General features: G+C 36.1%; 1 pseudogene; it reads left to right on the top strand.

Moving 5' to 3' along the window:
* The first annotated feature begins 10898 nt into the window (after nt 1-10898).
* Nucleotides 10899-96215, top strand: LOC125146520 (40S ribosomal protein SA-like; annotated as a pseudogene).
* Nucleotides 96216-144179: the final 47964 nt, after the last annotated feature.

Genomic DNA, 144179 nt, shown 5'->3' on the forward strand with positions numbered 1-144179 from the left:
AAGAAATAACACTATCTTGTCACAGTAATTATCTACAATGCCTTGGTTGCCATCTGGGCTACAGTATTTGAATAAACATCTGAATTAAATTGCTGAAAATATACAGTAATTATATCACTTGATAGATTGCTCTTTTAAAAAACAATGAATCAGTTCTGTGTCTGGGCTAGAGTTTATGCCAGTGCATTTGTGATAAACGCCTTAGAGAATAACTTGTATCCTCCACATTTTAGAAATGATGGTTGTATCATGGGAAAGCAACCTTTAAGAACTGACCTAATGTTAAAATCAAAGGACTATTTAGTATAACCTTTGTACATTTCTGGAAAGCATGCTACAGTCACTGGTCTAATTAGTCACCGACTAATAATGATTAGTCGGAATCTACATGATGTTGACATGATGAATCAAGGGAATCTACCCCCAAAACCAAGAGTACAGTGTATACACTATATGTTAGCCAACTTGACAATAAATTATATTAAAAATGATAAAATAAAATAAAGTAAAATTACTTGTTCATTGTCCTTGAATAGGGAATTAATCCAGCATTTAAATACAAAGATTTGCTTTAGATTGTAGCATAGAAAGTTTGTTCAATGAGTCTAAAGATTCACTTATGTAAGATGAAAAAGTTCTAGAGATTTGCTGTACCATCTAGTGTCCAAGTTCACAATACTATGTTGTGCATTTGTTAAGAGAGTAGATCTCATTTTAAATATTTATATTACAAAGTTTAAGGAAAAAGGACACAAAGAAACTTTTGGAAGTGATACATATGTCTGTTACCATGCTGTGGTGATAGTTTCATGGGGGCATACATATGTCCAAACTCATCGCATTGTATACATTAAATATGGGCAGTGTTTTGTATATCAAATACCTCAATAAAGCTACTTTAAAAAAATAAAGTTCATCTTTAATATTGATCTGGCAGAGCTGGAGGGTGTGATAGGTAGATGCAGATGAAGCTTTTATGGGATGTAGAAGTTTATCTAAAAAAATTCAGAAAACTGAGAAGAATAAAGCATGATTTCTAATTTATCACCCCTTTACTTGGGTTCACGACTTAGGTAGGGCTTCATTTCCTGCTCTCCACTTCTATGGTACATACTTCATTGATGTTAGAATCTGAGTTTTGAAGGCAAAAGTCAGTTTGTGTTCATCTTATTTTAAAAGATTTTATTTTTAAGTAAAATCTACACCCAATGTGGGGCTTGAACTCACAATCCCAAGATCAAGTGTCACATGCTCCTCATACTAAACCAGTCAGGTGTCCCCATGTTCATATTTTTATTCACGCTTTTAACAGTTCTCAGAATATGGCTAGCACAATTCCTAGAATATAGTTTTTGTTACAAGGAAAATCGATAAGAATGAACAACAATGCTGCCGATTCGTTGTAATGATTTTTTTTTCTTGTTACTGGACACATTTTTTAAATAATTGGATGAATTCAGATCTGCCATTAGGTTATAGTACAGTGAAATACAGAATCCAAGAACAAAATAAAATTAGACAAAGAAGTCAGTCTCTCACTTTCTCACACTAAAAACCAGCTATGTTACTTAGGCATGCATACAAACACTAGGCAGTAAGATCAATTTCTCATGCTTGACCACACACACTGTAATATGAATAATACATTGAATAACTCCTTATTTCCTGCATAGTTTCAAAAATTATCAGCACAAAAATGTTGAAAATCTGCATGCCATCAAAATTTATCTTGAAAGAAAAGCATTTCATCAGCTGTCAAACCATGGCACCTCCTCTCTGTGTGAAAATTCAGGACAAAGACAGCAATAATGAGTTTCTAGAGCTGTGCCACTACCTGGTATTAAAACTATGTCCTTCCTAATTTGATGAGAAAGGATGATGCCTGACTGAGAAAAGCAGTTCCTTTTTCGTGACAGAAAAGTCTGGGAGGAGGCATAATCTGACATAAAAGACACAGGCAATAGAAATGTGTTAGGTAATCATTTTACTGGAAAGAACTATAAAATTGGAAGTTCTATCATTAATTAATTATAAGACCCTGGGAAAATCACTTAATCTCCCTTAAATTAATTATCCTTGTGCATAAAACAAGGATATTGGAAATTTAAGATCTTTAATGTCCTTTATAAGTTCTTATATTCGAGGGTTTACTCACCAATTTCTAAAATAAAACCCCAAAACTGACAAGAACAGGGATTTTGTGTGTGTGTTGGATTGAAGCTATAAGATTTATGTCGTTCTAATTCAAAGACTGAGAGCCTTGTCCTTGGTCTGAGGCTGAAATTATGGAAGTCGAAGTATTCTTTGTTCTTTTCCGTGAATGCTGCAGGATGATTATTATGTGAGGCTTTTTTTGTGGTGTTACCTTGAGTCTTCAGAAAAAAAGTAAACCAAATAGTAAAGTTCACTTTGAGTGTGAAAGCAAATGTTCAGTGTCTTAAAATTGACTATCAATTTGATACACTATTTTTTTTTTCCAAATACTTTTTATCTAATGAAAACTCAAGCATTCTGGTGTTTTAGAGAGTAGAACAAACCCAAAATTGGGGGCTGGATTTACAGTACAATTCCAGCTTTCTAATTCAAAACTAATTGAAGTTATGCTACCTTGATGACTCTTAATGAACCAGCTACCTGTAATTTACTTCTTTGTTTAGTCTTCTCCACCATTGACTCTGAGCTAGAGAAGATGGACGTTAGCAAAAGGAATGAAAGCAGAGAGTTGATACCCTTTTGCACAGAAGGGAGATCCAGGGACCATGGAAAACAATGGACAAGGAAATTCACATAACTCAGGATAATGAGAGTCTAATTATAAAGGCCCTCTGAGGGGCCCCTGGGTGGCGCAGTCGGTTAAGCGTCCGACTTCAGCCAGGTCACGATCTCGGGGTTGGTGAGTTTGAGCCCCGCGTCGGGCTCTGGGCTGATGGCTCAGAGCCTGGAGCCTGTTTCCGATTCTGTGTCTCCCTCTCTCTCTGCCCCTCCCCCGTTCATGCTCTGTCTCTCTCTGTCCCAAAAAATAAAAATAAATATTGAAAAAAAAAAAATTTGAAGAAAAAAAAAAAAAAGGCCCGCTGTCCACAAAAAAAAAAAAAAAAAAAAAAAAAAAAAAAGAGCCTCAAAATCTTTGCCTGGCATTATTGCTATGAGCCAGTGAATGTTGTACGTTTTCCATTTTTCTCTTTGTTTCAATGGGAGGAATTCTTGCTATGATCTCTTGGTGGAGCTATCATCTCAGATCCACCACCACAAATGGAGTGTACATGTGTATTCAGAAGATAAATAAGGTAACTTTTTATTTAACAGTCTGCCAGATAATATGGAGCTTCGATATGGGAAGATTGCACATCATACACAGATCTTGGACTTTTGAGTTCAAAGCAGTTATTTGTGCTGCTCCCTTGGGGAAGGGTGAATGTGATGTTTTTATATACTGAAAAAGGATAATGTGAAGGTTTGGTGATCCAAAAGGTATAATGTGGAAGAGGTGATGTTTTCACCAAAACCTATTTTCTCTTTTCCCTGGAAACATAGCAAAGCTACATTTCCCAGCCTCTTTTATGGTTAGATGTGGTTATGTGGTTGACTATAGCTACCATAAGTTAGGCAAAGGTGATGTTTGCTACTTCTAGGCCATTGAAATATCCCTTATTTGCTCCAAAATCTCATTATGCAGATAACTAGAAGATATGCATTTTAGTAGACTTCTCATCAAAGACTGCTGTCTCTTTTATTTAAAAAAAGAAAAAAATAAGACACAATTATCCACTGCCAACAAGAAATCCACTTTAAATATAAAGACATCATTATGTTGAAAGCAAAAGTATGTAAAGATATACCATGCTAGTATTAAGGGAAAAAACTGGGGTGACTATATTTATATCAGGCAAAGTCTATTTCAGTGCAACAAATATTACCAGGGATACAAAAGATCATTTTATAATGATAATACTTTTAATTCATTAAGAAAATTTAATAGCCCCAAATGGTTATGTACCTAATAATGGATCTTCAGAACACTTGAAGTAAAAACTGATAAAATAACACACAGAAGTACACAAAACCATAATTTCAGTCAGAACTTTTCACAGCAGTGTTTCAGTAATGGTGGAATGTATATAGAAAATCAGAAAGAATATAGAAAACTTGACATCTGTGAACTACCTTTACATAATACTGGATGAATAGACCCATATATGAAGACCACTCCATTTATGAATAGCAGAATACACATTTCCTTCAAGTATATACAGAAAACTTATGAAAATAGACCTGTTCTTCACCATAAAGCAAGTACTGACACACTTAAATGATTCAAGTCAGGCCAAGTGTATTTTCTCTAGAAAATGGAATTAATTTAGAAATTTAGAATAAGAGAAAGGTACCTGGGAAAATTCCAAGATATTTGTAAATTAAATAGAAACATCTAAATAACTCCTGAGCATCTGGCTGGCTCAGTCGGAAGAGCATGTGACTCTTGATCTCCAGGACAGGAGTTAAGACCCGTGTTGGATGTAGAGATTACTAAATAAAAAATAAATACATCAAACCTTTAATTTTTTTTAATGTTTATTCATTTTTGAGAGACAGAGAAAGACAGAGTGTGAGCAGGGGAAGGGCAGAGAGAGAGGGAGACATAGAATTCAAAGCAGCCTCCAGACTCTGAGCTGTCAGCACAGAGCCCCACGTGGGGCTCAAACTCATGAACTAAGAGATCATGACCTGAGCTTAAGTTGGACGCTTAACCTATTGAGCTACCCAGGCACCCTTATACATAAAAATTTTAAAATAGGGGGTCCTGGCTGGCTCAGTCAGAAGAGCACGTGACTCTTGATCTCTTGGTCATGAGTTCCAGCCCCACATTGGGTGGAGATTACCTGAGTAAACGAACTTAAAACAACAACAACAACAACAACAAAAACACAAAACACTATTAAATACATTTTTAAAAGGTCAAAAGGCAAAATAGAAAACAGATCTTATGTGAACTGAATGTGAGTGACAGGCCAAGATATCAAATATGTGAGATGCAGCTAAAGAAGTAGTTAAGGGAAACTAGAGTAGTTAATATATATGAAAAAAAAAACAAAACAATGTTTTCAAATCTGTGAACCCAACTTCCATTTTAAGAACTAGGTAAAAAAGAGAAAATGACACCAAAAATTTGCTGGAAAAAAAAGGAGATAAAGATTAGAGCAGAAACTAGTGAAATAGAGAAAGAGAAAAAAAAATAAAGCCAAAAACTGATTCTTTAGATCAATAAAATTACTAAATCTCTAAGTCAGTGTTTCTCAAACTTTCACTAATTTTTAGTCCTGAAGGGGATTTTTTTAGTTATTTCTTTCTCCAATAATTGCCTAATTTCCTCTTTTGAAATTTTAATACTACAGATATGGTGCATATCTACTGTATTGTGTGTATCTGTATGGTGCATATCTATAGTGTATTCTATACTGTATGTGTGTGTATATATATATATATATATATATATATATATATATATATATATATCTGTGATTTTCAGATAAAAAGAGTAAGATTTTTTTTAACTTTTTTCTTATCTTGGCAAGAACTGCTTTTTCAAGACCTTGGTAGCAATAGTGCATCTCATTGAAAACGAATTACCTAAGCATTGGTATGTATAAATAGGGAGAGTATCTAAATTACCAATACCAGGAATAAAAGAAGGGGTATCATTACAGATTTTATTTTTAAAAAAAATTTTTTAATGCTTATTTATGTTTGAGAGAAAGAGAGAGAGAGGGAGAGGGAGAGAGAGAGAGAGAGAGACTGAGCGTGAGCAGGGGAGGGGCAGAGAGAGAGGGAGATACAGAATCCAAAGAAGGTTCCAATCTCCAAGCTGTCAGCACAGAGCCTGACAGGGGGGCTTAAACTCACAGACCATGAGATCATGACCTGAGCCAAAGTTGAACTCCCAACCGACTGAGCCACCCGGGTATCCCAAAATTTTAGCTATATGCTGGATTGTCAAGGAATATTATGAATAGCTTCATACTAATAGATTGATCAACATAAACAAAATGGAGTGATAATTTGAAAGATGAAAATACTCTTCAAAAAAAAAAGATAATCTGAATAACTCTATATCTATTAAAGACTTTTATTTCTTGTTAAAAACCTTCCAGCAAATTGGATGGCCTGGGTGGCTCAGTTGGTTAAGCATCAGACTCTTGGTTTCAGCTCAGGTCATGATCTTATAGTTGTGAGCTGGAGCCCTGAATCAGGCTCTGAGCTAGTAGCAAAGCATGCTTCAGATCCTCTGTCTCTCTCTCTCTCTGCCCCTTCCCCACTCTCACTCTCTCCCACCTTTCAAAAATAAATAAATATTTTTTTAAAGTCCATTAAGAAAACATTCCAACAAATACAATTGCAGAGGTAGATAAAATCTCTGAAAATTCTGTCAAACATTTAATGATGACATAATACCAACATTATATAAAGTCTTCCAAAAAAATAGAAGTAAACATATTTCAACTAATCTGTGAAGCAGGAATTACTCTAATATCAAAAGGAAACTTCAGACCAATGTCCCTTATTAATATGGATGAAAAAATTCTGAACAAAAATTTAGCCAATGAAATCCAATAATATGTAAAAAGGATAATAGATCATGATCAAGTGGGGTTTATCCTAGGATGCAAGAACAAAAGGCAGTTCAAAGGAGAAAGCCTAAAAAATGACGGGGCAACAACTAGACACTTACATGGAAAAAACAACAAAAACAAACACAACACAACATTGATTCATGTATAACTCAGCCCACATACAGAAATTAACACAAAATGGATCACAGACTTAAATGTAAAAATAAAACATGAGAAAAGATCTTTCTGTCTTTGTGTTAGGCAAATGTTTCTTTAATGCAACACCAAAAAGCACAGTCCAAAAAAGAAAAAAAGAAATGATAAATTTGACTTCATCAAAATTAAGAAACTTTGTTTTTTGAAAGACTATGTTAAGAGAATGAAAACACAGGTCCAGGCTTGGAGAAAATATTTGCAAATTATACATCTGATAAAGGACTTTTATCCAAAATATATAGATAACTCTTAAATCTCAATTATAATGGTAAAATAGCCAAAACAAATCAATCCAGTAAAAAATGAGTGAAATATTTGGAAAGACACTTAAAGAAGTTACAGGAATGATAATTAAGCACATTAGAAAAATGCTTAATATCATTAGTCGTTAGGGTAATGCAAACTAAAACCACGATGTAATATATCTAAATACTTGTAAGTATGGATAAAATTTAAAGGATTTACCATATCTAGTTTTGGCGAGGATGTGGAACATCTAGAGTTCTCATGCACTAATGGATAATACGTAAAGTGATACTACCACTTTGGAAAACAGTTGGTTGGTTTTTAAAAGTTAAATATTCACCATATCATATAAATTAACTATTATCCTACCAAGGTACTCCTAAGTATTTACCCCCCAAATGAAAGAAAATGTCCACGCATGTACTGATACATGAATGTTCATAGCGTCTTCATTGTAATGGCCAAAAATTGGAAACATTCTAAATGTGCATTAACAGTAAATGGATAAAAACAAATTGTGGGAGATCCCTACAATTCTACTATGCAATAGACAGGAATGACTATAAACTCAATAACATAGATGAATCTAAAAATAATTATGCTGAGTGAAATATGCCAGTTAAAAGAAGCTACATTTTGTATAATTTCATTTGTAGAAAATTCTTGAAAATGCAAGCTGCTGTTGTATGAAAATGGGGCAGGGGCAGGAGAGGGGGATTGCAAAGGAGCATATGGAAAATTTCACAATCATCTGTACATTCATAACTCGATTTCTGATGTTCACATAGGCATATACAAATATCAAACTTACCTAATTATATTTATTAAGTGCATAGAGTTTATTTCATGTTAATTTTTTTAAAAGCTGTATATGAATACTTTGCACAGCTTTACTGAAACTTATTGATGTACCTCTGTACATTTGAGTACTCAGCAATAAAAAATGAATAAACTACAAGCAATAATAATGCATTTCCTATCAAAAGCATTATGCTAGGTAAAAAAGTTAGAAGTCACCTACTGCATGATTTCATATATACAGCATTCTGGAGAAGGCAGACATGTTTGGAAAGAGAAAACAGACTAGTGGCTTTCAGGAATGGAGGGAGAAGAGATGGATTGTTTACAAAGCAGCAGGAGGGAACTCCTGGATGTGATGGAAATAATTCTGTATCAACTTTTCTGAGGTAGTGTTTATATGACTGTATACATTTGACAAAATTCATAGAACTATCTTCCTAGAAGAGTCAAATTTTGTCTATGTAAATTATACCTCAATAAACCTGCCTTAAAGATGTATTCTTTTCTTTTAAATTTTTTAAATCTTTATTTTTTTCTGACAGAGAGAGACACAGTGTGAGCAGGGGAGGAGCAGAGGGAGATGGAGACACAGAATCCTAAGCAGGCTTCAGGCCCTGAGCTGTCAGCACAGAGCCTGACGCAGGGCTCGAACTCATGAACCGTGAGATCATGAATGACCTGAGCTGAAGTCAGATGCTCAACCAACTGAGCCACCCAGGTGACCCTTAAAGACATATTCTAAACCTGCATTAACAATTGACTTTCTTATCCCTTTAATTGATTACATTCACAAAATCAACAATCTTTCTGTGTTCAGTGCTAACTGCATGGTGTACAGATTTAGTACATGAGAACTTTAAAAACACAGTCATGCCTTTTCTTTCATCTTCATGCCTTTCTCTTACATAAAACCATTCTATCTTGCTGCGCCTTGCATGGACACTCTGGAGCATTGCTGTGTTTAAATTGATGCATGATAACTTTTCCTAATATATTGAAGAGTTAAAAGAAGAAAATGTAATCGAATATGGAAGATTTTCATCAAATGATATATTCGTGTGTTTAATGGATTAAGCATGCATATTCTCTAAAGCAGTGCTCTCCAATCATTTTCAACCCCTAACTCTCAATTCATGAAAATGTCTCCGATTTGTGTTATGAAAACAATGATACTGTCTTTTGTTTCTCAGATATAAAACAGAATTATAACATTACACGTGACTTTTCTTTTTTTTTTAATTTTTTTTTCAACATTTATTTATTTTTGGGACAGAGAGAGACAGAGCATGAACGGGGGAGGGGCAGAGAGAGAGGGAGACACAGAATCGGAAACAGGCTCCAGGCTCTGAGCCATCAGCCCAGAGCCCGACGCGGGGCTCGAACTCACGGACCGCGAGATCGTGACCTGGCTGAAGTCGGATGCTTAACCGACTGCGCCACCCAGGCGCCCCTACATGTGACTTTTCAAATATATATATTCCTCTACCCTATATTCTCCCAGAATTCTCTTTTCCACTCCTTGTCCTCTTTCAGAACCTCTGTTCTAACACCAGGAAATAGCCACACTGTGCCCATGGCCCCTTTTCCACATCTCAGGGCCACAACTTAGCCTGGGCTCATTTCGGACCCTCCACACCTTCTCTACCTATGACGAATCTTTTGGACATTTTGCCAATATAAATAATGGATAGATTTTATAATTTCATTCCATCTTCTGACTGGAATCCTTTGAAATAGTTATTTTGGCCATCAGAGGCAAAGTAAAAAATAAAAACAAAACTCAAAAAGCTCAAGCATTCAGCCCTCACTATTGGGGTTTTTGCTATTCTTTCCCAAAGGAAATTAGAGACATGCTTGCTGAGGCCTGTTTATTCTAATCAGATCCTAGTGAACCTTGGTACCATATGTTTTCAAGAGGCTTCATAGAAAAAAAAAAGATAGCAAAAGAAACTCAATCGCCTTATTTGCCTTTGCAGAAAATAGCTTTCACAGACCTTAATTTTGCAAGTCCTGTCTTGCGCAAATGAGTGTTAACAACCATGGTAGGCTGAATAATGGTTCCCCAAATATATCCAGGTCTCCCAGAACCTGTAACTATGCTACTTTATATAGAAAAATTGACTTTGAATATGCAATTGATTGTTTAAAAATCTATAAACCATATAGCTTATTGAGAACAATCTGGCATTATAACAATCTGTCTTCCTGTTACTAAATTAGTCTTTAATACGTCAAGCTACCTGTCTGATGTTTCTCGAACCTGCTAGATATGTCTTATACTTAGGGTCTGAATTATCTATTGCTGCACAACAAATTACCCCAAAACTCTGTGACTTAAAATAACACATTTACATAACCTCAGATTTTGTGAGTCAGGAATTTATGAGTGGCTTAAACAGGTGGCTCTAGTCAGGGTTTCCCATGATCTTACAGTCAAGATATTGGCCAGAGATGTAGTCATCTGAAAGACTGACTAGGCCTTGAAGATCCACTTCACAATGGTGCATTCACATGGCTACAGGCAGAAGGCCTAAGTTCTTCACCAGGGGCCTTCTTCCTATGGCTGTTTGGTGTGTCCTCACAATATGACAATTGGCTTCACTGAGTGACTGACCCAAGAGGAGACCAAGACAGAGCTTCCATGTGTTTTATTACCTAGTTTCAGATACCACATAATATCACTTTTGTTTTATTGGATGCATTGAAAGCAAACTACAAAGTCTGGGCCACATTAAAAAGGAAGGGAATTTAGATCCAATGTTTGAAGGAAGTGCCAAAGAATTTGTGGACTTACTTAAATTATGATAGGCCTTTGCTTTAGCGCTCCTTACTTGTTGAAATGTTCTCCTCTTTGATTCTGCTTGGCTACACTCATCAGCTCTCAAGTCTTTGTGCAAATCTACATTGTCAAAGAAACCTCCCATGACTCTTGTAGCAGACACCATTATACCAATCCCCTAATGTTCATTTTTCCATTTCCTTTTACCATTTTCCTAGCTTTCCATCTAACACTTGCAACCACGACACTCTATGAAAGATTGTTCTCGTGCCACTGGAGCTGCTTGTTCTCGTGCCACTGGAGCTGCTTTGCCATTTCCAGAGACCCAGAAGTGCCTGGGAGCTTACATTCCATCTCAGTCCCACCAGGGTAGCCCTCAGCATGATGTGGAAGTATAATAGCCCAGCCTTCTCATCTCTTGTTGAGACAGAAACTGATTTAGAGTCCAGAGATCCTGTGCAGTATCAGGCTAGGGCCAGTAATTCACTTGAAATTGAATCTTTGCTTTCTTTTTCATCATTATCCTGTTTGCCCCAACATTTTCTTTTGATAACACTTGTAATAAGTCATTTGTACCCTTACTTTGACCTCTGGGCCAGTTTCCTGAGAACCTGATGTAACTACCCAATTTAAACCTGCATAATTTCTACCACCTACAATACATGTCTCTTAGCTTTTCTCTCTTTTTCTAAATGTTTATTTATTTATTTTTGAGAGAAACAGAATGTGAGTGAGGTAGGAGCAGAGAGAAAGAGAGACAGAGAATCCAAAGCAGGCTCTGTGCTGCCAGTGCAGAGCCTGATGTGGGGCTCAAACTCATGAACCATGAGACCTGAGCCAAATCAGACACTTAACCAACTGAGGCACCCAGGTGCTCCTCTTATTTCTTTATTATTCAGTAGCACCTATCACCTTCTACTATACAATGTACTTACCCATTTTCCATTTACTGCCTGTCTTCCACAACTAATAAGTAAATTCAACTAGCACAGAATCATTGTCTGCTTTTTTTTCCCTACGGCTCTAAGTAAGTTTTGTTCCTTCCATTACTTTGGGAATATTAGAAATTTCCCTGTAAGGGTGATGCTTAGTGACTAGGTGAAAAGTGAGCAAAGTATCAATTACCATAGAAATTTCACAAACCCCATTACAGTCCAAAAAACAGCTATCTTCATACATGATGACTGAGCTTTGAAAATTTGTACAATTTTAACACAGTAGAATCTTTAGGATAAATTAAATGTGGACAAGCATCTGTCTTAGGCAATCAGTGGCACAAAAGTAGAAATCTAGTAGCCAAAGATCTTTTCCAGCATCATATTGATGATTAAAATTGCAGACCTACAGTCCCTGTTATTTTTCACTGCAGAGTGAAATATGATCATGAATAAGCAAGAATAGAAACTGAAAGTCTCCTAACTACCCCCACTATAATCATCTTACTTCAGAGTACAGAAATTCCAATCTAAGAGTTTGGAGCAAGATGTGCGTGCGTGTGTGTGTGTGTGTGTGTGTGTGTGTGTGTGTGTGTGTCAGAGAGAGAGAGAGAGAGAGAGAGAGAGAGAGAGAGAGAGAGTAAGAGAATGTGAATGTTATATACTGCATCCTTTTTCTCTTTTTTCCAGAAATGTTCTTTTGTCATTTCTAAATTTGTTTATGTATTTCTTATTGTTGACATAAGATATCAAAATGCCTATGTACCTCATTCAGAGGCTTCTTTGGTATATACTAGACTCTATCAGAGATCCAGAATGTAATGAATATCAATTTCACCCTGTTTATTGCAGATCTGGCTCATGGAATCTCTTATACCAATTCCCTACCTGTGTGTAGCAAAATATATTTTGTATCTTTGATTTTCTCTTCCCTTTCCTTTTTCCTGTGGCTATTAAATATGATGGAGTGTAGTGTGAAAGAATGTGAATGTGAAGAAATAAAATTTATAGCTTGCTATTCTTGATTTTTACTCTTCCAACTAAATCATAAACATTGATTTTATCTATTATTTGACAGCATATAGATAAATGTTTCATTCACTGTACTAATGTCAAGGAGCCCTACATTTAAAATGTCTAAGCTATCAACCTCAGTTGAGTTGCAACCTTCTAATATTTTATAATGGATGATTTCATCATTCATTAATTTATTAAATAGTAATTAAGTGAATGCCTACTCTATGTCAGATATTGTTGTAGGAATTGAAGATATGGCAGGGAACTAAATAGACAGTAATCTTTATCTTTGTCTAGTTTTTTGGGTTTCAGAGACTGTGCATGTAATCTTACCAACAATACCATTCACATAGACTACACGATGCATATTACATAATATGACACACCCTGAACAATGTGAACACAAAACATAGTTTAATTATTCAGTATATCTTGGTGACTATTTTTGTGTACTACTCACATCTCTGTTCTAGATACTTGGGATACCTTGAAGAGGAAAATAAACAAAAGTTCTGAATTTCATTTTATATTTTATTTTTTACATTTTATTGAGATCTTACATTTTCTTGAGAGGAGGTAGATACTTGAAAATTTTACAAAAGCAACAAAAAATTAAAAATTCAAAAATAAAATTATAGTCAGGGCTAAAAGGTGATAAGTCATATAAAAATAAGCAAACAAATAACATGGCAAGGGGGACCTGAGGGAGTAGGCATTGCTGAGTAATTTGCAGCAATAAATAGGGTAGTCAGATAGATATTGTTTGAAGAAGGTAAAGGATTTTTGCCAAATATCTTATGGTAGAGTACTTTAAGGAGTGGGAACAGCTAAGCTGCTAAGAGCAAAACTGTTAAGATATTAAGAAGGATAGTGGGGTCCTGTGGGCCATTGCAAGAGCTTTGGTTTGTAATCTGACTAAAACTAGCAAACCCTGAGGTTTCTGAGCAATGAGTAAAATAGTTGACATGTCATAAACTCATCACTCTGGCTGCTCTATTTTGACAATAGAAGCAATGAAATCAAAGAGAGGTCATCAGATAATCCAGATGAGAGATGATGGAGGCTTGAGCTGGTGGTAACATTTGACATGCTGATAAGTGGTGGATTTATGAATGCATTTTAAGTAATGAGCCAATAGAATTTTTGATCTACTGGACCTGAGTTTTAATAAAATAAGGAAGTTAAGTTGACTTCGAGACTTTTGACCTGAGCAATTGAGAAAATGTAAGTATATTGTTGCCATCAACTGAATGTGTGAATCAGGTTTGGAAGTTCAGCTTGGGACATGTTGAGCTGAAATGTCTAGATCCCCAGTGGAGTATTAGAGCAGGTGTGTATATAAGTCTGGAATTAGAATTCTGAGGCGGAGGTATATATTTTGAAGGAGGCTGGAAGGTGATAACTATAATGGAGAAAAGTTTCATTATTATGGGGGATATCCTCAGAGTGAATAGCATTTGCATTAACACCTGAAACACAAGGGGAAGCATCATTCAGCTGTCAATGGGGAAAACATTCCAGACCATAGTAACAGAATGCACAAAATCCCTGGCTGATGGAATTGGGAGAATATTGGGCCTACTGTGTTGAAGAGCAGTAAGGAAGGCAGTGTGACTAGAGCAGAGTGAGCAAAAGAGAGAGGAGGAGGAGAAGGAGAGGTCAGAGAAGCCTGGAGTCAGATCATGCAGAGCCTTCCAAGTCCTTTAATATCAAGAAATGAGGTTTTTAAAATTTTTTTTAATATTTATTCATTTTTTGAGAGACAGAGAGAGACACAGAGCGTGAGTGGGGCAGAGAGTGAGGGTGAAACATAGTTGGAAGCAGGCTCCAGGCTCTGAGCTATCAGCACAGAGCCCGAAGCGGGGCTTGAACCCATGAACTGTGAGATCATGACCTGAGAAGAAGTTGGTCGCTTAACCGACTGAGACACCAGGCACCCTAATAAATGGGGGGGGGGGGGGTGTTAACAAAGATTTTGGTCAGAGAAGTGACACAATTTGAAAAGTTTGTAGGAAACATTCTAGCTGGTGAAGTGAGAATATTTTGCAGGAACTGCAAAGATGAAAACAAGACAAAAATTCTACAAATTACCTTAAAAATCCAGACCAGAGATAATGGTGGTGTGGACAAGTGTAGCAGTGAAGATGTAGCCTTTATGTGTGTTTCCCAGATGCAGATTTTGAGGCAAGTATTTCAGGGCAGGTGGACAGGAAAGAAAGCAGGGGACTGGAATAGTCAAGAAAGAAAGAAAGTCAACAGAGAATACATCATCTAACAAGTTACTTTGCCTGCAGGCATCTAGTGCCCAATTCCTCTGGAAACCTCTGAGAGAAAGGATAGAGCATACTTGAGAGTTATTCCAGTCAAGGGGTCAGGAAGCTGGGGGAGATTTCCATCAAATTTCTGCTAATCAGGGGCTGAGGACTACTTAAAGGGACATTTCTGATTTGCCCTCTTGTGGTCAAGAATGTTCTATTGCAAGTCAAAGCCCTCAGGTGGAGATTCGTGGTTTTCAAAATAAGCAGGCTTTATCATGTAGAGGGAAGTGCTGGGAGAATATTAACGTAGTGGGGACAGCAACTGCTTCAGTGGTGAGAAGGGTTTGAATTGTGGATGCATTATGAAACTAAAGCCTGAACACAGAAATGTGAAACACACACGCACACACATGCACACACACACACACAACTATATTTCTATTAAAAGTGTTTATTATGAATATGAGAACTTCAAGTTTCTCATTTCATTTTTTAAACAAATATTTACTGACATCTACACAGTGCCACGCATTTCTGAGGAACTGAGATATACCAGGAGGAAGAAAGCATTAAGTATTGATCTGGAGGCACTCAAGTTTGAGTAGAAAGTTTAATTTTTTCTTTATTAATTACAGTATGCACTAAAAGATGAAGAATGGCAGGGCACCTGGGTGGCTCAGTCGGTTAAGCCTCCGACTTCAGCTCAGGTCATGATCTCACAGTTCATGGTGCAAGCTCCAGATCAGGCTCTCTGCTGTCAGCACAGAGCCCACTTCAGATCCTGCCTCCCTCTCTTACTTTCTCTGCCCCTCCCCCTCTCGCTAGCTCGTGCTCTCTCTCTCTCTCTCTCTCTCTCTCTCTCTCTGTCTCAAAAATACATTTTTTTTAAAGATGAAGAATGGCGTAACAAATAGTAACAAAATCACATAGTACTTATCTTAGGAAAATAATGATAAGGGCCTAGATTAATGAAGTGATCCTAGAAATGGAGGCTAGAAACCTCATTTATTTCATTCCACCTTGAATTGCCAGGTCCAAACCCAGAGCCGGGCATGGAGAAAGTGTGCAATATATACAGTCATATCGCTGTCTCACAACATGGTAGCTTCCTTCTTCAGAGGCAGTAAAAGAGTCTCTCCCTTACAAGCAAAGGCCCATTTTTTATTTAAAGGTTTTCATCTTATTATACCAGGTTCACCAAGGGTAATCTCCATTTTCCTTCTTTCTTTCTTTTTTAAAGTTTCTTTTGAGAGAGAGAGAGAGAGAGAGCATGAGCAGGGAAAGGGCAGAGAGAGGAGGAGAGAGAGGATCTCAAGGAGTTCCATCACAGTAGATTTTAGCCTGATCTTTTCAGCTTCATACTCTCTGCAATCTGCCATAAACTGGCATCTGAAGGTCAGTCATCCATATTTAAATATACAATTGTATTTAACATTATAAAATATTACCATATTAAATCCTCACTCTTTCCTCTATTTTGGTTGCAAATGAAAGGATCTCAATTCAAATTAGCTACAGCAAAATGGGCCTTTTCTTTTTTTAATGCTTCACAAACCAAAAAATTCAGGATAATTTCTGCCTTTAAATTAGGCTCTGGCTTTAGTCCTTCTTCTTTTAACCATTACAGCAATGTTTCTGAGCTATATTCTTAGGGGACTAACATGAATCATATCCATTCTTAAATCACTATCATTGTCAGGAGAAAAACACTGTATACAACCTATCAGGCCTTGGTTACATTCTAATTACTAGACTCATCTCTAGTAAAACAATACTGACTGGATATAGAAGGGAATTAGGTCTTTCAAAGAAATTGTATTATTTTATGAAAAAAGAGGTGGGGGAGTCAGACATTGGGGAAAATGTCTATAAAGAATATTGTCTTAAAATTAGCATGGGTCAGCATATCCATTTTTTTTTATTGATATATAAGTCCTCTTACTACATTGTCTCTATCCAATTCATTAGCTTCTCCATGACACTTCTTTAGGATAAGGATAGCTTTATGTTCCAACATCACTTTATTATCTAGTCTCTAAATTCACTCTCCATATCCAACTCTCTGGTCTGGTGTTGTTCAATCTGGAAAACTCCCCTGCCTTCCCTCTAAGGAAACATCCTCTTAAAGAGTGGGGGAAATCTCTTATTCAACAAAACCAGTTTCTTTGTGAAATTGTTCATGTCTCTTGAGCAGAATTAGCTGCCACTTATTCTCTGTTCTCAGTAACACCTTATACAAACTTTATTTTGAACTTAATTTGTATCCAGTAAATTTGTATTTAGAGTTCTGCCTCTTTTGCTATAGATTGAACTTTAAGTAAAAAAACCTACCTCATTCAGCCTTCTATAACTAGTGCCTTGTATGATGCCTATGTATTTTAGATCTCACAGAGTGTTTGCCAAATTCATAATATTAAGAAACAGGCAGGGATACAATATTCAAACTTCATCTTAACAGCCAAAGTATGGGACACTCAGGTGTGTTGTAAAAATAGATTAGACTAAATATCTTTTTTTTGGGGGGGTGGAGGAATAAAACTACTATTAGCAGTCTCTGGTCAAAAATTGTTTTTATTTATGACTTTGTATGTTTTTGTCTATTATTCCATATGACTAAATATATGTTCTTGTTTTTTAAGAAAATGTTGCCAATGGTGATGATGAAGACTTATCTTTAGTTTCACAATAAGTAGAAACACAATTTTTAGGGGCTCCTGGGTGTCTCAGTTGGTTAAGTGTACAACTTTGGCTCAGATCATGATCTCACCATTTCTGAGTTCAAGTCTCGCACTGGGCTGTGTGCTGACAGCTCAGAGCCTGGAGCCTATTTCAGATTCTTTGTCTCCCTCTTTGTCTCTGCCCATCCCCCGTTTGTTCTCTGTCTCTTTCTCTCCCTCTCAAAAATAAATAAACATTGGGGCGCCTGGGTGGCGCAGTCGGTTAAGCGTCCGACTTCAGCCAGGTCACGATCTCGCGGTCTGTGAGTTCGAGCCCCGCGTCGGGCTCTGGGCTGATGGCTCAGAGCCTGGAGCCTGTTTCCGATTCTGTGTCTCCCTCTCTCTCTGCCCCTCCCCCCTTCATGCTCTGTCTCTCTCTGTCCCCAAAAAAATAAATAAACGTTGAAAAAAAATTAAAAAAAATAATAAACATGTAAAAAATAAAAAAAAAGAAATACAATTTTTAAAGGTCTTTAAGTACAGTGTGAAGATTGTGTTTTTATTTGGCTATGTAGACAATTATAAACTGCATCCTCAATGACCTTTATAGTCATTCAATAAATAAGCAAAGACTAACATGTATCGCAAGTTTCACAACGAGTCCACCCTGGTCATCATGGAGAATATAGTCTGTTCCAATTTTTTCTGCTTGAAGGTGGTTGGGTAGAGTGTGGATGGAATAACAGAACTTGGGGATAGTTCTGTGAGTGGTGGGCAGTGAGAAAAGGAACTTCCAGGTTGCTGTAAGTCTATGGAAAGTTGTTATTTATCATTTTATGACACATTACAGAATGCCAGTGTGAGAGGAACTAATAGAGATCATGTTTCTTTATTCTGAATAAATCTCACAGCACAGACAGTACACAAAAACCTAATGCCACACAGCATATGTGTGGTAAAACCGACAATGAAATCTCTGATTCCCAGGATAGTCTATGTTTTTGTTTTTGTTTTTATATTTTTTATTCAGGATACTTCTTAGAAGGCATTTTAGTGGCACACGATATTATTCACTTGAAATTAAGATTAATAAAATAGAAATAGGGGGATGTCATTTGAGGCATTACATGGAGAAAAATTTTCCTTCTATTAGTCACTAGCTAGCTGATCCCAACATCCTCCTCTTAGGGGTTTCTCAGTCATCTGGAAATATGTTACAGATGGATTTTCTATAGGTGACATGCTCCCTCTACTCTTTCCTCAGAAGGATGCACACACACATATGCATGCACGTGAAAGGGAAACCAAGTGCAAGCTAACTCTGGTTATCAATAAGGAGGGGGGGGTATGACGGCAGGACAAAGGGAATGTATGAGCTTGTTGACTTGGCTAGGTCCCCCGATGTTAGCTCTTCCATCTGTATGTAGGAATCCTTGACTAGATGACTACTGAGGCCCCCTCCTCCAGGAATGTAAGTCCTGTGAGCATGGAGTCTCTAGACAGTGCACACAAAAGCACGCTGCAGCCCCTCTCTGCCCAGTCTGCTGGTACTCCTTGGTCTTACCAAGTCTCCCTTGGAGAGACCATCAGTTTCTCTAATCACTGATGCTGGTGTGATCTCTATTTCAAGCACGCTTTCACTTACTACTGAGATAAACACTCTTTCCCCCCCCCCCCCACTTCACTCTTTCTTCTGTTTTTCTTAGTAGTTTCGAGGAAACAAAAATTAAGTTCATATTTTACCACTGCTAGCTCTCACATCAGTAAACCGCATTTGCTACCTTTGATGATGACTTTTTTTCAAAACTTAATGAATGTGCCTAATCTTCTTGGGCCCTCTTTCCATTACATCTGTTTTTCTTTTATACTTCCTGAATTCCTAAGTCACTTAATTTCTCTAGATGCTGCCTTCAGCTGGCCTCATTCCTCCCTGCTCAATTTATGCTTTCTTTATTTCTTCCATGTTCCTTCTCAACACAAAATGTTGTATTGATCCCAGCCCAAGAGACAGTTCAAAGTCTACAATGTATAAAGAAAGTGGTCATAAGTGACTACCTGAGGCATAATTAAAATAAAAAAAAAAGTACTTGCCTAATGAGTAAAAGCCCTTAAAAGGAAAATACAGCAAAGTCAGAGAGAGCACCATGTATAAGTTGTTGTTAGCAGCCTAAATGTAGAAGTAATTCATCATAAGATTGAAAAAAAATATTCCTAGATATGCTGTTCATAATTTCCATCCACAATAGAAGGGATGGTCATAGCTTTGGAACAAGTGACTTCTTAATTCAAGTGTTAGCTTTGCCACTTTACTCTCTAGGACCCAAGCAAGTTATTTATATTGCTAAGCCCTAATGTTCTTCACTGTTACCTGTGGCTGAGATTATCTATCTCACAGTTTTGGTTTTTTTTTAGACATAATGAAATTTGGTTTTGTGACCTCTTAGTTTTACTGGGTGGTAATAAAAGGGAAAAAAAGATAAACAATAATTCTGGCAAACTGTAGTCATGCTGTCCCTTCTTTTGAAAGCTAATTCTCAAAAGAATTCATTGGTTCACTCTAAATAGAAATGGATCTCTAGGTTTTCCAATATTTATGAGGTGGCAAATCATTTCGTTACACTTATTCTTTTAGAAGAGTTTAACTATTTGGTGATAAATAGATGAATTTCTGATGGCCAGGCACTTTCTGATCATTATGATAGATGACTTATTTCATTCATTTAATAGTCTAAATATCTCTTTGGCCCACAGTCATAAACACTGTAGAGCAGACGTAAGCATTAAAAAGTACCTCTCCTCATAGAACTTCATGCTCAAGCCCTTATCTCATTTATGGAGCAAAACATTGGCCAGTATAAGTCAAGATGCAGATTCTAATCATTATAGGTTTATAGTAAATCTGAGCAAGTAAAATATCAGGGGTCCTCATTTTAATAGAACTTTTCCAAAGCCCGGGAGAATGCCCAAAAATGTATTCACATTATCATAATTTTTTTGAAGCTTTACCGAGGTATGATTGATATATAATGAATCACACGTATTCAAGTGTGCAGATATATAAATAGCCACGAAACAATCTCCATCTTTAAGACAAACAACATATCTATCACCAGCAAAAATTTTCTCATGATTACTATAGATTTATTATAATCTTAAGTCCTCCATCCTTATTCTTCTTTGCAAAGATGGTTCAGCTTTTCTGGTTCCTTTATATTTTTATATCAATGTTAGAGTCAGTTTGCCAATTTATAAACTAGTGGTTCCATTTAATTCATAGATTGATTTTGGAGGTATTATTATTTTAATGATATTTATTTTTGCAATCAATGTGGATGAAATTTATCATGCACAACCATTTACTTTAGATCATTTATAACTTCCATCAAAATCTTTAATTTTCAGGTATAGGTCTTGTACATATTTTGTCAGATTTACCTCTAGAAATCATATTTTTATACTATTATAAACTCTATTTTTAAAATGTCAATTTCTGGCTCTTTCTTTGTTACTATGTAAAAATATAATTTGGGGATATTGATTTTTCTATCCTACCACTGTGATAAACTCACTTATTAGTTATACTAACACTTTTGTCAATTATATAGAATATTTTAAATAGTTGATAATTTTGTCTATGAATAAAAAAAAGTTTTTATTCCTTCTTTTTCAACCTGGATGCCCATATTTCTTTTTCTTAATATACAACCTAGACCCTCCTGTGTGATGTTAAAGATGGCAAGAGCAGTCATCTTTACCTTATTCTTGATATTAGGAGGAAAGCATTCAATCACTCATCATTAAATATATTGTAAGCTAATGGTTTTTGAAAGATATATTTACAAGGTTGAAAAGTTTTCTTTCATTTCTAGCTTATTAAGGATTTTTTAAAGTTTATTTATTTATTTATTTTGAGAGAGAGAGAGCCCGAGTGGGAAAGGGGCAGAGAGAGAGAGAGGGAGAGAGAGAGAATCCCAAGCAGGCTCCATGCTGTCAGTGCAGAGCCTGATGTGGGGCTAGAACTTATGAACCATGAGATCATGACCTGAGCTGAAGTCAGATGCTCGACTTACTGAGCCACCCAGGTGTTTCATCTTACTAAAGATTTTGATTAGGAAATGTTGGCTCAGCTCAAGTGATTTTTCTGCATATGTGAGACGACCGGATGATTTTTCTTTTTTGCCTGATAACATGGCAAATTATATCGATTAATTTTCAAATGTTAAACTAAACTTGCATTTCTGGGATAAAATCTACCTGGAATTGATGAATTATCCATTTTACGTATTGTTATACATGATTTTCTAAAAGTGTGTTAAAATTTGCATTGATATTTGGTATTGGTCTCTATTTTAATTTATTATATCTACGCTTATTTTGGTATCAGAATAATGCCAATCTTTTTAGAATGAGTTGGTAAATATTTCTGCCCCTTTAATTTTCTAGAAGAATTTGTATAAACTTGGTACAATTTATTCCTATGTGTTTAGTAGAATTTACCAGGAATCCACAGGAATGGAAGATTCTTGGCAGGAATATTTGTGACTAAAATTCAATTTTGTAGCAGATATTGAGTTGTTCAGGTTTTTTTTTATTTTTTCCTGAGTGAGTATGATAGTAAGTTTATGTGTCAACCTGACTGGACCATAGGATGCCCAGGTATCTAATCAAACATTATTCTGGGTGTTTCTGTAAGGATATTGGGGATGATATTTACAATTAAATCGGTAGATTGAGTAAAGAAGATAGCTCTTACTAATGTAGATGAGCCTTGTCCAATAAGTTGAAGGCCTGAATATAGTAAAATGGCTGGCCTTCATCTTAGTAAACAAGAATTATTCTGCTTGCTAAATGGTTCAAACTGGGGCATTGGCCTTTTCCTGCCTTCAGACTCGAGTTGAAACATTGGCTCCAATGGTCTTGAGCCTGCTAGACATTGGATGGGTGAGCTTGGTGACTATCCCTATAATGTTAACATCTGCCAGCCTCCATCATCATGTGAAACAATTCCTCACAATACTTCTCTCTCCATATAAATGCTGGTTCTATTTCTCTGGAGAACTCTAATACAGTGATCTTTGGTAGTTTGCTTTTTAAGGAATGTGTCCATTTCAGATAATCTGTCAGATTAATTTGCATAAAGTTGTTAAAAATATTTCTTTAGTATCTTTTTATATCTATATAATCTGTGATGATATTACTCCTCCCATTTCTGATGGGTATTTTATGTCTTCTCTCCATTGTAATAAGTTCCATTCTAGAACTCTCAGATCTATAACTTGGAAATATAATGCTCTCTGACATATAGATGTGATAGCTTTGGAGAGACAGAATGTTTTTAGATGCAGAAAACCTTTGTATAACTTTTTTTTCCTCACTGGAAGTTCCTGAGGTGACTCCTACTGCTAATTTTCTAGAAACTGTATATTCTACAAAACTGTAATTTAAATTTAAAACTTTCAATGAAATCTTTCAGATTATTTTTTGAGTCCTTGATCTTACCTCTAGAGTCTGATAGGACTTTATACTGACATCAAAACACAACACACTGGGGTGTCTGGGGGGCTCAGTAGGTTAAGCGTCCAAATCTTGATTTTGGCTCAGGTCATGATCTCATGCATTGTGAGTCTCATGCTTTCAGTGTAGAGGCCACTTGAGATTCTCTATCTCCCTCTCTCTGGCCCTTTTCCACTCAGTCTCTCTCTCTTCCCCTCTCTCTCAAAATAAATAAAAAAACATTGAAAAAAAAGTGATTTGAATCATAAATATTTACATGCTTTTATGCTCCTCATTGGACAGGGGTTTCTTTTAGAACAAGAGTTGTTGCCTCTTCAACCCTGTATTCAGATCCATGAGACCATAGAATGATGCACTCAATACAAATTTTTCAGTTGACTTACTAAAGACATGACTACATTTGTCCATCTTGGGACCATTAGTAATACTCAGGCCATTTCTCAAAAAGGAGTGGCTGGAAACAGATTAAAAATGGTTAAAGAGTGAGGGGGTGTGAGGGAGTGAAAACAGAAAGTTATACTCACACATTTTACACTGTGCAGAGCTATAATTTTGAAGTGAAAAGTTTCCATGACCACTGCTGTGATAATTGGTATTAGCACTATATATTCTTGGCATTTTAAATGAAAATTACTGCCTTCGTTCATACTCCCACTGGTGTACTAAAAAGCTCAGCTACCACATGACTTAGAGCTGTTAGTCCCAAGAAATACACTTAGATCATTTGGTTTGAACATGTTCTTTTGATTTTCCTATTTTTCATCTCAAATTTTCCATCACTCTTGCCTTTTCAAGTACTCTTTTAGAATCTAAGAGAGACCCCTAACATTTTACAGTGTCCACTTTTTGTACCACTTAAGGGAAGCAACTTCTATAAAGTTACTTTGTTGCCTATAGCTACCAGTGAGATTTCCTGCAAGATAGGAAGAATTGTGTTACCCGCCTCCCAGCACCAGACTTATATAATTTATACATATTTATCAAATTGGCACGATGCATTTAGGATAGTTCGACTTAAAATATAAACTGTATATTATGTGGGAATATGCATGTATTTATAGGAGGGTCCCTAGGGAATTCTTTATAAAGGGTGTATATCTATATCATTTTTTAATAGTATATATAGATATTAAGTGTTTAGTAGACTTTAATATACATGCATTTTATTTTTTTAAATTTTTTTAACATTTATTTATTTTTGAGACAAAGAGACAAAGCATGAGTGTAGGAGGGGGGAGAGAGAGAGAGAATCTGAAGAAGGCTATAGGCTCTGAGCTGTCAGCACAGAGCCCGACATGGGGCTTGAACTCATGAGCTGTGAGACCATGACCTGAGCTGAAGTCGGACACCCAACCGACTGAGCCACCCAGGTGCCCCAATATACATGCATTTGAAATGTATATTATATATACATTTATACACACACATATATTATTATCAGATATATAAATTAGAGAGAATAGGGAATTGGGTCAGGAATGTACTTTCTGAAGAACGAAAAAAGATCTTTAAGGAAAGTGTAGCCACCTAAAGAGAGAGGATTTGATTTCCAGAGAAATTAACCATGAAGTAAAAGGAATAGACTGTTGGACTGTTGATTAGATATGATATGTTCTAGTATTAGGAAATAAAAATAAAGTCCAGAGTGAGCAATGTCCAGGAAATACTTGGAAGAGACAGGTCACCAGCATCAGGATGTCTGAAATGAAAGAAATTTGGATGATTTCAAATATTTTAAATATGTTATATTAAAGAACTGGTCAAGTAATTCACTACTTCAAATTTTCCTCTAATGTAAATTCTGACACAGAAAGGGGATCTAGGAGGTCGGCGGCAAGATGGCGGCTTAGGAGGACGCTGGGCTCACCGCACGTCCTGCTGATCACTTAGATTCCATCTACATCTGCCTAAATAACCCAGAAAACCGCCAGAGGATTAGCAGAACGGAGTCGCCAGAGCCAAACGCAGACGAGAGGCCCACGGAAGAGGGTAGGAAGGGCGGCGAGGCGGTGCGCGCTCCACGGACTGGCGGGAGGGAGCCGGGGCGGAGGGGCGGCTCGCCGGCCAAGCACAGCCACCGAGTCTGGCTTGCAAAAGTGGAGGGGCCTGACGGACTGTGTTCCCACAACAAGCGCGACTTAGCGTCTGGGAGGTCATAAGTTAACAGCTCTGCTCGGAAAGCGGGAAGGCTGGAGGACAAAGGGAGGGAGAGCTGCTGAGCCCCCTGACAACAGAGCTCAGTTTGGTGGGGAACAAAGGCACTCGCCAGCGCCATCTCCCCCGCCCATCCCCCAGCCGAAATCCCAAAGAGAACCTGTTCCTGCCGGGGAACTTGCTCGCTCCGCGCAAACACCCAACTCTGCGCTTCGGCGGAGCCAAACCTCCGGCAGCGGATCTGACTCCCTCCCGCTGCCACAGGGCCCCTCCTGAAGTGGATCACCTAAGGAGAAGCAAGCTAAGCCTGCCCCTCCTGCCCCCGAGCACCTTGCCTACCCACCCCAGCTAATACGCCAGATCCCCAGCATCACAAGCCTGGCACGGTGCAAGTAGCCCAGACGAGCCACACCACCCCACAGTGAATCCTGCCCCTAGGAGAGGGGAAGAGAAGGCACACACCAGTCTGACCGTGGCCCCAGTGGTGGGCTGGGGACAGACATCAGGTCTGACTGCGGCCCCGCCCACCAACTCCAGTTATACACTACAGCACAGGGGAAGTGCCCTGCAGGTCCGCACCACTCCAGGGACTATCCAAAATGACCAAGCGGAAGAACTCCCCTCAGAAGAATCTCCAGGAAATAACAACAGCTAATGAGCTGATCAAAAAGGATTTAAATAATATAACAGAAAGTGAATTTAGAATAATAGTCATAAAATTAATCGCTGGGCTTGAAAACAGTATACAGGACAGCAGAGAATCTCTTGCTACAGAGATCAAGGGACTAAGGAACAGTCACGAGGAGCTGAAAAACGCTTTAAACGAAATGCATAACAAAATGGAAACCACCACAGCTCGGCTTGAAGAGGCAGAGGAGAGAATAGGTGAACTAGAAGATAAAGTTATGGAAAAAGAGGAAGCTGAGAAAAAGAGAGATAAAAAAATCCAGGAGTATGAGGGGAAAATTAGAGAATTAAGTGATACACTAAAAAGAAATAATATACGCATAATTGGTATCCCAGAGGAGGAAGAGAGAGGGAAAGGTGCTGAAGGGGTACTTGAAGAAATAATAGCTGAGAACTTCCCTGAACTGGGGAAGGAAAAAGGCATTGAAATCCAAGAGGCACAGAGAACTCCCTTCAGACGTAACTTGAATCGATCTTCTGCACGACATATCATAGTGAAACTGGCAAAATACAAGGATAAAGAGAAAATTCTGAAAGCAGCAAGGGGTAAACGTGCCCTCACATATAAAGGGAGACCTATAAGACTCGTGACTGATCTCTCTTTTGAAACTTGGCAGGCCAGAAAGAATTGGCACGAGATTTTCAGGGTGCTAGACAGAAAAAATATGCAGCCGAGAATCCTTTATCCAGCAAGTCTGTCATTTAGAATAGAAGGAGAGATAAAGGTCTTCCCAAACAAGCAAAAACTGAAGGAATTTGTCACCACTAAACCAGCCCTACAAGAGATCCTAAGGGGGACCCTGTGAGACAAAGCCCCAGAGATATCACTATAAGCATAAAACATACAGACATCACAATGACTCTAAACCCGTATCTTTCTATAATAACACTGAATGTAAATGGATTAAATGCGCCAACCAAAAGACATAGGGTATCAGAATGGATAAAAAAACAAGACCCATCTATTTGCTGTCTACAAGAGACTCATTTTAGACCTGAGGACACCTTTAGATTGAGAGTGAGGGGATGGAGAACTATTTATCATGCGACTGGAAGCCAAAAGAAAGCTGGAGTAGCCATACTTATATCAGACAAACTAGACTTTAAATTAAAGGCTGTAACAAGAGATGAAGAAGGACATTATATAATAGTTACAGGGTCTATCCATCAGGAAGAGCTAACAATTATAAATGTCTATGCACCGAATACCGGAGCCCCCAAATATATAAAACAATTACTCATAAACATAAGCAACCTTATTGATAAGAATGTGGTAATTGCAGGGGACTTTAATACACCACTTACAGAAATGGATAGATCATCTAGACACACGGTCAATAAAGAAACAAGGGCCCTGAATGAGACATTGGATCAGATGGACTTGACAGATATATTTAGAACTCTGCATCCCAAAGCAACAGAATATACTTTCTTCTCGAGTGCACATGGAACATTCTCCAAGATAGATCATATACTGGGTCACAAAACAGCCCTTCATAAGTTTACAAGAATTGAAATTATACCATGCTTACTTTCAGACCACAATGCTATGAAGCTTGAAATCAACCACAGAAAAAAGTCTGGAAAACCTCCAAAAGCATGGAGGTTAAAGAACACCCTACTAACGAATGAGTGGGTCAACCAGGCAATTAGAGAAGAAATTAAAAAATATATGGAAACAAATGAAAATGAAAATACAACAATCCAAACGCTTTGGGACGCAGCAAAGGCAGTCCTGAGAGGAAAATACATTGCAATCCAGGCCTATCTCAAGAAACAAGAAAAATCCCAAATACAAAATCTAACAGCACACCTAAAGGAACTAGAAGCAGAACAGCAAAGGCAGCCTAAGCCCAGCAGAAGAAGAGAAATAATAAAGATCAGGGCAGAAATAAACAATATAGAAACTAAAAAAACTGTAGAGCAGATCAACGAAACCAAGAGTTGGTTTTTTGAAAAAATAAACAAAATTGACAAACCTCTAGCCAGGCTTCTCAAAAGGAAAAGGAAGATGACCCAAACTGATAAAATCATGAATGAAAATGGAATTATTACAACCAATCCCTCAGAGATACAAACAATTATCAGGGAATACTATGAAAAATTATATGCCAACAAACTGGACAACCTGGAAGAAATGGACAAATTCCTGAACAACCACACTCTTCCAAAACTCAATCAGGAGGAAATAGAAAGCTTGAACAGACCCATAACCAGCGAAGAAATTGAATCGGTTATCAAAAATCTCCCAACAAATAAGAGTCCAGGACCAGATGGCTTCCCAGGGGAGTTCTACCAGACGTTTAAAGCAGAGATAATACCTATCCTTCTCAAGCTATTCCAAGAAATAGAAAGGGAAGGAAAACTGCCAGACTCATTCTATGAAGCCAGTATTACTTTGATTCCTAAACCAGACAGAGACCCAGTAAAAAAAGAGAACTACAGGCCAATATCCCTGATGAATATGGATGCAAAAATTCTCAATAAGGTACTAGCAAATCGAATTCAACGGCATATAAAAAGAATTATTCACCATGATCAAGTGGGATTCATTCCTGGGATGCAGGGCTGGTTCAACATTCGCAAATCAATCAACGTGATACATCACATTAACAAAAAAAAAGAGAAGAACCATATGATCCTGTCAATCGATGCAGAAAAGGCCTTCGACAAAATCCAGCACCCTTTCTTAATAAAAACCCTTGAGAAAGTCGGGATAGAAGGAACATACTTAAAGATCATAAAAGCCATTTATGAAAAGCCCACAGCTAACATCATCCTCAACGGGGAAAAACTGAGAGCTTTTTCCCTGAGATCAGGAACACGACAAGGATGCCCACTCTCACCGCTGCTGTTTAACATAGTGCTGGAAGTTCTAGCATCAGCAATCAGACAACAAAAGGAAATCAAAGGCATCAAAATTGGCAAAGATGAAGTCAAGCTTTTGCTTTTTGCAGATGACATGATATTATACATGGAAAATCCGATAGACTCCACCAAAAGTCTGCTAGAACTGATACAGGAATTCAGCAAAGTTGCAGGATACAAAATCAATGTACAGAAATCAGTTGCATTCTTATACACTAACAATGAAGCAACAGAAAGACAAATAAAGAAACTGATCCCATTCACAATTGCACCAAGAAGCATAAAATACCTAGGAATAAATCTAACCAAAGATGTAAAGGATCTGTATGCTGAAAACTATAGAAAGCTTATGAAGGAAATTGAAGAAGATTTAAAGAAATGGAAAGACATTCCCTGCTCATGGATTGGAAAAATAAATATTGTCAAAATGTCAATACTACCCAAAGCTATCTACACATTCAATGCAATCCCAATCAAAATTGCACCAGCATTCTTCTCGAAACTAGAACAAGCAATCCTAAAATTCATATGGAACCACAAAAGGCCCCGAATAGCCAAAGGAATTTTGAAGAAGAAGACCAAAGCAGGAGGCATCACAATCCCAGACTTTAGCCTCTACTACAAAGCTGTCATCATCAAGACAGCATGGTATTGGCACCAAAACAGACACATAGACCAATGGAATAGAATAGAAACCCCAGAACTAGACCCACAAACGTATGGCCAACTCATCTTTGACAAAGCAGGAAAGAACATCCAATGGAAAAAAGACAGCCTCTTTAACAAATGGTGCTGGGAGAACTGGACAGCAACATGCAGAAGGTTGAAACTAGACCACTTTCTCACACCATTCACAAAAATAAACTCAAAATGGATAAAGGACCTAAATGGGAGACAGGAAACCATCAAAACCTTAGAGGAGAAAGCAGGAAAAGACCTCTCTGACCTCAGCCGTAGCAATCTCTTACTGGACACATCCCCAAAGGCAAGGGAATTAAAAGCAAAAGTGAATTACTGGGACCTTATGAAGATAAAAAGCTTCTGCACAGCCAAGGAAACAACCAACAAAACTAAAAGGCAACCAACGGAATGGGAAAAGATATTCGCAAATGACATATCGGACAAAGGGCTAGTATCCAAAATCTATAAAGAGCTCACCAAACTCCACACCCAAAAAACAAATAACCCAGTGAAGAAATGGGCAGAAAACATGAATAGACACTTCTCTAAAGAAGACATCCGGATGGCCAATAGGCACATGAAAAGATGTTCAGCGTCGCTCCTTATCAGGGAAATACAAATCAAAACCACACTCAGGTATCACCTCACGCCAGTCAGAGTGGCCAAAATGAACAAATCCGGAGACTATAGATGCTGGAGAGGATGTGGAGAAACGGGAACCCTCTTGCACTGTTGGTGGGAATGCAAATTGGTGCAGCCGCTCTGGAAAGCAGTGTGGAGGTTCCTCAGAAAATTAAAAATAGACCTACCCTATGACCCAGCAATAGCACTGCTAGGAATTTATCCAAGGGATACAGGAGCACTGATGCATAGGGCCACTTGTACCCCAATGTTCATAGCAGCACTCTCAACAATAGCCAAATTATGGAAAGAGCCTAAATGTCCATCAACTGATGAATGGATAAAGAAATTGTGGTTTATATACACAATGGAATATTACGTGGCAATGAGAAAAAATGAAATATGGCCTTTTGTAGCAACGTGGATGGAACTGGAGAGTGTGATGCTAAGTGAAATAAGCCATACAGAGAAAGACAGATACCATATGGTTTCACTCTTATGTGGATCCTGAGAAACTTCACAGGAACCCATGGGGGAGGGGAAGGAAAAAAAAAAAAAGAGGTTAGAATGGGAGAGAGCCAAAGCATAAGAGACTTAAAAACTGAGAACAAACTGAGGGTTGATGGGGTTGGGAGGGAGGAGAGGGTGGGTGATGGGTATTGAGGAGGGCACCTTTTGGGATGAGCACTGGGTGTTGTATGGAAACCAATTTGTCAATAAATTTCATAAAAAAAAAAAAAAAAAAAAAGTTACATGATTAAAAAAAAAAAAAAAAAAAAAAGAAAGGGGATCTAGGGGCGTAATGTAAATCACTGGTAAGATCATATTTGAACCAATTCTTGTGACCCCATTGACAATATTTATTAATGGAGAAACTGTGAATCCAGACAGGGGAGATGATAATCAAGTCTACAATATATGAACAAGTGATTAAGAAAGAACAAACAAAAGAGAATTGGTATTTATCGCCCAGGTAACACTAAGTTCCTCAAAATAGAAAATCATTAAAAATTTCTTATATTATAATAAGCCTCATCAAAGAAGAAGATCTATATTATAGGCTTTAGTTTTTATCTGGCTGCTTCTTATATAGAAAATTTTCAGTCTGTGCCCCACAGTAAGCAGCAGAATAAATGTATCCAGATGTGCTTTGAATAACGTAAGCTATGGAATATTAGATTTTGTTATAAAATTAAAGTTATTATAATTCTATACTAACTTTACAATTATAAGAAAACATTACAAGCATATTTTTCTATTAAAATATTTAAGTGATGAATGATTCTCCCCAATACTTAAAAATACATTTAGAAATAAATTGTTTTAGTATTTCTTTTTTCAATACCTCTTATTTAATGAGTGCTTAATATATGTCAAATATTTTACATATCTATCTAATCCCAACACACCTTGTAAAATGTTTTATGATACCTATTTTAAACCTATGAAAACTGCGGATCACATAATGTAAACAACTAGCTTAAGGTTATATATAACAATTACAGTTATCACACTAGTGTTTAAGTATTTGATAATTATTTATTTAATGTGTATCTCTTCTGTTAAACTTTGGACACTGAAAGTAGAGACTGTCATGTTTGCTCTTTAGAAACTTCTCCTGGCACAACAAGAAAAATAAATAAATAAATGGTTTGTTGGGTTGAATTTTCAGAGGTTTGAGATTGCACAAAAGCAATTTCATAAGTAGGTTGCTGCTGCATTTGGGGGGCATATATTTCTGAGCCTAAATATCCACATTAGTAACCTCTCTTTGTTAAATATTTTTGGAATTTCCCTTTCTTTGGGAAGTGGATTTAATCTTATTTATATGAATTTTCTGGGTTGTGTTACATATGCACTATTTGTGGATAGGTTTGGTTTTAGGATCATGCAAAAACATCATTCAGAGTTAACTATAGAGTCTCTGGTGGGTGATTAAAATAGCAAATGCATTAAAAATAAAGTATACAATAAAGTAAGGAAAAAAAATTTTTACTAGGTATGCATAACATTGTGCTCCTAGCTGGACTCCTGGTTGGCTCAGTTGGGGGAGCACAAGACTCTTGATCCCAGAGTTATGAGTTTGAGCTCCATGGTGGCTATAAAGAGGACTTAAAAAACTCTTTTGGGGTGCCTGGGTGTCTCGGTCTGACTTTGGCTCAGGTCATGAACTCATGGTCCATGAGTTCAAGCCCCACATTGGGCTCTGTGCTGACAGCAGAGCCTGGAGCCTGCTTTGGATTCTGTGTGTCCCTCTCTCTTCCCCCCCCCCACTCATTCTCTCTCTCTCTCTCTCTCTCTCTCTCTCTCTCTTAAAAATAAATAAAATATTTTAAAAAATCCTAAAAGTGCCTTCAAATGTCCTAAAAAAGAAGTGCATGCTTGACCTTCAGAGTGGATTACTTGAATGTAGTCAACATTCATTAGGTGTGGTTTTTTTTTTTATGGAATCTTGATTTAAAAATCAAACCAAATCTCACCATAATTTGAATATGTGTGATCTCCACAGACCTAGAATTTGTAGTTACAAATGTTAAAAATTTTCAATTCTTTCATCAATTGAAACATTTTAATTTTATTTCATTTTATTTTTTTATATGAGTATAGTTGACACACAAAGTTACATTAATTTGAGGTGTACAAAGTAATTTACAACTTTATACATTATACTATGTTCATTATATGTGTAGCTAACCATCTGTCCCCATACAACATTATCACAATATCACTTACTATATTTATGTGCTTTTATCCCTGTGACTTTGAATGGAACATTTTTTAAAAGGAAGGAAATAAACACATTAATGCCAAAATTAATAAAAGAGAGCATTTGTGTGTGTGAATGAGTAATCTAATAGAAAATTTTTATATAAAAGTACAGAATGCAATACACTATTCTGAGAACTTTATATTTATTAAATTATTTGCATATTATCCTTTGAAATATTTATTATTATTGTTGTTGTTATTATTCCCATTTAGCAAGGGAGGAAACAGTGACACAGAGAGGTTATGCAACTTGCCCAAAGTCAAATGCCTGTTAATAGTCTCTTAATTTTTCAGTAGTCTCTGTACCTGGGTAGTGGAAACACAAACATTTCTCTCAGTAGACATTTGGCCTGTATCTACTACACCATGAAGAAATATATGCTAATCTGTGTGTGTGTGTGTGTGTGTGTGTGTGTGTGTGTGTGTGTTTGAGTATCTCTCTATCTATCTATCATCTATCCATCTACAGGTTGAGGGTGAATTTTGCTGACTTTGCAATTTGTTTTGAGGCCCTATTAAAATCAATGTAAGAGAGGAATAGTCAAGTTCCTTCAAGAAGTATTCTATTCTGAAAATTTGGAAGCCAGCATACACTGTAAATAGAACATGCATCACTATCTGAAAAGTGGCTCGCAGGGAACAGTGGGGAAATAGTTCACTCCCAAGCAATTCAGCACCATTTTTGTGTGTTCAAAAGAAAGAATAGAAAGGAATATACTGCAGACAGTTGTAGCATTATTGGTGATTTGCCTGTCTCTCCCAGGCCTAAGAAAGTAAGTGAAATTCAATGAGCTGTAGATAATCTGGGTATCATTGCAATGAGTTTCAGCCCATATTGTATTAGCTTTGTGTTTTGGATAGGTTTAGAGAAAGAAAGATTTGTGGCTGAGTTAGGTCAGAGGAGATATCTGTTAGGTGGTGAACTGCTTTTTATGTGCTGCTTTAGTTTATCTTAAGGTTGGTGTATTTAAAATGGTAGATATTAAAACTTTAGGTGTTGGGGCACCTGGGTGGCTCAGTCTGTTAAGCTTCAGACTTTTGCTTTTGGCTCAGGTCATGATCTCATGGTTTGTGAGGTCGAGCCCCTCATCGGGTTCTGTGCTGACATTACAGAGCCTGGTTGGGATTCTCTCTCTCCCTCGCTCTGCCCCTCATCAGCTCATGTGCTCTGTCACTCTCTCTCAAAAAAAAAAATAAATAAATAAATAAATAAACTTAATAAATAAATGAATAAATAAATAATAAATAAAATTTCAGGTGCCTACCATTAACTAACTGAATCTTTAAGAGTTCTGATAAAGCCAGAAATTCAAAAACTCATGTCCAGCACTCGCATATTTGTAAAATGAGGCAGGTGCAATTCTAAACGGATCCTAAGTATTTGTGAGAGTCCTCTTTTATCATTCTATTATTTTACAGAACATGCATATTGAACTCTTGGATTTCTTTAAATAATAATAATTATTATTTTAAAGCAGAAAAGCTTGGGATAAGTTTGCAGGAACAAAAGAAGGTAATAGAAAGTGAGAAAATATATTTTAGCTGCTTCTCTTCAACATTTATTAAGGATAATGTCAATTAATTGGATTTTAAATAAGTTTTGAAAAAATTTTTACAAATAAAAGATAAATTGAAATAATTTAGGAGTGTTGAGTGACAAGTGATCAGGCACAAAAGAAAGCCTCTGAAATGTTTGTTATGATAGTTTCCTGACCTATTGAGCTTTCTAGAGAGCAGCTTCATTGAATCATGTAGGTTCTTGTACCCTCATGTAATGGATAGCCACAAAAGTCCTGGTATCTTTTTAAAAGCTAATGATTCTGAATTCTTTTCATATGTCTCTGTATATCAAATGGTATTTTCTAGTTGCTAAGGTTCATTGGGTTTTCTCTGATTTTCTCTCCTTAACAACCTCATTTGAGTGAAAACCAGCTATCAACAAGTACTGAATAACCTTTAGTTTTGGAGTCACTCAAAAAGCAGGGGGCAAAGGTGAAGGGATTGTGCTGCTTACTGTATGTGTGTGTGTGTGTGTTGTTTTTTTTAGTAGATTCATGTCCAGTGAAGATCCCATAGCAGGGCTTGAACTCACACACCTAAGATCAAGACCTGAGCTGAGATCAACAGTGTGTCGCTGACTGAGACACCCCCGTGTGTATGTGTGTGTGTGTGTGTGTGTGTGTGTGTGTTTTAAACAAGTCAAAAGACCCTTCTGATTTTGTTTTCTCATCAACAAAATGGGGCTTGTGCTGTGCCTGCTTCCCACAATTGTTCCATATTTTGATTAAGCATTAAGTATTTGGGAAGTTTGCCTTAAGGTACTAAGGTTACATGCTGAATAAGACAAAATCCCCTGCCCTCATGAGCATATACTCGACTTCAGTCAGTTCTAATAGACTGACAGGACACTGGGTAATAACTCAGACTATGGGCCCTAAGAAATTTTAAAGCCAAACCAAAAATTGGCTCAATGGCTCATTGGAATAGTGTCGTTATTTATCTTCCCGAACATTTCAGAGAGATTGCAAACTAAGACTCTCTCTAGCAACACAGAATGCAGGTATTCAAAAAGAAATAGAAAAAAAGTCTTGTCCCACACAGAGAGCCTGGTGGCTGACAGCTACTAAGGGAAGTTTACTGAATGGGGGAGGGAGGCATGTCTGTGGGCTCTATTAGAAATACCTGCCTTGGGGGGTTGTCTGGGTGCCTCAGTCAGTTAAGCCATGGCCACTTGATTTCAGCTCAGGTTGTGATCTTACAGTTTGTGGCATCAAGCCCCACATCAGGCTTCACACTCACAGTGCCGAGCCTGCTTGGGATTCTCTTCCTCTCTCTCCCTTTCTCTCTCTGCCTTTGCTCTGCTCTCTCTGTCTCTCTCCTCTCTCTCTCTCTCTCTCTCTGTCTCTCTCTCTCTCTGTCTCTCTCTCTCTCATCTCTCTCTCTCTCTGCCTCTCAAAATAAATAAACAAACAAACTTAAAAAGAGAAATCTCTGCGTGGACGTTAGGGAGAAGAATGGACCTGCTAGCCTGTTATTTCCCATCACTGCTCTAAAAAAATCTGTTAATGCTTGAGATTGATGAGGCCAGTTTATTTCTGTGTTTTTCCCTTTGTCTTTTGCATACATCTGTATAAACTTTCTGCGTTATTCCCTTAGCTCTTCACCCCCTGAGAGTTTCGTAACCCACCTTCCATATGCATGGGGACAAATAATGTAAGAAAGACCAATTTGGAAACAAGTAACAAGGAAACAGCATCATTTAAATTCTCCTTAAGAAAAATATCATTTCCTTTAAAAAATTAATGAATAACAAAAAGATGTCCCAGAAACACATTCTTCTCTTACCATTCAAATTCAACCTTGTATTAGAATAATTAGGTAGTGAAATGAGAGAAGAAAGAAAATCAGAGGCATGCATATTAGAAAGGAAGAAGTAAAACTGTGGTGCTTTTGTAAATGTCATGATTGTCTACGTAAAACATCCCAAGAAATCTATAAAAAGCTCTTAGAACTAGTAATGGTTTTATAAGATTATGAGATAAAAGATTTTATACTAAAGTCAATTTTCTTTCTATATACTAACTCATCACTGGTATTTGAATTATGTTTCAACTGATGATTAAAACAAAAAAATAAAACAGTACTATTAATAATAGTACCAAAAAATCCCAAATGATTGGATAGAAATCTAATTAAATATCTAAAGGATATTTATGGTAAAAACTAAAAAATACTTACAGATGAATTAAGATGTTAAAAATGGAGAGATAGACCGTGTTTATTTATGCATTGCAAGTATCAATATTAAGACATCAAATCTTCCCAAATTGACCCATAAATTCACCATAAAATTCTTTCAGAATTTTTTGTAAGTCAACAATTTTAAAACTCATTACAAGATAAAGGAACTAGAATAGTCAAAATAACTTTGAAAAGAAAAATAACGTTAGAGGATTTGTACTATTTGTTTCCAAGTCTTTCTATAGAGCTACAGTAATCAAGAAAGTGTGGATATCATGCAAACACAGCCATAGAGAACAATGAAACAGAAGAGAAAGTGCAGAAATAGACCCACACACATAAATTGCCATAATGGTCATGTAATTTTGAGAAAATAAACAAAATTGCTAAGCAAAGTGTTACAAATGTAGCTTCAGTCCATTGATTGATCATAATCAACTTTCATCTCTCTGTACATTTCTGGCCAGTTCCTGGCCATTAATTATCATGTGTACTTCTTTGGAATAAACTTCTACCAATCATCTTTACTAAAACGATTAGCATTGCTGAGCCTTTCACATCAGTGACACATGGTGACATCCATTTCCAGCTTTGTGTCAGCTGTGTAACACTGCCTGGCCTAGAAAGAACTACACTTGTGACCTTTCCGATTATTGAGCTGGATAGAGTACCATGAAAGCAAAATTACACAGCCAGAAATCTAATCATGAAAGCACTCTTGCCAGAGTAGATAGGTGTTTCATCAAGCAATTTCCAAGCCTCTCTAATGTGGTAAAAAAGAGTTACTAATGTAGAACAAGCAAGACAAATAACAAAGAAGGAACAGTGTTAAAGCCTCATTAATACCGTGAAAGACTCTTAGCTGCTCAGACAGCTTTGCGATGATTAGCTCACACTTCTCTAAAACTTCTTCACATTTCCTATCAATGCAACAGTCAAAAGTTTCCTTCCTTACATTAAGTGGATCATTTGCATGAGTGTCCTGGGTCTGGAGAGACACAGAGCCTTGGGATTGCTAGGGGCAAGAGAGCTCCGTAATGGCAGAAATGTCAAACATCTGACATCTACCACCTGAGGATTTGACTGTGATTGTTCAGATTTCCAGGGCTAATGTGTCATGCTCTTCAGCTCAATCACGTAAATGCATTTTAAGGGTATGCAATGTTCTTGGAGTATAATTTTATATTGGCAGATTTTAATTCTTGCCTCAGGTCTGCCATTGAGCATCCATATAAACTTTGGTGGGCGATTTCATCTTTCGAGTCTCAGTTCCCTTTTCTTTAATACAATGCCTTTGACATTTATTTACAATCAAAAATATATGAAGACAATAGACTTTAAAAGTAACCTGTAGGGGTGCCAGAGTGGCTCAGTCAGTTAAGCTTCTCACTCTTGGTTTTGGCTCAGGTCATGATCTCATGGTCATGAGATGGATCCCCGCCTCAGGCTCTGTGCTGACTGCAGAGAGCCTGTTTGGGCTTCTGTCTCTCCTTTCTCTCTGCCCCTCCCTCTGCTCTCTCTCATTTTCTCTCTCAAAATAAATAAATAAACTTTAAAAAAGTAACCTGTAGACATTTAATCATATGAAGTGTATCATTATTCCTAAAAGAGTTCCATGAGAGTTCTTAGGGCAACCAAGTTGAGAAACAGAGGAAAGGACACAGGGATCGATATTTTTGTTGTTAGAGAACAGAATACAGTTCAGGGGCAAATGTCCCCAGAAAACACAATATGACTCAGGGCAAATGGACTTTTGGTAGCTTCTCTATTAAATGAGAATTATATGCACATACATACACAGAACCAGAGGAAGGGTTGCTGGCATCTGCTGCAGGGAAGCCCCCGTGGGCTTAGTCCATGGATTGCTGGAGAATGAGCTCATGTTGAAAAAACAGAGAGGTACACTTCCCTTGTACATATAGTGACCGTTTTCTCCTCAGATTTAACAGTCAGATAAATATGAATGGGAGATAAATACGTAAAGTGTTAGAGGCTTTCTTCTTCATACTTCCTAAAGAACACAAGTTTCAATTTTTCGTTTCAACCAAGGTACAGATACAAGAAGAAAGAATCAAATGCCCTAAGCCCTGACCAAGGCTGTAGAACTTTGTGATTTTAATGACATAAGAGTGATCAACTGTGTCAGTAAAGAGAATTTTCCAGAATACGATTAATTTGCTTTGAGGAGAAAAAAACTGACAAAATTATAAACACAAACTCTAACAAAAGACAATTTAAATTTTCGTCTGTGATACTCTCTCTCTAGGAATCAGATTTCCTCATGAATTCAAAGAGTAACAAACTAGATTAGTCTGAAAAAAAGGTTTTTAGTCTCAGAATCAAAAGCCAGAGAATAGAGAATGAATACTGTAAAAGGAAAAGAAGGTAAACAAAGGTGGAAGGAGTGTGCAGAGAGAAAGGAAGAAAGAATGAAGGCAATTGATCTAGAGAAACAACAAGCACTTTTTCCATTTTGTTTTATTTTATTATTTTTTCATTTTAATTCCACTGTCATTAATATATAGTGCTATATTAGTTTCAGGCATATAACATATTGATTCAACAATTCCATATATTACCTAGTTTTCATCAAAATAAGTGTAAAATGCAAACATCTAGGAGGTTAAGGGAGTCAAAAATAAAGAGGAGAATGAGATATATTCAAAACTAACCACGATTCAAGATGGAACTAAGAATATGGAATCTAATTCAATTTTCACGAGGGTTAGTGGAAGCCTAAGTGATTATATGGAAGAAAATAAGTGAGACTTTAAAAAACAGATTACTTTCCTCCTGAGATAAAATCAGAAGCAAGAAGATATTGAAAGTTTAGCTCTTAAAGCTGTAACTAAGGAGTTAATAAGAATAATTGAGAAGTCTGGAACAGAAATATTCTATCGTCACATACAACCATGAGAAATTTGAAGGGGATGATTAGATGACACATATCAACCTTTATCAGATGAGATTCAAGGTCATAGTTGTTTCTGCTGGTGTGACAATTTGCATGACGACCATCCCAAGCACATTGTATCAGACTGAATCTCTTCAGAAAAGATAAACCATATGGAAGAATGTCTTGGGGAGGAATGGGAATATGGATGGAGGCACTTCCTGAGTGGAATTATCTGCTTAGGGATGTGGAGGTGAGCCAAATGTGTTGGAACATATGAACCCTCATTTACTTCTTGCTTTTTCTTGCTTTAGAGGATATCCATAAATCCAAATATAGAGAAATAAATAATCAGAACAAATAGCTTGGCCTTAAGGCAAACAAACAAAATGTAAAATAAACAATGGTACACTACTCTGATCTAATCCAGTGATAACACGGCACAAAAACAGCAAAGAAAGGCAACATATAAAATAGTCTAAAATGTTGCAGACTTAGGAAAGATGACTAGATGTGGGGGTGCAAAACAGAGAGAAGTGAAAAATGAGGACCATAGCTGCAGGAAAATTCACGGTATAAAGCAATATACTTTTGATGACCTTGTGCAGCTAAAATGTAAGAACCTATTTCAGCTAATTCCTTTATAAAAGAACATACAGGATGTGGAAGAGGAATTTATAGGCTTCAAAGTTCACCCCCAAAAGACAATGATAGTACATAGGGCTAAAAGTCTTATGGTATAATAACATATAATATATTGATTACATATAATATGATAATGTAAAAACAAAGATGAAAGGCTAAGAATGTGGTGAATGCAAAGCTAAGAAATGAATTTGAAAAAATTTCCTTTCCAAATATATGTATTAATATATCAACATAATCAGGTAGAGTTGAAGTTATTAGAGAGAGCCCTCATTTAATTCATGATTAAATTGATTACCAGAGACACAAAATTAAAATAGCCAAAGCAGTGCTCTAATCTTGTAGCAATTTATAGGTTCAGATAAATCACTTCTAATATGGCATTCTTGAAATGCCATATCCAGTAGAAAACATTGCTTTTTAAATGTATGCTTGAGGTGGTCTTTCATGAAAGGCAAACATTACAAAACAAATTTAATCCAGGGGTTTGAATTATAACTGGTTCCAGATTTTAACTTCGAGGACTCGGCTGATCCCAGAGCCTGAATCTTCACTACAGACACTTCAGCACATGGTGATGGGCACCAACTGAGGGTGGGTCACCCAACCCAGAGCATTTATGGTGCAAGGAGGAGAGCCTGTGCAATTGGATAAAAAGATACCAAAGCAGAGGCTAACAGTATGGTGGTCAGATCAGAGGCAACTGTATAAAGTAGAGACAACTAGGAGGCAAGATGGCGGCTTAGGAGGACGCTGGGCTCACCGCACGTCCTGCTGATCACTTAGATTCCATCTACACCTGCCTAAATAACCCAGAAAACCGCCAGAGGATTAGCAGAACGGAGTCGCCGGAGCCAACGCAGACGAGAGGCCCACGGAAGAGGGTAGGAAGGGCGGCGAGGCGGTGCGCGCTCCACGGACTGGCGGGAGGGAGCCGGGGCAGAGGGGCGGCTCGCCAGCCAAGCAGAGCCCCCGAGTCTGGCTTGCAAAAGCGGAGGGGCCGGGCGGACTGTGTTCCGACAGCAAGCGCGACTTAGCATCTGGGAGGTCATAAGTTAACAGCTCTGCTCGGAAAGCGGGAAGGCTGGAGGACAAAGGGAGGGAGAGCTGCTGAGCCCCCTGACAACAGAGCTCAGTTTGGTGGGGAACAAAGGCGCTCGCCAGCGCCATCTCCCCCGCCCCATCCCCCAGCCGAAATCCCAAAGGGAACTGGTTCCTGCCAGGGAACTTGCTCGCTCCACGCAAACACCCAACTCTGCGCTTCGGCGGAGCCAAACCTCCGGCAGCGGATCTGACTCCCTCCCGCTGCCACAGGGCCCCTCCTGAAGTGGATCACCTAAGGAGAAGCAAGCTAAGCCTGCCCCTCCTGCCCCCGAGCACCTTGCCTACCCACCCCAGCTAATACGCCAGATCCCCAGCATCACAAGCCTGGCAGGGTGCAAGTAGCCCAGACGAGCCACACCACCCCACAGTGAATCCCGCCCCTAGGAAAGGGGAAGAGAAGGCACACACCAGTCTGACTGTGGCCCCAGCGGTGGGCTGGGGGCAGACATCAGGTCTGACTGCGGCCCCGCCCACCAACTCCAGTTATACACCACAGCACAGGGGAAGTGCCCTGCAGGTCCTCACCACGCCAGGGACTATCCAAAATGACCAAGCGGAAGAATTCCCCTCAGAAGAATCTCCAGGAAATAACAACAGCTAATGAGCTGATCAAAAAGGATTTAAATAATATAACAGAAAGTGAATTTAGAATAATAGTCATAAAATTAATCGCTGGGCTTGAAAACAGTATACAGGACAGCAGAGAATCTCTTGCTACAGAGATCAAGGGACTAAGGAACAGTCACGAGGAGCTGAAAAACGCTTTAAACGAAATGCATAACAAAATGGAAACCACCACAGCTCGGCTTGAAGAGGCAGAGGAGAGAATAGGTGAACTAGAAGATAAAGTTATGGAAAAAGAGGAAGCTGAGAAAAAGAGAGATAAAAAAATCCAGGAGTATGAGGGGAAAATTAGAGAATTAAGTGATACACTAAAAAGAAATAATATACGCATAATTGGTATCCCAGAGGAGGAAGAGAGAGGGAAAGGTGCTGAAGGGGTACTTGAAGAAATAATAGCTGAGAACTTCCCTGAACTGGGGAAGGAAAAAGGCATTGAAATCCAAGAGGCACAGAGAACTCCCTTCAGACGTAACTTGAATCGATCTTCTGCACGACATATCATAGTGAAACTGGCAAAATACAAGGATAAAGAGAAAATTCTGAAAGTAGCAAGGGGTAAACGTGCCCTCACATATAAAGGGAGACCTATAAGACTCGTGACTGATCTCTCTTTTGAAACTTGGCAGGCCAGAAAGAATTGGCACGAGATTTTCAGGGTGCTAGACAGAAAAAATATGCAGCCGAGAATCCTTTATCCAGCAAGTCTGTCATTTAGAATAGAAGGAGAGATAAAGGTCTTCCCAAACAAACAAAAACTGAAGGAATTTGTCACCACTAAACCAGCCCTACAAGAGATCCTAAGGGGGACCCTGTGAGACAAAGTCCCAGAGACATCACTATAAGCATAAAACATACAGACATCACAATGACTCTAAACCCGTATCTTTCTATAATAACACTGAATGTAAATGGATTAAATGCACCAACCAAAAGACATAGGGTATCAGAATGGATAAAAAAACAAGACCCATCTATTTGCTGTCTACAAGAGACTCATTTTAGACCTGAGGACACCTTTAGATTGAGAGTGAGGGGATGGAGAACTACTTATCATGCGACTGGAAGCCAAAAGAAAGCTGGAGTAGCCATACTTATATCAGACAAACTAAACTTTAAATTAAAGGCTGTAACAAGAGATGAAGAAGGACATTATATAATAGTTACAGGGTCTATCCATCAGGAGGAGCTAACAATTATAAATGTCTATGCACCGAATACCGGAGCCCCCAAATATATAAAACAATTACTCATAAACATAAGCAACCTTATTGATAAGAATGTGGTAATTGCAGGGGACTTTAATACACCACTTTCAGAAATGGATAGATCATCTAGACACACGGTCAATAAAGAAACAAGGGTCCTGAATGAGACATTGGATCAGATGGACTTGACAGATATATTTAGAACTCTGCATCCCAAAGCAACAGAATATACTTTCTTCTCGAGTGCACATGGAACATTCTCCAAGATAGATCATATACTGGGTCACAAAACAGCCCTTCATAAGTTTACAAGAATTGAAATTATACCATGCTTACTTTCAGACCACAATGCTATGAAGCTTGAAATCAACCACAGAAAAAAGTCTGGAAAACCTCCAAAAGCGTGGAGGTTAAAGAACACCCTACTAACGAATGAGTGGGTCAACCAGGCAATCAGAGAAGAAATTAAAAAATATATGGAAACAAACGAAAATGAAAATACAACAATCCAAACGCTTTGGGACGCAGCAAAGGCAGTCCTGAGAGGAAAATACATTGCAATCCAGGCCTATCTCAAGAAACAAGAAAAATCCCAAATACAAAATCTAACAGCACACCTAAAGGAACTAGAAGCAGAACAGCAAAGGCAGCCTAAGCCCAGCAGAAGAAGAGAAATAATAAAGATCAGAGCAGAAATAAACAATATAGAAACTAAAAAAACTGTAGAGCAGATCAACGAAACCAAGAGTTGGTTTTTTGAAACAATAAACAAAATTGACAAACCTCTAGCCAGGCTTCTCAAAAAGAAAAGGGAGATGACCCAAATAGATAAAATCATGAATGAAAATGGAATTATTACAACCAATCCCTCAGAGATACAAACAATTATCAAGGAATACTATGAAAAATTATATGCCAACAAATTGGACAACCTGGAAGAAATGGACAAATTCCTGAACACCCACACTCTCCCAAAACTCAATCAGGAGGAAATAGAAAGCTTGAACAGACCCATAACCAGCGAAGAAATTGAATCGGTTATCAAAAATCTCCCAACAAATAAGAGTCCAGGACCAGATGGCTTCCCAGGGGAGTTCTACCAGACGTTTAAAGCAGTGATAATACCTATCCTACTCAAGCTATTCCAAGAAATAGAAAGGGAAGGAAAACTGCCAGACTCATTCTATGAAGCCAGTATTACTTTGATTCCTAAACCAGACAGAGACCCAGTAAAAAAAGAGAACTACAGGCCAATATCCCTGATGAATATGGATGCAAAAATTCTCAATAAGGTACTAGCAAATCGAATTCAACAGCATATAAAAAGAATTATTCACCATGATCAAGTGGGATTCATTCCTGGGATGCAGGGCTGGTTCAACATTCGCAAATCAATCAACGTGATACATCACATTAACAAAAAAAAAAGAGAAGAACCATATGATCCTGTCAATCGATGCAGAAAAGGCCTTCGACAAAATCCAGCACCCTTTCTTAATAAAAACCCTTGAGAAAGTCGGGATAGAAGGAACATACTTAAAGATCATAAAAGCCATTTATGAAAAGCCCACAGCTAACATCATCCTCAACGGGGAAAAACTGAGAGCTTTTTCCCTGAGATCAGGAACACGACAAGGATGCCCACTCTCACCGCTGCTGTTTAACATAGTGCTGGAAGTTCTAGCATCAGCAATCAGACAACAAAAGGAAATCAAAGGCATCAAAATTGGCAAAGATGAAGTCAAGCTTTTGCTTTTTGCAGATGACATGATATTATACATGGAAAATCCGATAGACTCCACCAAAAGTCTGCTAGAACTGATACAGGAATTCAGCAAAGTTGCAGGATACAAAATCAATGTACAGAAATCAGTTGCATTCTTATACACTAACAATGAAGCAACAGAAAGACAAATAAAGAAACTGATCCCATTCACAATTGCACCAAGAAGCATAAAATACCTAGGAATAAATCTAACCAAAGATGTAAAGGATCTGTATGCTGAAAACTATAGAAAGCTTATGAAGGAAATTGAAGAAGATTTAAAGAAATGGAAAGACATTCCCTGCTCATGGATTGGAAAAATAAATATTGTCAAAATGTCAATACTACCCAAAGCTATCTACACATTCAATGCAATCCCAATCAAAATTGCACCAGCATTCTTCTCGAAACTAGAACAAGCAATCCTAAAATTCATATGGAACCACAAAAGGCCCCGAATAGCCAAAGGAATTTTGAAGAAGAAGACCAAAGCAGGAGGCATCACAATCCCAGACTTTAGCCTCTACTACAAAGCTGTCATCATCAAGACAGCATGGTATTGGCACCAAAACAGACACATAGACCAATGGAATAGAATAGAAACCCCAGAACTAGACCCACAAATGTATGGCCAACTCATCTTTGACAAAGCAGGAAAGAACATCCAATGGAAAAAAGACAGCCTCTTTAACAAATGGTGCTGGGAGAACTGGACAGCAACATGCAGAAGGTTGAAACTAGACCACTTTCTCACACCATTCACAAAAATAAACTCAAAATGGATAAAGGACCTAAATGGGAGACAGGAAACCATCAAAACCTTAGAGGAGAAAGCAGGAAAAGACCTCTCTGACCTCAGCCGTAGCAATCTCTTACTGGACACATCCCCAAAGGCAAGGGAATTAAAAGCAAAAGTGAATTACTGGGACCTTATGAAGATAAAAAGCTTCTGCACAGCAAAGGAAACAACCAACAAAACTAAAAGGCAACCAACGGAATGGGAAAAGATATTCGCAAATGACATATCGGACAAAGGGCTAGTATCCAAAATCTATAAAGAGCTCACCAAACTCCACACCCAAAAAACAAATAACCCAGTGAAGAAATGGGCAGAAAACATGAATAGACACTTCTCTAAAGAAGACATCCGGATGGCCAAGAGGCACATGAAAAGATGTTCAGCGTCGCTCCTTATCAGGGAAATACAAATCAAAACCACACTCAGGTATCACCTCACGCCAGTCAGAGTGGCCAAAATGAACAAATCCGGAGACTATAGATGCTGGAGAGGATGTGGAGAAACGGGAACCCTCTTGCACTGTTGGTGGGAATGCAAATTGGTGCAGCCGCTCTGGAAAGCAGTGTGGAGGTTCCTCAGAAAATTAAAAATAGACCTACCCTATGACCCAGCAATAGCACTGCTAGGAATTTATCCAAGGGATACAGGAGCACTGATGCATAGGGCCACTTGTACCCCAATGTTCATAGCAGCACTCTCAACAATAGCCAAATTATGGAAAGAGCCTAAATGTCCATCAACTGATGAATGGATAAAGAAATTGTGGTTTATATACACAATGGAATATTACGTGGCAATGAGAAAAAATGAAATATGGCCTTTTGTAGCAACGTGGATGGAACTGGAGAGTGTGATGCTAAGTGAAGTAAGCCATACAGAGAAAGACAGATACCATATGGTTTCACTCTTATGTGGATCCTGAGAAACTTAACAGGAACCCATGGGGGAGGGGAAGGAAATTAAAAAAAAAAAGAGGTTAGAATGGGAGAGAGCCAAAGCATAAGAGACTGTTAAAAACTGAGAACAAACTGAGGGTTGATGGGGGTGGGAGGGAGGAGAGGGTGGGTGATGGGTATTGAGGAGGGCACCTTTTGGGATGAGCACTGGGTGTTGTATGGAAACCAATTTGTCAATAAATTTCAGAAAAAAAAAATAAAAAAAAATAAAATCTACAACAACAACAACAACAACAACAACAACAACAACAAAGTAGAGACACCTAATAGGTGACACCTTTGGGGGTATAATGGCATCTCTAGAAGGAGATGCTACAGAAGACTCAGGCTACCCCACATGTAGATTTGGGTCTAGAATTTATGCACATGGATGCTCTCTTTCAAGGAGATGCTACAGAAGACTCAGGCTACCCCACATGTAGATTTGGGTCTAGAATTTATGCACATGGATGCTCTCTTTCAAAAACAAAAACAAAAACAAAACCAGAAAAATTAATTAACTTTTCTTTGATAGTTAAAGTTGCTGAAGCTTAATAGATACAAATGTAATTTCTCTTTAAGACACTGGACTCAAATAATTCCAGGGAAATGAGATTACAGAAAAGTATCATTACACCCCTGAAAAAAAAAAAAAAAGAAAAAACACAAGCCAAGGGAGATGGTTAGCAAAACTTTTTAAAAATACATACAGGGGCGCCTGGGTGGCGCAGTCGGTTAAGCGTCCGACTTCAGCCAGGTCACGATCTCGTGGTCCGTGAGTTCGAGCCCCGCGTCGTGCTCTGGGCTGATGGCTCAGAGCCTGGAGCCTGTTTCCGATTCTGTGTCTCCCTCTCTCTCTGCCCCTCCCCTGTTCATGCTCTGTCTCTCTCTGTCCCAAAAATAAATAAACGTTGAAAAAAAATTTTTTTTAAATACATACAATCAGACCCGCAAAATGGATGACCTCTCCCCTCTCATATATAAAAGTTAAATAAATTTAATAGAGCTAAGAAGTAAATAGACAGAGGTATTATAAAATAATCTGAGGCCATTGAAATTAAGGTGACATAATGGAAAAAGAACAAACAGTATAAATTAATAAAGCATATTATTAATTAGGACTCTAAACATTAGTACTGAAATTTAATAAAAAGATTAAATTAGCTGAACATAAGGAGGAGACATATAGACTATCAAGTGAAATACCTAACATATCACAAGAAATAACTCAGAATAAATTTCACAGACACAAAAATAAGAAAATATTTGAAATGAGGAATGAACAATATGGAGTATAGAGTGAGGAAATTCAAAATGAATCTAATGAGAGAATTAAAAGTAGAAATGAAAGAAAACATACAAAGGGATATACAAAGAGAGAAAATGGCTGAAGATTTCCTAGAGTTAGTGAAATCTACCAGTTATTACATTTAGGAAGCCAATAAATTCCAAGCAGAATTAAAAAAAAGAGAAAAGATATTGACATTTAGAGACTTCACAACATAATTAAAGAACAGAAAGTTAAAGAGAGAGATGTATAAGCAGAGAATTACTAGGAGCAGTCAAAGGTACTGGGGAGAGCTATTCAAGGTCAGCAACAGAACACAATAATAGAAACCAATAATAGAATACCAATATACAGTTGAGTCATATATTCAAAGCCTTGAGGAAAAACAACTGTCATTCAGGAATTTCATGTCTACATTTTCTCTAAAGTACAAGAATTACATAAGCATTTTCAACCAAAGAAAATCAGAGAGCCCACTGTCAACAAGCTATTCTTTACTAAAAATACTTCTAAGGATAGTATTTAGAAGGAAGAAAATGACCCAGGAAGAAAGGTTTTAGGTGAAATCTTGACATTAATATTTATTTGGGAAGCAGATTGGATCTGTGACATATTGTTTTTTTTATGTTTATTTTATTTTTGAGAAAGAGAAAGAGCAGGGGAGGGGCAGAAAGAAAGGGAGACAGAGGATCTGAAGCAGGCTCCATGCCAACAGCAGAGAGCTTGATGTGGGGCTTGAACTCATGAATCGCGAGATAATAACCTGAGCCCAAGGTGGACAGGTAACTGACTGAGCCACCCAGGTGGTTCCATGTTTTTTTTTTAAAGGCCCAGAATAATTATGATTTCCTATGTTCTTCTAAAATTTTGAGATGATACTTTTTCCTCCTCCTTTTTAACTTGGGTAAGCCTTGTGATTGCTTCAATAAATAGAATGTGGTAAAAGTTATTTTTAATGTCTTTTGATAACTAGGTTGTAAAGGTTGATGTGGTTTCTATTTAGCTCTGCAGAGACCATATGGAAAGATCGCAAAAAGGAAGACATGTGCAAGCAGTCCCAATTATTCCTGTCCTCAACTGTTTTGAGTTTCCTAGTAAGGCGATTAATGTGTAACAGAGATTTCAGAAGATGCCAGCCCCAGCCACTATCTGACTACAACTTCCCCAAAGAATCTGAGTAAGAACCACCCACCTAACCCAGCCAATCCCCTAAATCATGACAGATAATCACTAAATAGGTGGTTATTTGGAGTCACTAAGCTTTGTGCTGGTACACCACACCACAATAATAACTGGAAGCTGTTTCAGCACGTGAAAGAGGAGTGATGCTAAAACATATGGAACTGGCTTTCAAGCCAGGTATTGGGAGAAAAAAATAAAACTGCCTTAGAGAAACTTAGCAAAAGCCTGATGGGTCTCGAGGAGGCTGTCAATAAGAACCTAAAAGTGAGGACAGTGATCTCAGGACCTGTGGGAAATGGGCACTTGTCCTGTGGTGACAGAAAGTTTAACAATACTATCAACTGCAGTGACATGGAAAATAGAAAAGTACCAATTAAACCAGAGGATCTAGAGAAAGAGGTTTCTTTTTTTTTTTTATTTTTTTTCAACGTTTATTTATTTTTGGGACAGAGAGAGACAGAGCATGAACGGGGGAGGGCAGAGAGAGAGGGAGACACAGAATCGGAAACAGGCTCCAGGCTCTGAGCCATCAGCCCAGAGCCCGACGCGGGGCTCGAACTCACGGACCGCGAGATCGTGACCTGGCTGAAGTCGGACGCCCAACCGACTGCGCCACCCAGGCGCCCCAAGAAAGAGGTTTCTAAGCACAGTGCTGAAGGTGCTGATTGTCTTCTGATTGACTATTAAAATATGAGAAGAGGGATAACCAGTGAGATAACTGGTAGATTGAAAGGCACCAGGATCTGCATGGACCTAAAATAAAACTGATTCTTATTCCTTTTTTTTTCTTCCAAGTTTTTATTTAAATTCAAATTAGTTTACATGTAGTGTAGTATTGGTTTCAGGAGTAGAATTTAGTGATTCATCACTTACATGTAACACCCAATGCTCAACACAAGTGCCCTCCTTAATGCCCATCACCCCCCCACCCCTCTAGCAGCAACCCTCAGTTTGTTCGCTATAGTCAAGAGTCTCTTATGAAAACAGATTCTTACACTGATTATCATATTCTCAATGTTAAAATTGAGAAATCGCTTCTGGGAAGACATAAAATCCAGGGTGCTGTCAAGGAGAATTGTTTAAACACAGAATTCCAGTTATGGAATGAGTAAGTTACAGTAATAAAAGGCACAGCGTAAGGAACACAGTCAATGATATTGTAATAGCATTACATGGTGAGTGATGATGGCTACACTTGTGGTGAGCATAGCATAATGTATAGAGTTGTGAAATCACTAAATTGCATACCTGAAACTAATGTAACATTGTGTGTCAACTATACTTAAATTTTAAAAAAGGGTATGTGACAAGATATGATTTACAAGCTTTTGTTGACACCTCAGAAAGATTTAAGGAGGTGGCATAAACAGAATTCCATTCAAGGATCTTAACAGCATGTCTTACAGATATTTTCTGTTAAGCAATAGAATTTCTCTTTCTTTCTTTCTTTCTTTCTTTCTTTCTTTCTTTCTTTCTTTTCTGAAGAGAGAGCATGAGTGGGGGAAGGAGCAGAGAAAAAAGAGAGAGAGAGAGAGAAAGAGAGAGAGAATCTCAAATGGGGCCCAGACCTAGTGTGGAGCCTGACTCTGGGCTCAATCTCATGACTACGGACTATGAAATCAGGACCTGAGCCAAAATTAAGAGTTGAACGCTTACTCAACTGAGCCATACAGATACCCCTAAGCAATAGAATTTCTATAAGTCTTAAGATTGTTGTCACTTAACAACCTTGTAGGAAATCCAAGACAGAAAAGGCATATTTTGAAGAGATTTTGTCTATTAAAATGACAATAGCTTTTGTCTATTAAAATGAACCATAATAAGAATTATAGGAACTACCAATGCTTTAAAAAGAATTATGTTGGCAGAACACCATCAACTAGATCTAAAATGGATAGAGACTGTACAAAATCAGCAAAGGTCTTTGGATCCTAGAATTATCATTGACAAAACTGACTCAGTTTTAAATATTGTTATTTACCATGGCAAACAAAGGATGACTTGGAAGAACTAAGAACCCAGAGGTTGAAGTTAAAAGTCATTGCAAATAGTTCCCAGTCAGACTTACTCCTAATGAAAGAAATTCCAAAATGATGCATTTTGGAACTACTATGGATCAATGACTTCTGGTACCTTGTATTTTTCACTATTTTGAGTGGAATGGTCTATAATTCCTATCATGACTGTCCCGCTATTGTATGTTGGTTGTGTATGTGGGGGTGGGACAGTGCAGATTAATTATTTCTTTAGTTTACACAGGTCTTTATATCAATTAGCTGACTTAAAGTTATTGCAACAGAAGAGTCTCACCTACTTATAAACTTTACATATATTATGAGATCCTGGACCTCAAGCCTAAATCTGATGTAGTTAAGAGATGAGATATCATAGGGAAAGGCTGATTTCATTGTGCCTGTGAGACGGATGCAAATTGTTTTGACCAGAAGATGAATTGCAGTGTATTACATTTTCCAAAATTAGCTATGGCAATATATTCAGTCTCATGTGGTCTTCCTATCTACTCACCATCAATATGAAGAACCTACTACTTCTCTTGAAGTTGAATGGAGCTTTGTGACTGCCTGAACGAATACAATGTGGCAGAGTTGACATTGCTTGATTTCCAACACTACATTAAAAAGATAGTATGGTTTGGCCTGACGTTCTCTCTTCAGGGACAGATGTCTTTGGAGCCTAAGACATCATGAAGGAAATCTGGATCCCTTGATGTTGACATGATAGGGAGGACACGTGGAGTCATCACATAGAGATCAAAATAGAGTTCCTTCAGCAACAAGCTCTTTAAGTGTTCCCTTCTAAGGCATTAGATATGTAATCCAATGAACCTTCAAATGATTCCAGACCTAGACTGTCTGAAATAGTATGTGTATCTGAGATTGCAATGACAAAACAACACAAAGAGAAAACAAACAAAAACCCTATCTGACTAAGTGATAATAACATATTAATGTTTTTTAAGCCACTTAGTCTTTTAATGACTATTAACCAACAATAGATAACTAGAACAGAGTTAAAGTACAAACAACTCTCTGGTTTAAAAATGAAATGAAAATATGAATTATCCACATACTTTTGTTAAGTCAAATAGATGGGGTAAAGTTCATATGTTAACATTTAAAAACATCAAAATAAAATGTATATGTAGGGTACATATATTTATTGATGGCAAAATCACAAATAAAATCATGAACACCAAATCAAAGAGAGTGGTTACCTTTTGGGAAGGTGGATACAGTCAGAGGAAGGCTTACAGAGGACATTAAAAGCATGATGGTGTTGGGGCACCTGGGTGGCTTAGTCAGTTAAGTGTCTGATTTCAGCTCAGGTCATGATCTTGCCTTTTATGAGTTCAAGCCCCGCGTTGGGCTCTGTGCTGACAGCTTGGAGCCTGGAGCCTGCTTTGGATTCTGTATCTTTCTTCCTCTCTCTCTCTCTGCTGCCCCCCACCCCTACTCACACTCTGTATCTCTCTCTCTCTCTGTCTCTCTGTCTCTGTCTCTCTCTCAAATAAGTAAACATTAAAAAACAAAAAGTATGATGGTGTTCAATTCATGAAGCTTGTTGAAGGGCACAGGCTTTTTAAACACTTTAAGAAATGTTTTATGTACTTTTTTGGGGGATGCACATGATTCTACAATTAAGATGTAAAGATATTAGAAATCTCCAGCAAAACAAAAATCTCAGTAAAAAAAATAAAATAATTGTGATGTACCACCTGGCTCTTTTCATCAGAGTAGGTTGGCCGTTGGTACAAGAGAGATCAATTCTCGTATACCATGGCAGGTAGTCAACAAATATTTAAATGTCCAAAGTTAATCATTTCAGAAATAACATTGTTATCATAGATCTACCAGAGGAAATAGTTAAGAACTGCAAAAAGGTGGCTGTTTTAGGAAATACAAATGGAATGGGGTAGTAAGATGTTGGGCAGGAATTTTCATAAACTTTTTTGCATATTTGAATCTTTAATACCCATTAAACTATGCTTAAAATACTATAAAAGTAAATGTTAACTTTACCAGTTAGTGTAAGTTCTAGCACAGCAAATTCTAAAATTTTAGAAAAATAAGATTGTTGCAAATGCTATTCTACGAGAGAGGAGACACTACGTTGTTTACCTAAATTCTGTAAACATACGGTATAAAAATTAGTCTCTAGTTGAAAGTTTTCTTTCAATTTTAATTTTAGAAGTTGAAATTCCAAAAGGTTGAAATTGTAAATCTATCAAAGACTAATTGTCTCATATCTTAGCTGGGCTGACCCAATAACTTTTATATTTGTTCTGATGATTTTTTTGAATACTTTTTACTGTCTGATACATTTGCCTATACACACACACACACACACACACACACACACACACACACTAATTGCCCATCAAAAACAATAATGTGATTCTAAGTTACAGTGTTTTTTGAGGTTTGGAAACATCATTTTCATGGGATAACTATCGTGGGGGTTAATGATTTGCTTCTTTTTCCAATTTTTCTTTTGATAAACACATGTCTCATCTTGATACTTTGGGCTCATTTAAAAAGTGAGAGCCACCTCAATGCACAATAAAAATTCCTAGACTACAGCATATCATTTATGAGAGAGTTGCTTAAAATCTCTCTTGAAAATATTAAGATATTTCCCCCCTGTGTTGATTGAAAGTATTACGTGAAATCTCTCCCTTATTCTATTCATATTGTATATAATATTAACGGGTTTTCAGATCTCAAACATCCTTGAGATAAACCTCACTTGGTCCTAGTAAGACAGATGTAATATTGCTGTCTTTGAGATAAAGACAAAAGGTGACTAGCCATGGGATGTGGGCATCTTTTGGAAGATGGCAAAATTGGGTAAATGGACTCTTTCCTTGAGCACACAAAAAGGAACTCAGCCCTGCTGGCATATGGATTTTATCCAGTGGGAATCATGCCAGACTCTGATACACAGAACTGTAAGATAATAAAAATGTGTTATTTTAAACCTCTAAGTTTGTGGTAATTTGTTACAGAAGCAATAAAAAACTAAGACAACACTCCTAGCTGAACTATTTCCCAGGCAATGACAATGATATAAAATTATAACACCCCTATATAAGGGGAAATGAAATGATAGAACGTGCTATGACTGTGTGTAGCTTTTGCTCATGGCATTGCAGGCAAGTTCTCATTGAGAAATTGATTATGGTCTTTAAGCGTAATCACCTTGAAAAGCATGATGGGGAACACAATGCTGTATATACCTTTTTATTTTCTGTGTGTACTCACTCAACATTAAATATGTATTCCCAGTCTAAATACGAATCAAATTCAAACTTATCCTCAGCAATTTATAGAGTACTACAGTTTAGGCATTTTAAACATGAGTTAGTATGACCCTACTTCAGCATTTATCTTACTTCTTTTTAAGCCTGTTACAATATTATTAAAAACTATTAGAAGAGGAGGTGCCAAGTTTAAGGGATACATATTGTAGGGTACATTTCCAGATAATGTATTACTACAACCAAGTAAATCATACTAGTATGCTCGAATTTAAAAATGTTACCGAGCTCTTACTATTTGCTAACCTTGAGAGAACGAAGATGAATAAGATAAATTCCTAGCCATTAGATAAATCATAGTCTCTCCTAGCAGGTGAGAGAAATATAGTCCAAATGCAATGCATTATGATAGTGTGTATAAAGCACATGCACATAGATGGGCTGGGAATAATAAAGGGGGAGTGTAAACGGAAAGATGAAAAATGATAGGAACTGAAACAGGCAAAGTAGTCAAGTTATGAGACAAGGTTATGAATGGCCTTACAACCTGTGCCACTAGGCTTGGACTTCACCTCTAAACCATGTTTTTCAAATGTTATGAATTTGTATGCTATTTTTAGGATGTGTGTTTTCCACACATCAACTGAGGAAAAAGCTCTTATTCCATGATCTCTCTGTAGGATATATATATAAATGGATCCAGTTTTGTCTCATTATCTAAAACATAAAGTATAGGCTCAGGGACACCTGGGTGGCTCAGTCAGTTAAGTCACCAACTCTTGATTTCAACTCAGGTAATGCTCTCACTGTTCCTGAGATTGAGTCCCGTGTTGGCCTCTGTGCTGAGCATAGAACCTATTTGGGATTTTCTCTCTCCCTCTCTCTCTGTCCCTCCCCTGCTTGTGTGTACTCGTGCACTCTCTTTCTCTAAAAAATAAAAGTAAAAATAAATAAATAAATAAATAAATAAATAAACAAACAAATGAATAATAAATAGATTATAGCTTCATGTATCATATACATTTATATCACACGTCACACACATGTGTATATACATGAAGTAGGACTCTTATTGAGTGAAAGTTTTTACATGCTTTTATGTGTATAAATTACAATATAGACATTATTACTCTGGTTCTGTTTTGCCATTTTTCTACATTATCATATTTTTAAAATATTATTGTATACAATATATCTAATATCTCCAAAAGTATTTTATGAAGATGGAAAAAGCGCTAGACTTAAGCCCTACTTCTTATTCTTCCCACTTACTACACTGCTTCCTAAACCCTCTGGTGAAGTAGTGAGGACTATGTAGGGGCTGAGGGTTGGGGTAACTGAAAGCCTGGGGTTGACCTTTCCTGAGCAAAGATGGCAGACAAAGACTGCCCTGAGATTACAGCTGGATGAAGGAGACAGAGTGGCCTAGACACAGAAGGCTAATAACCTATCCAGACAGAGGAGGAAGCCAAACAAATGCCTGTGTGTAAGGCACGGATTGGAAAGTCCATGGTCAGGAGGAACATTCCTTTTAGGTGAATGAGAGTTCCATCACCCATAAATCCCCTCGTTCTGGCCCCTGGGAATGTTTGTAAAATTGTCTCACTGGAATTGAATACAAAAGGAGCCTAGTCAATATTCAGGAGCATGGAAATAATTTACCAATGACCAGGTCAAAGTGGCCAATTGACCTGGAAATACTAGAGGACCATGGGAGAAACATCAGTGAGGGTGGTAAGGCTGGAAAACAGAAGCAGAAATAGGAAAGCTATCTGGGAAGATGTCGGGTAAGGACTTCTCAGGAGACTGAGAGCTGACCAAAGCACCAGACAATCAACAAGGTGGTACATGCTTAGCTTCAACAATTAACAGACATAACAACTTCATAAACATAACAGCTATAAATAGATTAGAGCACAGGGTAAATATAGATCCCATGGTAGGAAGCCCTGTAACTGGTTAAAAGTATGGATATAATCTTGGGGCGCCTGGGTGGCGCAGTCGGTTAAGCATCCGACTTCAGCCAGGTCACAATCTCGCGGTCCAGGAGTTCGAGCCCCGCCTCGGGCTCTGGGCTGATGGCTCAGAGCCTGGAGCCTGTTTCCGATTCTGTGTCTCCCTCTCTCTCTGCCCCTCCCCCGTTCATGCTCTGTCTCTCTCTGTCCCAAAAATAAATAAACGTTGAAAAAAAATTAAAAAAAAAAGTATGGATATAATCTGGATTCATATTCTTATTTTTCCACTGTAGGATCACCCATCTTACATTGTTTAACCTCTCAAATCTCAAAATCTCATGTATTAAACTAAACCAGCATATTAATAACATAGGTTGCAATACAGCTGTGCAGATTCAATGAGTACACTGACAGCAATTAGCAGAATGTTTGTGACATGGCAAATCCTGGATAAATGTTAAGGATGACAACTGATGATGATGATTAGAAACAACAGTCACAATGGCAGGGGAAGGGGTTAATTGACTTGGGGAAAGCGTGAAATATCAGAGTAATAATTATATCTAGTATATAATGAGTGTCTTCTAGATCTCAGGTATCATTCTAAGTCCTTTATCTTTTTTAATTCATTTAATCCATACAACGCCTCTGTAGTAACTGCTACTGTCTTTTCTATTTTACCAGTGACAGATAGAAGGTACAGGACAGTTGGAGTAGCCAAAACGAGAGAACAAATAATGGAGTTGGATTTCACATGCAAATGGCCTGTTTACTCTCCATGATGGTGAGTTGGCTTCATAGAAACCGCGTTGAGCAGAAACTTAAAGAAAAAATTATAACAATTATCACTAAAGAAACTTGAGTATGATGACACCTGAGGAAAACAGGGATTTGAAACAGTTTCTAAAGAGAAGAGTCACTGGGGAGCCTAGGTGTCTCAGTCAGTTAAGCATCTAACTTTGACTCAGGTCATGAGCTCATGGTTTGTGAGTTCCAGCCCTGTGCTGACAGCTGGAGCCTGAAGCCTGCTTCAGATTCTGTGTTTCCCTTTCTCTCTTCCCCTCCCCAGCTCATGCTCTCTCTCTCTCTCTCTCTCCCTCTCTCAATCTCTCTCTCTCTCTCTCTCTCTCTGTCTCTCTCTCTCTCAAATAAATAAATGTTAAAAAAAAACATTTTAAAAAAGAGAAGAGTCACTGTAGAAATCTGGGCAAAGTTTTCAAAATCCAAACTTTGCCAACAGCAAAAAAAGAAAACAAGAAAAAAAAAACCCAAAGAAACCCCAGAAGTTTCAAAAATTTCTCAACAATACCCAAAGGATCCAGCTAACCACACTATACTGATTAAATAATTTATTATGCTGAAACACAGAAAATGACTGTACTAAAATGGAAATCAAATGAAAATTATTTTTTTAAAAATTCATTTTTAAGGAAATAAAATGAAGAAATCTTAGCTTTATCAAAAATCCAATATGTGTGTGCATTTTCATACATCGTTCTCAGAAAGCACAGCAATATCAAAATTACGGCAGAGGGTTAATTTTAGCAACAGCCTCTTCACAAAGGAAAACAAATGAATTGGATCTCCAGAGAACATTTCCTCTCACTTTCCATGAAGTGAATTTCAAGACTTGAAAAAACTTGTAAAAATTATGAGAGAGGCTTTAATTCGAACATTCATACCAAGAAATCTTAAATCATTGTATTTCTCTACATACCATCATTCTGAAAGTAATATTGCTTTAGTACTCTAGATTTACATTGGTTTTTAGAAATAAAACTCTATTGAAATAAAACTATATGAGAGTCTCCAGTGTAAAAAACAGCTCTAAGCAGGGCTCTCCTAGACAGTGAAAGTAGTGGTGTGGATCCCAAATCTGGCCCTCTTACATTTTCTTCTCAACCAGGAAGTCATAGAAAGGAAAAACATAGATGGATTTTCTGAAACAATCCAGCTCCAATTAAAATAAATACAGTGAATTTACATATTCTAACATGGAAAACTGTCTCCAGCATATCAAGTCAAAATGCATTTTGCAGAGCAATATGTACAATATGATCTTTAAAAAAATAAAAATCGCAAATGGAAGGGTGTGCGTGTATGTGTGAGTGGGTCTAAAAATATGTCTGATAGAACATTTATTACAATGGTAACAGTGGTTACCTCAGGGAAGTAAGCTACAGAATTTCAATGGCACACTTTTGTGTTGTTTGACTGTTTACAGTGGAAATGTATTATTTTATAATAAATACACAGTTTTAAAAGAAAACAGTGCTCCATGCTTTCACAGTGATGACTTAAACATAGAGATTTACTTGTACTCTTGTTTAATATAAGTCAAATTCAAATAACCCAGCAGCAAGCTCTTGAAGTCCAAGTGGGGAATGTTATGTAAATCTCAGGAATATTTTTCGCTGGCCAAAATATCCTGTTCTTTTGAAAAAAAAATTGTTTTAACGTTTATTTATTTTTGAGACAGAGAGAGACAGAGCATGAACGGGGGAGGGTCAGAGAGAGGGAAACACAGAATCTGAAACAGGCTCCAGGCTCTGAGCTGTCAGTACAGAGCCCGACGTGGGGCTCGAACTCATGGACCGCGAGATCGTGACCTGAGTCGAAGTCAGAAGCTTAACTGACTGAGCCACCCAGGCGCCCTTATCCTGCTATTTTGAATGGTAGTGTTCAAAATCTAGGTTCAGCACTCTTTGGCACCAAAGATAAGACGTTTAGTGAAGATAACAATTCTTGAGATCAATCATCATCTCTGCTCATGGTGAGAGTAGCATCCTCAAGAATTATATGAATTAATAGAGAACATATATAAGTAAGGGTAGGAATATTCTTTAAACTGTGTTTTAAATGATAATTTCACTTTATAATTATCAGCTTATTAGAACTCAGGGTAAGAAATATAGGATCTGACAAAAAATTTCCTTTATTTCTGGAGGTTCACTCCTAGCTTCAAGCCACAGAATATAGTAGAGTAACTTAAAAAAGTGTTTGAGTACAGTCATCTTGCACTTAGAAAATCATGATATTTTACTTATGTCACAGATAGAATGCTAAATTTTTCCTTGAAATATCTCTTAATTTACTTACGAACTTGCATCCCCTTTCTAGTCAGGTATAAATGATATCCTAGCAAAAGTAATATAAAGTAGGATGGAGGTGTCACAGCTGAATATTAAGATAGTTTTGGTATGGGGCACCTGGGTGGCTCAGTCAGGTAAGTGGCTGATTTCGCCTCAGGTCATGATCTTCTGGTATATGAGCTGGAGCCCCGCGTCAGGCTTTGTGCTGACAGCTCAGAGCCTGGAGCCTCGTTCAGATTCTGTGTCTCCCTCTCTCTCTACCCCTCCCTGTCTTGCACTCTGTCTCTCTCTGAAAAAACAAATAAACATTTAAAAAAAAAAAAGACAGCTGTGATATAAATCTGTGAAGGTAAAACAAATGGGCTGATACTTATTCAGAAATTCAAGTATTCATTTCTCATTATTTACCAACTAGATGTAATACACTTTGCTAGTTATTGAATTTACCTATGGTTCATGTCCAAATCTAAAAATAACCTGCCTTTTACTTTTGCCTTTGGTATCTAAACTTGAGGCCTGACATTTAGTATCTGATACAATAGCTTTTATTTGTTGTTGTTATACATAATTAAATTCAATAAAATTTATTCTAGTTAAATGCATACATCGTGGCTACCGGCCTCCAGTATCTCAAAACATAAAGATTCAAAAATATATTTAAAGTACAAATGAGAAGTCCGAAATAAGCAAGTCTGGCCACCAGATCTCAGAAAATCAGACAATGATACTGATGATGCCTATGCTGGTTAACTCTCTCCTACTCAAAATTACCAGAAGTAATTAGTCACACCTTTAACAAGGCTTCTACTTTGTTTCCCAGAGTCTAAAATTAGGTAATTATTTGAAGCCCAGTAACTGGACTTATGAATTCATGCTTATGAACTCATAAGACTTCCTCTGTATCCAAAACCAATTTAAATTCTGTTTGCATGGCTGTACCTACCATAATTCCACTTGAAAAATTCATAGATATCATGATAGATTTGGGATTTGGAGGATGAAGGGAGAAGTTGGTAACTTTTCCATCAACATAAGAAGAAGAAAGAATGAAGAAGGCAAATGATAAGGTGACACATTCCCAGACTTAGCCTAAGGGACCAGCTCCAAAACACACTGAAAAGGAAGGTCATGACTGGAAAGGCTAACAAACCTGAACGAATAAAAAGGTTTTTGAGACTCACTACAAGTTATGCTACCAATTCCAAATGGCTTTACCCTACAGAGTTACATTTCTACCTGACAACTTAGAGCAGAGACAGCAGTCTTTGGCATGGCTGATGAGCAGACATGAGTGGGGAAATGTGAGCTGATATTTTTCTTGGCCTGCGTGATTCTGACTTCATAGATCTCCCTGGCATAACCCCGGGAAGGGTGAGGCCCAGCCTGAGTGGCTGAGAGCCAAATGCTAATGTGCTCTAATCCTGACAACAGGTTGGACATGCAGTTCATGAACATTTACATTACCCACAAGCTCCTGCTTTCCCTGTAGACTAGTTACTCCCTACGGCTTAGCTCGTCTATCACACAGTATTCAATTCCTGCTCATGCCTTCTGCACATTTATTTTGAGCAAAAATATCCCTCAGGGAAAATGGAATTTAGAGAGATTATTGAAAAAAAGATAAGTAAATTTTATCCCTTAATAGGTTTGAGAGGTTTTTTTTAAATAATTTGGGCTTTGCAATAAAGGAAAATATAAAGTGTCCTTGGGGTCTAGACAGACACAACTGTTTAGACCATTCCTAATAAACATCATTCTGCAGAATTTTGCAGTTGTAATAGATTGTAGCCAGATAATATCCAAATATTACAAGGGAAAGGACCATAATGAACATACAAGTAGTCTCCCAGTCCATTTATTTAGAGATTCTGTTTATTTTTATTCAAAAAGATATGTAAGTAGTCAATGAAAACAATATGGGATAAAATATATACACAAAGAAATAAGAATAAATCTTACCCTGAGAATAAAAACAGATTATCTCACCATTCTTTGAATTTGCTACATTTGGAACACTCAGATCTGCTACTATGCAACCTCTCCTGATGATTCACTCATGTATTTAAAAAAGAAAGGATAATTGGGTGGTTATATTTCAGTCATGCACCACTGTAGGAAGAACGAACAGATATTCTCCTGTATGTGTGGACTTTATAATCCAAAAACAGAGATAAACTTAAAAATTTTTTTTGAACATTTATTCATTTTAGAGAGGCAGAGCACGAGAAGGGGAGCGGCAGAGAGAGACACACAGAACCCAAAGCAGGCTCCAGGTTCTGAGCTGTCAGCACAGAGCCCAACACGTTCAAGCTGTGAGATCAAGACCTGAGCTGAAGTCAGATGCTTAACCAACTGAGCCACCCAGGTGCCCCAGAAACTTTAAAGAAATAACCACCCTTGAATTGTAAAATTAGAACTGTATTTGAAAAAGGTAAAATGCATAGCTCTATATTATAGTAGGGAAATTTGATTTATTTAAAGAAATAGAGAAAGGGAAATAGAAGGAATGTAATAGTTGAGCTGAAATATGAAGGTATTGATTACTAACAGTTGAAGAAGAGAAAAGGAAATCATGCCTGACAGAGGATCTGAATATTCAATTCCCTTATAGGTGTAATGAGCAAAACACCTGTGGATGCAACCAAGGCAGTTGACAAAGAGAAGATTAGGGTGTGTCAGTGGAGACAATGATTCTAGAATCATTCTCCAGCCACTGATTGAGACTCTGGTAGCTGGTCTTGCAAAGAAGTACAGAATATCAATATAGCTCTTTGAGTCTCCTGGACACATTGTGATTTTGACAGCTTCAGTAATGCTTTTATAAACTGTCTTAATTTTACTCACAGCAAAATCTGCTTTATATTACAAACAGCAAAATAATCCAAGGAAGGAAGATGTGAAAAACATTGCCAACTTTATAAGAACTATATAAACAATGGATCTTCATTAGATTTCAGGAATTTGAGGCCATCTTCCTATATTTTTACTAGAATGATGATTAATTTTCTTACTCAGCTTGTAAACTTGCAAGCAGTGTGAGAAAGGTGACAATCAGGGCTGGTGCATCACCAGCACTGATTACATGCCATGATGGTCACCTCCACAGTAAACTGGGAAACTTTGTTTGGTGGTTACTCTCAATGCCACCAAACATGCTGTCTTGGTGAACATCTTTATGATATTGAAGCCCATGTGGTACCAGGCGAACTTTTGCTCAGAGCTTCATGCTGCATATTTCCAGATTTAACTTCAATCTGACCATATAATGGCATGGGTGACCTGGAATATTAGTCCCCTGGGAGGAAGGGCTTCCTCTGTTCATTCACTGCAGCATCCTTAGCCACTAGGACAAGGCCTGTACACAGTGGTTCTTAAATGACATTTGTGGGATGAATGACTAGCTTCCTTCGAAGAAACTTTGGTTATGTCAGTGCCATGGGAAACTGCCATATACGAGAAGTCACATCTTTAGTGTAAATCTGCCTTTTATATGTTATTATATAAAAATGAATATAAATAGATGGGATGATATTGTGATCCTACACTCTACTTTGAAGACAAATTTTGTCTAAAGGGAAAACTAATTGAGGCTTCTCTTCCATTTACTTACTGATTTTACTTATAATTCTGTTTTTAACATTTCCCCCTACGTTGAAGTTAGTTATGTCTATCCTTTCACAAATGTCCGTTATCACTGTAGAGTTTAGTTGATACGATTACCATATAAGAACTAACATAATACACCAACATAAATCATATACATAGAGCAAATGAGAGGTTTTTTTCTTATATAAATGTCCCATGGTTTTTCCTACCATTGATGACCCTTACCTTTTTTATCACCTCTCTATAACATAAGCTGATTTTGAAATTTTTTTACCTACCTGTCAATGACTGATTTAGTTTTATGTGCATGTAAGCAGATTTAAAGCCTCAAGCTAAAGGCATGTGACTCCTAACTTTGAAAATGGATTTCAAGCTTCTTTCAATCAAAGAAAAGGTAGGTACAGCTTAGAAACTGTTGGCATACAAGTATCTAGATCTTCATATCTCTACATAGACCTGGTCTTGAATTGGAAAAAAAAAAAAAAGAAAGAAAAGAAAGGAAACAAAGAATAACAATCATCTTCTGTAGTTAGGACAATCCTTTATTATGTTGTATTAAAGGCACTCAACAGAGAATGGCAGAGATACATGGACCTTTATAATTCAAATGTGGAAACTGAGGGGCAAAAAGAAGGGACTTAACATAAAGTTTCATATCTAATGAGTAACAGCAAACAAAAAAGACTAGAACAGTTGTCTCTGGTACAGAGCCCTTGGAATTTTTCAGTATTTTTACAAAATCGAGTCTTAAATCTCAGGCTATCTTAAAACATGAAATATTAATTCAGTGGCAAGAAATATGAATCTAAAAAATAATTCAACACTACATGATCAGAGAGGCATGGAATAGATATAGATCCAAATAAAATAAAAATCAGTATTAATAAAAATTCACATTTTAAACCTTCTCTCTGTGAAGAAATAATCATGTTTCATTATAATTATTAGTATGTCATTGCAAAAAAGGTGTCATTTATGATTCTTATAATCATATCTATAATTTTATATGGCTCATAAAAATGAAATAGAGTATCAATTGTAAGATGCCTTTTATTTGCTTTACATTTTTGGAGAATCGATTCAATTAGCTTTCATGATTAGATCCAAATATTGAACCTGCAAGTTATAGCTCAATGTCTAATGGGTGACTTAATGGATATCTTAATAACTTAAACAAAATATGCCATTGACATGAAACATATTAGTAAGTAAACAGGTGATTATTTAAGTGAGTATAAAACAATAACAGAAGAGAGAGAAGAAATTAGATTATCAAGCTAGGGAGGTTTATTTTCAATATCTCTGTTCCATCTATCCCAAATTTCAAAGACCATTTTATTATCCTTTCTAGCTCCCAGCTACCCTGGGCTCGAATATCGTCCTTAAAATCATCCTATATGATATAGCAATGAACCAAACGCATTTAATGTATTTTTTATTAACTTACAAAAGTTTTAGCAACGTCCTGAAATACCCATATTGTGTGCTCAAATTTTTTAAGAGGATAATGTTTAACCAAAACAAATATATATTGGTAGAATCTCAATTTTGTGCCAGGTTTTTGGAAGGGGGAAAGGAACTAAGAATTTTGAGCATTACAGTATATATGAATGACAATCTACAAGGTAATTTATGTCTAAAATTTTATTTAAATCTCAATTCTGTAATGTAGGTGTTAATTTTAATTTTAATAATTTTCAAACTGAAACTTTTTTCGAAATAAATAGAACTTAGTAAAATTTTCATGTTTATCTTACTAGGAAATGATTTTTTTTTTAATTTTTCAATGTTTATTTATTTTTGAGAGAGAGAAAGAGACAGAGTGTGAGTACAGGAGGGACAGAGAGAGGGGGAGACACAGAATCCAAAGCAGGCTCCAGTCTCTGAGGTGTCTTCACAGAGTCCCACGCAGGACATGAACTCACAAACCTAGAGACCATGACCTGAGCCGAAGTCAGACGCTTAACCAACTGAATCACCCAAGTGCCCTGGCAGGGAAATGATTTTGGACTGCTTGCATTGTTAGCATTTTACTTAGGATTTGCACTTCTAAATTCTTAATGACAGAGTTCTTATTTTGTGATTTTGTTGTCAGATTTCATGCCAGTATTCGTGTCTCTCAATAAATTTACATCAGTTTTCATAACTTGCCTAGGCTAAAATTTAACTGAAACTTTAGGAAACAATTTTCTTTATTCATTACATAGGCAATTATGCCTTACCATGATGGAACTGAAAGGTACAACCTTTGAGAATTCAAAGACTACTAAATTTTAGAAAATACAAACTAATCTATAGTGACAGAAAGGAGATCAGTTGTTGCCTAGGACCAAGGTGAGGAGGCAGAGAGGGATAGGGAGTAGAGATTATAAAGGTATTTGAGAACGGGTGCCTGGGTGGTTCAGTCCTTAAGCATCCACTCTTGATTTCAGCTCAGGTCACGATGTCCGGGTTCATGATTTCAAGCCCTGGGCCAGGCTCTGAGCTGACAGTGCAGGACCCTCTTGGGATTCTCTCTCCCATTATCTCTGCCCATCCCCTGTTCATTTTCTCTTTCTGAATGAATGAATGAATGAATGAATGAATAAATAAATAAATAAATAAATAAATAGATGTATATAGACACACACACACACACACACACACACACACACACACACACACACTAAAAGGTATTTGAGGAAACTTGGGAATCTGGATTATGTTCATTATCTTGTTTGGCTTAATGGGTTCACTGGTAAATACATATGTCAAAATGTATCAGATTGTGTACTTTAAATATTTGTAGTGGTTTTTTTGTGTCAAGGACTCCTTAATAAAGGTGTTAAAAAGAGAGAATTCAAAGAGCAGACGTAAGGGAATTAGAGTTGTACTAATTCCATTTCTACTGCTTTGTTTGATGAGCTTTAAATTTTGTTTACCATAGCAATTAGCAATACAGTTGTAAAATTGATAAAAATGTGAGCAATGTTTAAAAAGGGCTTTACTCAACATAATACATGTTGTAGTAGAAAACGAAAGTCCCATATTCTTGACTAAATGTGAAGAAATCAGATGTAGATATACTGAACGATGCTTTAATTTTATTGCTATGTACAGAAAACTATTACAAAAGCCAACTTATTAGTAAAGTTCATGTAGGAAAAAAATTGCTCCTCTAGAAAAATATCTGAATTTTAAAGCCCAGAGCCCTCTCTTTTCTCATTGAAATAGTTGTATTTAACAGCATATTTTAAAAATAGAATTCGATATCTCTGAGATAGAATTGTACCACTATAGCATATTGCTGTGATTTTTGCTTAGGTTTTGAATAGTTTATATACAGCATGTGAATTATATTCACTTTAAAAGTTTGACAGAAAACAGAATTAACGTCTCCTGGGTTTATAATTGATCATTATTGGAGATAATACTTTGATAAAGTTTTCAAACAATTCCATATTGCTTTTCCTGCAAAGCATTTTATTTCTTCCTTTGGTGATTTTTTTCCCAGAAAATTCTGATTGAGTTTTTGTATGTATTTGCACAAAGATGTATATATTATTCTCATATCATTCATTGCCTCTGAATCTGGTTTTTATTTTTTCTTATTTTGAATATTATTTCTACTTCCTCCTATTCAGATCAAGAATGAAGTCACCATTAACATCCTTACTTCTGTTAGTCTCATTGATGGGTTTCTTGTATCATACTCATATAGACATTTTCAGATTAGTAATAGTAAAAACAGTATTTTTTGTTAAGCAGTAAAATGCTTTTTATTTTTGACATGATTTTTAAAACTCTGAGCCTTGTTTCTTTTCAAATATATTTTTATTTTCTATGTTATATTCTGAGTCAACATCCATATTTATTTAGTCTTCTTCTAGTCCAAAGATGGTGACATATTCAGGCTTATTATAGGTTCTTCAAGAGAATTTATAAATGGAATAATTTGTTATGTTTTTATTGTTTCTCAAGTTTCTACTTAAATTCCAGTTAGTATACAGTGTAATATTAGTTTCAAATGTAGAATTTAATGATTCATCACTTACATAACAACAGCTAGTGCTCATCACAAGTGCCCTCCTTAATACCCATCACCCATCTAAACCATTTCCCATCTATCTCTCTCCATTAACCCTCAGTTTGTCCTCTGTAGTTGAGTCTTTTATGATTTGCCTCCCTCTTTTTTTCCCTTTCTGCTATCTTCATGTTTTGTTTCTTAAATTGTACTTATGAGTGAAAGTCATATATTTGTCTTTCTCTGACTTATTTTGCTTAGCATAAGATTCTCTAGCTCCATGCACATCATTACAAATGGCAAGATTTCATTCTTTTTATGGATGAGTAATTTCCATTATACACACACACACACACACACACACACACACACACACACACACACACTATATTTAATTTCACTGAGTCAAAACCATTCCCGGGAAATTCTTAGGATCTCACATGAATGCTCAAGCAAAACTGAAATAAACTTATGTGTTATGCCCTTTTCTAATTACAAAGTTTTGAAATCGAAAAAATGCATTTCTCTATCCTTCCTCTACCCATTTCCTTTCAATGGATCCTCTTATTTTACAGGAAGTAAAATGATACATGGTATTATATTGTCCTAAACTCAAATGACTCCCCTTCTGCCAGTCAACTTCTTGACTACTTCTTATCCATGAGCTGTTCATATATGCATGTTCATATCCATGATAAAGATGAATAGATTTTATATATTTTAAAAAATATTTATATATGATATTTTTAATCCAAATTTACTCTCTCAACTTGGGTTATGTATTATACACAGAGTATCCATTATATAAAAAAAAAGCCTACGATACCTGAAATTTAAAAATTATATACAAATAGAAAAGAGGAAATATAGTTAAACATTTTTCCGACACATAGACCACAAGCAGTTATTAATATGATACAATTAGTTTTGGTAGAGTAAAAAGGGAACAAAATTCAGATATAAATGTAACTTACTGAAAAACCCACACACTCATACTGAAAAAATCAATATGGAAGTTCTATTTGCATTATTTATTTTCCAATCATAAGACTTACTATATTGCTGATAATATTGTTTTAAAAATAAAAATCATTTTATGCCATATTTTTATATTATACAAATGTAGACATAAAACTCAATTTGATAACAACATTGCCACCAAATCTGACATTTATTTGCTGACTTAGACTCAATATTAAATGGGAAAATAATGGTTTTATTGTTTATTGTCTTTGAGGTAACATGATTATCTTGAATTCTGAAGAAATCTAGTATTCCTAAGAAAAGTGCTGACCAGCTTTCAAACTACTCAATAAGTACTTATTCTGTACTAAACAGTTTTCTAAGTGCTTGATAAATTCTTGCTTGTTAAATTATTTCAGTTATCATTCATATGGGAGATAGGTATTATCAATGTGTTTCATAGATATCAAAGATCATATCTTTCATATTTTAATATCTCTAAAATCAGGATTTATCTCACAAGTAATGATATCTTACAAGCAATGATAGCTTGAAATTGATGTTGGCTGGGGGTTAGCTGTGATATGGTTGTTGATACCTAAGCATTAATAACCATCAAGAGTAGCAATATCAAAATTTGTAGATAGGATGTCAAGAGTTTGGAAGAATATCCAAGAGCCACTACTGAACCATTATTTTAACCTTGAGGAACCAAACCATTGTGGAAAGGGCAGGTAGTGTACCAAACATGTTTATAGACATTGCTAAAACTGAAGCAAAAAATAGGCTGGGTTTACTTAATTTCAAAGTCAGTTTAAGAGCTCAGTACCATTTTTTTTAAATATTTTATCAATTATCTTGAGATGCTATATCACCAATGCTATTTATGGCACAAAAGATGGCACTGTATGGAAAAACAAGGAGATTAATCACTCTGAGCTGAAAATTGAATTGGGATCATTAAAGTCTGAATGTGAAAATATTTAGAAAAGTCTTAATATTTTTATGTTTTCCTTATTACATACAATAGTGTTACATTAATAAAATCTCTAATAAAGATTAAAAGAATTATTCTAATCAGTATAAAATAAAAATTACTAAAAATTAAGTTGAATTGGCAGATCTTTTTTTTCTTAAAGGTATATCAAAGAATGAAGTACCTTTTATAATCAAAGTTATTTCAAAATAAATAAAATATTATATTCCTGTTTTATTGATGGGAAGCTAATGTTTAGTGAGGCTAAAACCCCTTGGAAATTCTGGGATCTGAGCACGAATAGAGAATAATATAAACAAACTGTAAAAACCTAATTCTTGATCCGTACCACAACATAATAAAGCTAACTTAGCATGAATATTTAGTTACCATAGCAGACAAATTAAAGCACCTGAGGTTTGCTCCTGGGGAAGGGATTTCTGATTCAGTTACACTGAAGCAGGAGGTAAAAGAACAGATCAAAACCCTGGTCTAGAAGTGCTTGCCCTGACCTTTGACCTTGGACATTAATCTCAACCTATGGCTTTGGAAAAGTGCATGAAACCACCTCCAAATCATTTCCTGCCCTATGTTCCCCCATTCCTTGTCGGCTGAAAAATGCGTATTAGATAGCCTGTATAAATGAACAAACTGACTCCACTTTGAAATACAAAATCTCATATTTAAGAAAGTTTTCAATTCCAATTATTTTCGAAGCATGCAATTCATCTTCACTGAGCCTTCACATTTTATAATCTACCTGTCAAGAACCCCTTATCTCTGATTCTCTCCCTTTAGCTCAAGCCTCAGCTCAAAAAAATGTTTCTTCTTTCTTGAAGCTTTCCTTGGCATGCCCCTACTCACCTTGATAGGGTTATGTTCTCCTCTGTGTGTTTATAGAATACTAATGTAATGGTCATACAAATGTTATATTTAAGCATCCTTTGCCCCTATGCTAACCCTGTGTACCTAGCATTTAGGCCCTCTGTAAGTTAGCAGATAATGTTAACTGAAAAGGAAATATTAAAGATATTTTTATCTCATAAACTTACTCTGAATTATTTTCCATTGCTGATCAAATTACCTAATACAAAACATAATACAAATTTTGAAACAAATTAGGAAAAATAAATCCTTGATGAAGCACTACAGAAGAGATTTTGTCTTATCTTTCCTAAAGCAAACATGCAGGGATTTAGCAGGGAGATCTGGACATGGGTTCATCCACTGAAGCAATTCCTGGTCTAAAATGAAAAGGTTTTCATTTCTTTAAAAATATTAGACCAAGACTGCAACTCAATCACCTTGGTTAACTTATCTTAGCAGAGGTGCCTGAGGGTCTACAATCCACTTGAGATTCTTACTGTAGCTTCATTAAAAATATACTAGAGAGCCGAGAGTGAAAAAAATGTTTCATTTTCTTCATTTGATATATAATAAATGTTTATTGGACAGATTGAGGTATTTCCTTCAGGAGAAAAGTGATGGAAGCAATCATTTGGCTTACTATAGTCCTTCCAATGGATTTCTGGTATTTGGCTCCGTATTTTGTGTTGTTCTTTGTAAACAGTTTGGAAGAAGTAGTGAGATGTTCCACTAAATAAATAAAAAAAAAAAATAGAGTTGACCTCTGAGATTTAAGCTGATCAAATCTGCAGACAATGGGATAAGATAGACAGTTTGCTAAAACCACTGGAACTACTGTCCAGATTGTAGGAATTGGATGGGAAATTGAAGGAAACATAGTATCGGGGCACCTGGGTGGCTCAGTCAGTTAAGCATCTGACTCTTGATTTCAGCTCAGGTCATGATGTCATAGTTAATGAGTTCCAGCCCCACATCGGATTCTGTGCTGAGAATGCAGAGCCTGCTTGGGAGTGTCTTTCCCTCTCTCTCCACCCCTCCCCTGCTTGTGTGTTCTCTCTCTCAAATAAATAAATTAATTAAAAAAAAATAGTCTCAGAAGAAGGAAGTGACCCACTTAGAAAATTAAGTTTAGACTATCCCTGATCCCTAAATCTTTTCTATTCATTTACTCAACACAGCTATATCTTGCTATTTTGGCTTCCCAAAGGCTCCAATAAAATGAAAGTCCATGTATGTGAGTGTGTGGGTGGAGAGGAGCCTTGTCGTCTTTCTCCAATACAAGAATAAAGATCATCAGAGCCTTGCTAAGTCCTTCAAATTAAAGTCCAGTATGAGGACTCCTTGGGCTGACATTTTGTGGGTCCAAACACCTCCACTAACTTAACCACTGCTGTCCTGCTTTACCAACATCAGTTGTTTCTTTGCTTTTCATCCTAAAAATGTATGTGACTGCATCCTGCATATTTGCCTCTTTTTCTTTCAAGTTACAAAAATCAGTAACTATCTACACGCAGTGATTACAATGATCTTCCCTCCTAAAATCCATGGTAATCATGTGATATTACTAATGGGCTGAAATTTACCTTCTAACTGTGTTTCAAAGTATAATTTACCTCATTCCATTTCAAAGTATAATTTACCTCATGATCTGAGCGATTATATCTAACATGTTACAAATTGCCACATCATTCAATAAATTCACGTAACAGAACCATTGGGCGCCTGGGTGGCTCAGTCAGTTGAGTGTCCTGACTCCTGATTTCTGCTATGGTCATGATCTCACGGTTCGTGGGGGCTCTGCACTAAGAGCACAGAGCCTACTTGGGATTCCCTCTTTCCTCTCTCTCTCTGCCCCTCCCCTCACTCTCCCTCTTTCTCTCTCCCAGAATTAATAAATAAATAAACTTTAAGAAAAGTTAAACAATTCACTGAACAGACTCATAGAACCAAGAGTCAAATGGGACAATATAGTTACCCAATTTAACCTTCTCCCTGAATATTTAATCTTGTATAAATTTCTTTAAATTGTAAAGTGAGGCCTGGATCTTGAGGCACTGGTTACTGAGACACTGGGCTAACCTATTGCATCAAAACCTCTGGCTGTAAAAATGTGTATATCTAAAGCTTCCAACACCTGTTACCAGGTCATGGCATAAGTTATACAGAATGTTAAATGTTTTTCTGCAAATATACTTCCCCAGGCTGAACTTTACGCTAGTTTCTTAATTTGTTCCTTAAATAGTTTTGACACGTCTCCAGACTAGCCGATTTCTTTTGAATACATTTCATTTCATCTATATGGTTCTTATAAAGAGCAGTTCTCTAATGATTGTATTATCTCAAAGATATTCTGATAACAGGTACAAAGAAGAGTGGTATCTATTTTTTAAAAAATTGTTAATGAAATAAGCTCTATGCCCAACATGGGGCTTGAACTCATGACCCTGAGATCAAGAGTAGCATGCTCCACCAACTGAGACAGCCAGGCACTACCTCCACCCCTCACCCTGAGTGGTACCTATTTTTATGTAACACTCCCACTATCTATGCTGGCCTGGTTAGGGTGAGTGAGCAAGATTGGCACACTGTATCATTGACATATATTGCATTTATAGCCAGTTGAAACCCCTGAACATGATTCCTACTGTGAATTATGTGAGCCCTGTCTTCTGCATCCTATTGATACATGGCACTTAGATTGAGTGAGGGAACTTGTCTTTCCCCATCCAGTTGACTTAACCATAATGTGATAAGAGAAATTATATTTCTGACTATTCTGAAAATTACCCATAGTGTCTTTTGAGCTGTGTTAATTACCTTTGGTCTTAAGAGGCCATCCAAATGTAATCCACTGAGACAATTCTAATTAAGGAGTATTTTTATGCTATTTGAGTTGTAGTCCTTGTGATCTCTGGGTTAGAGTACTACAATGGCCAATTTTGGAATAATTTCTTGAAAAAGCTTAGTCTAGCAGTGGCCCTATTCTCAGGCTCTGCTCCTTAATGGAAATCTAACACTGGTGAAATCTTTTAGATCCTTGTTCCTGGTCACTGTGATCACCATGTTCTTCCCTTATGTCTAGAGGTTTAATTTCTCTGCAGAGGAAATTCAGTTCAGAGTCTATTTTTCAGGGGTTCTGCAATTTATCTTGACTTATTTGGGCTTCTAAGATAACTATGGACAATTAGAGTTGCATGATCATACGAATTCAAGAATCGGATGACTTCTTGGTAGGTTTTGTGGTCTCTGCATGGTGCTTGTTATTTGGAGCAAAGAGAGGCAGTGTGACAGAAAGATTAAGTGCTCAGAGTCTGGAGGTAAACCGACCGGGATTTCAAATTCTAGTTGTGTAAGTTATTAACTTTCTGACCTTGGGGAATTTACTAACCTCACTGTGCCTTGGTATCTTTACCTTTGAAATGGTTTAGAAATCTCACTGTGTCTCAGTTTGCTCATCCACAATGCACAATGTGGCTAACGTTCACATTGTAGACTACGGATAGGTTTTTTTGGCAAAATAAATGAAAAAAACATCCAAAAAGTGCTTAAAATTGCTTGTCACATCGTGTGAATATATATATTTTTTGTTTTATCCCTGCTGTTCTATTTTTAGTATGGAGGCAAAACCTATCTTCTTTTAATTGTTCCATGTGTGACTGTGTATGCACAGACACACAAAAAGGAAGGTGTTAAGTTGTGAATGGAAGCAAAGATGTCACTTGTGCAAATCAACAGAATTTTACAGCATGTTTAGGGATCTGAAAACACATATATACATATGCACAATATCGTGTATGGCTTTGGATAAAAAAAAAAGAGGAAAATATAACTCCACAACTTATTCTAAAACATTTTTGGATGTTTATCTTTAAAACAATGAGATATATATACATTTTTTTTTCCAGGAAGCAAGATCATTGTTCCTGTAATATAATCATACTGGGAAGAAAGTGTGGGCTTCATGATTCAAAAACTGAGGCAAGAATTCACTAGACAAATGTGAATGGGTAAGGAAGTCTCTGTTCAAGGGTGTTACATTGGAGGAGACAGACCAGACATGCTGACCTCATCTTCCCTGAAACAAAGAGTAGAAGTATTTCTAAGAGTTGGGGTATGAGCATTGCAGGCCATGTATGTTCACAAATTGGCTTTAACCAAAGGAAAATTAAACTTTCTAGTATCTTCATGACAGGTGGTATAGTCTCACAACTTGGAGCAAGGCACCCACCCAAATTGGGCTCCTACCGTTCCATAGAGACTGGGAGATAGGGAGAAACACTATCTTCCTAGGTGATTACATTTCATTGTGATAACTTCCAGGGCCTTGAGAAAAATAGACCTGGGTTGTAAATGACAAAAGGCCATAAAACAAAAATTTATATATCAAAGGCGCAAAGAAAGAATTTACAATGAAAGGTTTTTCTGAAGTAAATGCTTCAAGAAAAGGGAAATTAGAGGCCTAGATACAGGAAGAAGCCTGACCAAAGTTTCATCATGCTGAGGGAAATATTAAGGCACTCTTTTTCAACATTTAACTTGTAAATTGAATATAAATACACCAACAACAGGATCATCTTGGGAAAATTACTTAACCTTACTTACCTCAGCACTCTCATCTCTGAAATGGAGATTTTACTACCTGATGCACTGGATTAATTGTGAAGGTTTAAGGAAACACTGTAGGTAAAACACATAATGCATTGCCTAGAAGACTGTTACTCAACATAGCAGTTGCTATTTTATTACTGTCATTGTTTTTATTACAGAGTACAACTGTATTTGCTCCACACAACATCGACCTATCACTCTGAAATGTAACAGTACAGGTATTTTTAAACAAAATTAAAAAAAATTTCAACCTAGTGTTTTGGCATTAAAAGCAACACAGCTATTATCTTCTTGCTAGTTAATTGCTGACACAGTTGAGGTTCTGTTCTGAAAAAACTTTTGAACTGCTTCAATAACATTAAAATCTGACATTATAAACATACTTCTCGCATTTAAATATGTTTTTTCATTCTAATGAATAATTTTATGTTTTAATACATCATTGCTATTTTCCCTATAATTATATTTTTTAGCACTGGGAAACATAGAATATCAAATCATAAAAATGTTAAGGAAAACTAGAAGTTTCTATATCACCATCTGCTGCTTGCAAGGTTCATAGTTCCAAAGTTAATAGTCAAATTCATTAAACAAAAAACAATTCATGAAAATGTGATGTTAAATTAATGGTCCCCATCTTATGAGGTAACTAGATGAGTAAAATATGTTCTCTTTTTTAAGAATAGTTAGTACTAGCTTTTTGCTGTAAGTAACCTCTTTCAAGAAGCCAGCTGGTAAGTGGGAAAAGTAATTGAATTATAAAAGTATAAAATTTAAACATAGAATTAGATCCAATGTGTGTGGCCCCAACGTACATTGCACAATAAGGAGCTTTTACAATATTTTTAAGTGAACAATTCATTGGAAGGAATCCATCGGGAAATATAATAGGAATCATCCAAACTATATAGATCTGCCTGTTTCCCAAGTCTAGAAACTAGGACCAATTTTGCCCAGAGTATACATCTATATGGACAAGCAAAAAAATCTTAGTATGCCCAATTAGAAATCTTTATTCTTTGAAAATATTTTATATGCTCATTTTTACAGACCCTTCAGGAGATATAATTTCTCAGTATGTCAAATAGGATCAAAATATTCTCATATTGAACAGGTCATTGATGCCTACTCGTTTGATTCAAGGATTTGGTACTTAAGATTTGTCAAACATCAGTCCACTTGAGTGAATATTTTCTAAGTAGTTTCCAAGTACCCACTAGACTTTAAAGATGATCCCAATGAGCCAACAAATATATTCTGAGCACCTTATTTTCTTTTAGAAGCATTTATTAATTGACTTAGGAGGAGTATAAAAGAAATTGTATACTTAGTGTGGTAGGTAGAGCAATGGCCTTCAAGTATGTCCATATCCTAATCTCCTGAACATGTGAAAACAGTACTGTAAATAGAAAAAGGAATTTTCCAGATGTAATTAAGGATGTTGAAATGGGAAGATAATTCTTATCTGAGTGAGCTCAGTGCAATCATAAGGATCCTTATAATGGGGAAGTCATGTAAGTCAGAATCAGAGAAAGACATGACAATGGAAGCAGAGGACAGAGTGATATAGAGAGTCATGAGCCACGTAATGAAGTTGGCCTCTAGAAGGTGGAAAAGACAAGTAAAGACATTTCCATTTAGAGCATCCAGAAGGAATAAAGTCCTGCTGACACCTTGACCTTAACCCAGTGACACTTGGACAGTTTTATAACTGAAAGATAATAAATTTTCATTATTTCAAGCTGATAAGTTTGTGGTAATTTGCTACAGCAACAATAGGATGATAATACATGTTGTATTATCACCTATGTTTATATTTAATCATATAGATAGAAATCACAACCTAAAAGAATGTATAAAATTAATTTTAATGTAAAGGGAAAAAGAAAAGAATGTGTGTGATCAGAGGTCAGTAAGGTCTTTTGTAACATACAGCATAAATGAGACAGATTTTGAGTTGGAATTTCAAAAATTAAAATCAAAAATATATAAACAGAATACCTCTTCATTTCACTGAATTTCACTAAACCATTTACCTTCCATGCTATTTCATTTCCTACTAGACTGCTGGCATCCCAGATTGCATCTTTCAGGTACTAATCAACATTCTTATCATACATTTGTTCTCAGCATCCTCTTGGGTGCTTTCTGTCCAAAAAGCCACTGGAATTCTGAGTTATGTTGCTACCATAGCTGCTGAGACACTGCAGGACAACCTTGATGCCATTGCTAAGTACGTTGGTTCCCAGGACTACCTAAACTAAAACAAACAAACGAACAAACAAGACTCAAGTAGTAAAAGTGAAGTTGTCTTCTACTGAGACCTCATCATCCCAGGGCCATATAGATACTACAAAACTTCTGTTTCCTAACTCCTGAACATTGCCAGTTGTCAAAAACTGAGTTAAAATATCTCATTCAACTTTTGGCCTTGATCTATATCTGTCCATGGTTAGGTTGGGAGTTTTTGGAGCCAGAAAGAGGAGGACCTATCTAACTCAGATACTATGTTGTTCAGCCCATTCTAACACAGCTCAAAATTCAACCCCCAAAATCAAGAAAAACTCAATTCATTTTTGAACCAATATTTTTCATGTACATTAAATCCTTGAGTCTCCCATTTCTAATTATGTTAGATATCCTTGAAGAAAATCAATATTTTCTGAGAAGAAAAAAAATGCTGAATGCAAAAGAAAGCAATACAAAAGTATTGTGGCAGCAGGGACTCTTCAAAGGAAACAGGGACTTTTGAGACCATCAGAACTTGAGCATAGAAGATTATAGAGATTATGGAGAAAAGGAAACTGGGAGAATGGATAGTGACATTCTGAAAGTTCAGGATTTGGCTGTTCTTAGGAAGAGGAGAGATAATAAAATTTCAGTGGGCGGATTTCAGCTAAGAAGCAGAGAAGTTAGCACAGCTTTGGGCTGTCTCACAGGCTGAAGAAGGACAAATTAGAGTGTGAAGCTATCAAGAGAGCAAATCTGAAGGGCCAAGATTCCCAAGAGAGTAGTGCAAGTAAATAGGCTGAACACTGTATTATCTTCCATTTGAGGCATTTGCTTATATGTTACGCTGCATCCGGGCAAGAGGCCAAGACATTCTACAAAAGGCCACTAAAAACCAGAGGAAACTTTAATATTAGAGATGGAAGAAGTAAGATGGAGTATCCATCAAGAAAGAAAGTCCCTAGTAAATAAAATGAGTTATAAGCTGGAGAGGGCCAAAGGAGACAATCACTGACCTTATAATAACTGTGGCCCAAAACAGCTTGTTTTTGCTTTTGTTTCTTAATTGGAGTAAAGTGACTTGACTTCACTTATGTAGATGACCAGAGAACAGAATATACCTGAAAGAATAAAGTATCATACAGACCGCCACAATTTTTATGAACATTTTCCATGCAGAACAAGTTGAACCAAGAGAGAAAAACAAAAACAATACGCACCCAGATGAAGTAGCTATCAGTTTTCAAAAATAAACATTAAAACATCTATCGTTACATGTTGCAAGAAAATAGATGACACAGATGAGGATCTTTCCAAAGAAGAGCAGTTATGGTTTTGAATAATTTAAATTTTTAAAAACTGAATATCATAGTTGAAATAAAAGACTTAAAATGGGTGAGTTTAACATAAACTAGATGCAGCAGAGGAAAGGATCAGAAAACCATGGCCAGGCAAATACACAAAATGAGAAATGGGAAAAATTCAAACAGGTCTGTGATCTTGTGGCAAAAGGTTTGACCAAGTGGAATTATAGTGCCATAGAGGAATGGAAAATTGAAGAAGCAACATTTGAAAAGATATTGAACAGTCTTCCCAAGAATATGTAATAATTTAAGCTAGGTATTTATAAAGCTACAACAAGCTCAAACAATGTAAAATAAACTAAATAAATACTCAGACCCATTATAATAACTCTGCTAAAGATAAAACCATAAAGATAAAATTTTCAATGCAGTTAAAAAAAAGACACATTACCTTCAAAGAGCAACAGAAGATTGATAAGTGACTGATGAAATGATGGAAAACAGAAGGCATTTTTCAAATGATAAAAGCACAAACTTCTAATATAAAATCTTATAATCTTCAAAACTAACCTTCAAAATAGAAATGATACTGATCTCTTTAATTCACTTTGAAATTTACTTTAATTTCCTTTGAAAAACATCAAAATAAATAGGATACATTAATGACTATGTTGGAGTTAAATGAACAGCAAGATAATGTGATACAGCCAATATAGTAAAACATTAATGGTTATCTAGGTAGTGGTTATACTTATTTTCACCATGAAATCTGTCAACATTCATCTGTGTTTGAAAATATTCATAATAAAATACTGAGAAAAATGAAAGCATAAGTCTCTTCTAATGGATAAAAACATCAGAATAAGAAAGCATCTGATATGAAAAGATGTTCAGTATACTAACTCATCAAGGAAATATTATTTAAAATTCCAGTGAGCTACCATCGTAATTCCTGAAGAATGGCTAAAAATTAAAAAAGAAAAAGGAAACTGATAACACCAAGTGTTGGCAAGAATGTTCAGCAACAGAAATACTCATATTACCAGTGGGAGCTTAAATTAATACATCCAGCGGGGCGCCTGGGTGGCTCAGTCGGTTAAGCGTCCGACTTCGGCTCAGGTCATGATCTCACGGTCCGTGAGTTCCAGCCCTGCGTCGGGCTCTGTGCTGACAGCTCAGAGCCTGGAGCCTGCTTCAGATTCTGTGTCTCCCTCTCTCTGACCCTCCCCTGTTCATGCTCTGTCTCTCTCTGTCTCAAAAATAAATAAACATTAAAAAAATTTAAAAAAATAAATTAATACATCCAGCGATAATAGCTACTAAAGTCAGAGTTCTGTCTGCTTTAATACCCAGTACTTCCATTTCTATGTGTTTACATATGTACAACATATGAAATACACACAGTTGTTTTTTTTTAATTTTTTAATGTTTATTTTATTTTTGAGAGAGAGAGACAGACAGTGTGAGCAGGGGAAGGGCAGAGAGAGAAGGAGAGACAGAATTTGAGGCAGGCTCCAGGTTCCCAGTGTCAGCACAGAGCTTAACACAGGGCTCAAACCGACCAATTGTTGAGATCATGGCCTGAGCCAAAATTGGACGCTTCACCAACTGAGCCACCCAGGTGCCCCAACACTCAGTTGTTAAGAGGAGTAGAACTTATTATTAGCCCAAACCATAAACTAACCAAATTCAAGGGATGTGTATTTCACCATCGGTTGAGAGCCAACAGTCTAGAGGTGTAATCTTGTTTCAGCTTTATCAAGGTATAATTGACAAAACCATAAAATATTTAAAGTATATATCAAAAAATGGCAAGTAAAGACAAGTTTATTTCTGACCCAAGTTGCAAAGATAAAAACATAATAAGCGGTCCATGAATTTAGCAGGACATCTACCCTGATACCCAAGGCCACAGTAACCAATGGGTATTGATAAGCAAGGTGGACAGCTATACACAGGTCATTTAGGAAGCTGAAAACAGAGGCACAGGAAGCAAAGGACTTTATTTTCATTTATAAGAGAGACTGGAACATGGAAAATAAAATTACCTATTTCCCTGAAATGAGTTCTCAAAAGGCCAGTGTAGTTGTCACGAATGGAAAGATATGTAAAAAGAGAAGCATGAGGACAGGTGATATGAGAAAATATAGAATTAAATTAAGATGTTGACAAGATGGTATTATTGCCTGTGGAAGGATTTTTCCCAGAGAAAACCATGGCAAGAGTAGAATAATTAATTTAGTAAACATTTATAAAATTGATTCAATTCATATTCCTGTCCTTTCAGAACAGATGACATCAGGAAGGTCTGTCAATAAGTTACTACAAAAATTCTAAAACCGGGAAGACCAAGAAGAGAATGGTAGGCCTTACCCTAGAAGAATTCATGCAATCTCCATTTAATAAGTATATTTCAGTATGCACGTGCATTTGAGAAATGTTTGTTGGCCTTGTCTACTGTAATAAATGAAACAGAATCTCTGTCTTCATGGAGCTTGATTTATAAATAAAGCTTATAATAAGTAATAATAATAATAAATAAAGCTTACTTTCTGGGGCACCCAAGTGGCTCAGTCACTTAAGAGTCTTACTTTCTTTTAGGTCATGATCTTGAGGTTTGTGAATTCGAGCCCCACACTGGGCTCTGTGCTGACAGCTTGGAGCCTGGAGCCTGCTTCAGATTCTGTGTCTCCCTCTCTCTCTGTCCCTCCCCCACTCACACACTCTCTTTTTCTCTGTCTCTCAAAAATAAAATAAACATTGAAAAATTCTATAATACTTTTTGTATGAATATAATTTATTGCCAAATTGGCTTACATACAACACCCAGTGCTCATCCCAACATGTACCCTCCTCAATGCCCATCACCCATTTTCCCCTCTCCCCACCACACATTTCATATATATATATATATATATATATATATATATATATATATATACACACACATATATATATACACACATACATACACACACATATATGTATGCAATATATACATATTACACACACATAATATACATTATATTATGTATTATGTACATATTACATATACATATGTATATGGCAAATATTGCATCGAAGGCACATAAAGAGCCTCTCAAAATTATACATGTCTTAGATATCAAGGGAGCCTTCTTACAGAAGGTAGCTTGGTAATATTTACATGCAGGGGTTTAACAAAGAGTCCTAGAATGATAGAGTGTTTTTTATATTAATACTAATGATAATAACTGTCATCCAGTACTATTTGTCATAGGCACCATGCAAGGAACATTTCACACATTATTTCTTTATATCTTATATTATTAATGAGGAAATAAAGTGTCAGTATGGCCATAGCACTTCACATTTGCTGTATAATGTAACATAATCAAAGGACTAATATCCCATCATGTTCACAGTTACTCAAGGGAAGGGGATTACAGAGGGCCATGGGTTATTGGGAGTCAGCTTAGTATTCTGCCTAGCACACCATTCAAATCCTTCTGGCGTTAAAGTCATACACTATCTTTCCTATCATTGTTATGCTGAGGTTTATAAATCTGTCAGGATGTTTCCTTTGGTGGCACAAGGATCAGAAAGCTAAAAAGCAAGGGTCCCAGTTGTCTCCTAGAGTGATATTCTGCAAATGATCCTCCATTGGGAATGTAGTATATTATACTTACCATCCCTATTCCAGAACCATGTTTCTAGGCTCTGCTGTCTCTCTGGTCTCTAGCTGAAAATTTCATCAGCAGTTAGCTCTTGGAATGCTTTTATACATTAGTAGTGAAGACAATCTGGGGGAGTTTCTTATTGATATGGCTAAAGTTACATTGTTTTCAAATAGTATTTCACTAAGCTTGTCATTGGTTGTAGTTCTTTTCATCCATAAAAACAAATGAAAAAAAGCACAAACAGAATAGAAGAAAAGTAACTGTAATCACTGTACATTAACGTGAAAATTCCAAAGATCCCTTGAACATACATACACCTCTTCTCTGTAAAGGTCAATTTTTGTTGCAAAACAGGATGCAACTTGAAGGGTGAAAAAGAAAAAAAATACACATACTTAACTCCAACCATGACAAAATTCTGGTATTTTAAATAATTCAACATTTCTAAAATTCTATAAGGAAGTTAGTCTAAGGGAAATAATCTGTTTTCTAAATAAGGGCCAAGTGAGAAAGAGAGAGAGAGAGAGAGATCCCTTTTCATGAATGAAATGTTATTTTCTAGTTTCATCCCAGGCACCAATCAGTAATATGAGTTGCTCTTGGGCTTCAAAGTAGAAAACAATCAGCTGCACATATTTTCAGAAAACAAACAAAACAAAACAAAACCAACGGCACTCTTCAGGTTAATTTAAAGTCCTAGTAATATGGCAAGAAACATGTCCTTGGAAATGTATACAAAAACAATGTCTTATACTAGAACTTTTCATTTTATTGAGTTAGAAACCATCAGACTCATGAGGTCTTCTAGTCCATTATTTCCATCATTTGAACGTGTTGTGGCACCTGGATGAGCATGAACTGATACTCGTACTCTCCAAAGATAGATCCCTTCATATACAGGAACTATGCACATTAAATATCCCAGTGTTACTTGAGAGTTACTTCCTCATACACAATTAGTGCAGCTGTCACATATAAAATGTATATGTAAATGCACATGTAGGTAGTTCTAGGACCCACTTAATTTAGAGGAAAAAGCAATTTTGTAAGTATTTTTGAATGTTAAAAATCTCTGCAACATTATAAATTAGTGAATTAATCAATGTCTAAGCATATGGAATGGAAATTTACCTATGAAGTTGATGTAAAACTTTGACATTGAACTGTTTCATACTTCCCAAACTGGTCATTTTAAATGGTTTAAACTAATATAACACCTTATTATAGCATCAAGCTAATATTATTAATAGTATTTGCTATTTTTACTCCATCTTGAATAAAGGAAAATCTATTTCTCTTTGTGCATCCTGTGATTATTTATTAGGAAAAAATTAGCTTAACTTTCGTATAGAATGATTTGAAACACTGGTGTAAAATACGCGAAAGTGAATATTTATCTACCTTTCCAGTTGTATCTCCTGCCACTCTGTTTACACCTACTCTGAATTCATAGGAGACTTTCTGTCTTTCTTTAGCAAATCTGGCTAAAGCACGTCCATGGTTTATTTCACTCTTGTAGTTTTCTCTGTGTCTAGTGCCCTCCCCCATAACCTTACCATAAGAGGCACAAGAGAGGTCGCCTAGAATTTCATCTCCTGTTTGAAGCCTTCCTAGAATTGTTCACTCAGATCCCACACACAATGAGACTTGGTTTAACTGTGATTGAATATATGTTATTTGTACCAATAGAGTGCAAGTTGCTTGAGGTGAGAGATCACATCCATTTGTTTGTATGTGATTTGCAGTCAGTGTAAGGTCTGTATGCACACAAAATGTGTTCATTGAATTGAAGATTGCTACTAAATGCAGTGCATTCCAAACACTGGAAGTACTGTAGCAAATCTCCCAAAGGCATTTTCTTATACATGGAATGTTCAGTTATCTACTGGTGTTTTCTAATTGCCTTACCACACATTTCCTACTACATTACCAGGAGTCCTGCTGAGATAGTACTGCCAGCAGCTACATATCTTGCCAATTTGTGTCAGAAAATGTTGAAATGTTGCCTTTTCAGTGATGAACTAAACAGTAGGGGCTCTGAACAGTTACCATGGCAACAGAGAGCAGGGAAAGTAAAAAGGGACTGACAAATTCCATTGGAGGGATGAGAGGGCTGGATCTCCCAACAAAGATGAACTGACAAAGTCCCCAAGGCCAAATACTTCTCTCTACTAGTTTTGAATCCTCAGGGTCTTTGTAATCAGAAGACTATCCTGACTCTGCCCCAAAAGATGAGGCCAACCCTCAGCTCTAGCTGACTCAACCTGTGCTGACTCAATGTGTGACACATGTGGCTCCTTCCCAGACTACTCACTCCCCTTGCTCCAGAAGATGAGATACTAAGACTTTGAATCATTTAAAATTTACTCTGAAATCAGTGACCTTTTCACCAACTGCAAGGTGCTTTCAATTCCTCTTGAATTAATAAACAATTCAGGTAGCCAAGGTGACAAGATTTGAACCTATACTTCGTAGGAATTTCAATTCTAATACTTCCAAGATCAATAACAGTTCAGAGCTCCTCATGTAAAACTAAACTGGAGTTCTCTGTCAGAATGCTTACAATATGGTGAAAAGAGGCACGACAATATTGGATCCCTGAGAAAATGCTTAAGGAAACTTAAAGATAGGAGTAAATATATTATTTTTTATTACATTATTATATTTCCCTGAAAGCTTGTTCTTCTCTTTACAAGATAACAACAACAAAGACATTTTATATATGCTTGTCATGACTTCTGTTTTAGGTTTTGAACTGGAGTTAATTCCAAAGGTTCAGTTATTTTGTGATAACATTGATCTGTACATTTATGATAGGTAAATTTTTGTGTACCCAGGGTATAAAATTTTTAGAGGCACCTGGGTAGCTCAGTCAGTTGAGTGTCTGACTTCGGTTCAGGTCATGATCTCACAGTTTATGGTATCGAGCCCTGTGTTGAGTTCTGTGCTAACACTGGGAACCCAGAGCCTCATTCAGATTCTGTGTCTCCCTCTCTCTTTGCCCTTCCCCCGCTTGCACTGTGTCTCTACCTCAAACAAAAATAAATAAACATTTAAAAAAATAAGTAAAATAAAAAGAAATTAAAAAATAAATTTTAAAGGTAATATGTCATTTTAGGTATCAGTACATTTTTATATAGGTATAGACATGTAAATGGGTAATTTATGCTGACAAGGAATGCATATTATCTATAATAAATAGAAAGTAAGTTGGGTAATAAATATAAAATAATACATTCTTGAAAATAATATGTCATAATATCATATCATATATTCACCTGTATATACTCTTATCTACAAGGAAACACAGGAGCATTTAACAGTCACTTCTTGGAGTGGAATTGAGAGAATTCAGGTAGAAGAGGTCTTTATCTATTAAATTAATTAGATTAAGGGTGGATCTGAAATTATTACAAAATAAGCCCATGTTATTTTCTATGAAACATACATTTTTAAAGCAAAATTCTAAAACAAATTACATTGCACATCTTCTCTGTTCGATGTTTATGTAATTATTTTCTGTTCTTATTTTCATTATTTCTTTCATTCTTATATGTTGAGTTTGCTGTTGCCTTTTCTCGCTTTTTAGATGGCTACTTAGATCATTGATTTTTAGTCTTCTTTTATAAAGGAGGCATTTATAACCATATGAATTTTAGTAAAGGATGGTGACAGCTGCATTATATAATTGTTTGTTTGCTTTGTTTTGTACATTTTACTTAAGCTTATATACCAAAAAGTTCAGAAATCATCATGTTAGGGTCAAATATCTTTATCATAGTGAACACATCCATGTAGACAGCACCAATAGGAGGAAACATTAGAAATAGGACACCAGAAGTCTCTGTGCTTCTTTTAGTAACATTTGCTCACCCCAAGGGCAATGCTATCATAATTTTTAAGTACTTGTATTAGTTTTGCCTAATGAAATTTTGCCTAATGTAATAGAGCATGACCTGCTCATGTCTGCCTACTTTTGCTTAATATTATAGTTGTAAGTCCTCCATTTTGTTCTATGTATTTGAAGTTCATTCATTCTTGTTGATGTGTAGTATATCATTGCATGAATATGCCACAGTTTTTCATTCATTCTTTTCTAGATAAGCATTTGAATATTTCCAGTTTGGCCTATTACAAACAATTCTTCTGAGAGCATCTGTGTGTGTGTGTGCACATTTAAGACCACATGTAGACATACATTTAGTGAATATATGTAGAAGTGGATCATACATTCAGAGTTCATAGATACTAAGAAACAACTTTTCTAAATATCTGTACCAATTTATAGTTCTACAATTAATTTAGGAGAGTTCCAGTTATTCTATATCCTTATCAAAATTTGGTAGCATTTTTAAATTTTTTGATGTTACCATTTTAGTAAGTGTATAGTGATATTCAATTGTAACTTTAAATTGCATATTCCAAAGGCTAATGTGCTTGAGCAGCATTTTCTATTTTTATTACACTTTCATATACCTTATTTTGTGAAATGCCAATTAATGTTCTTGTACCTTTTCCTTTTAGTTTTTGCTATTTTCTTTTTTTTTGTAGGAATTTTTAATGGATTTGAATATAAATCCCTTGTTCAGTATGTGCATTGGAAATATTTTATTCTATTATGCAACTTGATTATAACTCACTTAATGATGCCATTTGATGTTCTGAAGTTTTTTATCTTAAAACTGTACAAGTTATTTTTTTTCATTTATGGTTAGTTCTATTAGAAGCTTCTTTCAAAAAAAATATCCACTCCAAGGATATTCTATTAGACAATTTTCTAAACTTTGCTGTATTACTTTTTGATAAATAATTCTGGGAATAGTTTTGTGAATTGTGTAAAATAGTAGTGCACATATATTTTTTTCCTCTGTGAATGTCCAATCCTTCAATTTATGCAAAAATAGTCCTTTCCTCACTGCACTATCACCTAGACATCAAACAGGTGAGCATATGTGAATGGAAACATTTTCAGTGATTCTAAATGCTTCCACCAGATACCTATTCTACACCATCTTTATTATTGTATATTTATAATGCGTCTTATATCTGGAGTGTAGAGCTAACAAATTTTGTTTAACTTCAGAATGTTGTCTGAACATTGCCCTTTGCATTTACATAAAAATTCCTGAAGTCGATTTGTTAATTGCCACAAAAACTAACAAACAAATCTCTTGGGATTTTAATTGGGATTGCTTGCAATCTCTAGATCAACTTAAAGGGTATTGCTATCATTTTAAAAATTAAGTCTTTCAACTCACAGTGGTATATTGCTTCATCTATTAAATTTTCCTTTAATTTTTCTCATTTTTTGGACTTTTCAGTATTAATGCCTTGTTCATTTTTTGTTAAATTAGTTTTCAGTTAATTGCTGAAGTTACTGTTACCATATGATAACTTTTACATTTTTTTTGGCCTATTCTTTTTCCTCACGTAAAAATAAAATTAGTTATTAAAAAGAGAACTTGAGGGACACCTGGGTGGCTCAGTTGGTTGAGTGGCTGACTTTGGCTCAGGTCATGATCTCGCTGCCCATGAGTTCGAGCCCCGCATGGGGCTCTGTGCTGACAGCTCAGAGCCTGGAGCCTGCTTTGGATTCTGTGTCTCTGCCTCTCTCTGCCCTCTCCCCTGTTCACCCTCTGTGTCTCTCTGTCTCTCAATAATAAATAAACGTTAAAAAAAATTAAGAAAAAAAAGAGAACTTGTAACAAATGAGCTTGATAAGTAAACTTATTCATTTAAATATTTCTTTTCAGAATAATCTCCAACATTTATAACTTTATTATACAGGAATTTCTTTTATTATTCTTATTCCAGTTCTTATTCTTTGTATTTTTTTTCTCCCTGTTTTAACACTGACTTAACAAGGTGGGAGCTAGAGGGCATTTGTGTTTTGCTTCCAGTTTTAGAGAGTATATTGAATACTTCCATTTATTTCACTGAGTTTTTATTCAGTTTTGTGTGTGAATTTGTGTGTGTGTGTAAAAGAAAGATGTTTGCCTTAATTCCAATTTTGCTGAATTTTATCATAAGAATTTTTTTTGCATGCTTGGTCCATATTTATTGCAATAATCACACAATTTTTTTTCAATTGTGGTGAATTATATTGCTTGATTTTTTAATTATAAATTGTCCTTGCTTACCTAAAATAAATCCTGTTTGTTAATAATGTTCATTTCTATCATTATATTAGATTTGCTATTGTTTTATTAAGGAATTTTTCATCTACATTCAAGAGAAAATTTTATTTTGTCTCAGATTTTCTTTTCTTGCTGTATCTTTTCAAAGCTTTAGAAGCAAGTTTTTATTGGTCTTATAAAAAAGAGTTGGGAATTTCTGCCTCTTTTGCATGTTCCAGAATGGTTTATTAAAGAGTTGCATTCCTCTGTTAAAATATTTGGAAAAAATAACTGGTAAAACCATCTGATCTGTCTTTATGGAAAAGTTTCTCAATGATGATTTAATTTACTCAATTACCACCAGATACTTCAGATTTATTTTCTGATGTCATCTTTGTAAAGCATTTATCAAGAAATCAATTTGCTTTCTCCAAATTGTCAAATAATGCATGATGAAATAAAATGTTCATAATACCTATTTAACTTTACTTCTATACATATTTTCTTCCACTTATGATGGAGTTACATCCCAATAAAGCTGATGTAAGTTGAAAATATAATTAAGTCAGAAATGCATTTAACACATCTAACCTACTGAATATCTTAAGTTTAGCCTAGCCTAACTTTAACATTCTCAGAACACTTACATTATCTTACAGCTGGGCAAAACCATCTAACACAAAATCTATTTTGTAATAAAGTGTTGAGTATATCAAGAGAATGGTTGTATGAGTATGGAACAGTTATATCAGTTGTTATCCTTGTGATGGTGGGGCTGACTGGGAGCTGTGGTCACTGCCTCTGCCCAGAATCAAGACAGAGGATCTTATCATATCTTCAGTTTGGGAAAAGATCAAAATTCAAAATTCAAAATATGATTTATACCAAATGAGTATCACTTTTAAACTATCATCAAGTTGAAATATTATAAGTTGAGCCACTGTAAGTCAAGGACCATATACATATTTTTTAATGATTCTATAATTTTAATTTTTGCTACTGATATTTTTTCTTTTATTACTGTTTCTTGCTCTTTCAAGTACTTGATTTTTATATTTTTTTCAAAGAACCCATTAATTTTTGCTGATTTTCTGTTATTTCTTTAACATCTTATTGATTTTTTTTGTTGTTCCTTCTAATTTATTTCATTTTTACTTGCTGATTTTCCTAGCCTTGGATATAAAGATTTAAGTAATTTCTTTTCTTTTTTTAAGTTTTTATTTATATTTCAGTTAGTCAAAATACAGTGTAATATTAGTTTCAGGTGTAGAATTTAGTGCTTTGTCACTTACATACACTCTTTTTCCCTTTATACTGTATCCCTAAGTCTATGCATTAAGTCTATACATTACCTGAGTCACACATTTTTACCTGTACTTAATTACATTCATTTAAAATATTTGCTAATATCTTCTTTGACACACGTTATTTATAAACATGTAGCTTAATTCCCGTTTAGTTGATATTTTTCTATTTATTATTTTTATTGATTTTATTTAGCTTAGATCCATTGTGGTTAGAGATTTACCAAGAATATTCCCAAGTGTTAAAATTTATTGAACTTTTCTTTATGGTATGTGTCTGGCCAATTTGGTGAATATTCAATATAAACTTCATGCTATGGTTATTTGTCATTTACTGTTTACACTATTTTTATATGATAATTAGGTTAAATCTGTTACTTAGATTTTTTAAGCTTTTTAACCTTATAGAAATTTTGTTTGTTTTTTCTCCTAGTTTATTAGATGTTTGCTAAAAATATGTCAACATTATTATGAGCCTATTTTCCTTTTTCTGCACTTAATTTTTTCTTTATATGTGTTATTTAGAGTATAGACTTAGAATTATGACATCTTTTTCTTAAATTAAATTCCTTAATAATTATTAAATCCCTTTTATCTCTAAGGACGTTTTCTGCATTAAAATCTACTTTATGTGATATTTATGAGTTGTACCAAATTGCTTTTGGTTTTCTATACAGCATTTTTTTTAAAAGTTCTCATCCTCGGATTTAAAGTGTAACTCGTTTAGGCAGTATATAAGAGGAATTTGTACTTTTATTCAGTCCCCAAATTGAGTCATTTCCTTGGAGTATAATATATATTTACATTCATTATCATCATTGATATGGTTCTGTTTTCTTTTACCTTCCTGTTATTCATTCCCGTATGTGTGATTCAGTTTTATGTTCCATTTTTCCCCTTCTCTTTTGAATTAATCAAGCATTTATATCTTTGTAAACTCTATTAAATTATCATTTACACATTGTTTAATTTTCTTTAAATTATTACTCAGAGGGTTGTAACATCAACCATTATCTTATTACAGTCCAATAAAAACAATATTTACATTTTTCCCAATTCTACTAGAGCCCTAAATCTATTAAATTATATCCACAATATGTATCTTTTATTTCCATGATTTCAGTTCTACATAGGGTTAACCTCATTAGACCAGTATAAATATTGTTCATTTTTATTTATTTAAGTTATTCATTTTTTGTAATGTTTATTTATTTTTGAGAGGGAGAGAGAGAGCAAGCGCAAGCAGGGGAGGGGCAGAGATAGAGGGAGACACAGAATCCAAAGCAGGCTCCAGGCTCTGAGCTCAGCACAGAGCCCAAGCTGGGTCTTGAATCTACGAACAATGAGATTATGACCTGAGCCAAAGTGAAATGCTTAACCAACTGAGCCACCCAGGTGCCCTTAAGTTATTCATTTTTAATCAACACTTATTTATAGTTGCCCACTTATTTGCTCTTTTTAGTCTGCTTCATTTTCTCCTACACATCCATGTTTCTGTTGTTATCTCTTGACTATAATCTGCAATATTCCTTTCTTTACATGTCAGCCTGCTTGCTTCCAATTTCCGTCTTCTATTTCTTGTCTTTATTTTTAAGGATTTTCTTTCTGAGTATATATTACTAGGTTGGTTGCTATTTGTTCTTAGTACACTAATGCCATACCATTGCCACTAGTTTCCATTGTTTCTATTAAGAGGTCAACAAATATTTCTTTCTTTGATAGTAATGTATTTTTTTTCTTCCCTGTATATTTTCAAGATTTTCACTTTGTGTCACTTTTTAGCAGTTTTACTATTATGTATAGAAGAGAGTTGGTTATGTGTGTGTGTCTGTGCCTGTCTGTGTGTAAAGTTATACTGCTCTGGTTTGCTGCCCCTTTTGAGTCTGCGTATTCATGTCTTCCACTCATTTTTGAAAACCGCTCATTGTATTTTCATGTACTGCTTTTCCTCCATTTTCTCTCTCTTTTCTCCATGGAACTTGAATTGCCTGTATGCTAACACATTTGACTGTGTTGCATATGGCTCTCATACTTTTAAAATTTTTTAATTTTCTTTTTATGTTCCAAGTTGAGTGTTTATATCTGTATTTCTATATCCAGTTTATTGGTAAATTTGTCTTTATTGCTTTATTTTCCTTTTACAGTTAGTCATATTTTATTATCTCAATCATATGATTTATCTAAATCATAAAATTATCTATTAATGTTTAGAAAGATTCAGTCAGCAGTCAGTTTATCCCTATTTTACCTGATGATTCTTTCAAGGCTAAGGTTTCTTGTCTCTCAGTCCTATATTCTTGGGTTCCCAAATCTCAGCTATTCTTGGGTTCCCAAGTTAGCTCTTCAGCTTCCCAGCCCATGCAATTTTAAATTTTATAAATATCTCTAGGAGAGACTATATTTATCTTAAAGCAGGACCTCACCCCATGAATATCTTTTTCCCCCTAAACATTGAAGATAGTGAACTCTCTTATATATATGTTTTTGGCTTAGTTTTCCAGCCCTATGTCCAATCCCAGAGCTAAGAATTAGATTCAAATTTGAGACCACTGAAAGGTTCATGTGTTACTCTAGCCCCGAGTTTCTGCAAAATGCATTACTGGATTATCTTTCTGTCTTTGGAAAGTATCTTGTCTGGAACAAGCTTGATTTTAACCGACAGGCAGAAGCAGACAATGTCACAAGTAGAGCAAAAGTAGCTGGTCATCCTCAACTCATCACAATTCTTTTTTTTTTTATGTTTACTTATTTATTTTGCATGAGCAGAGAAGGGGGAAAGATTGGGAGAAAGAGGGAATCCCAAGCAGGGTCCATGTTGTCAGCACAGAGCTGGACAGAGGGCTCGATCTCACAAATTATGAGATCATGATCTGAGCCAAAAGCAAGAGTGGGTCACTTAACCAACTGAGCCACCCAGGCACCCCCCAACACAATTTTTTTTTCTGTGAATTTTAGCTCATGCAGGCCTTATTGCCTCCAAAGTCCCCCAATGCCTTTAAAAGTATGGTTTTGTTATTTATTTGGCTAGGTGTGACAGGAGCATTACTCTGCTGCAAACTGCTGCATCTTACCTGGAAATGTTTCTGTGGAGTTGCTTGAGCAAATTGTAGATAAAAACTATATAGTTTATTTGGTATCTGTGTACATAACTTCTAGATAGGGTTTAATTTTCTTCTGGCAGGCAGCTTGGTTAGGAGTAGATTACCTTAATCTTCTCAGAAATTAGGTGCTTCAAATTTATTTTCAGTGACAACTGGTTTATCTCCAGTCTAGTTTATCTCCTTAGATAGAGTCTTTTGGATTCTAGTAAAAAATTCTGGGTGTTTACAGAGCCTCTAATATGACAGGAGCTCAACTCTAATTTTTATTCTACCAATCTCCTGATATGATGAGGGTACAGTTTGGACTCTCAGATGTTCAGCCTCAGATTTCTGCTTAACTTCTCAGCTCAATACCCATACCCACCTCCAACAATCCCCCTACTCCTCCCCCTGGCAAATTGGAAAACTACTTCAAAAGGAAAAGTGTTTCCAAATGTCTGGTTCATTTTGCTTAGGTTATTTTATCTCTCAGAATTATAATTTAATAAGTCTTTGCTGTGGTATGCTCTCAAATATAATTTTTGTCTTTTTTTTACCCCAGCTTGGCTAGTTGTTCTCAGTGAATGGATTGGTCCAGAACAAATTATGGTGCTGCTTCCAAATTAATTATCATGTATTTTAATTCTATTTCTACTTTTAACCACACAAGATGTTATAAGTATAGTCACCATGTATTTTTGGCCTACTCTACATATTTAGTTTTTTCTTTTTCCCCATTCCTTCTTTTAATCTCTTTTGTTTCCTTAATAAACTTCTAAAATTCCCCTTAGTATAGCTATGCTGTTAACCTATCCTCTGCAAATAAAAGAGAACACATTTATAATACTCTTCAATTATTCAGAATAACCTATGGGAAAAAATAGCTGCTGCTCGACTTAACATAACATGAAATTATATTTTTAATCAATAAAGCAACGTACTAAACTTTTATTCACAGATAATGTCAGATATTTATAATTATTAATTTATAGAATTGTTAAATTTTAGGGTAATGAAATAAATTTATAATTCATTTGATTAATGGGACTTCTAGGGGCCTGTGAAAATTACTATACGATTTCTTTGACCCAAATAGGAAAAAAAATTAAAAGACATAAAACCAAAAAGAAATTGATTTACTTGAAAAGAAAAACACTACATTCTGAGCATGGTGGATTTTACTATTTTAGTGTATATATATATATATATATATATATATATATATATGAAATTTATTTTGAAGCCTACCTCCATTATTCATGAGAAAGAAATCACTTCAAAATTTGCCCCACAAGGAGGAGTTCTGACCCTTCTCATTAACCTTCTTTTTCCTCACCCCTAATCTCAGCCTTCACACATTTCAACAGATCTCTGATGTTATTGATGCATGTTAGTCCTCAAATTGAAATGTCATAATCCACTTAAAATTCTCCTCGATTCACATCAAACTCAGTCATCATCCCTGTGCAACAGAACTCTTAAAGAGTTAGAAATAGAATTTTGTAGTGCTCTATGCATTTTTAAAACAATCCAGTAAGTACAAGAAATATATAATACTTATATAGGACATAAAAATAAATTAAAATCAGTTGTCAAAAGTCCTCTTTAACATAGTAATTTTCTGGAAACTTTCGTGGTTGCTATAGATATAATTAATTGGCACTCTGTGCCTTCACAAAACAAGAGGGGATTTTTCGAGTCATGTGCATAACTAATTTCCTTCTAAATCAAGCATAATTTCCTTACATTAATGGTAGCGAAATAAGCCTGAATTTCCAGGTTATTTGTGACTGACTCTATAAGAGAATCTTATTTTCTTATTTCTTATTTCTTATTTCTAAACCACAGAACACAGAAGAAAAAGGTATTCCAAATGACTTTGGATCAAGCTGAGTCTTATGGACAAATAATTATCACTACTTAGTAGGCCGTCGACTCTGCAGGGCTGCCATGCATTTCATTTCAATGACCATGCAATTTTGGCATCAAAGTGTGTTTATCAATTAGTAAAGGATGAACAGTTTTTGATAATCTTTGATTTGTCAATGACAAGAGAGAGGTGACTTTAAAAATGTAACACATATAACAAAAGTCACTTAAGAGAAATAAGTATATATCTGATAAAAACAATTTAGCGCTGGCGGTGTCAGCATGCTTCTTTACTCCTCAAAAATGTTACATAAGACATGAATAGACACTTTTCCAAAGAAGACATCCAGATGGCTAACAGACACATGGAAAGATGCTCAGCGTTACTCATCATAAGAGAGATGCAAATCAAAACCACAATAGATAACATCTCACACCTGTCAGAATGGCAAAATTTAACAACTCAAGAAAAAACAGATGTTGATGGGGATGAGGAGAAATAGAGTCCCACTATTGGTGAGACTGCAAACTGGTGCAGCCACTCTGGAGAACAGTATGGAGGTTCCTCAAAAAATTAAAAATAGAACTGCCCTACTACCCAGCAATTGCACAACTAGGTATTTATCCAAAAGATACAAAAATGCTGATTCAAAGGGGCACATGATCCCCAATGTTTATAGCGGCACTATCAACATTGCCAAATTATGGATAGAGCCCAAATGTCCATCAACTGATAAATGCATAAAGAGAGAGTGTGTGTGTGTGTGTGTACACTCTGGAACCAATACTACACTGTATGTTAACTAAATGGAATTTAAATAAATACATTAAAAAATATTACATAGCTATGGTAGAATGGGGAGGAATTGCAAGGCCATAATTTGTACTGGAACCCCACTGTAGGGTGGAGCAGGCCCTAGAGAACCACACCCATTTGGAGTACTGAAAGAAACTTTTGACAGCATGGGAGATAAAAGACTAGACATAAGGCAGACCCAAACCAGCTTAATCCTGAAAAAAGAACACAGAGTGAAATCATAGATAATTGTCAGCAGTCAGTACATAAGAAGACAGTAATCTGGAAATATGAGACAGAAATAAAATCTCAGGGGAAAATATAAGGGACGTGGTATTGGCAGGACTGGAAAACATTACTAGTTCTAGAAAACCAAGTACTAGACCATGTTTGATAAGATGTATCTCAGACACAAGGTGATAAAAAGGAAACCTCAGTCTGAGACCTGGAATAAGGTCAAGACTGGAGTAGCCACAAGCCTGATTTAAAGTTGAGAGTAAAGATTTTCTGAGCTACCCGGGGAGAGGCCATAGGGCATTCTTCTGTATTCTCATCATAAACTGAAGGGAAACTTTCACAGTGTCCAAAGCCCTTGATATCTTGCAAATGAAGGAGGAAGATGCCCTCAAATTCCTTACAGCAGAAACTCACTCACGTTGCACCAACCTGACTTTCAAATGGAACAGTATATCTACAAAAGGATAAGTGCTGGTATTACATCATAAATCTGAAGAGAACCTGGGAGAATCTTCTGGCAGCTCATGCTATTGTTGCCATATAAAACCCAGATGATATCAGCATCATATCATCCAGGAGTACTGACCAGCGAGCTGTGATGAAGTTTGCTGTTGCTATCGGAGCCACTCCTATTGTTGGCCGTTTGATTCCTGGAACCTTCACTAATCAGATTCAGGCAGCCTTCCAGGAGCCAAGACTTCTGGTGGTTACTGATCCCGAGGCTGACTACCAGCCTCTCACAGAGGCATCTTATGTTAACTTGCCTACCATCATTCTGTGTAACACAGACTCTCCTCTCCATTATGTGGACATTGCTAAACCTTGCAACAACAAGGGAGCTCACACAGTGTATCTGATGTGCTGATTGCTGGCCCAGAATTTCTGAGCAGCATGGCACCATTTCCCGTGAACACCCATGGGAGGTCATGACTGATCTGAACTTCTATAGAGATCCTGAAGAGACCAAAAAGGAAGGGCAGGTGAAAAGGCTGTGACCAGGGAGGAACTTCAGAGTGAATGGACTGCTCCAGCTCCTGAGTTCACTGCTACTCAACCTGAAGTCTCAGACTGGTCTGAACGCATGCGGGTGCCCTCTGTGCCTATTCAGGAGTTCCCTACTAAAGACTGAAGTGCTCACAGCCTGTCACTGAAGACTGGTCCACGGTTCCCACTGCTCAGGTCACTGAATGGGTAGAAACAACCTTAAGCTCCTCCTCCACAAAGGCAAACAAAATGGAAATAAGTTTGATGGGAAACAAATGGTTTCTTACCAAAAAAAATTGACCATAAAAATAAAACAAAAACATAAGATCACATGATGGAAGAAATCCTAATTTTCCAAGAATATAACTTTAATCACCTTATATTCTTTTCATAAATAAAGAAATATCAATGAGCAGAACTAGTTTTAACAATTTAGAATAAGGTATAGTTATGTTTTTAATTATTTTGGTTTTTGCTTTTATTTTTAGGCATATAAATTTAGATGGGTCACTGATATAGAGAGATTATAAGGAGGACACATAATTCTCTAAGGACTTGAACAGACTGTGAAAATACATTAAAGAGTATATTGCAACAGAACAAAGAAAAGTGTAGACTTTTATCTCATATTCCAAAGAATACAAATGAATAAAATATCATCAGGAAGAGAATGATTGGCAGGAAGAATTTTTTGCTAGGGAGGCATGAGTCTGAACTCTATTTATAAAAATCTAAATGTAGAGCTGTTTTCAAAAGCAGTCATGGTGCCTGAGGCACAAAAGAGTTAAATATTTCAGTAACTGGAAGAGCTTTTATCCATAACCACACATACCTACTCACTTACCTGTCTGGTATATTGATTGTATTTAAATGGACATGGACAGGCAATTTTCCAAGGAACAAATGGAAGTGACCAATGCACGCACGCACACACACACGCGCACACACACACACACACACACACACACACACACACTTTAACCTGTTCAGTAATTACATTATATTGAGATATTATTTTTTCATCTATGGAGATAACAGACTAAATGAATGGCAATATAAAATTGTAAGATGTGCACACCGAGGCATATTCTTGTCAGTAGATATATAAATTGCTACAATCCCAAAGAAATCAAGTTGACAGTTAAAGAACTGTCAGATGTTGCTGTTTTTTATTCAGCAATTTCTCAAAAAAAAAAATAGATATACTGGCAAATATAAATTCATATGGATACTTACTGCTGCATATTTTAAACTGAAAAATACATACATATATACATATGTACCCCCAAATAGTATTGGAGAAATATTTAAGTTAATCATGATATACTCATCTAAAGTAACAGGGTATCTGTTTTATGTAGGCCTAGCATTCTTTAGCATCTTAGGAATTTACGGATGTCGACAAAATGGCACCTATTGTCAAAGGATGCAAAATAAAGTTAATTACTGGCAAAATAAATAGCAAAAGAATACCTAAAATTGAATGAATCAGGTCTGAACTGGACTGAAACAAGAGATAAAGAGATGTTTCAGCTATACTGTGTATATATCCTAGGATAGACAGATGATAGATAGATAGATAGATAGATCGATAGATCTAGCAAAGAAGAAAAAAAGGCCAAGTTTTTGCCTCATTAAATTTATACTCTAGTGGGGGAGAGAAACAAGTAAACAAATAAATATATAATGCAATTTCAATTGTGCCAAGCATGAAAGATAATAAAGCATAGTAATAATTACAGCAGATTTTCTAGTTTTATATTTAAAAAATCAGACCTGGAATGTGTCAGTGACATTTGAGGAGGGATCTGAGTTAAGCTGGATAACCATGTAAAGGAAGGAGACCCAGGGAGTATAAAGTATCAAATTCTGAGGAAGAGATTTTCTTCTGGGAAGAACAGGAAACAGGAATGGCAGGACCAGTGATGGAGGTAAGATGCCTAAAAAAGTAGATCTAGGAGGTAGCATGGACCAGGATGTATGAAAGGATTCAGTGAATAATTTCCCTAGCCAATTAAAAGGAAAAATAAAAGCAGCAGTGGACACAGGAGTCATACAGATGGGGGATATTTGCACTAGTAAATGGTAGATTAGTAGAAATACTAAGCCTTGTAGCAAAAAGGGCTTGATAACTTCACCTTAGTGCTAAATTCGTACTAACTAGCCCATAGTTGGTGCAGGCCTCTGTTACCGCACGGCAAAGAGCCAAATAAAATGCATTTTACCTGCAGTCAGGTAGAACTCAGCAGGAGGAAGAGAAAAGAAGACTTTCGAACTGCAAATTCACCAATCAGGGGGTAGGTAAGTCACTGCTTCCTGAATGGGAAAAAATAAGGGGAAAAATTAAGTCCCTTCTCTGGGCATGGAGAGAGAAGCAAGCAATATTACTTCATCAAATCCAGAGAGTCATGATGGTTGGTGGCTAAATGTTCTAACTGCAAAGTTTTTTAGTCCATAACAATAAAATTAAAAAACAAAAACAAAAACAAAAAATACCCTGGCTTACTCAGAGCTCTTGCATTTTCCTGACAGGTAGTGTCCACTTCTGATGGTAAAGATTAGCATTTATAAAGTTTTCCTCAGCACAATCTGCCATGAACTACAGAGTTTGGAAGAGGAACTGCTCTTTAATTTTCATTCCTGTTGCAATGTGTATTTAAGATGAAAACCTAATATGATGTAGTTAGAAATAAAATAGTTTTCCAGGCACCTGGGTAGCTTCACCAGTTGGTTAAGCATCCAACTCAATTTCAGCTCAAGTCATGATCTCAGGGTTCATGATATTGAGCCCCACATGGGGCTCCATGCTGATATCGTGGAGCCTGCTTGGGATTCTCTCTCTCTCTTTCCCTCTCTCTCTGCCCCTCACCCTGCTTGCATGCAAGCTCTCTCAAAATAAATAAATAAAACTTAAAAAAAAAAAAAGAAAGAAAATAGGTTTCAAGGAAGTTTGGGTTTAAAATTCAAGTTTGCTGGTCACTAGATTCAGGTTTACACAAATTATATAATTTGATATAATTTGATATCATAGATCCTGTGTTTTTTCATTTGAAAAGTCAGAATGTTACTACCTATCTCATAGAGCTGCTGTTGAAATGGAAAGCCAAGTATTGTAAAGGAGCTTGGAAGATTTCTTTAACTTCTTTCTGCACCTATATTTAAAAACAAAACAAATAATTTCAAGATATTTTATATAAAAATCTATTGAGTGTACACACAAAGATAGGGGAAACACAAATTTAATTTTGTCTTTGAGTTTCCAAATGTCATGTTTTCCATCCTGAGGAAATGTCTTTAAAGGTGGAGCCAGAAGCCTTACAACACTCCAGTGAGAGATGCTCCAATTTCCATGATTTATCATGAGTAGGGAAAACAAGTCCATGATTAAATTAATCCTAGTGGAAAGAAAAAACTCAGAGCAGAAATAATTTCCCAAAATAATTGACTATCAAGGAAAGAGTGAGACCGTCAAGGGGGTGATGTGGAATGAGAGTGAATACTCGACTGGCTTTCCATCTAGTATTGCAGGTACAATCTGAACTTGACATAGTGATTAACACCAGGCACTATCAGCTCAGGGAAATATGCAAAAGGAAACATCTAGCACTAATGAAATGGAGGGTAATTTTATGTTTTTTTTTTCCAGGACAATTTTTTAAATGAGCCACTTACCATTAATGAGCCACTTACTCAGCAAGAAAAGTTTGAGTTTAAATTAGACTTATATTTGCACTGGAACTCACTGCTGTGCATAACTTCAGCTGCATTAATGCTATACCTTAACTGTGCACAGAGGAATATGGCTTTTTTCTGTATTTTTCTTATAAACATAGCATATCTAGAAAACATTTTCTAGAAACCCTATGCAAGATAGATAAATGACTATATAAATTTATATTAGATATGTTGCAAACACTCATAAGGGAAATCATTAATATCTTCTTTCAATTATTTCTATTATCTATCATCTATCTATCTATCTATCTATCTATCTATCTATCTATCTATCATGTATCCTCTTTCTATCTATCTATCTATCTATCCTCTTTACTTATACATACACACACACATCTACAAAATGATTACTATTTATTATTTAATGATTTGGGGCTAATCCTGTAAGGACCAGATAGAAAACTTAATCAATAAAAGTCACACAATTCTTTCATTTAATTAAATTTATTTGAAATCTTCTTTGTCAGGCATTAATATTTACATTTGCTTTCTTTTGGTTTGAATTTACACTTATCTTGTATATTTTTTCCAGCCTTAAAATTATTTTCAGTAAAATATATTATAAGAGTTTATCACTCTTGTATATTGTACCCTCCATTTCATTGGTAACCAGTTGTGACAATATTGCCCCTCTGTCTTCTGCCTTCTCTTCTTGGGGGTAGCTTAAGCTCTAGATCACTCAGCCCTTATTTATCCATGAGGATGAATACAATTGGTTCTATCTTTAAGAATCATTGAACACTTTCTCAATCATTCATCAATCTATTCCCCTTTGTAGTCATTTCCCTTTATCGTCATTTCCAATGTTCTTATGCGTGAGGTTAAGCTTTTTATCCTAAAGTAGAAGCCTCTCAATCTTTTTATTTCAGTGCTGTTATATCTGGCATATCTCTCATAAAGTGCATATTTTTAAATTGTAGATTTATCCCATTTTACTTCATGTCATAACAGATTGGTTGATGTTGTTTTATTCTACATTTTATAGTTTTTACTACTGCATTTTCTATGTATGTTTATATGTATATATACGCTATTATACATGTATAATTTTCTTTAGTTCTTTGATCTATATGATCGATACCTTAACTATTTTAAGTGCATGTAATGGTATATATTTAAATAAGTATAACCTCTGACTTTAATTCAGAACATTCAGAAATAATACATCTTTTCTTATTCAAGATGGAAAATAAATAATATTTTTCATTTTCTCCACTTCATTACCCACCTCCACTTCAGTTTTAACTGATATGCAATAAAATTTTTAATTCTAGTAGGTTAAAGTTAAATTTTTATCTTTTACTTATGTATAATTTTTTATTTAGATTACTTGATTATTTAAATAGAATTGACTAGGTTTTCTTTCTTTTTTTTTTTACTTTTTTTAATGCTTATTATTTATTTTTGAGAGAGATAGAGAGACAGAATGCAAGCAGGAGAGGGGCAGAGAAAGGGAGAGACACAGATTCCGAAGCAGGCTTCAGGCTCTGAGCTGTCAACACAGACCCCAATGTGGGGCTCGAACCCATGAAACGTGAGATCATGACCTGAGCTGAAGTCTAACGCTTACCCAACTGAGCCACCCAGGTGCCCCAACTAGGTTTTCTTTTTAATAATGTTTCCTCATACTTAATATTTTGTTCTAATTTATCTTTTATTAAAATAATATTTTTCAGGAAAAATTAGTTGGATAGTGAAATTCATGAGACTTTGGATATTAAAAAATTATTTTTGTATTTGTTGCATAACTATGAATATATGTAACACTACAGAACTGTATGCTTCAAAATGATTAAGATTGTAAAATTTGTGTTATATGAATTATACCACAATTAAAAAAATTTTTGTGGCTTTAAATGTAGATAATATCTTGGAAGTTATATTTAGAACTCTAGTGTCACAAACTCTTTTCCCCCCCCTCAACATTTGATATATATGAGTGATATATATATATGTATATATATATATATATGAATGGTAAAATGCTCATGTAATTTTTTTCACACCCACAAAAGCCTTGGGTAGATATACCACCTATAAGATTGTGAAAACATGAAGACAAATATATATTATATAAACATATATTATATTTATATATTTATATATATTTATATGTTATATAAATATATATTATTATATAAATATATATTATATATATGTATATAAATTTATTTTCTCCTTTGAAGGAGAAATAGTGGCTTGCCCACTTCTATCAATGTTTATTGTATTTTTTAAAATTTTAATTTGATACTTTCACAATGTTTATCTTTGTTTCACTTATCATTGGATTAGCTCTGTCAACCTGTAGACTAATACATATATCAGTACAATTTTCTTCTGGTATATCTAAGAGTATTGCTTTTGTCTCTTTTTTGTCTATGTTTTGGTTCTCTATTTCTAACCATATATATCAATATATGTCCTTCTCTAAAAATATTATTTTTGGACTCTTTTTGAATTTTGGATGATTTCTCTAACCTGCTGTCAACATCATTAGTTTCATTTTGTTTAGTTTTTACTGTACTTTTTGGCTTCTAATGTCATTTTAAGCTCTGTGATGATACAATTTTTTTCTACCATATATCTTTCAATATCCTTTGCCCTCAGATTATAATTTTATCAATCATCTTTTGTTTCATAATGCACATGGTCAAACACTTAAATAATTTGAGAATATCAAAACAACTTATGTTCCCTTAGGACATATATATAAAATTTTCACATACAAAGCTTTGTTTTTAATATTTACATTATTTTTGTTTCTGAATTTGTTTTCTTAATATTTGTCTTCATGATTTCACAATCTTATAGGTGGTATATCTACCCAAGGCTTTGTGGGTGTGAAAAAAATTTCATGAGCATTTTACCTATTCATGCATGCAAAATTCCCTTGTTGGAATTTAAATTGAGGCAGTGATTGATAAATGGATATCCATCCTTGTCTTTTTTCTTTTTTTTCAACAGTGGCAGTCTTATGAGATATAAGTGGGATTGTTGGGGTTCTTAGCATTTGTAGTCAGAAAACTTGGCTTCTAATATGTTTGTTTTGTCTCTCTTGTCCTCTTTGTTTAACTGTCTTATAACAGTAATCTGAAGTCCATCTAGCTCTGTGGAATTCAAAGAGTGAACTGAGCTAATTGGGGTTTACCCATTCTAAACTGCTTAACAGATTAATAATAAGACATACCTAGTGGAAATAAATTAAGTTAAAGACCCATAGACCACATAAAAGGTTTTTGTTTTTTGTTTTTTGTTTTTCGTTTTTTTAATTTGTCAAGCCAAATGCAATTTCTTTCAAGTTTTTCATGATGTTTTGAATAAGATCAGGAATTGAGCTCTCAACTTGTGTACTAGCTTCCCTACCCTCCAAAATTTACTAGTCCCAATTAGGGAAAGTACTTCTATATAAGAATGATGTCATAACAATTGTAAAGTGGGATTTAAAAATGATATTGAATTATAATGTAATTTTCTTTCTTACCCAGGAAGTCAAGGCTTGTAATGCTCTTTATTTGAAAGAGAGAAAAGTGTTCTACATATAGTGATCCACATCAACCACATGAAGTGCCAACGTCTCTAGCCTTTGTTTCCCAAAAATAGAATACTAGGATTTTCAAAATGTCTTCCCACCTGCTAACCATTATTCTAAATAAAAGAAAATATGTAAGTAAATTTTTGGTGCTCCCCAACTGGACTATATCCCTCAGGTATCACTTGAAGCTTATGTGATATAGTCGTCACCATGACTACCAGTAGGTTAAATAGTGTCCCATCCCTTCCCAAAAATAACGTCTATCTAGAACCTCAGAATGTGACCTTCTTTGGAAATAGTGTCTTTGTAGATGTAATTAAGATAAAGATCTATGTGAGATTATACTGAATTAGGATGGACTTTAAACCCAGTGAGCATGTCTTGATAAGATATAGAAAAGGATGCACAGAGAAATAGGGGAGGAAGCAATGTGAACATCTCTATGAAGACTTAGGCAAAGATTGGAGTCTAAGGCAAGAAACACCTTGAACTATCAGAAGCTTAAAGAGGCAAGGAAGGATTCTCTCTTATAGTCTTCTGAGGGAGTGTGACTCTACTGATGCCTTGATTTTGGACTTCTGACCTCAGAGCTATGAGAGCATAAATGCCTGTTGTTTTTAGTCAACAAGCTTGTGATAAGTTGCCTGACATCCCTAGGAAACTAAGACAATTCCCTGATTTAAAATGTGCTGTTTTGGTCATTTCTATTTCTTTCTGAGAAGAGTTTGTAAGCTCATTCTTATGCTACCACCCTTCTCAAAAATTCTATTTTAATTTTAAAAAGTATTTAACTAAAGGTTCTGTTTTCAGGTCATATAATCAATGACAAAACTCATAAGTTGCTTTAACTAATGTAGATTTGCATAAAGTTTAATTTTGTTTTGTTCTTTGTGTGGGGTTTGATAGAAGGATATTATCTAAGTTAATGATTCTTTTTTTTTAATTTAAATGTTTAATTATTATTTTTGAGAAAGAGAGCACAAGCAGGGGAGGGACAGAGAGAGAGGGAGACACAGAATCTTGAAACACGCTCCAGGCTCTGAGTTGTCAGCACAGAGCCCGATGAGGGCTCGAACTCATGAACAGCGAAATCATGACCTGAGCTGAAGTTAGATGTTTAACCAATGTTAGCTACCCAGGCACGCCAACTAAGTTAATGACTCTAATTTCTGTTTATAATTATAAACACTCTTCTATCTATCAACAAAAGTAGTCCACTCAAATGATGATTTTTCAACTCTGTTTAGAGGTCTTAAGACAGATATGGTGCTAAGATGGATATTGTACAATTTTAAAAATAAAATACCAACAGTCATTTTGATAGGATACCAGAAAAAGGATTTATTCTCCCCTATTTGATAATCCTTGGTCTATAATTAACTTCAGTTCTTTACTGATTGAACCATCCTTGGATGGTTCATATATATATATATATATATATATATATATATATATATATATGTGTGTGTGTGTGTGTGTGTGTGTGTTTTAATCAGAGAAGACAAAACTCAGGAAGACCAAATACACATATGCAAACTTTGGAAAACGACTCAGCCTCCTTATGTGTTGACTTTCTGATATAATGAAATGATTAGGAAGTAAAATCTTAAAAACAAAACAAATAATTAGCATAAATTTAATAAAAAAGGTTTTCTAGTGGTCAGAATTTTTTGATAATGGAAAGAATAGGGGCACCTGGGTGGCTCAGTTGGTTGAGCATCTGACTTCGGCTCAGGTCATGATCTCGTGGTTCATGAGTTCAAGACCTGATTCAGGCTCACTGCTGTCAGCACAGAGCCCGCTTTGGATCATCTGTCTCCCCCTCTTTCTGCCCCTTCCCTGCTTGTGCTCTCTCAAATATAAGAAAACATTTTTAAAAATGGAAAGAACAGGGAGTTGCAATAGGAAATCTGGTACTGGATTAACTCACTCCAACAGTGAGTTACTAGAATTCCATTCTGCGACTTAAAACAAGCCAAATGTACATCCTGGTAAGAGTTTAAAGATATGCTTGACTGTAACCTCAATAAATAAAAGAAAATAATAGAAGCAGAGACTAAGATGTATATAGTGCTTGGGGTATAGAAAATCTTGAATGGGAGATTAAACAGTCCTGATTTATCTCTGAACAAGGGGGATATGGAGTAATATGAGAAGTATTTCTTAAAATTTCTGCATAATTACACAAAGTACATTTCATAAAAATAAACATGATGATGGAAATAAAACATAGTTTGAAACAAACCCCAAGTTTCTTATATTTAAAAGTTTTGGGTTTTTTTTGTTTTTTGGTGTTTTTTTTTACATATTTGTTTTTATCAGAAAGATACATTCACTCTCTAAAATTTTGTTATAGAACATTCTCACAGGAACTGAAAGAAGTGCAGATAAAGTTAAGAAAAACATCAGGGTTAAGAAAGAGAGACACAGAAGGAGAATAATAAACAGGCAAACTAAAATACATAGAAATGCAATCAAATGAACGAAGAAAAATTTCCATAGGAACTCAGTAGAATCTCATTTTCTTGATTCACATATTCTATTGCTAAATCCTTTGAAGCATCAAGGAATAAGAATTTCTATTTCTCAGGGAGGTTAGAAATTTCCTTAGAAGTCTACAGAAAATCCCACGAGCACAGAATATAGCAATAAAATACTGTATATGGCGGAATATGATGGCCCAGTTTGTGAGTTTACAACTATTAGTTTTAATTCATAACTTAATGAGAAAACTTGCTCACACAGTATAGGATAATTGCTGGGAGAAATACAGGGACTTAGACTCAATTTTCTATGCATGTTGAAGCTGATTTTGGCTGGGCTGTAAGACTTTTTACCTGGAGGTTAGAGGATTGTGGAACATTCTGGCATAACCAGGCCTCATTTGGCTTTCTTATGCAGCATTGTCCTATTTCAGCCTCAGCTGGAAGGACTAAGGTTGCAATTTATTTTATTTTATTTTTCAAATATCACCTGGCACTTTTCCTTCTTTCATTTTGAAATCAAGGAGTTTTTTAACACAGAATGGAAAAACATAGAATAATCCTTCTGTGTTATGGCTTCTTGGTGTTTTAACATAGCCTAGTTAAGCAGCTGGGACTAGGGGTAAAGACAAGACTTCCTGGAGGATTGCAAAGGTTGAGAATACATCAGAGAAAATAGGCAGCACACGTGCCTTTGATACTCTGAAGAATAATTTGTAAATTAATTAAATCAACTCTCCAAAGATTTTGTTTGTTTATTCAACATTACTAGGTGCCAAGAACTATGTTATTTAGATGCTAGAAATAAGAATTGTACAGCCTAACTGCACAGAGTTAATAGCTGACAAAAAAGTACAAAAATGGAAATAAACATCAAAATATTAAAACGATAATATTAAAAATATTAAAAAACCAAGTGGTAATATAAAAAATATTAAAACTCTAAATATTAAAATGGTAATGATAATATCACAAAAGGAAGGTCACTTCCACTAAGGGTTGGGATCATAGAAGGATTCAGTGATGTTCGAAAAAAAACTGGTTTGTCTTTGAAGAAGGACATTGAAATAGAGGGAAAGACATTCTGGAGAGTAAAAAAAAACATGCATTAAGGCACACAGGTAGGAATTACCAGACTTGACGAATAACACTGAAGAAAGTCAGGTTGGCTGGAGAGTAGGAACCATAGTAACAGAAAATATTATCTCAACTTGAAGCCTGGATTAAGTCATGAAATTGTGTCAATAAGTATTTCATTACAACTCCAGTGAACTTTTAAAAGGAAACTCACACACCAGCTCAAGATTTGCTTCTCTAGAGAAGCAAGCCTAAGAGCTCTCTAGCCTACATTCCTAGTGTCCATGTCTGAATGCTTAGTTCTTTCACAGATGCTATTTGGCTATTTTGCATTCAATATTGTTCATGTCATTTAACCTCATTTCTTCACTGAGTATCTGAGATCCTTGAGGATAAGGATATCTTCTTCTGTTAACATTCATATATTGATCATGACACTTATTACAAAATACTTAGTTAACTCCCTAATAATGGGATTTGAACAACTAAGCTAGCTTCCTTCAGTAAGGAATGTATTCCTTACATGTATTCAAATGTGCTAAAGATAATAAAATTTTACATTGTATTTTGATGTAAATTTTTTTATCTTTAAATGCTTCCTGAAAGGCATATCTTGCAGAGATCCTTTTTACTATTTTATAGAAAATATTATACTATAAATCCATATCAATGGTTGGTTCATTCCCTAATTTTGGAGCTCTAGACATTTCGCCAATCAACTTAACTGATGTGCCCAGATTTTTTATCATCTCAAAATTGAGCTTTAATAATGGTAGCAGAAATACATGACTAAAATGTCAATATTAAGGTTTTGATAAAACATAAGAAAACTGAAATGACCAGGGAATCTGAGATCTGAAAAGTTTAACACTCTCAGTGTAAAGATAACCCAAGAGAATGTCTGTTTCCTATGTAAGACTCCTTTTTGAAATTGCTTCCAGAATTACATGTCAGCCAAAGTGAGTCTCCTCATGTTATTGGTGGTTGGAAAAAGCACAGTTGTAACCATGATAAATTACAACCACAGCATTCTTTTACTAAAACAAATGAAAAACAAAAACGAAAAACAGAAACACTTGGTCCTTCTGTGAGACAGACTACTGGTTTATTGCCAGTCATTTTTTAAATTTTTTTTAATGTTTATTTCTGAGACAGAGGAGAGAGAGAGAAAGAGAGAGAGAGAGAGAGAGAGAGAGAGAGAATGAGTGGGGAAGGGGCAGAGAGAGAGGGAGACGCAGAATCCAAAGCAGGCTCCAGGCTCTGAGCTGTCAGCAGAGCCTGATGGGAGGGAGGGCGGGGGGGGGGGGGGGGGGCTCAAACTCACAAACCTTGAGATCATGACCTGAGCTGAAGTCGGAGGCTCAACTGACTGAGCCACCCAGGCGCCCTGCTAGTCATTTTTTATTTCTAAACTTTTAATTTCTTGAAATGTGCTTCTAATTTCTTAAAATGTGTTTCTAATCTAGAAGAGATGATCTGTTGTTTATATGTACATTTCCCAAAAATACTGCCCAAAGAAACTGATAGTAAATAGCAGAGATTTGCAGATAGATTATTCTGGATTTAAATCTTAGTCCTAGCCATATGATCTTGGTAATATTACCTAGTGTCTATGAGCTTTACTTTCTCCATCTAATACCTATCTGAGGCTCTTGTGAGCATTAAGTAAGATTATATAAGTAAAAAACCTGCTAAACTTTTAGCTAACCATTTTATTGAATAAGATGGCACAACATAGTTTTAATAATTTCACCCTTATTTACATGAATATATCAAAAGCCTTTTTACTGTAAAAAGGATACATACATATATATATATATATATAAATTTTTACTAATGTGAGAAAGAGAGAGAGTGCAAGTGGGGGGGTGGTGTGCGAGGGGCAGGGAAAGGAGCCAGAATCGGAAGCAGGCTCCAGGCTCTGAACTGTCAGCACAGAGCTGGACGTTGGGCTCGAACCCATGAACTCCAAGATCATGACCTGAGCTGAAGTGGGACACTTAACCCACTGAGCCACCCAGGCGCCCCAAGGATATACATTTTTAATGCCAGAATTTGTTATATGATATTGCACAGACAACACACAGTCTGGTTATAAACCCCAAATAAAGTTTTAGAGTTATCTTGGGACTTGAAAAACTCCAATTTTGTGCCTGTCATGTAATTTCTATTTCTCCATTCAAAGGAATCAGGCACATAATGTATTTAAAGCTTTGCATTTTTGGTCCTTTATTCTAAATTTTTTTTAATGTTTATTTTTTGAGAGACAGAGACAGAACATGAGCGGGGGAGGGGACAGAGAGAGAGAGACTGAGAATCACAGATACTGAAGCAGGCTCCAGGCTCTAAGCTGTCAGCACAGAGCGCGACGTAGGGCTTGAACTCATGAACTGCGAGGTCATGACCTGAGCCCAAGGCAGATGCTCAAACAACTGAGCCACCCAGGTGCCCCTAGATATATTAACTTTTAATTTCAGTAAATATCCAAGCATGGGTAGAAGATAGGTGTATATTTAACTTTATAAGAGACTTTCAAGTGGTTTTCCATGTAACTATTCCATTTTACATATCCAACAACACATTATGAGAGCCTTCAGTTGCTTTTTATGTATGCCAAAATTTGTTGTTCTTTATCTTTTAAAATTTAACTATTCTAGAGCACGTGAAATGATATTCTATTGTGATTTCTATTGTGATACAAATAAAATTCGCATTTTATTGATTAACTTAAGTAAATTTTTATGCACTTTTTGGCCATGGGCATTATTTTATCTAGTAAAATGATTATTCATGTACTCTGTACATGTTTTTAACTGGTTATTGGCCTTTTGTTAATTTTTGAGTCAGGGTTCCCTATATATCCTAAATATTAGTCATCTATCAGATATATTTTGATGTCTAATAAATTGCATTACCTAGATCTTTTGTATTTCTGGTTTTATTGTTTGTATTTCTTTTTTTTTTTCAGGTTATTGTCTTACCTTACCTATTTGTGTATTTGTTATTTATATTGGATAACATATCATTTATATGATAAGGAAAGATAAAATGGAATTTTCGATGATGCTCTTCCTTTAGAGATGATTTACTTCTGATTCTGGAAGGCAGATATTCTTGGGAAATTACCTTAATTTAATGATATGCTTAGGCTGGGCACCAGTATACACATCTGACTCTCTTTTTCTGACCTAGCCTCAGAAGTCACAGAAGGTCATATCTATTGGATTCAAACAAGCCATAAAGTCACCCAGATGCATAGCAGAGATCTCAGTTCTCAACTTAGTAGCAAAGTTCTATAAAACCATGTGAGGCAGATGATATTGTTGGAACTTGTAAGCTATCATAGCACATCCTCTGGCCTCATCAAATTTTGTCCATTCCATATGCAAAATATACTCATCACCTCTCAAAGCACATGTCAGTGGGACAGACATAAGAAGATTTCAATAGGTAATTCCAAAGAAGAGAAAAATAAGAAGGCATATCATAAACTGATGCATACCATTTCTATATCCCAAATCTACATATATTGCCAGTTCCAATTATAGACCATTCCAACTCCCAATGAATTGTTTTCTATAGCTCTTGGCCTCACCTTCTAGACTCTAGTTGTTTTCCCTACAGGCCATCCTTCATGTAAGGAGTGAATTTGGGGCCCATGGGTGGGTCAGTCTGTTAAGCATCCATCTCTGATTTCAGCTCAGGTCAAGATCTCACAGTTTGTGAGATGGAGCCTTGCACTGAGCTCTGTGCAGCCAGCACAGAGCCTGCTTGGGATTCTCTCTCTCCCTCTCTCTCTGTCCTTCCCCTGCTCTCTCTCTCAAAATAAATAAATTTTTAAAAATTAAAAAAAAAGAAGTGGCTTCAAAAAATAAATAAATACAATTTGTAAAAAATAAAAAGAAGCAGCTTCTCTGGAAAAACTTCTGCCAACTTCCACTCATAAAATATTTGGAGTTCAAAAGGCCCATTTCATTTGACCCTCTGTCTCATTCAGTTCAAGCTGTTATGATTTCTTTCCAACTATTTTTGTGTCAGGTATAATTTATTCCATTAGACAAAAGCTGTGCCTACAAATGTATTTGAGAGAAATCCATTACCCTAGGCTCCTAATAAAGTTGTTGTGGGATGGTTTCCTTAAATATATTAGAATCCTTACTGTTTAACAGACAAGATCTATAAGGCACAACTTTAAGATTCTTAGAAGGCCACTTGCCTCTCTGAGATGTTTTATGTGTCATTGCCTTAGATATTCTGAATTCTTAATAAAGGATACTATAGTCCAACCCTGGACTGGTTCTTAAATCTCAAATACTTTCTTACTTCAAAAGTGCTTTTCTAGCTGAAAAGATGGTGTGCCTTGTACATATTCTTCAGGCCCATTCAAAAACCAGGTATTTTATTATTTTGTTTATCTCCCTCCTCTATCATTGTATAAGCACCTTAATTTACTCTTATTGATGGTCCTCTTATTGGTGGATCTGTGGCATAATTTGCAGTTTGGAACTGTCACAAACAACACTGTAGTGTATGTTGCGGAACATATCTTAGCAACCCTTCACATTTGCATGGAAATCTCCTTATATAAGTCAAGTGTCATCAAGTTATGATTTTTAGGCTGAATCCCGTCCACTGTTAGCCAGATTTGGCCATGTCTATTTATTTTTATATTATCTATGATTTATTTTATAATACAATACTTAAGTAGACGTGGCAGAGAAGATATGGCACTCAAAACCTTAAATATTTACTATCTCAGCCTTTACAGAAAAGAAAAAAAATGTCAATCTTTAATTGAGGTCATAGTTTCTTAGATACATTTTCTATTTTCAGGGTTACCACAAGTGGTACTTTCATTGAACTTTTGCCACTATGTCACAAGTGTTTCCTTCCCTCCAGCTTCCAGCAACATTTTTCAGACTCTTCATTAAACTTGATTGTCAGTCATCTCCAGGCCTATCATGTTTTAGGAATAGTCTTTTCAACATCCTTCCTGCTTCTATCTACTGTTCCATCCCAAAGTCAATGAGACATGTGTCCGGAGTTCTGTTACCCACTCCCAGTACCAAATTTCATCCCAGTCATCTGTGTTGCATAAATATTTACACCACCACTTAGTAACGTAAAGCAACAACAATTATTTCAACTCTGCTGACTTTTCTAAATCAGGAATTCAGGAACAGGAGTGGCTGGCTGGGTTATTCTGCCTTTGGGGTCCCTCAAGTGGTAGCATGAGTCAGGCCAGGGGATGTGGCCTCATATATTTCTAGGGCTTCTCCTTCTAGCCTCTTCACACGGACAGGACTAGATCTTCTCAGACCCTGGGAGTCTCAAGGCATCTGAAATGCATACTTAAGGCTGAGGGCTTCTAGAATAACTATTGTGGTAAATGAGTTAGGAGTGGTCTTAGTTTTTTTCCTAGCTAGCTCAGAAATCACACATCATGACTTCTACTATACTCTGTTGGTTACAAACAAATCACAAAGTTGCCAGATTCAAAGGGAGAAAAAGTAAGTACCACCTCTTAATGGGGGGTGACAAGATGGGAGGTGTTACTGTGGCTCCATCTGGCTAGTAAATCTACCATATTTGACATGCCCATCAAATCTAAAAAGAAAATAAGTATTTTCATCTAAAAACAAAGTCCCCTAACCCCTCTAATTTTACACTTAAAGTTGTTTTGTTTTTTGTTTTTTGTTTTGGCACAAAGAGTGCCTACTTCATTAAGTTGCAAAATATAAGTATTGTCTAATATTATTTACTGGTATAATATTAGATTTGCTTTCAAGGCTTACATCCCACTATTAAAGTTCTCAAAATTGGAATATCAGACCCCAATTTGGGGCACAAAAAGAAAGTAGCAGGTTATGTGGAATCTCTCACATTAAATTATAGCTTTTACATCCCTGGTGGCAAAACATGACTTTCTTGGGAAAAGCTAGTCTATTTGATCAAAACAATTGTAGAACTACAAATGTATTGGTGTTAAATGATGGAAACACCAGCCTAAGAACTTAGATCAGCTAAATTAATAGCATCAATGGTGATGGGCATCACCACTTGCTTACCTTGAAATCCCATATATCATAACAAAAAGGTATATAATAAACATTTAAGTGACATATGCATGTAAATTATTTAATATAGTACCAAGGATATAAAAATCCATTAAGTAAATGTTGGATAGGGTTATGATTATTAGTATGATAATGTTAGATGCAGTATCAGTAATAACACTAATAGTGGATATAATAATTCCATGCCATTTGAATAGATTAATATACAGTCAATCTAGATAAAGTCAGCTAATTTTAGATCATACTACCACAAACATCAATTATAGCTTATGAAATGTTAATTTTTAGAAAATGTTTTGAACATTTTAATGTGTCCCACTAAAAATAAATCCTAAACAAAAATAAAAACAAGCAAAAGAAACTGCAGAACTTTTCCATTTTGACTTGTAGTTAAACTAATTTTTTTGCATACCCTTTGTTTTATGCTCACAAATACACACATACACTCAATGTGTAATGAATTGTTTTGGGTATGACATTCTTTTGGGGACCTTCATGACCGATGAAGGCTATGTTAAAAATTTTGTAATCATAGAACACTACTATTTTTCACAATATCTAGGATAAAGATTTACACTGAAATTTTATTTATTTAGGAACACAATCTGGTACAGTTTTATGTTTCCTTTTTTATTGTCAATATGTGTGGTTTAATTCAAGCTATATTAAATGTCTTTATTAATAATCTTTATTGCCTGCACACAACATAGATTTTAATATCTCCATAGAGCAAAGATTTTTAGTGCTGTTAAACAGAAAGTCTATTGGAATTTTCTGAATGAACTCAATTGTTGAAGTTTCAAAGTATGTGTGTATTTCACAAGAAAAATTTTAGCTGAAAATGGAGTATTTTTATAGTTTTCCAACAAAAGAACTAAATGATTTAAATTTGCATTTCTAAGAGGCAATCCACTGATCATTTCTCTAAAGTAAGATAGAAATCTGTGTAGAACACTTTTTAAAAAGCACTAAAGGGCTAACTACAGAGAATTAAATCAAATCATGTCTTAAAATAAAATCCATACTAGTAGCTAAAGAAATTTACAGGAGTTATTAAATTTAAAAAACCTGTGGGAAAGAGACAACAAAATCAACAAAATTAAAATGATCTCACCGTGCATCCAGCTCCTATAAAGCTAAGCCAAGTTTGTAATTATAATGCAAAGCTCTATTATCAAAAGTGATTTTTCCTTAAATGTTCTGAGTAGATGTCATTTAAAAGTCATCAAAGCAGAGAATTTTCAACTAGATTCCCCAATAATAATAACAATAATTAAAATAAATCTAATAAAAATGATAGGGTGAGATTTCTTCGGGTAAACTTATTTTTGATTTTAATTTGTTTCAGGTTGTTTTTTTTTTAATTCCAGTTAGTTAACATATAGTGTAATTTTGGTTTCAGGAGTAGAATTTAGTGATTCATCACTTACATGTAAGAATGAAACTGGACCACCTTCTTACACCATACACAAAAACAAATTCAAAATAGATGAAAGACTAAGTGTGAGACAGGAAAGTATCAGAATCCTAGAGGGGAACACACACAGCCACCTCTTTGACATCAGCCATTGCCACTTCTTACTAGACACATCTCTGGAGGCAGGTGAACTTATTTTTGTTTGGTTTATTTTTTTTGCTTATTTATTGATTTGACAAATGTGTGAAAGTTAAATGTCTGCCAAGGTTAGAAAGGCAGCAACTATTTACTCATATCACCTACAGCACAAAATTGTAACAGACTTTTAGACATACAGATATGAAAGACCAATCCGTAGAGTTTTATGATAAACCTCTTTAATTGCAAACCTCTTTAAATTGTATTTTTTTTTTTTTTGCAAGCCTAGTTTGGTTTATCTAATAAATTTTTGTTGCACTTCTACTCTGGACCAAGTACTGTGCCAGACTCTTGTGCTAAATTAAAAATCGAATATAGTTCAACCTCTCGAAAAGCTCATAATTCAAGGACTTAGGACATGTTTTCCAAACTTTTATGGGCACTAGACAGAACTATAATAACATGGCTTTCATCCAGAGTCTAGGCCAAATACACAGCCAGAAGTTGGGAAGGTGTATAAAAGCTGTCACGTTGTTTAATTACAATTGTAATTTCTACAGTATTTTAAAAAATAGAATTTTAATTGAAGCACCAACTTCCTGATTGGAAGCACAGTAAGATTATTATTCCCAAACACATTGGTACTTAGTGCACAGAGAAAGCAGAATAATGTTCAATGCCTTTTTTCTCTGGAAACATCTGCCTGCACATTTGTAGTTCTTATAGACTCCTTTTTTTACTCCTCTCTCTTTCGATTATAGATTATCTTCAGGGAATGTTAATTAAAGGAATGAAATTTCATTACAAATCCACACTGTTCTTACTTATTCTGATGAGAGCATTATCAGGCTAAGGGGTCTCTGGCCAATTGCACAGGGCTGCTAAGATAGTGTGCATGGATGTTGTTTTGCCACAAATAATGGGAAGTGTGGCATTCACCGAAAAATTCTTTCCAGTAAATATATTATGGTGAGGTCGGAGCCCCCCAGTTCACCAATTATGGGGACAATTGACACAATATAAAGGCCCTCTCAAAAGTAGAGTTTTTTTTTTTACCACTACTGATATTTTTTTAAATATCTATTTATTTTTGAGAGAGAGAGTGAGAGAGAGACAGGGAGAGAGAGGGAGAGAAAGAGAGACTGCAAGTGAGGCAATGGCAGAGAGACAGAGAGAGACATACGAAGTGAGATCTGCACTGACAACACAGAGCCAGATACACGGCTCCAACTCATGAACTGCGAGATCATGACCTGAGCTGAAATTGGACACTTAACGGATTGAGACATCCAGGTCCCCCTCCACTACTAAGATTTTTAGCATATTTTTGGAATGAAGAGACTTACTTGCATGTAAATTATACTTTCTGATTCTGTGCCTCAGAGTGTTTTGAGAGACACAAGTATTAAAAAGCATTTCTCTGAAACTGTAGCCTTTTTTTAGTTAAAAAAAATTAAGCATCTTCTTAGATAACATTTTTTCTTTATGTCACTTTTGTCATACAATATAGATATCTGTAGTGATAGCAAAATTTCAAGTTATTCACTTGATTGTAAAAATAACTCCATTTTTGATTAGACCTTCTGTCTGCAGGACAACTGCCATAGCAGGTAAAATAAGACTTGAAATTATTTTGTCTGTATACTAAAGCTCATTCCAGTGCATTTCAGAAAGTTCCCGTTTTTCTTATTCCTGTTGAGATTTTAAATGAAAAAAAAAAATCTCTGAAATGAATCCTCTCTTAATGAATACATCTGTTTGCCATTCAGAGCATGAAATGCATCCCTAATAGTTGATGGTGGCACTTACTTACTCCAGATAGCCAAGGGGTGTGAAGAACCATGAGCCATAGGAAAGAAAAGTCAGATAGTGTTGACCAAACTACTAGATACACCTAGTAGAGCTCAAGAAGGTCAAGTATTGAGCTGTAGTTCTCTTGGTACTGATTCCTTTTGATGAACAAAATTAGTACTTCACTTTTATACGCAAGGTCCTCATTTTTATGCAAATGAATTGGTACCATCTGCTCTGTTTACTCCTAAACACATGAGAACAGGTTTTACTCTCTCACATAATGTGCTAGGGGATAACACAGAGCTGCTCTAACAACTAGACTGGACAATAATAACCTAAAACATGTATTTGAATACTTTGTTTCACACATACACACACAGAACTCAATTTGAATCATGGCATCATTGGATATATAAAGGATAAATGCCTTTTTGTTTTATTTTTTTCATTAAAAAGTGTTAATGTTTATTTGTTTTTGAGAGAGACACAGAGCATGAGCAGGAGAAGGGCAGAGAGAGAGGGAGACACAGAATCCGAAGCAGGCTCTAGGCTCTGAGCTGTCAGCACAAAGTCCAAAGCGGGGTTTGAACCCAAGAACTGTGAGATCGTGACCTGAGCCAGAGTCAGACGCTTAACCCACTGAGCCACCTACCGCCCCATTAAATGCCCTTTTTAGATCATTAGACTGTGATTCCCTGAGTGATGGTTGGAATGGCTGAAAAGCAAGATAGTCAATACGTGGGGAGCCCCCACACAGCAGGAGTGATGAAAGAAGACAGACCTGGGTTAGTAGTCCCTGGAAATATCATGTGATGCCCAAAACACAGGAAAGGGAACAGTGATCGTGATGATTTTGAACAACCAACAATATCCTAGCATTGTGAACACACAAGGAACACACAAGGAACACACAAAGCTCCTGGAAAGAATTATAAAAGGGCCTCTGTTGGACAGCTGGAGTGAAGAGAGAGAAGAAATCTGTGCCAAGGTAAGCACCAGGAGCAGAAATTTCAAAACTACCAGAAGGTAAGGGTAAACCCTTGAATGAGAATGAAAACACATGTCAGGAAGAGGATTTAAGCAGGAAGAATGGCATGATTCACAAAAACAGCAAGGGGACAAATGGAAACACAATGACATTCTTCTCAAGCCTTCTTACTTGAAGTTAAGGAGTTAAATTACCTTGAGCAGTGACAGTGAGATTCAGTGGCCTCTAAATAAAATTGTCCATGTCTTTTAGCTGACCAGAAACCACATTGGGCCAGATAAAATGAGGAAGCTGTGTTGATTTCTCATGTAAATTAAATTTTTGCTCATTCATTTATTCAGTATATCTTTTTGAAAGCCTACCAATGTATCACTGAAATTCCAGTATTTGCATAGCACATCAGCCAGAATTATCATGATTAATGCAACCTTGAATGTACAGCCTCACCTCCTCATCTTCAATGTGGAACATCTAACGTTCCTTTCCTATAACACAGCTGCACTGAGAGTTCAAGTATTAAACCACAGGTTGAGTTGCAGCTAAAGGGCCAAACCCTAATCACTTGAAACCTATCTTTTCATTGGAGAAAAATAATTCAGTCATCAAATCACGATGGTAGAAATCATCACCCCCCAAAATTCATTAATTCCTAAATATTAATCATATGGCTTTCAATTGCACAGAATAGAATATATGCTTACCATTACATAGATGACAGAAAACTAAGTTGTTATGGCTTTGCAGAGGGCTGTAACAATTAAAATATAATTTTTAAAAACTTACAGTGAAAGAAGAATGAAGTTTAATGTGCATAATTTAAACTAGCTCAAGCTTTGTGACACCAAATGCAATAACTTGTAAATATTTAGCTGGAGATGTGACAACGCTACAATATGGTAAAATTAGATTTATGAAGTTTTTCCTACTATGTGATATAAAACAAAAGGTGCCTAATTACTTAGCTCATTAAAAGTCTCATAAACCATATTAACTAGTGTACAAAGAGATCAACGGCATATGAGCAAGTGCAGGTAAATAAAATAAAGAGCTGTGCTAACAATTCTTTGCAATGAGACTAAATGAGTGTACAGTGAAGGTGAAGTTAGGGAAACAAATACTCATGGGCATTTGCATGGAAAAAATATATATGGGATTGTTATCTAGTTGAGAGAAATTTGATTCTTGGGATACAGAACACAGTTGGGTAAGGAAGGGTGCAGATGGCTGTGAAAACAGTTGACCAGCACAATTGGCGTCTTCGAATAGAGTTCTATGCACAACACCACCGTGCATTAAGACAGGATGAAAAGAAACTGAGAATCACTCTAATGCTGTGTTCCTATGATTCAATAAAATAAATCTTCATCAAATAATAAACTAATATCATTTTCTCAGGATGTATTATTGCATCCGGGTTAACATAAGACGTGTACCCTAAATTTATAACATCTCCTCTATTCTATCTATAATGAAGATAATCTGAGAAAAAGGCATATTATCAGACATTTAAAAGATACAATTTCTTACTTGACTTTTCCAGATAAATACATTTTGCATTTTTCTGCCCTTAGTCAAATTTGCAAGTATCTTTTAAAAGGATATGCAGATATTTAGGATATCAACTGTCAGAAATTAACACTCATTGAATATTTTGGCCTTTGTAAAGTAGAGGTTTTGTTCATCAGGCTGATGGCAAAAGATGATGCTTCATCAGAGAGGAATAGATCAGGATACTAAAAGGGCACTAAATTTTTATCTGGTTCTTTGGGACTTTGAATCCAATAGTCTTCTTTAATTATTTTCCAAAGAGAAATAAGAGATTTCAATAAAGTTACAGGCCTAGAATATTCTGAGTCTCTACTTTTTTTAGAAGACTTTTTTCAAAAACTGTGAGGCACCTAGGTGACTCAGTTGGTTAGGCATCTGACTTTTGATTTCAGTTCAGGTCATGATTTCATAGATCTTAGGTTCAAGCTCTGCACTGGGCTATAAGCTGACAGTGCAGAGCCTGCTTGAGATTCTCTCTCTTCCTCTCTCTCTCTGCCCCTCCCTGCTTTCTCTCTCAAAAAAATAAACTTTAAAAACAAACAAAAAGACAGAAAAAACAAAAACGAAAACAAAAAACTATGCAAACATAGAGTTTCTCGGGGAGCTTTCTGGGTGATATTTACCACACACAGAAAACAGAAGCCCATCTTTCAAGTGTAGCCCATCTCTTATTTTTTCCCTCTTTAACTACATTATCATTGTTGTGAATATCTAAGTCACTAAACTTCCCAATTTTTATAAGTTATTCAAGAAAAATGTAGTCATTGACCAGGTAGAAACATAATTACTTAGCTATGCAAATAACAGAGTATTGATAAAAAAATAAAATGAGTTGTTTTTTAAGGTCCATGGTAACATGGTGGAAGTTTAGGATTTGATCCTAAAAGAAGGGCTTGTCTTGATCTACCATAATCTTCATGTTTTGTTTTGTTTTTTAATGCTTTAATAGTAGCATTGGGAAAATCACATTTTCTCTTGCTAGATAAATTCTGACATATCAATACCATAAATATCTTTTGAATCTTATTGTAACATCCTTCATGTTTGAATTTTCTTCTTTAATTTATTAACTGCTTTATAACTATGATTACCCTTCCCCCTCTGTGTGTGCTTCTAGAAGCTTCCCTATTTATCTATGACACACCCAGTTCTATAAATTATTACATAGGCTTTTTTTTTAAAGAACATCATATAAAATATTTTATGTATTTAGCTCACAGTATGTTTCATTTTCTCCAGTAAACGTGTCCTTTCATATGTGGAAATAAATTTGCTTATAAACTACCCCATTTTGGCCAAGGAAAATTATTCATTTAAAAGATTTCTATTTCCATGTCTCATTAGAAATGAAGTGGACGTTTTAAACAAGAAACACTGAAAGATATTCCCAAAAGGAACAAATTCACATACTAGAACTGCATTCACACCTATTCAGAATGACTGAATGTTATTTTAATAAGCAAACCTGAAATCTTGTGATTCAGAAGTGTGGTTACTATGGTTAATTCATTTTCCAAATGGCTGTTTTGATGAATTATGGATGTGTGTTTTCACACCTGCACTACAGAAAAAATCTCTTACTAGCATCTTTCAACAAAATACATATGCACAGGGCAGTCACCAGTAGACAAGGTCAGAAATTTAGCAGGATCGTATAACAGCCTAATGCCTTATGGGTCTATTCTGCCTGAGCGGATAAACACAGTGTAAAGGTCACAGATTTTAGATTGTGAGGCATAGAATATTTGGTCTTGAAACATTTACAAGTTTGACCTTTCAGTGAAGTGTGTTTCCACATGGCTATACCATTAAAAACTCAAAATATATTTTCATCCATTTTCTAATTGCTAATAATCCTTAAATTCCTAATATACTATCATCCAAAAAGGTCAATATTACTTTATAAGGTCTGTAGCCCCACCCAATGTAGTGAGAAAATGTCCCTTCCTGAATTTTTTAGCACTCCTTGTTTGTACAAACTGTTAATGCAACGTTGGTCAAATAGGTTAAATTAGCAGGTAATATCAACAATACCTATTTGTTTTTCAGATTCTATATGTTACCAGAAGTCCTATAATGTCCAGTTTTTGGGTTTTTTTTATGATGCCAGAAGTCTCCATTTTGTTATTACTTCTGAGTCCAATGTAAACATTAAGAGAAACTACTCACAGAGATTGAACAGGGTATTTAGTTCACGGTCCTGGAATGGAATAAAACAGTATGGGTTCAGAGAGAATGTGCTCATGGTTGACATATGAGGTGAAATATCTGATCTGGAGATGTATATCTGTGTAAAATGAGACAGTCAAAAAAAATGGGAAGAGAAGAAAAGTCACGAAGATCAGACGTCAAGAAGATCATGAATTGATAAGAAAATGAAATAGAAGATGAATTATGGCAAGAAGCTGAAAGCTTTTTCACATGGTTTCATGATACATATTGAGTCTGTATGTTCAGGAACCACCATATGGCCACTCACACTTGCCTAGGGGAGTTCAGAGAGACCTCCTATTCATAAGTCCCTGGGGTCTCTCTTCAATGTCCTTTGTATACCTGGTGCCTTCTTTGTGGTTGATCCATAAGAAATTCCATTTAAACACAATATTTTCTTGCCATGAGAAAACCCTATTTCTTCATAGACCCATCACTGTCTTAAGAAATAACCTTGAAACTCCAAAAGCTCCCTGAACTATTAAAAGAAAAGTGTAATATACTCTTTAGGTGTTTACTTCACTTTTATTATCATTCATTAGATACGTACCCCTCTCTATCCAGGTGACACTCCTCTATTATTGTCTACCACTTAGACATGCTACCTCACCTCTTCAGATCTCCCCATTTAAGAAATTCTTCTGCTCAGTAGAATAATGTCTACCACACAGTAAGGTCTGGCATATAAGAAGTTCGCCCAAATGGCAATTCTTTCTTCTCCTTTCCATATGGCACTTCCTGTTAAGTTGACAGGAAAATAAGAAAAAAAAAATCTTTTAAAGAATTAGAAAGGAAATATAGAGAAAGATATATGAAAAAGAGAATTATAAAAAAATAAAGAATAAGATGTAAACAAAATATCGGTGTGAAAGAATATGATATTGTGAAAAAGGAAACATGGATACTGAAGAATAATTGATAAAAAAATACATAAAGTTAATTTACTTCTCCTAAAACTGAAATAAAGAAAAGCATAATATCTAAGCTTTTCTTGCCTAGAGAGTCTTTGGGGGAAATTATTTGATTCATGATACATTTTATATATTGATTCATGATATATTTCACATGGGAAAAAAGCCTCAGCTTAAGATGTGCTCTTCCAAAACACAGGAGTAGATACATCTGAGGAAACCTGAGTGTGAACACACAAAAGCACAGAGGGGAGACAGGACAAAGTTTAAGACCAGAAAAGTATTAAGGAACCAACTCCATGATTAAAATCAACTCTAACATTCATGATCTTGCAATCGCAGAAAAGACCTGTAAGACACGTTTTCAAGGAGATACACATGCAAAAATCTATGGAATTGGATAGGGATAGAAGCTTTGAATCTAGCTCCTTTCATCAAAGTAAAGATGCCTTTCATAGCATCCAGAGGAAATCTACAACTTAGCCTTTGCAGGTTTCCAAATCCAAGGTCTAATCCCATTGACACATGTTCCTTCTCAATCTACTGCTAATCATAAATCACTAATTCAACATTGTTCTTGAAAATTCTTGCTAGAAACGTTAGCTGCCAGTTCCCTCCATAGTGCATGAATAACAGACCTTCAGTTTCCAAATCCTACTCATCTCACTACAGCACAGAAATATGCATAGTAGGGAAGTCTTATTAAAGGCTCATTAATAAAATAGTAGCTTCCCTGGAATATGGCTTAGAAGGAGAAATTGTTTTCCCTCAAAACCCAGAAAACAAAAGTAGGAAGTGTGGCTGTGAAGAAGACTGAAATGGTAATGAGGAGGAGATAGTGAATACGATAGAAGTGATTCCTCCAGGACACACAAGGAGAATCTTAATGAGAGAATGAAATTCTTTAATGTGCCAAATGTTAGGAAAAGTCATCCTACTTGTGTGCAGTTGAGCCAAGATATTTAATATTTTTATTTTATTAATGTTTATTTTTGAGAGAGAGAAAGAGAGACAGTCAGACAGACAGAGACAGAGAGCAAGCAGGGGAGGGTAAGAGGGAGGGGGGACACAGAAACTGAAGCAGGCTCCAGGCGCTGAGCTGTCACCACAGAGCCTGACCCAGGGCTCAAACTCACGAACTGCAAGGTCATGACTTGAGCCAAAGTTGGACACTTAGCCGACGGAGCCACCCAGGTGCCCCAAGCCAAGATATTTATAATTGAGATATCTAATAGTTTAATAATAAATGGAATATCCAACAGAAATATTTTTCTCAAAGTCCCTGAAAATATAGCTTTTAATAATGCTGCAGATTAAGTCTAAATCTGCTCCACGTTACTATCATTTGTCTCGGATAACAAGATTTCTTCTTTTGCTCACAGAAGAATTCGAGAGGGTCTAGAAGTACTATGTGATGCTTAAGGCCAGGCTTGAAGTTACCATTCCCTTCTGTCTATACTTGAAGTCATGTGACGAAGCCTAATAGAGCATGAACTGAAAGAGAAGTAAAGAATTGCACAATAATGCCATCGTCTACAATAACCTGTTATGTATGAGACATTATTGTAAGCATTGACAATACACGAACAAATAGCATGAAGATCCTTCCTTCTTGGAGCTTGCATCCTTTTGGAAGATACAGATAATAAATATGAAAGGCATCAATGGGCACATTAAAAGTTTTTTAAGGCATGTTAAGTGTGTAGAAGCAATAGATTAAGTGAATTGCCCAAAAGCCAACTTTGGCCTTCTCTCTGTTTTTTTGTAAATAAAGTTTTATTGGAACACAGTCTGCCTGAATGTTTATGCTAGTACAGATAATCATTGGCTAATTGCTGGTAAGACTCTAACTTCTGCCTCTAGATGAAGATTATAATCAGCATCAAAAACAGGATTAGATGTTTTTAACAAACACTCTGTGTCATTTCTTTCAGGAACAAAGTTTGAGGCTTTGTCAGCAGAAAGACAACTGTACGGCCTTATTTTAGGTTCACATTTCATATTGGAATAACCAAAATAAGAATTACATTTCTCATGTTATTTGTCAAAGGAGAAAAAAATAAAAAAAGAGCTTGATCCTACTGAGAAATTGATTGATTTTCTTACTTGGTTTTCACCTGTATAACATGCTGACAATTACCTTTTACTGACAGCTGAGAAAAGGTTAAACTTACAACATTTGACCCAGGAGCCATTTACCCAAATGTTAGCATTTGAACACATTTCCAAGCAAGGTCTTAGATAACTGTATTTACCCTTCAAACACAATTCATAGGCTCTAGTCTTTTGCAATCTTTTGTAACTAAACAAAACTCTTCTTCCTTTCTATAGTTACGTCATGTAAAATAATCAACAGTTTTGGTTTTTTTTAACATAGGAACTCAAAATGTTTGAATTTCCTTAGGTATTTTCAATTCATTTTTAATGAAGCATTTCGTTTCATGCCTTTAAATTGACAAAAAAAAAAAAAAAAAAAAAAAAAGTAGGGCACCTGGGTGGCTCAGTTTGATTTTGGCTCAGGTCATAATCTCATGGTTCGTGAGTTTGAGCTCCGTGTCAGGCTCTGTGCTGACAGTGTGGAGCCTGCTTGGGATTCTCTCTCTCTCCTCTCTCTTTGCCCTTCCCCTACTCATGAACTCTCTCTCTCTCTCTCAAAATAAATAAATAAACTTAAAAAAAGTAAAATCAATTGCAAAAAAGAAAGAAAAAAATGATAATTAGTGCTTTTTCCCGATTTTTGTCCTTTGTTTCTTGCCCTGGGAACTGGGTGTTTTCCCAAATAAATTAGTAAATGTTAAAGACTGAGTAAAGTGAATCATGCTGTCTGTCACTTAACAAAAGACAACCAGAAACTGAAATACAGATGTAGGACAATTGTCACTATCTCATTTCTATGCCCTTTACTACAAATGCGGCAACTCTCTCACAATAGACCACAGACCCATGGTATCTCTCTGATTCCCACTCTAGGAAATGCAAAGTAATTTGCTGACTTCTTATGCCCTGACTCTCTGCTCCTTCAGATCAGGTATTGACATTATATTGCTCCAGATTTGATGTGAGTAGTAACTAAATAAAGCAAATCTAGCAATTATCCACCTACTCAAATGGCAAACATGGGGCCCAAACATAAGAGGAAATTAACGAACGGTTGCAAAGAAAACCAGTAAGAACATTTAGAAATCCAGTCAACAGCTCTATGATTCACTCTTCCCGAGTGGCCAAATGAATGGATCAGAGATACTGCTCCACACTATAATTTCTCTTAAATTTTTTTAAACATTTATTGATTTTTGAGAGACAGAAAGAGACAGTGCAAGCGGGGAGGGAGAGAGAGACAGAGGGAGACACAGAATCCGAAGCAGGCTCCAGGCTCCAAGCTGTCAGCACAGAGCCTGAGGCGGTGCTGGAGCTCACAAACCATGAGATCATGACCGGAGCCGAAGTCGGAGGCGTAACCAACTGAGCCACCCAGGTGCCCCTACACACTAATTTCCGATGTTAACTTTTATGGAAAAAAATGAGAAAATTAAGTGGGTCTATCAAGCCTAAAATGATTGAGAAAATTCAGAGAAATCAGGTATAACAACAATTATACTGTATTATACTACACCAATAATTAAACTCCAAATTTTAGGGGTTTAAAAAAATAAAGGTTTATATTTCACTCAAGCTACATGTCATTCCAAAACATGTTGGGCTCTGATCCACCCCCTTATCATTTAGAGACTGAAGCTTGTGGGGGAGGCTCCAGCTCTGGAATACCATCAGGCTTCATGGAAGAGAAAAGGGAATATGGAATATTGCATTCCTGCTTCTAAAGATGTTTGTCCTGAAGTAATACTTATCACTTCTCATCTTTCATTGCTCAAAGAAAGTCACGTGTCTAACTATAAAGGGACAGATGATTTCATTTTACTATGGATCTAGAAAGATAAGATGAGAAATACTGATAAACAATACTAATGACTATCACACCATAAAAAATACCAAAGCACTGAGATATTTCCCAACTATTTTATCTCATAACAGACATTATTCACATCCTGTCATTCATAAAGATAAACTATTTATTGAGATAAAAGTAATTCAAACCCAAAGCTAACATTTTCTCAAGTGTCTGGGCATTTAGGAAAATGATGTTCAGCCTCTACCAGACCATTTCTTTTGAACATGTAGTCAAAATAAAGCTTATCTTCTATAGCTTCCAGGTCCCTTGGCATATAGTGCAGGATCCCACTATTTCCAAAGAGTCACTTTAGTCCATAGATGGATGCCAGGTTTTAGTTATTAAACAGAGAGGCATAAGATAGGGACGTCTTATGTTGTCATCATGCTGACATCACTCAAAGAAAGCTGAGGTGACATTTTATAACATGAGCATACGCCGGAGATTGGGCTAACCAAATATGATAAAATCATTTCTAAAATATCCTTAATGTAATTTCTTTTTTTTTAATTTTTTTTTTACATTTATTTATTTTTGAGAAACAGAGTGAGACAAAGCATGAACAGGGAGGGGCAGAGAGAGTAGGAGACACAGAATCTGAAGCAGGCTCCAGGCTCTGAGCAAGCGGTCAGCACAGAGCCTGATGCAGGGCTTGAACCCACAAACTGTGAGATCATGACCTGAGCCGAAGTCAGACACTCAACTGACTGAGCCACCCAGGCGCCCCTGTAATTTCTTTTTTTTTGATCTAAGTTTTACATATTCATAGTTTTTAAATTATCTTTTTTATGAATAAAGCAATCATTCACTTTATCCTTTCACATTTTTGTGTGTATAAAAATATTCTTTAACATCTTTCAAATTATTCCTTTATTATTTATCTCCATGTCTCTACATTACAGATTTGTATAGATGACTTTGAAATTTTCCATTTAAGGCATTATTATTTTCCACTATTTCTTGCTATGGGAAGATGAGGATTAAATTTCTCTCTCTATTTTTTCTACCTCTGGCCAACAAATACACACACACACACACACACACACACACACACACAGTGAATTAGCGCGCACACACAACTATACAATTCCCATTAAACTATTTTTCCAATAAAGTTACACCATGATTTTAGTTAGATTGAAATTCAATGTTTATATAAAGTTGACCAAAGACTTTTCCTAGTTAAATTATGTAGCAAACTGGTTTCCTTCAAATGTTTTTGTTATTCTAAAACTAAAAATTCACTTTTTAATTTTTTCCTTATGTTCTATAGAAATAACAGTAACTGATTCAAATCTAAACTCTTAAATTCTCTAAATATTTTCTTGGCATATTGAGACACATCAAGTGCACTATCAGTTTTATCTTTCTGGATAATTCTTCCCTAGAGATTTCTGAGTTGCTCTAATGTAGTTTGGTATCCACCTTACCTGATTCACAGCTGTTATCCTTAAATAACAGGATATTTAAAGATATCCTATTACCAGCATTCTGAAATTTCTTTTTATTCTTTCCTGAATTGCACACCGTTTCCTATTTCCCTTGAATTCTTCATTCATAGTTTCAATAGGCAATATTCTCCAGTATCTTCCTGTTTTTAAATGTTTATTTAATTATTTGAGAAAGAGAGAGAGAGAGAATCCCAAGCAGGCTCCACGCTGTCAGCACAGAGCCCAATGTGTGGCTCAGGCTCAATCTCACAAGCTGTGCTATCATGACCTGGGCCGAAATCAAGAGTTGGATGCTTAACAGACTGAGGTACCCCTCTCCAGTACCTTTCTAAGGAAAATGGTAGAATGGCAAAATTTTGAGAGCATTTAGATATGAAGATGCCATTTTTCTATATTTAAATGATAGTTTGGCTAGAAATAAAATTATAAGTTTGAAAAAATTTTCTCTCATAATTTTGACAATAATGTTCCAATATATTTTTGCTTTCAATGTTGCTGTTGAGAAGTCCAAAACCATTCTAATGTGTCTTTTGTTGGCTGGTTATTTGTTTCTTACTTATTTTGGTTTCATTACTAATTTACTTTTGGGGGGCATGTGGGATCTTTCAAACTAGAAATTAAAGTCATTGGGTGGCTCAGTAGGTTGCTTTCAGTTCAGGCCGTGATCTCATGGTTCATGAGTTCAAGTCCTTCATCAGGGCTTGGGATTCTCTCTCTCTTTTCCCCTCCCCCTCTTGTGCATGCTCTTTCTCTCTCTCAAATAAATAAACTTTAAAAAGTAAAGTCCTTCAGTGTGCAATTATTTTTTAAAAATTTTACTAATTATTTCCATGTCTGTTTTTTTTCTAGAATACCTATTATTTGAATATTAGCCATCCTAAAATATATTTTTAATTATCTTAATTATTTTGTACAATTTTCTATCTTTGTCCTCCAGTATGTTTTTTGTTGTTGTCTATTTTTCATTATCTCTATTTTTGTGGATTTATGTCATTTCAAAAAAATTGCTTTCACTGTATATTGAAAATATGGGAAAAATTCCAGTGAGATATAGGATTTTAATCCAGTATTTTTACCCAGAAACCACCAAGTAAGTTTTCAAAACCAAAAAGTTAAGCTTTGTATTCAGCAGTTGTTTCTTTCTAATAGTACTCAGTGAGTAATTTTATAACCACTTTTAAAGCCTCTTTATCTACTTTTTTTTAAAGAGCACTTAACATGAGATCTACTTTCCTAATAAATATGACGATACATACACAATACAGTATTGTTATCTATAGGTACAACGTAGTACATCAGATTTAAAGAACATATTCATTTTGCATAATAGAAATTTTATATATGATGAGTAGCAACTCCCCATTTCCTGTTCACCTCAGTCCCTGGAAACCACTATTCTACAGTTTGCTTCAACAAGATTGACTATTTTCGCTATCTTATAGAAGTGGAATCATTCCATATTTGTTCTTACATGACTGGCTTAGTTTTTTGAATGGTTTTATTTTTTCATAATCAAATTTAACTCCTTAGCAATGCCTACAGCTGACTCATATTTGTTTATTGTATGTAAAAGTCTTTTAAGTGTTTGGAGAAAGCAAAGATGTACATTCAAAATCATACTTGTTCAAATAACTAATCTTAACATCATTTCTTGTGACTTTTTTTCATTTAGAGAGAGAGAAAGAGAGTGCACAAGGGTGGAGGATGGGGAGAGGGGCAGAAGGAGATAGAGAGAGAATCACATGCAGGTTCCACACTCAGTGCAGAGCCTTATGCAGGGCTTTATCCCACGACTGTCAGATCATGACCTGAGCCGAAATCAAGAGTTGGCTGCTCAACCAACTGAGCCATGCAGCCCCCTTGTGACTGTGTCTTATACATCACAGCTTCTAGGGACTTTATTCTGTCCTAGACTAACTACTGATTGATAGCCTTCCACTAATAGTTTGCCGGAAACTACAAAAATCAATAATCTCAATGTAATTGTCATATGGAAAACATTAAAATGATGAACTATTTTTGTAAATTATTGTTTTGTCATATAGGTCTCCACTTTCCAAAAGGTTAGTTACTTAGTTCCTGAGTTTTATGCAATATAATTTTTACAGTTGTGTCATAACTAATAATTCTTTCATTTAGTTATAATCAAATTATTTTTAATGTTTATTTATTTATTTTGAGAGGGGGGAGGAGCAGATGGGAATGGGCAGAGTGAATCCCAAACAGGCTCTGTGCTGTCAGTGTGGAGCTTGACATGGGGCTCTAACTCACGAACTGTGAGATCATGACCTGAACTGAAATCAAGAGTCAGACACTTAACTGGCAGAGCCATCCAGGTACCCCTCAAATTTTTCAATATCAGATGTATATTGCAATATAAAAATTTAATAAGCTTGCTTTCAAAACCTGAAATAAACATGAATAAAGCACATACTAATATAGTTAGCACTAAGAATGGTGCATAATTAGGTATTTTGAAAAACTTGTTTTTTAAGGCCTTCTTTCTCTCATTCAACTGAAAAAACGACAACAGCCTTGCTTCAAGCAGGGCAGCCTATGTGGCAGAAGAGCCCCAACCTGGGGTAGGCCAGCCTGAAGTGCAGCTATGTGAAACAAAACTGTTCTCAGGGGGCAAGGCCCATTTGCACCAAGGCTCCAGGCTGATCTTTAATCTGAGATGCGATGTCACAAGTAGTGACAGGTACTTTATTTATTTATTTTTTTTTATTTTTTTTCAACGTTTTTTATTTATTTTTGGGACAGAGAGAGACAGAGCATGAACGGGGGAGGGGCAGAGAGAGAGGGAGACACAGAATCGGAAACAGGCTCCAGGCTCCGAGCCATCAGCCCAGAGCCTGACGCGGGGCTCGAACTCACGGACCGCGAGATCGTGACCTGGCTGAAGTCGGACGCTTAACCGACTGCGCCACCCAGGTGCCCCACTGACAGGTACTTTAGATCAAGAAATGTCACCAAGCAACAAACTCCTCATGTGCTTATGCGAGTAGAATGGACGCTTAGCCCTATAAAGGCCAAAATAGCTCACAAATATTTTGTCACATTTTATCAAAATTCTGTGGTGGTGGAGAACTCTCTTAGCACTGAAATAGAAGGGTAGAATGAAAATTAGGAATGACAAACCATTCGAAATTCTAGAAAGACATATACCACCACAAGATGAAAGCAATCAGAGTAGATTTGTACATATGTTTATTATCAAATAAAGGGAGGAAATATACCATGAGAAATAAAGACTCTGAGGGAATGAGATTGCTGCGTGTTTCTATATGCAGGGCACACAAAAAGGAATAAATAAGCTGGTCGAGGATAAGAGAATAGAATAGTTGGAGCCATTTATGTCTTAGAAACAATTTTGTGCACCTTGACACTCCTTTATAATGTCCCTGCTCTGTCCTCATAGATGCACCAGTCTATTTGCAACATGCAGCCCTCAAAGTCCAGTTTTTACCAATAATTATGGTCAAGTCATAACAATCATGACAAATCATAATAATCATATAGCCCCAGTCTGAAGAAATTGTATACTCTTGATATTAATAAGTTATAATGTCACATCTAATACCAAGTCCTTAAAAAACAAATTCCAAATGTTTATAACATTGGGTTATAAGTTTTTGTTAATTTGTTTATTTTTACTTTATCAAGAGATATTGAACATACTGTTTGTCTTGGCCATATATGGAGATTTCCAAAAGAACATTCATTTATTTACAAAACAATGACAAAAACAAAATATAAGTTTTGTGTAGGTGGTTGTTGTAATGTTTAGAAAATAAGTATAGTCAACACATAGTGGACTAGGAAATCATAGGCTAGAATAATAATACCTGAGTGTAAGAATGTAGGATGAGATAAAAGATTCATAATACATGGATGGGTGAATTGTCTATTATTACAAAAAAAAACATTCTATTGTGATATAAAGATTTCTAATTTATTGAATTCAGATTTCCTCAATGGATATTATCAGAGAATAACTAAGATGTATCATATCTATTTGAAATGTTATATAAATCATTGAATTACATTGTCATTAAAATATGTTAAAGTAAAATTAAGAAAATTTCATCAGTAAGTAAACAAAGGAAAGTTAAGGGTTATTTTTCTCCCTGAATTCTTTTCATTGTGGTCTTCTCTTAAAAATCTCCAAGACAAGGGACATTGTGTGGATTGTAGATCTAAATGTGAAAGGTAAAACAATAAAGAATTTACAAACTTCAAACAATAACAAAGGAACTCTTCATGATCTTAATGTAGGCAATTATTTTATGTGTGTGTGTGATGTTAATTTTATTTTATTTTTTAATATAACTTATTGTCAAATTGGCTTCCATACAACACCCAGTACTCATCCCAACAAGTGCCCTCCTTAATACCATCACTCACTTTCCCCTCTCCCGCACCCCTCATCAACCCTCAGTTTGGGAAGATGGCAATGTAGGAGGACACTGGGCTCACCAAGTCCTGCTGATCGCTTAGATTCCACCCACATCTTCCTAAATAACCCATAAAACCACCAGAAGACTATCAAAATGGACTCTCTGGAGCCAAGCGTAGACAAAAGGCTCACGGAAGCGGGTAGGAAGGGAGGAGAGGTGGTGCATGCTACACGGACTGGCAGGAGGGAACCTGGGTGGTGGAGGAGCAGTCCGCGGGGCAAGGCAGAGCCTCTGAAGTCTGGCTTGCAAAAGTGGAGGGGCCGGACTCTATGAGTTCTGACAGCCAGAGGGACTTAACATCTGGAATGTTAAAAGTCAACAACTCTGCTCTGGGAGAGCAGGGAGGGCAAGAGAACGCTGGGAGGGAGAGTTGTTGAACCCTGGAAGGACAGAGTTCAGCTCGACAGGGGGAACAAAGGAGCTGGGAAGCGCCATCTCCCTCTCCCATCTCCCAGGTGAAATTCCAAGGGAACCAGTTCCCATCACTGAACTTGTTTGCACCGTGCACACACCGAACACTGTGCTTCTGTGGATCCATCCCTGATGGACCTGCCTCCCTCTTGGTGCTGCAGGGTCCCTCCCACAGGGGACCAAGGACAGCAAAGCTAGCTAAGCCTGCCCTTCCCACCCCTGTACACCTTGTGGATCCACCCAGCCTAATAACACCCTTGGCCAGGTCCCATCGAAGCAGCACCACAAGCCTGGCAGTGTGCAAACAGCCCAGATAGGGACCACACCACTCCACAGTGAGTCCTGCCTCTGGGAGAGGGGAAGATAAAGTACATACCAGTCTGACTGTAGCCCCAGCGGTGGCCTGGGGACAGACATCAGGTCTGACTGCAGGCTCACCCACTAACACAAGTTAAAACGGACACCACAGGGGAAGTGCCCTGCAGTTTGGAGCTATGCACAGGGACTACCCAAAATGGTGAAACGGAAGAATGCTCCTCAAAAGAAACTCCAGGAAATAGTGACAGCTAATGAACTGATCAACACTGATTTAAGCAATATAACGAACAAGAATTTAGAATAATAGTCATAAAATTAATTTCTGGGCTTGAGAAAAGCATAGAGGACAGCAGAGAATCTATTGCTACAGAGATCAAGGGACTAAAAAATAGTCATAAAGAATTAAAAAATACTATAAATGAGGTGCAAAATAAAATGGAGGTGGCCATAGCACTGATTAAAGAGGCAGAGGAGAGAATAGGTGAATTAGAAGATAAAATGGAAAAAGAGAAAGATGAGAAAAAGAGAGATAAAAACATCCAGGAGTATGAGGGGAGAATTAGAGAACTAAGTGATGCAATCAAATGGAACAATATCCATAGCACAGGAATTCGAGAAGAAGAAGAGAGAGAGAAAGGGGCTGAAGGTGTACTTGAACAAATCATAGCTGAGAATTTCCCTGATCTGGGGAAGGAAAAAACATTGAAATCCAAGAGGCACAGAGAACTCCCTTCAGACATAACTTGAATCAATCTTCTGCACAACATATCATAGTGAAACTGGCAAAATACAAGGATAAAGAGAGAATTCTGAAAAAAGCTAGGGATAAACAGGCCCTAACTTACAAAGGTATACACATAAGAATAGTAGCAGACCTATCTACTGAAACTTGACAGGCCAGAAAGGAATGGCAGGAAATCTTCAATGTGATGAACAGAAAAAAATATGCAGCCAAGAATCCATTATCCAGCAAGTCTGTCATTCAGAATAGAAGAGAGATAAAGGTTTTTCCCAAACAAACAAAAACTGAAGGAATTCATCACCACTAAACCAGCCCTACAAGAGATCCTAAGGGGGACTCTGTGAGTGAAATGTTGCAAGGATCACAAAGTACCAGGGACATCACTATAAGCATGAAACCTACAGACATCACAATGACTCTAAACCCATATCTTTCAATAATAACACTGAATGTAAGTGGACTAAATGCTCCAACCATGTGTCGGAATGGATTCAGACAGGTGTCTGGATGGATAAAAAAAAAACAAAAAACAAGACCCATCTATTTGCTGTCTACAAGAGACTCATTTTAGACCTGAGGACACCTTCAAATTGAAAGTAAGAGGATGGAGAACTATCTATTATGCTACTGGAAGTCAAAAGAAAGCTGGAGTAGCCATACTTACATCAGAAAAACTAGACTTTAAATTAAAGGCTGTAACAAGAGATGAAGAAGGGCATTATATAATCATTACAGATCCTATCCATCAGGAAGAGCTAACAATTATAAATGTCTATGTGCCAAATACCAGAGCCCCCAAATATATAAAACAATCACAAACATAAGCAACCTTATTGATAAGAATGTGGTAATTTCAGGGGACTTTAATACCCCACTTACAACACTGGATAGATCATCTAGACACAAAATCAATAAAGAAACAAGTGCCCTGAATGACATTGGATCAGATGGACTTGACAGATATATTTAGAACTCGGCATCCCAAAGCAACAGAATATACTTTCTTCTCAAGTGCACATGGAACATTCTCCAAGATAGATCACATACTGGGTCACAAAACAGCCCTTCATAAGTATACAAGAATTGAGATCATACCATGCACACTTTCAGACCACAATGCTATGAAACTTGAAATCAACCACAGGAAAAAGTCTGGAAAATCTCCAAAAGCATGGAGGTTAAAGAACACCCTATTAAAGAATGAATGGGTCAATCAGGCAATTAGAGAAGAAATTTAAAAATATATGGAAACAAATGAAAATGAAAATACAACAATCCAAACACTTTGGGATGCAGCAAAGGCAGTCCTGAGAGGAAAATACATTGCAATCCAGGCCTATCTCAAGAAGCAGGAAAAATCCCAAATATAAAATCTAACACCACACCTAAAGGAAATAGAAGCAGAACAGCAAAGACACCCCAAACCCAGCAGAAGAAGAGAGATAATAAAGATCAGAGCAGAAATAAACAATATAGAATGTAAAAAAAAAACTGTAGAGCAGATCAATGAAACCAAGAGTTGGTTTTTTGAAAAAATAAACAAAATTGACAAACCTCTAGCCAGGCTTCTCAAAAAGAAAAGGGAGATGACCCAAATAGATAAAATCATGAACGAAAATGGAATTATTACAACCAATCCCTCAGAAATACAAACAATTATTGGGCAATATTATGAAAAATTATATGCCAACAAACTGGACAACCTGGAAGAAATGGACAAATTCCTAAGTACCCACCCACTTACAAAACTCAAATGGGAAGAAATAGAAAGCTTGAACAGACCCATAACCAGCGAAGAAATTGAACCAGTTATCAAAAATCTCTCAACAAATAAGAGAGGATCAGATGGCTTCCCTTGGGAATTCTACCAGATATTTAAAGCAGAGATTATACCTATCCTTCTCAAGCTGTTCCAAAAAAATAGAAAGGGAAGGAAAACTTCCAGACTCATTCTATGAAGCCAGCATTACTTTGATTCCCAAGCCAGACATAGACCCAGCAAAAAAAGAGAACTACAGGCCAATATCTCTGATGAATATGGATGCAAAAATTCTCAATAAGATACTAGCAAATTGAATTCAACAGCATATAAAAAGAATTATTCACCATGATCAAGTGGGATTCATTCCTGGGTTGCAGGGCTGGTTCAGCATTTGCAAATCAACCAATGTGATACATCACATTAATAAAAGAGAAGAACCATAGGATTCTGTCAATTGATATAGAAAAAAGCATTTGACAAAATTCAGCATCCTTTCTTAATAAAAACCCTCGAGAAAGTCGGGATAGAAAGAACATACTTAAACATCATAAAAGCCATTTATGAAAAGCCCACAGCTAATATCATCCTCAGTGGGGAAAAACTGAGAGCTTTCTCCCTGAGATCAGGAACACAACAGGGATGTCCACTCTCACAGTTGTTGTTTAACATAGTGCTGGAAATGCTAGCATCAGCAATCAGACAACAAAAGGAAATCAAAGGCATCAATATTGGCAAAGATGAAGTCAAGCTTTCACTTTTTTCAGATGACATGAGATGATATTATACATATAAAACCCAATAGATTCCACCAAAAGTCTGCTAGAACTGATACATGAATTCATCAAAGTCGCAGGATACAAAATTAATGTACAGAAATCAGTTGCATTCTTATACAGTAATAATGAAGCAACAGAAAGGCATTTAAAGAAACTGATCCCATTCACAATGGCAACAAGAGGCATAAAATACCTAGGAATAAACCTAACCGAAGATGTAAAAGATCTATATGCTGAGAACTATAGAAAGCTTATGAAGGAAACTGAAGAAGATATAAAGAAATGGAAAAATATTCCGTGTTCATGGATTGGAAGAACAAATATTGTTAAAATGTCAATACTATCAGGGGCGCCTGGGTGGTGCAGTCGGTTAAGCGTCCGACTTCAGCCAGGTCATGATCTCGCGGTCCGGGAGTTCGAGCCCCGCGTCAGGCTCTGGGCTTATGGCTCAGAGCCTGGAGCCTGTTTCCGATTCTGTGTCTCCCTCTCTCTCTGCCCCTCCCCTGTTCATGCTCTGTCTCTCTCTGTCCCAAAAATAAATTTAAAAAAACGTTGAAAAAGAAAAAAAAAATTAAAAAAAAATGTCAATACTACCCAAAGCTATCTACACATTCAACGCAATCCCAATCAAAATTGCACCAGCATTCTTCTTGAAGCTAGAACAAGCAATCCTAAAATTTGTATGGAACCCCAAAAGACCCCAAATAGCCAAAGTAATATTGAAGAAGACCAAAGCCGCAGGCATCAGAATCCCAGACTTTGGCCTCTACTACAAAGCTGTAATCATCAAGACAGCATGGTGCTGGCACAAAAACAGACACATAGACTAAATGAATAGAATAGAGACTTCAGAATTGGACCCACAAAAGTATGGCCAACTAATCTTTGACAAAGCAGGAAAGAATATCCAATGGAAAAAAGTCTCTTTAACAAATGGTGCTGGGAGAACTGGACATCAACATGCAGAAGGATGAAACTAGACCACTTTCTTACACCATTCACAAAAATAAACTCAAAATGGATGAAGGACCTGAATGTGAGACAGGAAACCATCAAAACTCTAGAGGAGAAAGCAGGAAAAAAACCTCTCTGACCTCAGCCACAGCAATTTCTTACTTGACACATCTCTAAAGGCAAGGGAATGAAAACAAAAATGAACTATTGGGACCTCATGAAGATAAAAAGCTACTGCACTGCAAAGGAAACAATCAACAAAACTAAAAGGCAACCAATGGAATGGGAAAAGATATTTGCAAATGACATATTGGACAAAGGGCTAGTATCAAAAAATCTATAAAGAACTCACCAAACTCCACACCTGAAAAACAAGTAATCCAGTGAAGAAATGGGCAGAAGACCTGAATAGACACTTATCTAAAGAAGATATCCAGATGGCCAACAGGCACAAGAAAAGATGCTCAACATCACTCCTCATCAGGTAAATACAAATCAAAACCACACTGAGATATCACCTCATGCCAGTCAGAGTGGCCAAAATGAACAAATCAGGAGACTATAGATGCTGGAGAGGATGTGGAGAAACGGGAACCCTCTTGCACTGTTGCTGGGAATGCAAACTGGTGCAGCCACTCTGGAAAACAGTGTGAAGGTTCCTCAAAAAATTAAAAATAGATCTACCCTATGACCCAGCATTAGCACTGCTAGGAATTTACCCAAGGGATACAGGAGTGCTGATGCATAGGGGCATTTGTACCCCAATGTTTCAACAATAGCCAAATTATGGAAAGAGCCTAAATGTCCATCAACTGATGAATGGATAAAGAACTTGTAGTTTATATACACAAAGTAGTACTACTTGGCAATGAGAAAGAATGAAATATGGCCTTTTGTAGCAACGTGAATGGAACTGGAGAGTGTTATGCTAAGTGAAATAAGTCATACAGAGAAAGACAGATACCATATGTTTTCACTCTTATGCTGATCTCGAGAAACTTAACAGAAGACCATGGGGAAAAAAGTTACAGAGAAGGAAGGAGGCAAACCATAAAAGACTCTTAAATACTGAAAACAAACTGAGGGTGGATGGGGGGTAGGGGAGAGGGGAAAGTGCGTCATGTGCATTGAGGAGGGCACCTGTTGGGATGAGTACTGGGTGTTGTATGGAAACCAATTTGACAATAAATTTCGTATTAAAAAAAATTAAAATGAAAATGAAAAAAAATAAACAGGTAAGACAGGCAGGCAGCTGACACCTCATCAGCAACTTTGTAACCCATGATAAAAGTCATGGATTCTATTTTAAAGGAGTTGGAAGCATTATGTAATTATAGGTGGTAGAGTGAGGTCATCTGAGTTATGAGGGTTTCTACTTTGTTAATTGAAGGAAGGGAGTGAGTTGAGGAGAAATGCAGATGATTTGCAAAAAAAAGATGCAAAAGTGCTATTTACAAATGAACATGCTCAAGCAATAATGGGGTCTAGTTGAGATCTGTATGGACAGGATTGAACCACTGTTATTTCATGTAGACTGAATCAGCCTGTAAAGAGTAACAGTCTTTATCCCTCTCTGCTGCGTCTTCTTTTCTATATCAATGGCTTGTTCTACTTCACATTAAAATTTATTAATGCATTCAAATAAAAAAAACTCAGTTTTTTCTCTGTATTTGAGAGTCTCTTATGGTTTGCTTCCCTCCCTTTGTTTGTAACTTTTTTTCCCCTTTCCCTCCCCCCATGGTCTTCTGTTAAGTTTCTCAAGATCCACAGATAAGTGAAAACGTGATATTTGTCTTTCTCTGACTGACTTATTTCACTTAGCATAATACCCTCCAGTTCCATCTACGTTGCTGCAAATGGCAGGATTTCATTCTTTCTCATTGTGTAGGCAAATATTTCTTAACTATACAATCAAGTGATATAAAATTATTGACAAAGTATACTAAATTAAAATCAAGTACTTTTGTTTACCAAAAGATATTACTATAAGGTGAAAGTCAAATGACATATAGGCAGAAGGTTTGTGGAACACATTTAAATGAAAAAGGCCCTGTATCCAGATCCAGAATATATAAAGAACACTTATAAATTGGTAAGAAAAAGGCCGTTAATGTAATTAGAAAAAAAAATTATCAATAGGCATGACCAGGCATTTGCAAAAGAGAATCAAAGGTCAATAAAAATGTAAAAAGATGAATAATAGGAAAGAACTATAATAAAAACAAAAAGGGAACCTTTACATGTCAGTCAAAAAAACTAAAATTAAAAGCTAACAACTACAAATTTTGGTAATGTTTTCATGAGTTTTGGTGAAGTAGGAATCTTATAAACTTCTGATGAGATTATAAGTTCTTCAAGCATTATCTACCAGACAGGAACATACAAGTTCTTTGTCCCATTTACCCTTATCCCTTTTACTGGGTCACTGATAGAGATAGTATGTCTAGCATTCAGCTAGAGATTGTTCAGAACACAATTAAGCTACATGAACGGCAGGTTCAGACCTCCATTTTTGTTAGCCCTGTTGCCCCAAAAGTTATCCCTCAGCTAATACTTGAGGGATAATGGGAGGTTTCCTTATGACCAGTTGAGAGAAGAGGGTCACAGTGCTGAGACTGCTTCACAGATGGATCAGCTCAACACATGAAAGTTCAAATAGATGGCTGCTGCCCTAAAAACATACTTAGGTTGATCCTGCAAAACAAAGGTGTAAGGAAGTTCTCCAAATGTACAGAACTTTAGGCAATATAAAGAGAAGTGGCCCAAGAAAAGCATGTACAGAGACTTATGATAAGTGGAAAACAGTTTAGCAGGTTAAAAGGCTTTTCAGCCTCTCCATGGCTTGACCACAGTAGAGCGTGGCAAAGTGAGCTATGAATAGAGTACCCTTGGTGTCAGAGATGAAGGCTACACATGAGTCTAACTACATGGAATCCCTCTCACCAAAGATAATTTAACTGTTGCTGCTGCTGGATAGCTGACAAGTCAACTGTGGAGATCAACGCGGAGGCACCAATAGGGAGTCATTTCTTAGAAGATTATCAGCTACCTACTGCAAGTTGATTTCTTCAGACTCCTTACATCTCACAAAGGTCAGTCATAATCCTGACCAGAATTGACACATATATCAGAAGTTGGTTTGCCTTTCTCGTCTTCAGGGCCTCATCCAAAACCACCATTTCACTTTCAAGAGTATCTGATTCACCTTCGTTGAATCCTGTGTAATATCATTATAGAAAAAGGACTCTTTATGGAAAAGAAAGTACCAACCCTAACCATGGGATTCACTGGTCTTTCCACATACCACACCAACAACTAGGTGCTGGTCTATTACAGTAATGGGATAGCCTTATAAAGATGCAAGTGAAACATTAGCTTGACAATGACACCATCAAGAATAAGACAGTATTTTATTTATATTCTCTAAACTACCAGCCCTTAGAGGGAATTTGGACTCAATAGATAGAATTCATCATGAAGGAACCAAGGAGTGAAAGTAGTAGTGGCATGGCTTCCCATCACTTCCAGTGACTCAGGGAATGAGTGTGTGTGTGTGTGTGTGTGTGTGTGTGTTTGCATGTGCGTGCACGTGTACACGTGTGTGCGCTTTCTTAGCTAGAAAACTCTGGTTCTCGTGAAGGAATTCTTCCACCAGAGGAAATAGTAAGATTTCAATTAAACTTAAGGTTATGGATATTGTGTAGTCACTAGAGAGAGAGAGAGAAGAAATTACCAATATAAAACAATAACAATTACCAATGACAAGGGTAATTAACCTTGATAATCATGAGATAGGACTGCTGCTATAGTGGAGGTGAGGAGGAATGTTTGTACCTGGGATCCACCAAGGCACCTCTTTTTACTCCCACGCCCAGTTTTAACTGTTAGTTGACAAGTATAGCAACATGATGTAATAAATGTATGGAAACTAAGGTCTCTAACACTTCAGAGATGAAGGGCTGGGTCACTCTCCCAGGCAAGCCCCATAGACCAGAAGTGCTAGCCGAGGGAGTGGCAAAGAGGAGTTAGGATCTTTAAGGAAGGAAGGAGAAAATAAGCAATAGCCAGAACCTTGGAAGCAACTAATGTATGGAGCTTGTGATTCATACCACTAACCTTTTTCTTGTAAAATTTTTGAGCAACTGTGATAAATCAGAATCAGATACTGTAATGGATGAAATGAATGTAAGGTGAGATTCATATGCAAAGGTGCACTGTGATTAGTGTAGTTAATGCTTCCATCTACATCTCGTCCCCAGTTAGTGTGAGTGTTGGTTCCTGTCAGTTCATAACCCCTCCTTACTTTGGAGAATTGCTCTCAACTGACAGCAGACACCTCTGTAGAGAGGTATTCCTGTGATGCCCTGTCTTCTTCATTACAATCAGTTCAAGGAACAGCTCACAAATAGTGATCAATGGATATATAACAAAATGCCAGCTCCCTGGCTTTGAGGGGAAAACTACTCTGCTGTATGAATTATGCTTCTGATCCTCATATGGATGAGACCAATTAAGACTTCACTTTACCTGAGGTGACATTCTAAGTTGGCTTTTCCCCATCGCTATTCTGCTTCCCTCACTTTTCTGTAGATTCTTCTGAAAAGCATTCCTTCAAGAAATCAGATAGATCTGAATATTTGTTCTAGTATCTGATTTTTGAAAACACAACATGAAATATTCTTTGAACCAGCAGTATGTTTTCTAGGATATGCCTATAAAAAATACATGCATATTGCACCATATAACATGTACATGAATGTTTATAACAGCATTGCTCATAAAATCCCCAAAATGGAAATAACCCAGAAGTCCATCAGCTTTTTAATGGAAATGTATACTCTTCTATTTTCATCCTGTTGCCATATATTTGACTACAGTGTGTGGCAGATTGTATTTTCCAAAGACAGCTGCAAAAATCTCTCCCATTTCAAATGTCCTTCTTAAAATATGACCTTAGCCTTCTTCCCATATAGTAGGGCTTTCTGTAAGTTCTTCCCTTAGGCTGTTTTTTTCTTTATTGTTGGCCTTAACAATAGAATATGGATGAAGTGATACTATGAGATTTCTGAGGCTAGATCATCAAAATGCCATGATTTCATCTTGATTTCTCTGGATACTCACTCTTGGAATTAAGCCATCCTGCCACATTGAAGTCCAACTAGACTATACAGAGAGATGGCATGTGATGTTTCAGCCAACTTCCCAGTGGCAGTCCTAGTGGACAACCAGAATCAACTGCTGGACATGTGTTAAGAAGCCTCCAGATGGCTCCAGCCCCAGTCACTGAATCATCTCCAGCCTTCAAGGATTCCCTGTTGAACCATCACACATTGGCAGGGCATAAATAAATTCTTTACTGTGACCAGTCCACGTTCTTGCCCCATACAGAATCCATGAGAATAATAAAATTTTTGCTCTATGTAACTGGGGTTTTGTTTTGTTTCTGTTTTTTGTTGTTGTTGTTTTCACACAGCACTAATAAATAGAATACAGTATAGTTACATGTAGTAAAAATTGGCAATGAAAATGAGTAGAAGCATATTGTTGGGTCTCATCTACATAATATTGAGTGAAAATACATATAATGTTCAGTGAAGAAGATACAGAATATATGCAATGTAAGATTTTATTACATATATTAAGAACAGGTGAAACTAATTTATGCTATTAGAAATCAGCATAGTAGTTACCTTTGGGGAAATGAGTAGTGATTTGAGCAGACACAAGGGGGACTGCTGAGCTATTGGTACAATTCTACTTCTTGACTTAAGCAGTGACTACACAAATATGTTCCCTTTGAAACAATTCATCAAACTGTAAGAACTAATATATTTTTAAATCTTTGTATTAATTATACCAATTAAAATAAACATTATCTTACCAAAAGCAGGAATTGAACTTCAATTTCTTAACATTTTAGATTATTTACCTATGCTATTTTAGCCTTCAATTTTGTGTATATCATTTTCTTAGGTATTTTGAGCTTCGTACATTTTTTTCCAAAATAAATATTGACTAGTACATTTTTATCTGGTTATATATGACACATTTCTTTGATAAGTATGAAATACAGGAAGTTATTTATAAATACTAAAATATTTAATATTTGTGATTCAATAGTTACCATTTTTAAATGTTTTGGCACTCCAGTTCTAGAATTCTAAAACAGGTTTCTAAAATGTATTATTTAAAATTGGTATGTCACTTATTGTGCATTTCCTGAGTCCTGAGTTAAAACCAGGCACTAATTACTTATAGATAATTAACTATTACAAAATTTGTGACAGGGACACCTGGGTGGCTCAGTCAGTTAGGCATCCAACTCTTGACCTCAGCTTAGGTAATGATCTCACAGTTTATGGGATCGAGCCCCACGTCCGGCTCTGTGCTGACAATGTGGAGCCTACTTGGGATTCTCTCTCTCCCTCTCTCTCTGCCCCTCCCCCATGCACACTCACATTCTCTCCCCCTCGCAAAATAAAACCACATTTAATAACAATAAAACAAAATCAACTATTGCATTAAAAGATAAATGGTGTTTTAGGAGCTCCATGAGAGGTCTAAGAATAAAACTGTGTAGTATATATCAAGCTTAAAGCAAGGAAAAAGATGTCCATACAAATATTTTTTTTTAACTAGGCAAAGAACTTTATTAATCTTGTTTCAAACTTTATTCCCAGGCTTCTTCAGCTGAATTAGCTACAAAGAATGAATTGTGTATAAACAAAAACTGAAAAGAGCTGCAGTGTCCAGGGGGTTTGAGCTTAAAAATATTAGAGATTTAGATTTTATCAGATCCATAAACAAAATTTTTAAAAAGCAGTGATAATATAAAATAGAAGCTCCCAGTAACTTCTTCAGGTTTTATCTTCTTCAGAAATTGACTCAATTCAGTGTGCTTCATTCTTGGAAGCTTCATCAAAATTCTCCACAAGATCTGGAACTTTATCATCATCATCCTCTCCAGTAGCAAGTGGTGCCTTTCCATCCACAGATTGTTTGGGCAGAGCTTCAGCCAGCCTTCTTAACCTAGTCACATTGTCTGCACCAAGTTGGTTTAAGATACTGGGTAGCATTTCTGTCAGCTGTCATGATAGTTTCTTTCATCTTGTTGGAGCAGAAATGGGACCACGCGGGGGACTAGGGTTTGGCGCTCAGGGGGTTTCGGGTGGACCAGCTGAGATTAGGCACACACACGTGGGGCACACACACAAGATCTGTACAAAGCATTTTTTTTTATATCTGCAAAATTCATGAAAGTTTTCTGGTGAATGTGATGTGACCTCTAATTAAGAAAAAAATAATCCCACATGGTCTCCTGTGCCCCAGAGATAGTTATCTCTAAGATTGTGTGTTTTCACTTGGCAAGAATCACCTCAGACCATTATCCATGCTATTCTTTTAAACAAGCAGTCATTTCAATTATCTTTTTAGAGATACCTGTTCATTTTAAATAAAACAGCCCCTTTTGATCAGATCAACTGAGTATAAACTTGAATAGCAAGACCTGACAAGATTAGGGTCATGACA

The sequence above is a fragment of the Prionailurus viverrinus genome, chromosome D1 (assembly GCF_022837055.1).
Source record: "Prionailurus viverrinus isolate Anna chromosome D1, UM_Priviv_1.0, whole genome shotgun sequence".
In the NCBI taxonomy this organism is placed as follows: domain Eukaryota; kingdom Metazoa; phylum Chordata; class Mammalia; order Carnivora; family Felidae; genus Prionailurus; species Prionailurus viverrinus.